General features: G+C 37.5%; 4 protein-coding genes across 12 annotated transcripts; 3 read left to right on the top strand and 1 right to left on the bottom strand.

Annotated features, from left to right (window-relative positions):
- The first annotated feature begins 47,093 nt into the window (after positions 1-47,093).
- Positions 47,094-67,107, top strand: LOC129275105 (ATP-dependent RNA helicase DHX8-like). Of its 3 annotated transcripts, none has more exons than XM_064108483.1 (20): positions 47,094-47,320; positions 50,247-50,366; positions 50,909-51,144; positions 51,671-51,756; positions 52,484-52,982; positions 53,597-53,755; positions 54,664-54,810; positions 55,385-55,570; positions 56,299-56,446; positions 56,843-57,021; positions 57,756-57,950; positions 58,536-58,808; positions 59,291-59,414; positions 59,846-60,027; positions 61,095-61,529; positions 62,303-62,431; positions 63,043-63,239; positions 63,781-63,871; positions 64,418-64,506; positions 64,987-67,107. In XM_064108483.1, the coding sequence occupies exons 2-20, from the start codon at positions 50,267-50,269 to the stop codon at positions 65,207-65,209; spliced, it is 3,678 nt and encodes a 1,225-aa protein (XP_063964553.1). In that variant the 5' UTR covers positions 47,094-47,320; positions 50,247-50,266; the 3' UTR covers positions 65,210-67,107. The 3 variants fall into 3 exon arrangements, with proteins under 3 accessions (XP_063964553.1, XP_063964552.1, XP_063964554.1); XM_064108482.1 differs by having other exon boundaries at positions 47,121-47,320; positions 50,229-50,366; XM_064108484.1 differs by having other exon boundaries at positions 47,128-47,215.
- A 2,575-nt stretch (positions 67,108-69,682) lies between these two features.
- LOC129275104 (allene oxide synthase-lipoxygenase protein-like) lies at positions 69,683-84,000 on the bottom strand. Its single transcript, XM_054911886.2, has 12 exons — positions 83,247-84,000; positions 82,377-82,421; positions 81,719-81,844; positions 80,871-80,968; positions 80,108-80,240; positions 79,396-79,491; positions 78,504-78,718; positions 77,699-77,958; positions 77,268-77,344; positions 76,677-76,850; positions 75,497-75,660; positions 69,683-71,114 (listed from the first exon to the last, which is right to left on the bottom strand). Exons 1-12 carry the CDS (start codon positions 83,745-83,747, stop codon positions 71,000-71,002), a joined length of 2,004 nt encoding a protein of 667 aa, XP_054767861.2. The 5' UTR covers positions 83,748-84,000; the 3' UTR covers positions 69,683-70,999.
- Positions 84,001-84,061: 61 nt separating this feature from the next.
- Positions 84,062-102,558, top strand: LOC129274605 (asparagine synthetase [glutamine-hydrolyzing]-like). 2 transcript variants are annotated; one of them, XM_064108480.1, is made up of 10 exons: positions 84,062-84,158; positions 90,639-90,785; positions 92,742-92,829; positions 93,421-93,594; positions 94,827-94,928; positions 95,282-95,409; positions 96,984-97,110; positions 97,538-97,745; positions 99,332-99,569; positions 101,516-102,558. In XM_064108480.1, exons 1-10 carry the CDS (start codon positions 84,087-84,089, stop codon positions 101,786-101,788), a joined length of 1,557 nt encoding a protein of 518 aa, XP_063964550.1. In that variant the 5' UTR covers positions 84,062-84,086; the 3' UTR covers positions 101,789-102,558. The 2 variants fall into 2 exon arrangements, with proteins under 2 accessions (XP_063964550.1, XP_063964549.1); XM_064108479.1 differs by lacking the exon at positions 84,062-84,158 and adding an exon at positions 87,744-88,417.
- A 1,589-nt stretch (positions 102,559-104,147) lies between these two features.
- Positions 104,148-138,459, top strand: LOC129275102 (solute carrier family 23 member 1-like). 6 transcript variants are annotated; one of them, XM_064108477.1, is made up of 15 exons: positions 104,148-104,532; positions 119,172-119,455; positions 120,572-120,802; positions 121,314-121,471; positions 121,867-121,958; positions 122,478-122,575; positions 123,867-124,012; positions 124,840-124,960; positions 127,293-127,449; positions 128,219-128,472; positions 129,209-129,338; positions 129,815-129,964; positions 130,626-130,721; positions 131,289-131,501; positions 137,654-138,459. In XM_064108477.1, exons 2-15 carry the CDS (start codon positions 119,396-119,398, stop codon positions 137,701-137,703), a joined length of 1,956 nt encoding a protein of 651 aa, XP_063964547.1. In that variant the 5' UTR covers positions 104,148-104,532; positions 119,172-119,395; the 3' UTR covers positions 137,704-138,459. The 6 variants fall into 6 exon arrangements, with proteins under 6 accessions (XP_063964547.1, XP_063964543.1, XP_063964546.1 ...); XM_064108473.1 differs by lacking the exon at positions 104,148-104,532 and adding an exon at positions 111,005-111,500 and having other exon boundaries at positions 119,107-119,455; positions 137,654-138,452; XM_064108476.1 differs by lacking the exon at positions 104,148-104,532 and adding an exon at positions 111,085-111,500 and having other exon boundaries at positions 137,654-138,453.
- The last annotated feature ends 5,720 nt before the right edge of the window (positions 138,460-144,179 follow it).

Genomic DNA, 144,179 nt, shown 5'->3' with positions numbered 1-144,179 from the left:
AGAGTGACAACCAACCCACATCACATCGACAACAGACCAATGACAGGGTGAAGACCAACCCACAACAGATCGACAACAGACAAATGACAGGGTGACGACCAACACACAACAGATCGACAACAGACCAATGACAGGGTGAAGACCAACACACAACAGATCGACAACAGACCAATGACAGGGTGAAGACCAACACACAACAGATCGACAACAGACCAATGACAGGGTGACGACCAACACACAACAGATCGACAATAGACCAATGACAGGGTGAAGACCAACACACAACAGATCGACAACAGACCAATGACAGGGTGAATGCCAACCCACAACAGATCGACAACAGACCAATGACAGGGTGAATGCAAACCCACAACAGATCGACAACAGACCAATGACAGGGTGACGACCAACACACAACAGATCGACAACAGACCAATGACAGGGTGAAGACCAACACACAACAGATCGACAACAGACCAATGACAGGGTGAATGCCAACCCACAACAGATCGACAACAGACCAATGACAGGGTGAATGCAAACCCACAACAGATCGACAACAGACCAATGACAGGGTGACGACCAACACACAACAGATCGACAATAGACCAATGACAGGGTGAAGACCAACCCACAACAGATCGACAACAGACCAATGACAGGGTGACAACCAACCCACAACAGATCGACAACAGACCAATGACAGGGTGAAGACCAACCCACAACAGATCGACAACAGACCAATGACAGGGTGACGACCAACACATAACAGATCGACAACAGACCAATGACAGGGTGAAGACCAACCCCCAATACATCGATAACAAACCAATGACAGGGTGACGACCAATCCACAACAGACCAATGAAAGGGTGATGACTGACCAACAATAGACCAAATTGAGAGTGTCGACTGATCCAAAACGGGTCGACAACAGACCGATCACGGAGTAATGACAGACCAATAAAATATCGACAACGGACCAATTAAGGATCGACGACAGATCAATTGCCACCTTTTGCAATCCTCACGGACGCTAATATTAAAGTCCCCTAACACAAAAGTTAACGCTTAATCATACACTTTATTTTTAAGATTGATTGTACATTATAGTCAATAGAATCAAACGTAGAAAACTGCTCTACAATCAATGCTAAGCTTTGTGTTACAGGAGGATTACAGGCCCTACATATCTGCTTTTCGTGTGCAAAATTCTTTCCCGCGACACCCGCACCGTACATGCATGTACATTACGACTGATGGCTGGAGATATTCGAAATGCAGGACCTAAAATAGATCATGACATGGATAAGAAAGTGGTTTTTCAAACAAATCGAGTACATATTGAGTGAGGAAAAAGTTACTGAATTGAAGCTTAGATATAGATCATTACAGTCCATCGAATCAATATTGCATGTAATGTGGATTATTGGTGGATCTCTGGCAATTGATTCCATGGATCAAATCACCTCTCCAGCCGAAACCATTTCGCATGCGTTGATTATGTACACACCATGTATACGTGCGGTGTTTTATCTTTTGTTAACTCCTACACAAACGATATGCCTCTAGCACACAATGTAATGGGCATTATGCTTTACTTTCCCCAGAAATGGGGATTAGATTCGAAATCCCGGGGGGACCACTTCCATTGATGAGTGGATACCAGGTGCGACCATGCAGTTTCGAAAAGCACCCTAAACAAGGGAAGCAAGGCTTTTCCAGATTATGAAAATGCATCTCTTAACAAGTATTTAGCTTGTTAAACCCTACAAGTATTGAAAACATATCCTCCTTTTTCAGTATTTTATACATCGTTTTTGACAAACTTATAACGTTGCATAGGCCTATACGTAACGTACTTGCCCACTCTTTCCCTTTTTACGCGTGGTCGCGCCTGGTATCCACTCTTCAATGGAAGTGGGCCCCCCGGGCGGCCTCTCGAGCTCTTGGAGGAACCAAATGTGGCTTTGAAAAGTCGTCCTAAATCGGATACATGTATATCGCTGTTACCATAGTAGCAACCAGAATTTTGCACACGAAACGCAAATTGAATGTTTCCGTTCCAGATGCGAAACGAAAAAAAAATCTCATGTCACACAATTTGCATTTTTGCAGGACAGAGTTTTACGACCATGACGACGTGCCCAAAAGTCTCTTCCAAAATCAACTACCGTCGCAAATAAGCGTTCGCGTTCTCCAACGAAAGGTCGGAAGTAACAGAGTGACGACCTGCCCACAACATATCGACAACAAATCAATGATAGAGTGATAACTGACTCACAGCACATCAACAACAGATCAATGAGAAACTGCCGACTGACCAATAATAATGCCAACAGGTAGTTTAAACATCTCCCAAGGCTCTTGCTTAATTGATCTCACAAATACAAAACTCAATCGGGTAATCGATATGCAAAAGTAAATTTCATCACGTGGCTTACTTCGACCAATCATTCGGCAAGATTCTTTTTGTATTAATATGTAGGATATAATTTCCTTCGTCTTTCAAACCACATACTCCAAATAAGTGTTCAAACTATTTTAGAATGAAACCATTAGGGTCATTTTGAATCTAGATTGTAACAAATATCTTTCAAGGTCCATGAAAATACCAAGGCAGAAGAAGCCTTGTTTCTGAATTTTGATATTTAGCTAGAAACCAAATCCTGGCTTGCGGTGTTTGAATAATATCTGATATATTTACCAGTACAAACAACAAGTCGCAAAATATGAATCTATTTTCCCCCGAAAAGGGGTGTTGTGTAATCCCATGACGACCGAAAGTAAGATTTATTCTAAGGATGGCAGAGTTAGTAAAATGCTTAAGATTACGAAGCAACGGAGATACATTGCTAGAATCGGCCACACTAGGGTGTTATTATGAGAAAATAAGCAACAACCAAAAAAAAAAAAAAAATTGAAAATTTCACCGGGGGCGGCCTTTTGAACAAAGCATAAAGCTCTGGTCACATGAAGGATAGCACCCCCATCATTCTATATTATATTCAACTGCATCGTTCTTTCTATCTTTATCTATCTAAATATGTATATAGATATATATCTATATACATCTATCTATCAATTTATCTATCTTTCTTTCGTTACCTACCTACCTATATCTCTCTATCTTTCTCTTTCCTTCCTCCCCTCCCTGTCTCATCACGCTTTCCACTCTCTATTTCTCTACACCCCCCCCTATATGTCTCCCTTTATACCTATTTCACTAACCTTCTTTCTCTCTCCCTCTTTCCTCTATCTTAAACTTCTTTTTTCCCCTCTCTCTCTCTATCTTTCTTTCCCTCCCTCTTTAAATAATCTGTCTTCTTCTGTTGCACTTATTTTGCTAGATCAACAAAAAATGAATTTCCTTGAATGTCAACTAACTGATGGTCAAGATCTGTCGCATTTAAGATCAAGTAGCTAGGCTCAACGTCTGGTGGGAATACGGATCATATCCATCACTTGTGATGGAGCAGTAGATAAGTTTTCATGCTAATTCAACCAACACACAGGAGCGGATCCGGATTTTGCCAGTAAGGGGGGGGGGCGACTTTTTGTACCCATATTTTCCCGGATCGCCCCCTCAAAGTTGATTTTGGTTTGTTTCTTTGGATAGGTAGTCCGAACAGTAACTTCTTAGCTATATATAAAACAACATAATAATCTCATGAACCCTATTCAAATAGTGCGAGCGCGAAGAGCGAGCTAAAAGTTTTTGGAAATTTCATGTATTTTGTCCTGAAATTGAACATTCTTGGCAATGTTTATGATCCTGAACAAGATGCGTATGTAACTATATACTTACTGCGAGCGCGAGCAGAATTTTTTTATATGCGTTCTTGTCTGATCAAAAAGAGACCTGGTCCGAAGGGCGACTTAGTATAAATGTATTATACGTATATATGTGCCGCGGTTGAGACCCCCACTTTCTGCCTGAATTTCCGTTCCAGAGCATCACCAATTTAGAAATCCAAAGAAATTCCAAATTTCCCCGTTCCAGAGACCCTCAAACTTATGTTTTATTGGGCTACCATGGCCGTTTCCATGTAATAATAGGGTCTATAATGAGTTCCGGAGACCCCATTTTTAGATGTGGTCAGTTCCAGAGCATTGAATTTTTAGCAATTATTGATCCAAGAGCCGTTCCGGAGACCCTCATTTTAAGACCAACATTTAGTTCCAGAGCTCCCTATTTTCGTCTTTGGTGTGGCATATAGGTATCATGCTATAATTCGAGTAGCCCCCCCCCCCCCCCGGGACCTGTTTGCAAATAGCCATGAAGATGATACATATGTCAACAATAAAATAATGCGAGCGTGACGCGCGACTTAAAATTTCCGACCTTAAAAAAATGGACATTCTAATCACTTTCTGCTATCATAAACAGGATAGGTACATAATTATTAAATGCAAGCTCGAGCGCTAGCGGGAAAATAAATTGAGAGTAAGGCCTAAAATCACTCAATGGGTAATTGGGTATCTTTCTACATTAATAATGCGAGCAGAAAATTTTTGATATTCTGATCTGAAACTGGATTATTTAAACATGTATTAAATAAAGGATAAGCCGCTGCGAATCTCACTAGACATGCGTGCGCGTGTTTTAGATTTAGACCTAGAATCTGGGCATTCTAAATCAGGGGCGGCGATCCTGGGAATCTGGGGGCACAGTGCCCCCCCCCCCATTTCTGAAGCACTGAAAAATTGTCCCTTTTACGCAAGAAAAATGCCCCCTCGTGAACGTGTACTATGCCCGTTTCACCCGAGGAGGACCCGTTTAAGGTGTTTCCAAGTCAACTTCCTCTTATAAGTGCCAATTTTTACATAAATGCCCCCTCTCAAATCTGTTCTGTGCCCATTTTACCTGACAAGGACCCGTTCTTTGTGTTAGAAAGTGCCATTTATCGAATCAGCGCCCCTTTTTACCCAAAGAAGTGCCCCTCACGAACGTGTTCTGTGCCCATTTTACCTGAGAAAGACCCGTTTTGTGTGTTAACGAGTGCCCCTTTGCCTTCTCGTAGGTGCCTGTTTTTCATATCACATAAGTTGCACTTAAAAACCACTCTTTTCGTGCCCGACAAGCGCCCGGTTTCTTTCTTTAGCAAGTGCATCCTTTAATCGCATAATTCTTTTAAAAAATTGACTTGCCCCTTTCTCTACTTCTTTTTTTCTTTTGATAATGCAATTCATCCCTCTTAACCTCTAATTAAATGCCCTACTTTCAAATACCCCTATTTACTTTTGATAAATGCCCCTTTCTTAAAGTTAGTTCATGATGTTCAGTCTGTTAATGTTTTGATTGCATTCCTTTTCCTTTGGAACAAGTGTTCCTATTATATGATTCTGGAAAAACACATTTTAAATTGGCGACAAATGGGTTTTAAATTTTATTTCATTTTAAGAACGAGTGAATAATATTGGCGGAAAAATCAATACTGATATACATAGGTTTGACTAAAACCCGAGAAAATATCAACATGGGCCTACGTTCTCTATCCATTTTATACATCACGAGATCTACCCGAGATGTAAAGATCTCAGAGGAATGCACCAATGTTTGATGTTACCTACCAAACTTGCAAATATTTTTGCAAGAATCAAAACGATGTATCTTATATAGGCCTAATGAAAACCCAAGTACATTCATGTAAGGTGTGCAAATATGGTACCAATCTCAACATAAATTGAGTTTGTTAGCAAAACATATTAACTCGGGTTATTTTGGTATACATTTAGTGTTTTTGTTATAATTGTACTTCACCAACAAGCATGTCGTAAATATACATGTACAAAAAGTGACGTCAGTCGTGTCAATTTAGAATGGTGATCCCAACAACATGAGAACGATACACACACTTGAGCGCAGCCATGGGGTATAAAGTTATAAAGGTGTAATACTGTTACAGTGAGACTCCTTTCAATCGTTTAATTAAACCGGAATTCGTAAATGACATTCTTACCACTTTCATGCTATATACAGAAACGTAGCTTGTAAAATACATATCATTTTGAAAAAATAGCACTTTATATGAGTTATTTTTTACATACACATTATTTAAGGGTATACTGCAAACAAAAGGAAAAACAAGCGAAACCACTAGATCAAAGCACATGACTTATAGATTGATTTGTGCACACAAAAATGACAAAATATATAATTCACTGATTGCAATAAATGTTACTGCCTATCGAAACAATATGCTGCTCGCTATATCTATAAAAAGTAAACAAACACTAATCGGTGAAGAAAAATAGCTAATAATCATCACCGAGTCCCAGCTGCACACCCACCCCCCCCCCCTTGCCCCCCAAAAACAAAGAAACTAACAAGATGCCTTATTCATTCCTTATTTTATACGTTTCATCTTTATTCACTTTTATTTCTTCGGTTTTAATGCATTAATTTTTTTCTAAATTTATTGATTATTCATATTTTTGTTTATGGAATCATATCGACAGATTTGTCACTATCCTACTTAATGATAATTATGTTGACTTAAACTTTGTAATAAATCATTTAAAGGTATTGTTTAACTTTGTGAGCAGCCGATTAAAAAAATTCTCAAACCAAGATCAAACATGTGTACAAGTGCATGTATTAGAACTAATAAACCCTAAAAACAACCATTATTGAGAATGGAAAGCTAAAACTACAAGGCAAACCCCGATTTTTTAAATAGGCGTCTTATAGACGCCTAAATCGTACACATAAGTGTATGGGATGAAATTAAGATGGTGTTTTCGGTCACTTTATATTTCAATTTTTGAAGCACTAAATAATTATTTTCGAACGCAATTTTTTCTGGGCTTCATTTTTGTAACATATCACAGACACATGTGACAAGTGTGACCTTCTAGCTCAGATTTTTTTAAAGTCAAACTAATGTTAACCAATCACTTTAAATGTCCGCCGTGTCTCATTTTCGCATGGACAAGTGCATTTTCTGCTACTCAATTACAACTTCAACTTGAATCCAATCAATTTGATTATTTTCTTTTGGAGGGTTGTCGATGTTATGTATCGATTCGATTAATCTTTGAATTGGTCGAGATATTCGTTATCCCATTATAATTTTCTTTGATATAAAAGGAGAGTATTAGTATAGCACCGGTGTGGGTGCCATTTCCATGACAGGAAGAGCGTGATGTGATTGATGTTCGGTCACTGGTGGGTGATTTATGCTATATAAGAATGGGGACAGAGAAAGATATGAAAGATTTTAGAGGATGGGGTGGTTCGGACACGTATATCGAGGGCGAACTCGATCCGTCCCCAAGGAGTTGAAGAAATTGGATTATCAGAAAAAAAAGATGGCCGAGGCCCTTCTTGCCGGTTACAGAAAGAGTTACCTTTAAACAGAAATCAAATAGTTAATCGTAAGTTTGAAATGCGCACTTCCGATTGGTTAGAATTAGAATTCCGATCGATTGCAATCTTTTTACGAGGCGGGTCCCCTTGAGTAGAAAAGCAAGAATTTCATATTGAAGAGGCTGGAATTGTACCATTCTTCTCGTAACGGTTTCAATTTAAAGTCTGATATTGGTTTCGATAAAATCAGAAGATTGAATATGACTACAAATATGAAAAGCAATCATGGCAATAAAGTAATTGGTGCCTGATAAATAATCTCTGCATTCATACGCGACAGAAATTAGGGACCGATCCATGATTTATAAAAGAAGGGAGGATGAACTTCTTTTTTTATATATTTTTTTTTCAACATGTTTTTATTAAGGATTTCATTCAAATGAATTACATCAACTCCATATAAATACAAACAAAAAATACAAATCTTCATTTTATATCCACAAGGATATGCCAAAAAAAAAAACATATATAATTTACCAAAAACTGAAGCAAATACGGCCGGAATGAAATTCCTTAAAATGACACTTTTATATCTAAAAAAAAAAAAACTTACTTAACTGAGCCCCCAACCCTCTATGTATTGTAATAATAATTAATATTAAATGACTAAATGATTTGCAGGAGAACAGAAATCAACCTACATGTATTATCATTGCATCCCATTTTACATCAAGCTTCAACATAACTTTACATAATTATACACACATACACACACACACCCTAGCACCCATACACACATGCACATACCATGCATACGTAAACAAATATAATATATACAAATCTGCATATGAACGCTTAACATTTATAAACAACATTTTAGACAGCCCCCCCCCCCCCCACACACGAACACATTCCAAAACATGTTCCCCGTTGCATTGTTTACCAATAGTAATCGGGAAAAGAATAGGTACATTGTCACTACAAATGCGGCCATTTCTTCCATCTCACAGTAAACAATTTACAAGCAAAATATTAAAAAAATAGAAAGAATAATGTAAAATAAAAATGCATCAGTAACTCATATATGATTTCGGAAGTGAAAGAATCCATTAGTATTCCACTCAGAAGTAGAATTGCACACTGTTCATTGTCCTACATGCTTGCATGAATGTGACATCTTATATCAGCAAAAAAAACAATCTCGAACAGGGCAAGATCTATTTCTACAATGGAATTTCTTAATGGTGTTTGGCAAGGAAGTCAATATTCACCATTACTATTCATTTTGTTTAAACTGTATCCATTCGCGTAAAGGAATATAAAAGAATAAAACTTGTATTTGCGTGGCTGGTGAAATACGAATCTTTATAATTACTGATGTATTATTAAAAAATCTGACAAGAAAGATTTTGCAAACAACTGTGAGAAACGCCCAATATTTGTTTTTAACTGTTTAGCTGTACATGACTTATCTAATAAACTTCTACATTGTCCATGCAATCAATTGTTTTTATTATTTTAGTTAATATATAAATAACAAGTCTCGTTTAAAATCAAGATTATAGTAATACTGTTTCCGTTCTGTGTTACATTATACATTGTATTTATACAGAGTATATCAGATTTATTTACAACATGTTCAGAAATTTTCTGAGCTATTAACGGGTAATTTGATTTAGGAGCTGGTGACGAAACATTCGCTCGTCGCCGTTCTTTTAATTAATGCAATTGGAATCCGAGTTTAGTCTCAAATCTTGGCAAATTTGATTGATTACCGAAAGGCGTAAGACAGACGCACTCATAGCGTGTGAAAGGGAAACTAGGAACACCAATAAAGAAAATATATCTCTCAACAAACACTATAGGAAAGCTCGAGCGTCTGGAAAATGTTCAAGATGTTTTTGCGGATTTTCGTAAGGGTGTACTTTGTTATTCAAGGGGGAAAAGACGTTTGATTTATATGGTAACATCCTACTAATTACACTTTGCTTATCTCTGTAAGGCGGAAGTAAAAAAATGCCAACGTTACTTCATTTATCTGTTCATGCGTTTTACCATTCATGATACTAGTATAAAGCATGTTTTCGTGTATCTATTATTATTTCTCGAGTACACCCCCTCCCTCCCTTATAGGACTTTACCATTTCTTGAGCAAATGAGTGTTTGTCTAAATCATTGCTCTGACCTTTTAACAAACATGACAGTAGGATAAAAGGGGACAACATATATCTCCTCCTCCTTCTCCTCTTCTCCCCTCCATCGCTTTCACCTCCCCCTCTTTCTCATCATCCTCCCCATCGTCCTCCTCTTCACCCTTCATGTGTCCTCCCTCGTCCTCCACCCCCTCCACCACAACCATCTCCTTCTTCCATTCATTTTATCCTCTTATAGTTTCATATGCCTTTTCCTCCACTTTCTTTTCAACCAGTCCTTTCATCCTCCTTTTCTTCCTGCTGTCATTCTCGTCCTTTTCCCCTTTTGACCATCTTCCTTTTCCCCATTTCATCCTCCTCTTATTCTCATTCCCTTCCCATCCTTTTCATCTCTCCCTTCTTCCTCCTCCGCACCGCCACCCCCATCCTCGTTTTCATCATCATCCTCCCTTGTCCCGCGGCGTGCAACCAACTGTTATCCACCTTCCGTCTTCAGCACACTCATTTCATATACCGTGCTTCCCCTTTGGTTGTTAGAGTGTAATTTGCACTTGATCTCTGCCGTGAGGCGTGAACCCCAAATTCCCCAGTCTGCTCTAAAGTTGCGATAAACACCTCTAAAGAGGAAGTCAACCCCGAAAGAGTTCATATTCCACCTAGCATCCCACGAAACCTTACACCCAAGATCAAACAACCATGCAATTATGCTTATAAATTGCCTCACATCAAGGTCATTATTTTGTCACTGTACTACATGGACTCGAAAAGAATCACCCTTATCATCTTTGGAATGTGTTTTACAGGAACAACAGAATCAAAATATGCAGAAGTAGGCGCCACATGTAAAACTGAGACAGTTGTTTCTGAGAGGTATAGGAGTATTATATCGCACTTAATAGATCAACGCAACAGTTGTTTTTTCGCAAGATATTCGAATACCAGATTCTATATATGAGGAGTCTGGAACTATGTTTAAACGTTACTTTTTGGAGAGACCGGCGGCGCCGTTCAATTGCTGCGAATCGTTTCTATCATCATCATCATCTCCACCGAATGTTTGACACTCGCCCCTTACACATTTCATGAAAAGAGAGTAATTCTTCTGAAAGGGGGCTTTTAAATGAAGGCAAATACACTTCCCCTCATTTGTGTATAACTAGGTTATCATTTAATGCAGGAACTATTCAAATACTTGCTTCAGCACGCCATTAGCAACATCACCAGCATGCGCGATAGATTTCTGGTCTGAAAAGAAGTCACAGAATATGCTATACAGTCACATCAACGGATCCGCTTCCAAACCGACTGATGATGTACCGTTTGAAATAACGTAATAAATTAGATCGGTCTGGAGTGGTTTTTTTTTTATTGTGTGACGGAGGCATTAAGTAATTTGGAATGGTTATCACTGCCACCCGCAGCAACCATAATGATTAGAACATCTTTTTTTCTGATCTTTCCTGTCAAAACAGTTTGATTTTTGGACATTAATGCCCCTTAGCCATGTAAGCGTTGAGGGGAGGTCTACAATATCATTTTGTGTACTAACTTCACCCTGATAGTTGGGGGCACTGGACAGTAATTAGAACGCAATAACAATGCATCAATTACCCCCTTAATTAGCCTGTTTGGCTGTACCCTCTGGATGTGGTTCGTTGCAATGTACAGTTAATTAATGTGTCATGCTTTGCCCAATCACGTTGGAAACAATTAGATATTTGAATTGAAAGTAAAGCTGACCTTTTCCATGTTTCCGGCAAGAAATGTGTTTTGGAGAAGAGGAACACAACTCCGAAGAATTATTACAGCTTCTCTGACTCCTGAGGGTATACCCACGGACTAATGTACAGGTTTTGTAAATTGAATTACTGTTTGCTACATATAGACAGTAAAACTGATTCATGTGGGTACGATTCCGTTGCAGGGAAATAATTTATCAAAGTATAAGGCAAGAAAGCGAGGTGAAGCGAGTGGTCTGGTAGCGAGTGTGTTAGATTAGTCTTCGAAATACTTCAAAGTGTTACACTGACATATTTTTTATATGGGGGGTCACGTTTCATCATACCGGGCATGGTGGTTCAGTGGTAGCGCCCGCCTCATGAACGGGAGGTCGTGGGTTCGATCCCTGGCCGAGGCATACCAAAGACTTATAAAAATGTGACCACCTTCCTTCTTGCTAAAGGCTCAGCATTTAGATTGGAGAAGGGTAAGCAATTATGTTATGCATTGCCCTCTGGGAGAGCAATTTCATAACTCAAATAAAACGTAATTATTAGTAGTATTGTTGTTATCATTCTACACGGCTATCCAATAGGAGGAGCTATCCGTGGAGGAGCCGTGGTGTAGTGGTTCTGACGCTCGCCTTGTAAACAGAGGGTCGTGTGTTCGAATCCCACCACAGTCTGGCGTCCTTTGGCAAGGCGTTAATCCACAGTTTGCCACTCTCGACCCAGGAGCTAAATGGGTACCCGGTAGGATGTGAAAGTCATTGTAGCTTGTCCAGTACTGTGTGCGCCTCACCGGCGACTGACTGGAATACTCCCCAGGGAGTGGAGGATGTGCACACATTGTGTGCGGGAATGACTGATTGAATCTGATGACCGGGGTAATAATATATCTGTAGAGCGCTTAGACACGTCGTTCCGATGTATTTAAGTGCTATATAAAAAACGGATTATTATTATTGTTATTATTATTAATACTTTCATGTTCATGATTTGTTATTTCCCTTCTTTCGATAGACATACATTATATGATACTACAGGGAAGCCATCCTTCGAACTCATTCCTGCAAGACAACAAAAAATGAAACATACTATATATAACTCTATATCTATTATTCATCATCAACCCAAGCATATTCACTTGCTTTATATGACTCTAATTCATGATCCTTCTGATAAAACACATTGATAAAGATCGACGCGACTCGGTTACACTGGCTAACCGACTCTGGCCCGATTAAAGCTATACGCTATTTCTAATGAGACAACCATACTATCGGTAGGTTCGAGTCGGTGTCCCTAGGTGTGACCGCGACATAATGATGTACAGAGAATAAGGTCAGGGTGGCATGACTCTTTTTTTTTATAAATACAATTCAAGATCATTGTCATGATATCATCTATCTTGAATCCCGCGCGTTGTTGGATAGATCATGTGATGGTCTGAGATGCGACAGTATAAAATTTGATGCATGCATAAAAAAGAGCCAAATAGAAACTGAGAAATAGTTATTCTGTTCGAATTCTGTCAGATTGTACCGATATCAACGTAAATACAGCACGTGGTTGAAGCAGCAATATTCAGAGGGGCAAACACAAAAACCATGATCAGATTTAAGTTGAAATTAATGAGGTTAAAGCGGTACCCACCCTGATATCGAATCGTCTCGAATACAAGGACTAAGATCAGAATTTAAAAAGATGGTACAAATTTCATCAAAATTGGATGACAATTAACTGAATTCATGGAAGATTCAAATTTGTAATTATTTGCGAAGTAGGGTGTGCATTGAAATGACTAATGCCATTAGCTGATTTAATTCCTGTCTATTACGTAGGCTTCAATGAATGCATGAACAATTGGCATGAAAACTGACAAAAAATGACAAAAACGTGATAAGAACGTAAAAAAGATAAGCAAAAAAATTATGTATCTTTTAATAGAAGTAAAAAAAAACAGATACAAAAAGACGAAAATTCGGATTTATTTACTGGAATAATTATTCTCTGGGGGTAAATTTTTAATTTAAGCGTATTATTTTAGAACTCCAGGATATCCCTTTAAAGTATTGCCTAACATTGATTCGAGTGGTAAGGTCTCATTTGGCACCTGTGTCTCTGGCCTAAAGTGAAATTAAACAATAAAAATCAAAGACACATGATGACCATACTATTTCTCAAAAAAAAATGAAAAGCTGAGTGACCAGATATACCAACCAAAGTTTACACCATATTCTAACTTTGTTAAAGGAGAACTATATTGATTATGAATGTGGTCTTATTATATGTCAATGGAAAGGTAATGATGTGGGGATTATCAGTGGGTCATTCAAAAATAACGAAAATAATACATAAGGTGAAAATCGCCGATTAAAAAACGCTCAAAATGCCTCTCCGAAATATGCCTCGCATCGGTCTCTGAATTGACTTGAATTTGATGACGTCACTTTCTGTACGAGATGCGTGATTGGCTCTCCCACGTGAAGCTCCACTTGCATGCAAAACCTGTTGCGAGGGTACGTTTTCTCCAAACTGTCACTGAATACTTCGATCACGAAATGAAAGAAAACCCAGAATTTTATCTAGATTTGGATTTTCAAATTGATGATTTTGAAGATGAATGATGATGAAATGAACAACAAAGTGACGTAGTTGGAGGTAAATTGGGGGAATTACGCCGATGATGATGAGTCGGACAATTCAACTTGCAACACGATCACATGCCGATTCGCTACCTAACTCATGCAGCTGCTAAGTGCTAGCTACACCGCGCGGGCCAAATTGAATTCATGAAAATGAATTACCACACTGTCCAGACAGAGTCTCTTACCTCTGTGACTATGAAGAAGGAAAATAATGATAAAACTGTACTTACAAACAAGTGAATGTAATCTGAACCTGATGGCAACTCAACGAATAGCAGCAGACGATATGCACCGACGATAAACTTCATGTGGCTGGGATAGATTGTCACTCGTTCTGTTAGATGTAATTTTTATCTCATTAATTTGACAAAATTACGAAACTCGGGGAATTATTTATCTATATAAAAATATAGTAACATCCTGTATTATTTTTTAAATTACGATAAAACCTTTTAAAAGCTCGTATATGTGATCGTAATCAAAATCACAAACATGCCGTATTGCTTGCTCGCCTTGGCTGAGAGAGAAGATCTACATATGCACGTGTTGCACAGCTCTCAATCAAGCTACGCATGTTGGGGATCTTTTACATCTAATTTTAATTTACCTCAACGTTTTCCTTCAAAAAACGTTTTATCGTAATTTAAAAATTATACGAGATGTTACTATATTTTTATATAGATAAATAATTCCCAGAGTTTCGTAATTTTGTCAAATTAATGAGATAAAAATTACATCTAACAGAACGAGTGACAATCTATCCCAGCCACATGAAGTTTATCATCGGTGCATATCGTCTGCTGCTATTCGTTGAGTTGATTTGCCTTAAGGTTCGGATTACATTCACTTATTTGTAAGTACGGTTTTATCATTATTTTCCTTCTTCATAGTCACAGAAGTAAGAGACTCTGTCTGGACAGTGTGGTAAGTCATTTTCGTGAATTCAATTTGGCACGCGCGGTGTAGCTAGCACTTAGCAGATGCATGAGTTGGTAGCGAATCGGCATGTGATCGTGTTGCAAGTTGAATTGTCCGACTCCTCATCATCGATTCCCCCAATTTACCCCCAACTACGTCACTTTGTTGTTCACTTCATCATCATTCTCTTCATCTTCAAAATCATAAATTTGAAAATCCAAATCTAGATAAGATTCTGTGTTTTCTTTCATTTCGTGATCGAAGTATTGACAATGTGAACGTACCCTCGCAGCAGGTTTTGCATGCAAGTGGAGCTTCACGTGGGAGAGCCAATCACGCCTCTCGTACAGAAAGTGACGTCATAAAAAATCCCCAATTTCGCGGACGTAATTCTGCGTGTTTGAAGCATTCAGAGAGAGAACTTTAAACTATCAATTAACTGAGTTCCATCGGTCTCCATGATAAATGATGTACACCATCGTGTTCTCCTTATTTTCTCCTTTGATTTGATATATGATTCTCCATTTTTACGATTTTCAATATATTTCTCCTTTAACATTAAAGTCCCCAGTGAAATAAATTAACATAATTACTCAGTCATAGATTTCTTAACATTTGTGTATGAATTATACATTTCTTTGGTTCTGTTTTCATTCAAGGGGGTTTCCTTTTTATCCAGAGAACATACCACACATAGAAATTCATGATTTCTTTTTAAAGACCTTACTATATGCATGTCTAATGTTAACCGAATGAATGTCTTTAATGTTATTTTGATTCATTGCTATTCATCTAGGACACATGAACACCTTTGGGATTACCAAGAGGTTTCACACGGCAAGCTCTTTTAGATGACTGTCATGACAGCAGACGTCATCAATACCTTAAGCCTATGATCATGACATCGATCTCAGCATTATTCGTAGAATTATCTTGGAGAGAAAAAGTATGATCAAGTAGTCAAAGAGATATTCATAACGAGATCTATAGTTTGCTGACTGGAGAGAGATTGAGCCGGTAAGCTATTTCATTTGGCGAAGATTAAACGCTTTAGAAATATCATTTCATGAAAAGGCGAATACGATTTTTTGAAGCATATACTTGTGGATAATAAAAAGGCATTCATGTGCTGGGCATGTGCCCATCCTGACTAGATGCTCATGACGCAGTACAGAAAGGAAATAGAAACATTTCAAAGAGAAGTGACAGTTCGATGTCACCGACCCAATTTGCCCAATATGCATTTTCGGTTTTATTTTCAGGATGGTAATCCAGAGGGCATAATGAGTGTGATCCGTTCGTCATAGGACATTCAGAAATCCTGATTTAGACGTTTGTAAACACTGGTGTATTACATTTCAGCGGGCACTAAATGCCCCCCCCCCAAAAAAAAAAATAATAATAATAATAATGATTATAATAATAAATAAATAAATAAAATAGTAATAATAATAAACAAATAAATGAATAAAAAATACAAAAAAAATAATAAAACATGGAAAAAGAAGAAGAGAGAAGGTGATTATGATATTGTGGGGTTTTTTTAATATCATGTGAGAACTTTTGGCAACATTTTTGTTGGGTTATTTTTTGGAAATTCTGCACCATGCCCCATGTTGTACAATCTCAAAATATTTTACTCATAACGTCACTGAACATTGACCAGTATGGCTATCTCTAGCAAGGGTCGATCATTCAGGATATCATTAAAGTTAATTAGGAAATGATTGATTTGTGTTCTCATAATTTTCCTAAAGATGCAACTCAAAGAAATATTTCCTAGTCATTGACCGACGAAATAAAAAAGAGTTTCGTTAATTGCTCGTCCTCTTTAATAATCTTAACATTACATATATTTTCTTGATTAAATGTTGGATGTATAAATTAGGCTTCCAGATCATCTCCAACAAGTCTATATAGTGTCTGACTGCCTAATAAATCCCTCGGAGAGGACCTTAAGCAGTTGATCTTTTGGTTGCTTAATAACCCGTTTCCCAGCACTCAACCTCATTAACCACTACCAGTTCACTTAGATAACAGTAGCGGATCTAGCTTTTTGGTAAGAAGGAAATTTTTTTCACTCCTTGAAATTGACAACACTGAACTCTTCAAATCGTCTGTCAAAACTCACTTATTTTAGCAGAGGTGTAGTAATTAGCTTCATTGGATGAGCCTACGCCTATGAATGTTTTGAACAGAAATATGGCGCAATTTAAATGATGTGGATCATTATCATCAACAGCTTTAAACATTTGTCGAAAAGGGTGGCACATCACTATAAAAGAAGGAATTTTGTCGTTCGTGTTATTGTCCTTCTATTTCGGCTGCAATGTAATATGTCGTAACCCCCAACCCTCACGCAGCCGTTATTACTCTCACATTCAAAATTCAATATGGCTGCGATCAATTGATCATGACGCTGGTTACCTCCAATATGTATGCTAGTTCAATTCATAACATGTAATACATTGATCTGAAAACAACACTCTCTTGCCGGAGGACTACCTGACATATCCGTCTGTATTTTTTTTTACTTAGAAAAGGAATGTTTTAAAGACGGTTGTGGGCTATTATAGTTATTATTGGCCAACCTGTTTGCATTATAATCTTGGTTATATTGTACGTAGAAATTGACACATGTATATTGTTTTTTTATCAAGATGTACGGAACTAAACGAAATATTTTGTAATCGTTGGGAATGGAAATAAAGGAGATGAGATTAAATTAATGAATGCACAACCATCCATCGCACATTTGGAACACCAACCAGGACCTGTTGTAATAGGAACAAACCCAGCTGTATTTAGAGAGACTGCGCTGCCATTCATCCGTGCGATGCAGCCTCTGTTGGGTCTCTTATGCTGTAAACCAAGAGGCTTTTTTCTACTTGCACGGTGCACAATCACTTTTATAATAAACGTAAAATTTCAAATTACTTCACCATGGCACCCCGCACTGATACACAGAATGTTTTCATCCCGGGATAGCTTTGAAGCTGCTGAAAGGGATTGCTCTTCAAGGTTCAAGGATAAAATGGTTCTACTTGAAAAAAAAATCTTAAATCAATATAAGATCTCTTTCTCACTTGACATGACACATTCTTTTCAAATCAAAAGTGGACGCTCCATAAAGATGTTCGCAATTTATGCACAATTTTACACATGACTTGAACATGTTCTTTGGCCCTAAGTCATCTATATAGGAATATGTCATTTGTCACAAAGAACAGGACACCATTCGTGCTTAAAGTCGTGCATAACATTACGAATAGCTTTATAAAACAGCACGCAGGTCAACTCTTTTGCAACTAAGAGTTTACTGTCATTACCTTTAAGTTTAAATTCGGATTGATTGAATGAGAATGATTTAATTGATCTGTTACAAATCTATGATTGAGATTTGCAATCGATTTAAAATAAGTAGGCTTTAATTACATCACCCACAAATCGTCCCTTATCATTCGACCAGAAACCCGCTTAAATCTTGTAGTAAACGTTCTGGATGAATGACGGTATACTGCTTGACGCGAGAACTGAACCAATGGCCTCTTGCTCGGAACCTTCAACAACCTACCACAGACCGCGAATTGCGGATGGTGCTCGCAAACGACAAAAGAACGAAATTAAATTTTCTGTCATTCCCAATTTTCGCCCCAGATGAAAGGTAATATGATGATGTCCGTATGCCCTAATTTGATTCAGTTATCAAGCCATCTCCTCTGTATACTGTCCGTTAAGTGGCGCTTGACCTTCGATGGTGTTTTGGGGGCGCTGTACTTTTTTATAGGGATAATCCACGCATGCCATTGGATTAAGGGTTGGTGGTGAGATCAATGCCGAGGTTTATTGATTTAATTGATCGACGTCATTGTAACACAATTAGGATTTGATAAAAAAAAACTCGTGGATAAAGTCGACCCATTCAAATTCAATCATTTATTGTTAACATGGTAAAACATTTAGAAACGTTTTGAGTAATATCAGTCGTCAGTGGACCCATTTCATGAAATTAAGTAGACATGCGTACTCCGTGCGTACGGTCGGATTGAACGCATTGACCAATATTGCAATAGTTAACAAGGTAGGATGACAAGACGTCACACCCGTATTATCCGGACAGTTCCGCATTTTCTCATATATTTCCCCATGTTTCGTGTAAAATACTCCCCATCCCCTTTGTTTCATTAAAAGAAATGGAACACGTTGTTTATGAAAATACTTTAAAAACCTAAGTAGAATGGAACATATCGAAATATTCGAGCCATTTTCACTGCAATTCTTCTGATTATCAATTGATGACTTTAAAGGCCCACGTACGTTTCTGGAATTATACGGTTTGTGAGGGATATCAAAATTGCCACCACTTTCACTTCAGCTAAGTACCCCTCCCCCCCCCCCCTTATTATAATTTTGGCATTTATTGTTTTTTTTTAATATAATCGTAACAAATGCGCTTTAATCTTTAGTTTGATCCATTGAAAAAATGATTAAAAATAATAATACAAAACAATAACAGACGAGGGCTCGCACAAGAAACGAGCATCACCTCATACACTTGACACCAAAATTTAGGGATTTTCTTATTGACCTACCTGTTTGAAATCCTCTATGTACACTGTAAAAGAGAAGGGTGTCTGAGAAGGGAGTCTGGAAAATGGAATTGTTTCCTTCCAACTGATATCACTCATCCGCTACAGGACCACAACCAGTGGTTTGGTATAATGGCGGGAGTTTCCGGGAGAAGAAGATGCCACCAAAAATGCTGTCAGGTCGGCAAGTCGTCTGGTGCCGATTTGGATGTGTGTCGATGCACCGACAGGGAAAATATTTGATATTTGTTTGTCGAATCAATATCACGCACTTAGTTCAAATCGGTGTCGGGTCTTGAGTTTCCCCCCAGCCTCTCGCACTTTGTTTCTTATTATTAACTGTCCAGTGTTCGGCGTGGAAGAGGGATGCGGACGGAACGCGTTGTCAAAAGATCGAAATGAAAAGGGGGATTTAGGGTTAAGCCCTCTCTTTCTCCATTCGCGTAATATTACGTGAACAGGCGTTTGACTCCGATGATTTCTAAAATTGAATATTTCGTTTTCGTGGTAGGTTAACGATCGCCAACACTGATCGCCAGACATACAGGCAGTTTTATTTCATACCAGGCAGACATGAAAACTGCAAGACAAAAGCTAAGCGGTCTGCAAAGTTGAGGTGGCGGAAACGCGTGATATCCAGTGCGGTATAGTGGTTTGACTATCTATGTTAGATTGAGAACTACTAATGGAAGGAATTACATTCGGCAAACTCGCATAGACATGACAGAGAATGAGGTGACGAAAGGGAGTTGGGGGTGTAGATGGAAATAATTCCGATGCGCGCGTTCACGTCCAATTGATTAGGAGTGGGAGGGGTGCTGCGTTCGGGTAACGGATTTGCAAGCAAATGGGTAGATTTAGATTGGGAATTAAAATGAAATGCAATATTTGAAGTATTGAGGTTTTGAGACCTCTTTTTCATTCGACTCGGAAATATATTTTTAATCGGAATGTGAGAAGACAAAACCGGAGCAAACACGTAGATAATAGTAAACAGAGAACAAGTAACGTATTAAATAAAGGGAAGAAGTAGAAGAAGGAGGAGAAAAAGAAGAAGAAGAAGAAGAGGAAGAAGAAGGAAGAGGAGGAGGAGAAGAAGAAGAAGAAGAAGAAGAAGAAGGGGAAGGAGAATGAGAAGAAGAAGAAGAAAAAGAAGAATTAGAAGAAGAAGAAGAAAAAGAAGAAAAAGAAGGAAAAAGGAAGGAGGAGGAGAAGGATGAGGAGAAGGGAAGGAGGGAGTTGAAGATGAAGATGAAGCGCAACAACAAAAACAGGGAGAAGAACAAGGATAATAGTAAGAGGTAGGAGGGCAGGAGAAGGAAATAGTTCAAAGAAGAAAAAAGAAAGTAATAAAAAAAGAGAGGGGAAGAAAATAAGAAAAGGAGCTACAGAAGAAGCAACATCGTCCACAAACGTCAAATCTCCCCAAAAATAAATTGAAAGAGTTTTCATCATGAAGAAAAGTTATTAGCACTCAGGGAATGCATTTCTTAGCCAACTTTTGTAAAGAAAATAATCTAAAGGGTTGAATTCCGCTCATCCCCTCCCCTTTAACCTGCGCCTGATAAATTTAGCACATGCCCATATCCATGATGGTGAACATGATGAATGTTAAATGTCAAATCATGATAAGGTGTCAAGAAAGAGATGCTACATTATTTTCATTCGCACCATGAGAAGATTGGCCAATATTTCGCAGAAATTATATAATTCTTTTTATAGTGCTATTTTTATGTTTCTACACGACGTTTCCACACAAGAATGTTACAATCATGCATGCACAGCCGGGGCGTAGGAACGTGTCATACAGCAATTTAAACGCAACATGAAGCCTGGATTTCACAATATCTGATATTGAATATGTCATAAGGGGCGGTGTTAAATGGATCTTTTTCACACGAAATCTTGTTTGTCGATCATTTCGATAAATAATATATTCACAACAGAACGAAACGATGCACTCCTACACAATAAATCCATATATTAAGTGTTGAAAGTCCGCAGCAAATTAAAGGTATAGATCTCACGAAGGAATTTATTTTGTACGGTTTTCTTGAGGAGATAATTTAACCTACACAATATCTTTTGAGCACCAAAATTTTAAGCATCCGTTGCCAAAGTCTGTCGGACACACCCATATTTCTACCAACAGATTCGAGTAGTTGAATCCAATCGAATACACTTAAAGCATGTATGAACATTACCGAAGTCAGTCTGCCTGTTTTTCCTGACATGATTTAAAAAAAAATTGATTCCGTGAACAGGACGATTCTCAGTTGTAAAACATTGAAGAATACCCCCAAACACTTGAAATATATAGTCTCCTCAATGCTCGAGATAACCCAATGTCTTTGTGTGTGATTCACACGATTAAAATACTCAAAAATTAGCAGTGTGGATATTAACTCCACACCGTCGACATTAATTTATTGAGGCAGGCAACAATGAATATAGAGTAGTTTAGATGACGTCACAATGGAGGGGGAGGGCATAACAATGGGAATTTAAACTTGTTCATTGTGACTATAAAACAATGATTTATCATGGATTGATGCACAGGTTTTAATACTGTTTGCCCTCCAACATGTCTTCATCTGAGAATGCTCATTGCTTTCGATGAAGAACAACCATAAGATTCCATTGGGATGACCTGATGGGTGCTTCATAAACCTATTCGTAAGTTAAGAGCGACTTTAAGAACGACTGGTGAACCTACCTGTGGTAAATGGTTTACTCATTGGCGATGGTTTAGCGCGTAAGAAAGGATCACCAGTCGTTCTTAAAGTCGCCTTAACTTACGAACAGCTTTATGAAACGGCCCCCAGGGCCATGTCTTACAAAGAGTTACGATTGATCCAATCAATCTCAACTGTATGGGAATCCATCCATACCATTATTTGTTTTGTTTTTCTACAGGAAATTTGCATAATCTCCTTAGTAAGCAAAGAGAATCAGACTGAATCTTCAAGGGAATGATGAATGTATGAATACACATCATATCTAGAAAATATTTTGAACAAATTTGCAGTTTAGATGTTGACGTTGCTGGCCGTCCATAGTTGTGATTGATCGAATCAATCTTAACTCTTTGTAAGACGAGGCCCAGATAACTATCTACTAATATTACGCACATAATCAGGGGCACAATCATGATTGCTAATGAATCGAAAGTAGGGGATAAACCAATGATAAAGATCATCTTCTGTCATTTTTAAAGGTCAGATGAATATTCTACATCTGTTTAATGGCTTATTTGGGTGACCATCCTCTTTCAATTTGCTTTTTAAAATAGTACACAAGTCATAAATAATCGTGTATTTTTTGCAGGTTTTGCTAACCCATTTCCTCATCCATCCGTTTCAGATTTGAAATAACGCAACGTTTAGATTATGAAGTTTACAGAGATCAATTTTTTTTAGAGCATGCATTATTGGTAGCGATCTCGGGGGCGGGGGACAAAGGGCGTGTCCCCCTAACTCTTTCTCCTATCGTTTATTGAAGCTTCCTATTTTTTTTTAATTTGCTATACTTGTAGTTGAAGGCATATGCTTTATCATTTTTATGACTATTATTTTTTAACCATTCAACATTTTGCTAATACGACAGCCAAGACTGATCTGATAAGGTATGATACGACCTAACAAAATAACTACGATCTCTCCACGTTTAAGTGCAGAGTATTAGTCGTGGCGCAAATCATGACAGAGGGAACTTTATGTATTACCATGATTACGATAGACTCATGAAGTTTTACATCGTAACATAGTTCGTGTCCACATGATCAATGAGCAAGCGAGGGGCTCCTTGACAAACAACACGGGCTTTAGGACTTGAACCCATGATTTTTGGTTTGACAGGCAGACGCTTAAAGACAGGGCCAATTCGGTCCCTTCTTTTTTATCCTGAGAAAATAAATGAATCGAGGTAAAATAAATTTCTATACCTACTGAATACAAGATTTCACAATCAGTTTACTTTCTCATCATTATTTTGAGAACCAATCAATTTTTTTTATTATGTATTACAGTATCGCAATCATTTAAAGCAGAAATCTAACATGTCTTCTACCACTTTCATCTCTTTTTATCTATGTTTCCCTCACAATCGTTTTCTTGATGATCATTTCATTTCGTCCACTTTACTGACATTAGAAAAAGTGCGGAGTCGTTAAACCATTCTACGGGACATGTAGGCCTAAATTACTCGAAATAACAGCAATAAGACATTCCAAGAAATATCCATTACAAACCTTAATGACAATTTATATATCCCATTACATTCCAATATTACATCCTTGAACTCTGGCATGAAGATACCACGAGATATAAGACGGAACTTGAAGGGCGAATGTAGATGCTACAGGCTTGAATATTAATGTTCTGCTGAGTACCAGCGAAAAAAAAGTGCCGAGGTGGAGTGATGACGTCACAATGCACATGGTACATTTTCGGACCGCTGACAGTCGGCGTATCATCATCTGAAGGGGTGAAGGGGTGTAACCAGGTAGAAGAACAATGTTTTGACTGTCAATTCCGTTTGATTCATCACGAAACCAAGCAGAATGGGGTGGATAGAACAACAGGGGTATTAAAGTTAAACAAACAGAGAAGGAAAAATGTAGGGTTTACGAGCGAGGATGAAAAATGGATGGACACATGCAGGAGATAATTGAGATGAGTTAAGGAAGGGTGGTAATGTGGGTGGAAATTTAATAAGAGGGGAATAATCTCAAAGACAAAAAAGGGTGAGAGAAAAGAAAATGTACTTTTTAAAGAAAATTTATGTCAAAAAATTGGTCAAATCCTGGATTCCTTATCCGGCATATATTATTTCATTTAATTTTTTTTTTTACATTTATTTTATTTTATTTATTTATTTATTTTTTTTTTTTTTGGGGGGGGGGGGGGGGGCTGGGAAGCGAATGGTGTCCGAAATGTCTTTTAAATGGGTATCTAAGTAAATGAGAGACTAAATGCCTTCAAATCTAAAATTGCGTGCGAGAGTAGTGAGCGAGCCTTAAACAATTTGCTTACTGTCGTGGAAGAAAATTGCGTAAATGTAAAAGGAAAATGATGTGGATAAAATTAAACAAAATAAAACTTCTTTCCTTTAATTTCGTTACGATATAATGATATTGGAATTAATTTTGTTTTTTAGACCTAGCGTATGGAATGAAGGAGAAGAATCAACTCGTAGGGGGGCATGGGTGGTGTACCCTACAGCACTGTTTGGAGAGGGGTCATGGTTTGCACGAACATCCCCACGTTTCATGGAAGAAATCTTTTTTTTTATCATCAGTATCATTGTTAAAATTAGTATCAATTTGTATAATTTTATCCACATCATCAACGTTGATTAAGAGTCAAGATAAAGAAAATGACAAATTTCAAATACAAGTCATCTCCAATGAAAATAAGGCGATACCACAGAATGCAACCGCGCACATAAAATGTTACTACTTTCATTGTAAAACCATCAATATATACGTCACCGACATAATTGCGCGCTGGCAGTTTTGAACAGAGTTGAATGGCAAAATACCACATCGACTTGAAAGTACATCCCTAATTCAATCCGAATTGGATGATAATGTGAAAGGCGAAATTCCATCATGATATTCATCAGTGATTTGATGTGAATTAGAGTTTGTTTATAATTAACTCATTTTGAACTCGTCCGGCTGCGTGGCCGTAGAGAAATGGATTCTAAAAATGCGTTATGGATTTTCCAGCTTGCAAGTGCACCCTCGCGAGATTCAAGCAGAGGGCGTTGACTTGCCGTCAAAAGTTGAATGGCCACCTTCAAAATTGGAAAACCAAGTTCTGAGGGCTGTTTTCTTATTGATTTACATGATGATGTGGTAGACTTGGATACTGTCCTTGTCTGCAAGCTAGATATTTTCCCCCTATTTCGTCTGGCATTATTTTGATGCCTCATGCAATGCAAGATCAAGATGCAGTATAAAATTAAGATGGATGTATGTTCACACAGTACCCGATTAACAGAACTTGTTCTACCCCCAAACTATGATAAAAACATAAAATGATCACCCCCCCCCCCCCCCAATAAAAAAGTCCCAAACTCCGGGGCTCAAATTATTCAAATTTCAATTAATGTCTATCAGAGAAGCAGTAACGAAAATCTAGCTCTGACAACGATAATTTTAATGAATTTAAAAATCACATTTTCTTTAAATTCACCCGAATTCTAGTAATTCTGGTCAATATGCAATATAACCTTTTTGGGTAGACAACGGAAGTGTCTGTCCGATATGGCTTCTATTTCAATTTAATTTGAGAGTGTAGAAAAGGGTTCTTACAGATGCATTAAACTATACGTATACCGCTTTTCAGTTTGGGCGATTTAACCGCACCGGGTGTGAACGGAGCTCACAATCGTGAATGCATGACTTGCGGTGGATGATATTCATGTACATGTCTTGCATGTCTTGAGGACAACTGAATATTACCATGTTGTGGTTCATGTTGGCAACCCAACAAAACACTTCAGACTACGCTCTTGATTAAGATTGGTCAAAGTTAGTAGCGTAAGAAGTCAAAATAGATTTAGTGGCCGGCAACAGCGTTCTGACCTGTTATAATAAAATAAAAAAAAATTTGTGATAGATTTTGAAATATTCAGAAATTAATATCATATTTCACCCTTTTTCCTATCATTTTCTTTTCTTTTCTTGGGGGTGTGAACATTGTGGGGTCAATGTATATTGCAAATTGGTAAATCTGACTCGATCCCCCAAATGGTCAAATCTAACCAAAATCGTTGGTTAGAATTCACAAAAAGTTTGATGTTTTTGTGATGTGCCGGACGCATATTCACCATGTTCACTGAGAAGTTGGTTATTTTGACCAATCCTTTTTAAAAATGATAATTTCTCAACTGAAGTGATACCTTTAGAATGGAATGGGGGACACATAATAAGAATTGGTTGTCAACGCGAACTCGTTCAATATTTCTTGTCCGAGCGGGGGAGAGGAGGGGGCAATGTGTTGCACTGGCATTTCGGGACCTTATTTTGGGGACTAATTTTCGTATCGATCATGTTCTTATGATTCTTTTCAACAAACTCTTTATGGAGGTACTAGTACGTATCGTCCCTCATCGACTTTCAGAATTGTATTTAAAAAAAAAATGAAGTTGTGATTTTAAAAATACAATTGAAATGTTGTGGGTCATGATCTGAAAAACTCAAATAGAGTCATTCTTTCAATGGGTTCAGTGTTAATTTCACTCATTATTTTTTGTCCACTGATGGTCTACTTTAATTGAATTTGTGCCCGGCTTACCAACTCCCCCACTGATTCTTCAATAGCAATGCGCTAAAACCAAATAACCCTGATCACGATGTTACGCCTTAAAAAAATATTTGATGTAGAAATATCTTGAATAATTTTGGTCTTGATTACATATATTTCGTATTTGTTGCATATATTTTTCTTCTTGAACATAAATATTTTCTGCAATTGCCTGCCACTTGCCATAGGAAATGGACTGTTTTCTCTCAAAATGCATGGACCGCCTAATCTCCACCGGTGTCGTATCTCAGAGCATAGCCTAACAATGATAACAGGGCAAAATTAGTAAGGCCTCATTTTTTTAGACGAGAGCTTTTCACAGAATTAGTGAAGACGCCAAGTTTAAGTGACAGAATCATGAAAAAGAATTTCACCCCGATATAGCATCATATGGCTGTTATGATCAGGTACGATGATGTTACGTAGGCCAATGTACTCTTAAGGATCAAAAGAAAACCTTAGAAGATTAATAAATTGAAGGTATAAAAACGTTGCCAACAAACTAGGTATACCATTTGTGGACATTTGCAAATTTGAAATATTTTTGTTAGATAAGGAAAAATCATAGAACGGAAGGGCAAAATCAGGCCAGCTAATTTAAATTCTTCACAAAAAGGTGAATATAATTCGGGCCGTGCAAACTAGGGGTTCGATGGAGGTGCCTCTCCCTCTCCCCCCCCCCCCCCCCCCGCCCACCCCCTTGGAAAAGGAATTACCAAAAATATGGAAAATTTGCATCGTTTTTGTAGTCGATAATCATTATGAAAATGAGAGTAAACCTTTTTTGGAAGCATGAGCGAACGTACCACAATATTATCACAAGAAAAACAGAGGATTAGGTCTAGATAATACAAAGGAGGATTAATCAATAAACGAAATCGACCTATCTGCTTTCCATATGAAATAAAACAAGGAATGAAAAAATGATGCCAATTAATTGTGCATCGTTTTTGCAGTCAATAATCATTATGAAAATTAGAGTAAACGTTTTTTGGAAGCATGAGCGAACATATCACAAGTTTATCACAAGAAAAACAGAGGAATAGGTCTAGATAACACAAAGAAGGAAAACCAATCGACGAAATCGACCTATCTGCTTTCCATCTGAAAAAAAACAAGTAATGACAAAATTGGTGATAATTACTTAGACATATATAAGTTTGTCTAAAAATGACGCTTCAATGAATTGAAACTACAATCCTCTTCAAACGATTTAACTTTGTGAAACACACTGGCGCATCTTGACGGGACACGGGGTCAAATGTGCACCCTTTCAACTCCGGATGAAGTAAGCGTTGAAATCATATACTTCCAACTTGTACTCTTGATATCTTCTTCAGTTGTTTGGCAGAATATTTTTTGAGGGGCTTACTTTTTGTTCATATTGTTATTTTTCAACCGGTTAACTTTCTTTACTTCTAACTTATGACATCTTTCAAATTACCTTTTTACGCGACCCCCTGTACATGTAAGTGGCGCCTGCCCCCCTCCCCCATCCTCCCGCAAGCCACTTGCACACTTTCATTATCGAGTTATTTCTTTTCACACACTCCTATAATAATAGTCCATTCTTTAATCATGGGTCACATAAAAATGGACAATTACAAACGCCGATTCACAGTGTAGTGAGTACAGAACTCGATTGTGACGTCACAAAATTAAAATGTAAAAAATTCATAACTCTGCTTGCCTTTGCTGTCTTTTTTTCAAACTTACATTAACGTATTTCTCTCATTTTCTGTCTTTTTCGAAATAACTCGACATTTATAGTCACATCAACGAACGGACCCCGAACCGACCGATGGTACGGCTTTGTTGATCGATATGGAGCAGGTTTCGTCAGTGTGAATTTGTACACTCTAAAAAATAAAATGTTAAATCAACATTTGAAAACGTTTGAAGAGAAACAACCTTTCTTAAATGTCGTATTTTACCACTTTAAATGGTTCGACCCAACACTTAAAATGTTGGATTCAGCTTTATGCAAGGTTGGATATAACATTCGGAAAAGGTCGTCACTCCTCAAACTTTTCAAATGTCGATTTAACATTTTATTTCTTAGAGTGCATTAATCATGCAGGCGAAAGCTAATAAGCCTTTTATTCCTAACCCGATAAAAAATGTGATCAATCTTTGCACTCAGGATGAAATCAACAGCGAATATCATGTTCAATATTAGACAAAAAGGACCTACTGCAAATGTATATTTTAGCCCCGAGACACAGCATTCTATCATGTATAATTCATGTACTTTGGAGAAAGACATCCGAAATCCTTAGGGGGTAATACTGTTCTTTTGCAAGGGCAACAGAGTATAAAATTCATTGGAAAAATTTGTCATGTGGAATAATACCTCATACTACACATGACAGTCGTCAGGACTATTCATGAAGATGGCGCTAATTAAGAATAATAGTTTATCAAGCGTGTATCCGTTGTAGAGAGTGCAGGGTGCTAGCCTTCCTTTCGTCCTTTTTATAATCTTGCAAGCATTTTAAAGGATAACAATTTCCTGCCAGGTCTTCCATTTACTGCGATATACTCCTTCAAAACCGCGGGTCAGAATAATCAACTCGAAAATCAGTTCCTTTTTGCCAGAATCCGTTCGGTCCGATTTGACAAACAAAAAAGGGCAAAAATCTGACCCAGAAATTGTCACATTTAGGACCCCATTGCAGATCATTTTGACCTGAAACGGCGTGTGACCCCCAAACTGACTGATTTCAGAGTAAAATCTTACCCGGGATATTTTAGAGTGTACAACTAGTTAAAGTGCAGTGAAATATGGATGAATTTCTTGCTAAAGAAAAAATTTTTTAAAAAAAATCATGCAACATTTCATATCCGAACCAAGATCCCAGGTGCTTTCTGATTCCTTGTGATCAAGTTAAAGGTCACAATGACAAAGGAGTATCCAGATTGCTCCCTGCATGTGCACTGGCGGATCCAGGGGGGCACAGCGGGCACGTGCCCCCCCCCCCCCCTCCCTGCCCTTTGAGAAGCAAAATCAAAATTTGTAATGTAAAAAGACCATTAAAACAGAGGTGTGCCCCCTCTTTTGAAATTGAAGGCCTTTTTTTTTGCTTGTCAATTTTTTTTCGGGTAACGATTAATTTGTGGTTGAAACCCTTTTTTTGCGTGTCGAAATCCCCCCGCCCCCTCTGGAAAATCCTGGATCCGCCCCTGATGTGAACGGAACCCATTGTTTCGCTCGAGTTGAAAGATGGGTATTAATATTGGAAGAAGTCTCAAATACATTGAATACGGTAAACTTCATAGTTATCTCGGGATTATTAGTAAAGGCATGCATGCAACAGGAGGGAGGGGAAAGGACAGGGAGCACCACCTCAGAATTTTTTAAGTGTAGTTGGGAAATAATCTAAATGAGAATAAAAAGAGGGATTTGGTTCGTGTAACTCTGTATTATCCCAATCATTCCATTGAAAAAAATACACCTTTGGTTTATCTTCCCTCCCCCCCCCCCCACCGTCCCTTATCAAAACATTCTAAGGTTGCCCCTAAGTTTGACATCAGTTTTCATATTCTTTTTAGGCCCTTGCTCATTTCATTCATTCATTCATTCATTTATTTATTCCAAATTATTAAAAAACATACAACATACAAATCAAAGACAAATTGACAATGATGATATCATACTATATCTATGATTTAAAGACGTCACTCCTTTTCTAACGTTTACCTGCATATTTTGGGGGCATGGCCTAAACCTCGTAAAATATCAGGATCTATCAATCAATATCATTGTTTCACCTTATAATGTAAATTAAACCCGAGCGTGCGTAGCAGTTCGTTCATGCAATTTCTCATTACGCCAATCAATCTTCTCTACTGAAGATTTCCTTCTAAATTTGATCATGACAGTAATACCCAGCATGCATATCGTCTCGGGGGCCAGTCATGCCCGGTGACGTAATTCGTGGATGCCATCAGGGGGCGACGGAGGCTAACGCTGGCGCTATATGAGAAGATCATAATGTCATTTTTATTGCTCTAAAAAAAGTTGTCAGATATTTTTTTACATGATTTTTTTTTTCGAAAATGATGGTGACCAAAATTTTATCATGTTTGTATATTTATCGTTATGTATTTATTTTCTGTATTTATTTTATATCATTACATGTATATATAAATGAATGTATAAAGCTTCATATTGTGTTGCCTCATCGCGTCATTTTCATGGGGAACATTTTCTGGGTAGACGGGTAAACGATTATCACCACCACTCCATTACACCTAAGATAAGCAAATACAACTACGTTTTCCCCCAAAACACATTTTGCATTCATTTTTTTTTTTTCCGCTTTTTTACATGTCTGGTCGATTCGAATTTGTATGCGGAATACATGAAAATTTGTAGAAATTGCGAGTTGAGGGCACTCTCGCGTCGATCGCTCGCAATTTCTCAGAAAAGGTGAACTCTCTCTCTCTACCTCCTTCCCCTACCCCCTACCCCCCCCCCCCTCTCCGGCGCCATTGACTACAATAGGTCCTTGCTACAATCATGGTTAAAATTTCTCCTCACAATGAATATAATACTTATTGTATATTAACACAGAAAGAATTTACTTTTTTGTTTTACATATTATAGTGGGAGAAATCAGCCGTATGCTATGCCCCAAATCATTAGGCCTTTATCCTGCGCCTAGCCACAGATAAAAAGCCTCATAATAAACAAAACTAATCCAGTAATGATTGCATCCACTCCGCTGTAAACTAATTCGCGTTTTGTCATAGGAGTATTGTTATTAAAATGCATGGACTACAAACCTATGACCATGACAAACAAACTTGATTGAGTGAAAAGGTCAATGGAATTGATTCCGTAATCAGTTTTCCATTTCAATTATTGGTATATTAGCGATATGATCTGCCCTAATAATACTAACACACCCCCCCCCCCCCCGCCCGCCACCACCACTACCACCACCGACGCAAACACAATATCATTTTCATCTCAATAATTGAGATGGTTTTTCAGTAATCATAAAACATAATGATGCTTTGTGGCTTTGCACATGCATTACAATGACGCTGCATCGGTAATAAATTCGCCACTAATTTCGTTCTCATTTTTCCCACCAGGCATGCCACTGCCTTCGAGCTTACCAAATGAATATGATGGTTAACCGTTAAAAACCCAGGTGGGTGTTTCATACAGCTGATTTCATGCACGACTGGAACCAGAGGAGTTAATCCTGGTGGGAAGCAGGTGATCAGCCCCCCCCCCCCCCTGAAAATATTGGGGGCAAACTTATCGATTTACACCCCTAGTAATTTTAATAACTTAGCAAACATAACAAATTAAACAAAATTAATGTTAACATGCAATGCAAGTTCTATGAAGCAGTGAAAAGACACATTAAAGATACTTTAAAGAATAAAAATATAGGACATTTTTATTTTTCACACCCCCCCCCCCTTCCCCTCTTATCCGATACATGGATCGACGCCACTGACTGGAATATGTTTAAAGGGGCAAAGTCAGCTACATGATTCTGGGCCAGTATTCTAAGCATTGTTTAACCTTTCAGTTCACTCTACCTCCATTATTGTAATTGTCGTATTAATTTTAAAGGCGTTCTGAATTGTGATGTGTTAAAGGGATGGTCCGGGCTGAAAATATTTATATATAAATACATAAAGTAGAATTTACTGAGCAAAATGCCGAAAATTTCATCAAAATCGGATAACAAATAATAAAGTTATTGAAGTTTAAAGTTAAGCAATATTTTGTGAAAACAGTCGTCATGAATATTCATTAGGTGGGCTGATGATGTCACATCCCCACTTTCCGTTTTCTTATGTTATTACATGTTATTACATGTGAAACCGCTGGTATTTCAATAGCTTCCCTGGTAAAACAAACAGTGCTTGTATAATTAATCATTCTTCGACTGAAACAGAGCATGACTTTATTATCGGTTTTCACTGGAGTGCAATTTTACTCTATTTATTAAGATATAAATACTTTCACCCCCGACCATCCCTTTAAAGTGTGGAAAATTACACCCAGCATGGACCAAAACACACAAGTCACAAACAGGAAAGTGCACGATATTAAGCCATGCAATGGCACAGCTCATTTCTGATCAAGTATGGCAAATAAAAATAAGATGAAAGTTAAAATAAATTCCACAATACCGGCCTTGGCTATTGGTATAAATTTCATATAATAGATTTATCATCGATCTATCACTCACCACTATACAAATGATATTCACAAAGATAGATACTCGAATGTCAAACTCAAAAGCCACAATATCCTTTACGATAATAGGTTTGGCACAAATGCATTCGAATGCTAATGGTAAATTTCATGATTGGAATCTTTGTAATTTATAGTCAATGCTGCCTAATGGCTAGATATCTTTCTTTCTTTTTTTGAGATAGATATTCTGCATAATAGTCTCAATAAAAAGCCCTTTGCTGTAAATCTTATATTTGTGTATTTATTATATTATTTTGTTAGCAACTAATTTATGAGGCATAAGCATAACTGCAGGCAATTTTATTCTTGATTTCATGCTTGGCATATTATGCATTAAAATTGCGAAATGTGATTCTTGCAGAGATAACCAAATGCAGTAGTTCATTCAAATTTGCAAAATTGTTCGGAAGAGGGAGCCCTACCTAGCTCACTCGAAGTACAGCATAAAATACAGACCCGCAGAAGAATCCCTTTGGGAAGGCTTTTCAAAATGAATTTATAAATAATTATTTCCAAGAAGTGAGGTAAAGCATCGACAGTGCGATCGGAGAGTTAATTGTAATATATCACGCAGACAATCGAATGAAATTTTACTATCTCTAAGAACTAAAGGAATATCAATACAAGAATAGTGCAAAACTATTTTTTTAAATAAAATTCATTCATTGGCAAGCAGGCTTCTTTATCCTAATCGCAGATCAAAATGATGTCCAGCCAACAAACCGACTATGGACCCCGGTTGGAGGTCAAACTGGTCAATGAACCTAAAAAGTGTATTAATATACAATATGACATCACGATGACGCAATAAAAACGGATCGGGTATAACATATTGCACATGCCGCCCTTTCACATGGTAAGAAAAAAATCGTAATTTGAATGATTCCAGTGAAAATAAGGCTGATGGCGTATTTTTAGAACGTGTGAAACCAAACTAGAACGTGATTAGAATCACGAACGCTAATCACAATCACGAATTCAAATTCTATTCCGGAGGTGAATTCCAGTTAAGTTTCACTCAAATTACGGTACGAATTTGCGTGTGAAAGGTTTGACCTCCAAAATATATTTTTGGGGGCGGAGCTTACGTGACCTGTCAAGCACTTCCGTAGATAATACAATATCGTCATGCACTCATCGTAGTTTGTATTTGCGATGCAGAGCTTTGATTGACAAGTCACCAACTTGGGACACATACCGCCTTCGCTCGGAATTTCGAATTCAAATCAGTTTTGGAACGAGCATGTGAAAGGTCCTATGATTCTAAAGACGAATTGATTATTACACTGATGATTCAAGATTCACGTGTGAAAAGGTCCATAGTTTGGGTCATATAGTGATCAGAATAAATTTTCAAGTGTTTCACCTTTTCTGGCATTTTCAAGGTGAATAATGAATGTTCTCACTCTTTAAACAGAGTGATTTATATCCCTCTTAACCAAGAGAAATGCCCGTTACTTTTACCAAATTTTATACCAATTAAACTTATTACGGCCTAAAGAGAATGTGCTTTCTCTCTTTAAAATTATTAACATGATTATATGTCGTGGAATTGCTTAGCAAAATGAAATGTGCGTGACTGCCTAACAGTTTTATTAAAGAACATACAGCCACCAGCAGATAATTGGAAATTGTTATCATTTCTTCATAAGTAGTTTTAATTGCTTTTGTCTGCTTTCTCGATGAATATAATTGACACATAGCATGAATTTTTATCGCTTTTTGATCATAAAATATTGGAAATTATGCCACATATCATTCTTAATGACTTCGAATGGATAATAAATGTCGAGTTCTTTTAATTTCTGTAAGGACCTTATTTGACCTCGCATTCGTTAAAATTAATGTAGGCCTACCTATAACACGAATAAGACTGTATTTTGCCCCATCCTAACGATTGTAACTTAATATTTTGACTTTATGGAGAAATTCCTTGTTGGGATAGAAATTTGAGACGTCATTTGTACTGGTAAATTGCCATTTCGACTACTGCCAACTCGTCCACTCACCACATGGTCTACTTTCATTTAGTCTAATGCCATTCCGTCCATGAACATTTGGTCCAATCATCACTTCGTCTAATCACCATTTCGTCTATGACCATTTCTTCTCATAACCAGTTGGTCTAATATCCATTTCATTATTCATTTTGCTCAATTAACACTTACTATTAGATCAAATGGTATATGGACTAAATGGCTATTGTGCCAACTGGTTATTAGACGAAATGGTGAGTGGACGAATTGGCAATTAGGTCATGTGGATAGTGGACCAACTGATGGTAGACCAAATGATAGTATACGAGTTGGCAATTGGACGAATTGCCATTAGACGAATTGGAAATAAACAGTTGGTAATATGCACTATGTGTGAAAATTATTTTCCCTTCTCAATGTTAGGCCAAATGTTTATTGGAAATATATTAAAATTTTATAGTGTTCTATTGAATTATTATACTATCTTTATTGGTAAAATAAAAACATAATGTCAGAATCAAGACAGAAATTACAAAGTGTTTACTCAATTACACAACGAGCATAAAGAAATTGTCGTTCATTTCAATCCTAGGCGCTCAAGATTTTCCCAAAGTCAGAAAGTTGTCAAAAGTTAAAAATAGCTCATCCGTTATTAATGTGAAGAACATTACAAATATTTATTTATCGTATTAATCATTGTGTATAGACGCTAGTTGAATTTCAGTTTGTAGCACTCAGTAATGTTAATCTTTTTTTTAAATCTTTAACAATGAGTGAAATGATTGATACCGAAAATCTCCGGCGAGGCAACAAAGCGACCAAGTGGAAAAGTATTATAGTGATCAAAGGTGTAGTATCGACCATACAAGGGGGGGGGGGGGGCACTGACAACGGGATCTCTGTACATGTATTTACCGATGTGTTTTAATGAATTTCAATCTCTAGTCGATGAAATGAAAATACGGTATTTATAATGTATATGCAGGAGTTTATGGGGAGCATTTTATGAAAGGACTTGTCGGACGTTTAATCCGATAGATACATGTAAGTCCTGTTTCATCCGACAGCTACCATAGCAACAGTGCTTCTCAGCCAATCAAAATCAAGGAAAGAGGCAAATATGCTCTGGTATTTCATAATAAACATAGTAAAAATGAATAAATCATTTATGTTTTTTCTGCATATTATTTAGGCCATTTTTGTATTTTGCAACATCGCTTACGATTTATTTTTATTTTATTTAATTCTTACTTTTTCTTCAATCCTATCCGTATGATGGGGGGGGCGAAGCTAGCGGGCAAATTATTTTTTATGATGACAAATATTTTCGATGGAAAATGCACTAAAGTTCTACGATAAATGACAAAACAAAACATGTTTAATTTCATGACAGAATAAAGTAGTTGCCTATAGAGTGAACATTTATAATATTTATAAAATAGTGTAAGAATGAACTCACCGGAGATGAATGGCAAAGAAACTCAGTTCATCATAATATAAAGGACTTTCCAGTGTGTATCAGACTTCTCTATTTTCTCACATATCGTATAGGAGATTCACTTGCACGCCGAAATTCACGAAAAATTCCCCTCCAAATGTCTTAGCAGGAAATGGTATAAGAACAAGTTCGTTTCATTCTTTGGGTCCAAATGATGCTAAAACACGACCGGCAACAAACTGCAGAAAAAAAAGAAAAACCGCTGTAGACAATGGCAGTTGAACTTTGTACTTCGTATCGTGTTGGACAATACGAGGGAAAGTATATAGGGCTACATAATTTGGAATGTACCCCTGATACAAATTAGACTAGAACGGCTAGATTGAACTTCAGTGAAAACCGGGAATAAAGTCATGCTCTGTTTCAGTCGAAGAATGATTAATTACACAAGCACTGTTTGTTTTACCAGGGAAGCTATTGAAATACCAGCGGTTTCTCATTTAAATATAATTCTAGAAATTATGCTATAATCGCGACCGCAACGAGACAAGTTGAGGTTTTGTTTTCCATAGAAGTCATTAATGTTCTGGGCAATGAAATGAAAATGACCCGTTTATTATCCTATTCATTTGTTTGATACCTGTTTATATCGTGTCTTATGTTAAATATTCTACTCTGAAAAATAAAAGTATTGGAATGAAGGCCTATATGTTTCAAAGAGAAAGTTTGTATTGTTCTATACAGTTTAAAGCAAAAGAATGACTATAGAAATTAGGAAAATTCTAGGGTAAACTTAAGAAGAAAATGAGGTTATCACTGATGGTAATCAAGATTATGGCTACGGGGGACAGAAGTGGAGTTGGGTCCTGAGAGCTCAAGCCCACGTGAAAAGAAGAAGAAATTGTGGTTAATGTAAATAAAGACCCTGCAAAAATGAGAATAATAAAAAACGACTGTATACGTCTTATCGTTTTAATCCTGAACTATTATTGTTCGTAATTGGGGAGAATATCAACGTACACAAGATTAATTTATTTTTTATTAAAAATGACTAAATTTACATCTATTCCTCGACGTTGCTGTATCCCCTCCTCATTTTTGTTTCTTATTATTGTTTGTGTGTCTTTGTTTTGCCTTCTACTTCTCCCTAGTCACTACATGGAAGTGGGCAGCAGATGAAAGTTATCTCAACTTATTATCAGTATTGCGCACTTTTGTAAATAGACCTTCTCTCCCCCTTTTTTTTACTTTGGTACTTAGTGCTGTTTTTGTTTCATCACGGTCGCGTGGGAGCCAGGGTGTAACTATATAAGGTTTCGTTCGAACCCATTAGTCTTGAAAAACTCTCCGAATGTGACTTGGGAAAGGAAAGGCAACAAGGGGTGTGGACGGCAGGGGAAATGGAAGAAAGGAGAAATAAGGTTATTTACAACAAATTGTTTAACAGAGAAACAAATTAAATAACCATTACATTGTCGCTCCCCCCACACCCAAAATACAAAAAAAAATATTGATGCCTCCCCTAGAGAAGGGAGAAATTCTCATATTTTCAAATTTTTCGAACCATGAATATTGTCGTACATAATAAAATAATTAAAAAAAAAAAAAAGAAACTTGAAAGAAACGCATATCACTGACGATTGGCAATGGGGTCTCGCATAGGCGAATACCCTGGCATCACTTCCATGGGCCTCAAAAAAGGCAAAAGTAGAATAATGGAAAACCTGAAAAACTGCATGATTACAAAATAAAACCTCGATATGATAACAAATCATGCCGATGGTTATTCATTTCCGTGAGAATAAGCGAAAGTTTTCAGTGGTTGCCCCGGCCCGGTCCCTGTTATTTCGTAGGGCAAGCACGCAAGGCAAAGACCCGGGGCAAAGAAATAATTATGCTTTTGAAAGGTGTCGGGTAAGGTTTGATAACAATTTTTCAAAAATCGCTTTTCAACGTCTCTAATGAATTCAAATTGTGAAGGCATACGTCTTTTTGTTTCGAGCAATTCGTTCTTCTACTTACAATCATGAACATGCAGAGAAATGAACTCAAACTCGCCACAAAAACACAAGTGGTGCCATTTGTTTAGATAGACCCCAAGTTTTATTTCCAGTGAGGGGGGAGCAATTCTGTGACATATATCTTACATGAATTATGTGTGATTTGCTTGGCCTATTCTATGATATAGAATCTGTATTATGTGCGAGATGAATTAACATGAATTATTATTGACCCCAGCGCAACGTCTTTTTTATTTCCTTTCCCAAAATCTCATTTTTGGAGGGGTGATGATCCCTTAAACCCTTTTAGACCTTCCACGTAAGTTGTCGGTGAGGGCCTCGCGATTGTATTTCAGGACCGGAGGATGTACTCTATGAAAAATGGTGTCATGTTTAGTTGCTCCCGTTTAGTGGAATGAATAATTGGGTCTTTTGCCCATCATTCCCTCATTCCCTCATTTATTCTGGCTCTCTCTCTCTCTTTTCTAACCGTACTAACAATCCATTCTCTTTCACTTTCTCTCCTCTGTCTACCGCCCCCATCTCCGTCTCCCCCTCTCTCCCCCTCTCCCTCTCTCTCTTTCTTTATCTCACATCTTTCTCTCTTCTAACCTTATCTATTTCTCACCCCCCCCCCCCACTTGTTCACTGCCACCACCCTGCCTGTGGGGGAATCTACACATGTATAGATCTGTGCAGTATACAACACACGTTTTTAAAATAATCATTAAAACACCACTTTTGTAGCCAAAAATACTAATTTCCATACAGTTGCAATTCATTTTTCATTAGGATCTTAAGGATCATTTTTGTATTCACCAGAGCTCTCAAAAACTTGAATTTTGAAAGTAACATTTCAAAAAAATTATTTTTCATCAATCTCTATTTTTAATTTTGAAAAAAAAAAAATGATTAAAAGAATTCAATTCACTTAAGAGCCAAGTTATATTGTGATGAATAGTTGTAATGGAAACTGACAGTTTAAAAAAATCAGGCATTTGTCCCCAAGAACCAGAGAAAATAAGCCCAACATTGCCAACCTTACAACAGAGAGCAATGTTACACATGTTACATCATAACCTTGTTCATCATTGAATGAGTGCTCCTCCGGGCCCCCTTTCCTTACTTTCTACATCTCTTTATCTCTATCTTTTTTCCCTTCCATCTCCTAGCTTCTCCATCGCTGAAGATACAGATTTTCCTTCCACGCAGATCAATGCCCCCCCCCCATCATGATTATTATTCCCTTTTCCCGTCTGAAAGAACATAATTGCAATCGTGGATGATTCTCCTTGCCAATACAATACATAACGAAATCCGCCGCCATCTAATTTCAAGTATCACATCGATATGCACAATTCGGTGCTAGTCAATGAAATACTTTTTTTTTTCAATCTAAATAGGTGAGGGGAAATGTCTGATGACTAAATTAAAAGAAGGCATATGAATATGAGATTTGGATGAGGAAAATATTATTTGAATTTACCTGCATGAATGAACACATCGCAAGATGTTATATCGCTGCCGGCAGACATCAGCGCAAATCTGGAAGACAACAGGTAGACCTACAGATTCCATTTTTTTTTAAGATTGTAACTGATTCCTCAGATTCAATCGTGAAAAGGTTTCAAAAGAAACATTCCCTCTTCAAGCACGTGTACCAATTCGGTGCTTGTGCTACATACAGTCACGACAGTCACACCAGCCAAACTAACTACAATCGGCCAATAGTCTGTCTTTGGAAATTATGTTGTCGATGTGTACTCGTTTTCTACGGTGTGACGGGGCAGAAGCACCCGGTTATTTCAAAATGACCATGTACGGTGACAAAGAAATCACTCAGCTGAGGCGCCGCGAGCAAGTTCAACAAAGAGGATTACCTGCAAAACATGCAAAGAATGGAATTCGTGCCTATTATCTTTTGTAGCAATTCATCCCGCCATGCGCGTACAAAATTTACTGAAACTCTGAAAGCTGTTAAAGTGATGATCACACGTCTTCGGTTAAAATGGCGGTTCAAGGTGGTTCGCCCCCTAGTTGACCATATGAATTCAGATCCCTTTCTCTTGAGTTTGGCAAATTCGCTTTTATTGGGTTACAAAAGGGGTGACAAGTTTCGTAACTGTGCTTGCCCAACATTTCAATGCACACCTTCTTGTAACCCTCTCCCAATTGGATGATATGGGAGAGCCCCCCCCCCCCCCCACCCGCTAATTCTCTCGGGAATCTCCTCCCATTTTCGCTATTTTGAAAATCCATACGAGCGGGCGCATCTCCTATATCTTCGTCCATCTGTCCATTGTCTTTTAATAATGATTGCTTTAATACATGCATATAATTATCTCATCCCCCCCCCCCCCCCGGCCAGGTATGCTGTCTGCACCTAAGCGGGACCACGGGTGACCTGTACAGTATAGTCTGCAGACACAGACCCTGATTGAAACTTTGATCAACAAATGGGTCTCCGTGCAAAGACTAGCACATATCAAACTTGCATTTTCAATTCAATTCATTCCCAACTAAACCCTGAGCGAGAGGGCCTTCAGTACACAAGGCATTAGTAGGCTGCGCATTCAGACCCTTAACTGCACAGCAGACTACCTTGGTATATATTCGGGTTGAAGGAGTAATGATCGCTGTGACTAGACAGCTGCATGCATGGGCTTTGAAAGAGGGAAATCTAATTAGCATTCATATCATTGATGTTTTATTATTTCCTGCCAGGTGTTTAAATGAACCAAAATAAAAACAACGAGTGTCCTGTTTTGTTTTGTTCCTACTTTTGAACTGATGGGGTTTTCATAAATATTAAACATGATAAGGTTACTCGTAAGTTATATACGACTCACAACTGATGCCCCTTTTACATGGGTCCCCTATTTCCCCCTGTCTCAACATGATGTGAATGTATTAACCCTTATCAACTTTTTGCATGTTTCATTCAGATGTTTATTAAAAACGAGAATTTTAATCCACAAAAAACAAATTTCAACTTTAGCGGAATGGAAATTAAACTCATTGATAATCTTATTAATTTTTCAATTTATGTTGTCAGGATCGTGCGTAACTGACAAAAATGTTCTCTGAAATACCGTCTGCGTGGGATCTTTTAAAACGGTTAAAACAATGAGAAAGATTACATTTCCACATTTGTTGGTTAAATCAAGGAGGTTTCAAATGAGATGGAGTAACAGCAAATAAAATCTCTTTGAAAAAGGTTAAGAACCGCCAGCAGAGAGTATGTCCGGCATGCACTTTGCTCAACATCTCTTGCAATTGTGTAGACAAATTATTCCCGCATGACTCCGCAGCTATAGGTCATACATAAAGGGAAATATGCTTTTGTGATGATAATTACTTTTCGCCGCATCTTGGTCTGGTTATATGTGTAGTACATAATTCGGAGGCATGCGAAAATAAACTATGCAATATGTCCTGAAATATGACTCAAATTTGCTCGACTGGGCATGTGCGGGCACTCATCTGGCATATACAGTAATGAATAACAATATTCCACCGACCACATTTGAAATTTTCATTCGCCGCAAACGATCGGAAAAGTGTTAAAATCTGGTTTCAGTAAAGGTCAAATTCTTTCTTTTTTCACTAATTAAAGGTTAATTGATATAATATGGGCAAATATCTCGTCGTATAGTGCTTGGTTATTGATGTTTTGTCATGCATTCAAACTTCAGTTTGTTTATTAATATGAAACATGAAAAATTGATACAAATGAATATTCGTAAAATTTCACCCCTCGGATTTCTTCATTGAAACTGGTGGCTTCGAAGGCGGACATCAAAAAGGTCTTTATTGCCGTTCTTTCTTTTGTGCTTCTTTAGAAATGAACAGCTGCTTGAATAAATTTGTTGCCTGTTGGAACTCCAGTCATAGAATCTTCTTGGTTGAATCTAAAATTTAGATATCTATTAGGCTATATAAGTTTGAATTCTATTCTAATAGAAAAGTCGGTCAAAGTTATTTATATATGTGTATCACGATTACACTATTTGAAATTCATTATTCTTGTGTTTACCCCCCCCCCCCCCCAGAACAACGGCATCATTGGACGATTGAGGGCACCATTGATAAAAATCTCAGCAAAAACAGGTTGGAAATTACGTCGTACGTTTTTATGTCCCGCTCCCCTAAAAATTACTGCATACTATAAAAAATGGTATGATATCTCCATCATCCGGTTGATACTGCAGCAACAATGCTCATCAGCAGCCAATCAAAATCAAGGATTTCGTAAAGTGTTTCTCTTGGATGGAAAAGTCACCTAATTTGTTTATCTAGACATAATGGAACTGATCCCAGAGTCGAAAACAATGTTGCAAGAAAAAATAGTAATCAAATAAATTAAAATTGCATAACTCACCTAAAATAAATGATACAATATGAAACGCAAAAGCGGGACCTCTGATCTTTGATTTAACAATAAAACCAGCATGCACGGATCATCAGTAGCATTCTTGATTGCTATCTCAGACATACACCATATACACTCCGTGGATATTCATCGTGTGACGTCACGAAAATAATACAGTTGCATCCACGGGTCCACGGAAGAACAATAAAGTGTTCAGTAATATATATTGACGTGGATAAAATTTGAAACAATACGGCAGACGCTTTTCCCTCCACCCCTCTCGTCTCTCGTACCTTCTATCGCATACAGGAGGTATGAACTCTCCAATAGAGTTTAGATTTCGATGATGCTACGTCGGGCAAACGTATTCCTTTGAAAATACATATTAAACATTGAAGATTCAAAGTGGACCAACTACTAAACTTATAGATTTTAGTTGGACAGTAACCTGCTTGGGCCTTGTATACTTATGATTTATTCCACAACTGAAATGAAACATGTTCATAAGTATTTTTTATTGAAGTCCCGGTAACATAAAGATATACCATTATTGCACACTTCATACAGCGTTTCTAATTGGTTGTTAATGTTTATATTGACCGATAGTTGCATAATATAGTGCATTGATCTCGATTGACTAGAGTACTTTCCCGAATTCATTGCACCCTTCTTCTTTCCATGAACTGCCTATACATTGCTATATGTCAGTGTCTTCTTTAAACCAGCATGTGTCTTGGGCCAAGATTTAGGTTTATATTTATCTGTTTATAATCCAGACATGTTGCCAAATATATTGACAAGGTCGCACCCATCATGCCCATGACTTGCAATGGGTTCAATTGAGGAGGCCTATCCAGGAACAGACTTTATATATAGTTCATTGTATACGGATCATAATTAGCGTTGTTGAATACTAGTAATTATATGGCTTATATAGGGAGATGCTGCAACTAAACGACAAACCAGCTGCAGGGGGAAAGGTTATTGGTTTTTTTTTTAATGAATGGTATAAAAAAAGATTTAAAATCATATCGCAGCGATAAACCCGTTCCAGATTGGCTATTGACTACCGGGCCGCTCCTCTGATGTGCTTATAAAACGAAAAAGATAAGAAAAGAAGAAGATGATAATGAAATAATAGCTTTCTAATACGCGTTGTATGCGGTATCAAAGCTCACAAGAGTTGTCTTAAAACTATTTTCATTTATAATTCCATACCAACTTCTTGGTCTATTGATTTCATAAATGATCATGATGATATACAATACCAACGTAAAAAATACATATAATAGGTACATTATCAGAAAATGATCGAAAGGTTTTTTTTTGCAAGTACGTTGAATGTCATGCAGAAAGTGATTTTGCAGGGGGGGGATTTTATTATTCATATTTTTTTGTTGCTGGGACTCATTACAATTCCAATAATTCATCTTATCTTATTAATTTACAATTCAATATAGTTTTATGTATTTTAACGCATAGCTTCCTTTAATAGAGACTGATTATTTGTTCTCAATGCTTTTTTTAACGAGACGACATAAGTCACATGTCGCTGAAAAGTAAAAACATAAAAGAGAGCAAGTTAAACGCAAATTTTAAGTTCCATTAAAAGGATGTAAAATAATAGTTTTCGTTTCATTATCTCTTCTTCTTTTTATTATCACAGGTAATATCATGAAAGGTCGCCGGCCACTCCTCCCTACAGCACACCCCCTGAATTTCATTGTAAATTACTTTGGCAAAGTCATTTACTGAAAGCACCCAAATTTGGGCGTGGCCCATCGGTGCACCCCCACTCCCCTTATTAATCTTGCTATGCTATTGGATGCTATAAATCAAATTATAAGTACAAAAAGTTCGGGAGACGAAATCTTATCTTGATGTAATTAAAGGTTGTGCCTCGAATAAATCGGCCAGTTATAATGAGATAGGGGAATTGCTTATTTCTCCCCCCAGTCTTTCCTTCCGCCTTCGTTTGGATGATTGATCAGAATTCGAATTAAATATTTCAGCCCATAGGGGCATGGCGACGGCGACTGGGGGAAAAGCATTCTTCTACCCTTGAAAATATTGATACGACTTGGTTTCCGCTAATTGCGGTTTTTATGTGAGTTTAATCATTTTCTCCTAAATCCATCGTTAAATAATTATAGCTACAATCCTTTGAAGGATAATGTGCAGGCCCCTATTCATAATAATTTGGGATTTCATTTCCTCAGGTAACTGAATAAAGCCCATCAGATAAAATATGATATGAATGTAGTTATGAGCATGTCGGGAGATCGAATATTTGTAATGTACATTTTAGAAAGAGAGAAAAAGGGAAGGAAGAATGAATATAAAATATAAGATGAGAAAACTGAGTTGTACCACTTAAGAAAGTGGAGCGTCGTGGCCCAGTGGGTTGGTCTTCTGACTTTGAAACAGATGGTCGTGGGTTCGAATCCCAGCCATGGCGTAATTTCCTTCAGCAAGAAATTCATCCACATTGTCCTGCACTCAACCCAGGTGAGGTGAATGGGTACATGGCAGGAATTTATTCCTTGAAATGCGTGTGCGCTGTAATCTTAGTAATTACGGCTGCCAAGCTACAGCTGGGGTAATAATACCCAAGTCCTTTGGAAGCGCATTGAGACATTATTCATAATGTGATATGCGCTATACAAGAACTGTATATTATTATTATTATTATTAGAAAGATATTACGTTCAATTTAGCCCCCCCCCCCCAGAAAGTCCTGGCGCCCCTTCATGTGTTCCAAGAACTTTAGAGTCAGTGGCGTACCTAGGATTTTTCACAGGGGGGCAAAACCGTCCGCCAAAAAATTTGACAAGCCAAGCCAAAAAAAAAAAAAAAAAAAAAAAAAGGTCTTCAATCACAAATGAAAAAAAAAAATTGACGAGCAAAAAAAAAAAAAAAAAAAAAAAGAAAAAGGTCTTCAATCACAAATGAAGGATTTCGTACCAGAAAAAAAAATTTGACAAGCAAAAAAAAAAAAAAAAAAAAAAGGTCTTCAATCCCAAATGAAGGATTTCGTACCAGAAAAAAATTTGACAAGCAAAAAAAAAAAAAAAAGAAGGTCTTCAAGCTCGTTAGGGGGGCCAATAAAGGTCTTCAAGTTCGTCAGGGGGGGCAAAAAAGGTCTTTCAAGCTCGTCAGGGGGGCGGTGATACGTCCTTTGCATGGGTTGTGGCTCGTCAGGGGGGCAGACTGCCCCCTCTGCCCCCCCCCCCCGTAGGTACGCTAGTGTTTAGAGTAAAAAGTTGTTCTAGTAGTTGGTCCTTAACAATCAAACATATACCGATTCATGCAAATAAGATATAATTTAACAAAATCACACAATTTTGTGACACTTTTTTTTACTCCAAAATTGGTTTGGCTAATCGATAAAAGGTAATTACTTATAAATCGGATCTTTAAAGATTTCGCGTCAAAATGTCGCGTTGTTGTTGCTTCTTTGGTTGTGTGTGTGTGTGTTTTTTGTTTGTTTGTTTTTTCTTTCTCTCTCCTTCTTTTCCTTCTTATGCATTGTTTTAGGGAGACGGGGGAGGGTGAAGTGTGGATGAGTGTGTGTTTTCTTTGTGTGTTTCTTTTTTGATGTAATGGTATTGTAAAGGGGGAATCTAGTCTAACTTGAGATTTTCTATAGATTATGAGTATGTCAGTGTTTTATAATTACATTCAGAGAGAATCTAGAACATGTAAAATATTTTATTGCATTACTATTCAATTCGTGATTATAAATTGTTAAATAAATATGTACAGATTGATTTTAAGTCTACTTGTGGAATAATCAATTTAAATTGTTTATGTATAGATTTTGATGCAGCTATGTTAATGATTTCATGTTATTCATTATTTTCACATATAGAAAATGTGGAAGAAGTGAAATATGACTTTAAACATGTTAAACAGAATAGGGGCTAGGTGTAAAAAGTTTCGTGGATACGTGATTTCCTGTTTTCAAAATTAAAAAAGGGGATTTTTTGGGGTTCACCTTGTAATCCATTTTCTTATTTTTTATTATCCTAAGTTAATCTTCCGCGTAAAAGACACAAATCGTACAATGTAAATACAAAACTTGAATAATCAAACAATTTATAAGTCATTATTGGTTAGGGAGTGGGTGTTCGATGATTTACATGCGCCGCCGTTGCCCCCCCCCCCCCCACCCGTTGTTGTTTAGGGGGCAAGTGCCCCTCATAAGAAAAAAAAAAAGAGATCTAAAATTAAACTTTTTTTTTTTTTTGAGGGGGTGAAATGGGATTTACTTTATTATGTTACGTACATCTTCTTCGAGCATAATCGAGCTATGTAATCCCTTGTCTACCTTTGTTATCCAAATGGGGGCTTGCCAAAATTTTTCAATCAAATCATATTTTATGGACGAAACATAATGAGGAAGTCTGTACTAGTGAGCAACCATATGAGAGCGAACTAGTCGGGCCGAATTTTAGTGCAGAAGAATTGCGTCCACACGACTTTTTCGTGTATTAAAAATCGACGATTTGATAACGCCGAAGACAAAGTGTTGAGAGTTGGAGAAGTATCCTCTTATCAAGTTTTCATTTCAATTTATCCACAAGCTTTTATCGTTCCAAGTACGTTTCTTCATCAAGAAATAGACCTTCATCATGAGGACATAATTCCGGTGAGTAATGTTTTATGGTTCAGTCAATGTAGTGCTAACAAAAATCTTAAGACTGCACTGTTATCCACCGGGCCTCCCTGCCAGCTGTGCCCCATCGCGACGGGGACAGTGCGGGTCGGCACGCGATCGCGATGGCGCCCCTGCCTTCAACTTAAGTTGGAGCTGGACAGAGGTCAGAGCTCTGTTTCCGAGCTTGGCATTTTCGATTGTTTCACTGAGTTGAATGAGTGAGTGATGTGATGTAACACCGAGAGTGAATTTGTATGTCAGTACATGAATTTGGCATTATCGTGATCCAAGTCCCCGCCCCCGGTGACTCGGATCCACGGACAATTATTTTTCACAATGTAAAACTAAAAGTAAAACATGTCCTAAAACGGGCCATATACTCCTAACTAGTAACTAAATTATGCCTTGACTGCGTCGGTGCATGGCCAGGGGTTGGTGTGCGTAGCCAGGAGGCTCCTAGAGAGTAAAAATCATTTACTAATGACGTCCCAGTGCATGCAGTGGGGGGTAGACAGGAATAACCGTCGTTTCTGGGGATTTATTCAACAATTTCTGACATTTTACTGTAATCCCCATTTACCGACGGTAGGGTGTACGTGTGGGCTCGCATGTGTTCTCATTCCCTCCCTTTTGTCAATTCACAGTCCAAAGTTTGATGTAATTTTACACATCGAATTTACAATCTAAAGATGTATAAACAACAAACTTTTAATTCATGATATTACAACATTTAAATACTTTAAACGATATAGATGAAAAAGGCATGAAAAATATACTTTACCGATGTTTAATTGGGTTGAACACGATAAAAATGGTCAAAATGGCAGCCAAACTATAAAATATTTACAAACGAACGTCAACAATCACGAATGTGATATCGATATTGCTTTCGATATTATACGATCTGCTCCATAAGCGAACGAAACCGAAGATAAACGATACTAGTTATACTAGTACTAGTACTAGTTATAATCGCGATATATCGATTCGAGACATTAAGTTAATAACGATAATGACATCATTCAAGATGGCAACTTGCAAGAAAAACCGTCAGGTCAGGTGAAAATGTCTTAGATGACAGATTTCTCAATCATCCAGAGGATTTTTTCAATAACTCCGGCCCAAGGTATGCAATTACTTAAGTTATTTATATTTCCCTGATAATGGAAACCATGAAACTTTAAATTTTGCTTAAAAAACAGTTTTAAATTGCGATCTATAAAACGCTAGTTCACTATACGTTGGCTGTAGGTACGGGGCCCCATCCCCTTCAGTCTATGTATGGTGAGTGGAGCCAACGTAGTTCAGCGGAACAATCAAAATACAGAGACTGAAGCTTTTGGTCTAAGTGGGGGGGTACTCGACCTAAAAGTGGTAGGTATGCATGTGCAGCAGGCGAGACAAAAAACGGGGGCTCTGGAGCGGGCTTGTCCTCGGAATGGGCTTCGGAACTACAAATGTTTGTGAAAACGGGGATCCTTGGAACGGGTCAACTGCATGTGAGTGCGTATGCATCCCTATGGAACGGGCATATGTCCATGCAGCTAGCCCGGCGGCGCGGCACGGGGCTCGCGCAGAGCTAGAGGCGATGGAACAGCGCTCTGCGGCTGCTTTTCACCAAAATTGCAGCTCATTGTAGCGGATCAATGCGGCCGTAACAGCGTAACGAAAAATATGCGAAGCTTTGGAGCTGATTTCTTCTTTTTTTTCGATAAGAAGAAAATACTATGCTTTGGAGCGGCTTTCTATGCTCTTTTTCTCAATAAGATAAAAATGCTATGCCTTGGAACGGAAATTTGAGTGTAAAAATGGGGGTCCCTCCGCGGCACATACCCATATCGCATTATATACTGAGTGCCCCCCTCCCCCCGGGAATAACTTACTGTACGCTTACTCTCCACGGAGCCAGGAATTCCATCCCATTCATGTCCATATATAGACAGCTGGCAGCCGTCTGTTTCGAGGAGCTTTTTAAACACGTCTTATTTCTCCTTGTAGACAGACGGCTCGCTATTGCGCAGCTGCCATTAGGGGGTAAACAATGCAAACTCCCCCCGACGGGGCTCATAGGTTTTTTTTCTTTATTTCATAAAAATATATAAAAAGAAATGGGCCAAAATAAAGATTATTATTCCTTTTTGGCCTGAAATGCACCAAAACGGGAAAAAACAGTGATTTTGGCTGTCGCGCAACTCCCATGGCCAGGTGGGTGTTTCATAAAGCTGTTCGTAAAGTTACGAATGACTTTACGCACGACTGGAACATGTTCTTAGGTCATTTATTACATAAAGATATCACATGGCATAAGAAAGGATCACCAGTCGCGCGTAAAGTCTTTCGTATCTTACAAACAGCTTTATGAAATACCCACCTGATTTATCCGAAATTAATACATAAACATATGGCCATTGAGTCCCTGTACAGATCGAGTTAGAACTTCGGTCTCTGTAATTGGTGAGTGGAGCCAACGGAGTTCAGCTGAACAACCAATAAAACGGAGAACGAAGCTTTTGGTCTAGTCCGTGTACCACCAAAAATCCTGAAACTTTCGCCCCGATTTCTACTTTCCTTCTAAAAGATCTAGCCCTAAATCATGTAAATGGGATACAACTTAATTTCTGACATTTCTACGCTATCGATTTCATTTTTAAACAAGAATTCATTGTTCTTCGCCAATGTTACGGACGCATGCGTCGGTAACGTTGGCGCATGAATATTCATGAGTATTCCAAAAGATCGAGATCTCATAAATGAATATGCAAATGACGAAACTTTCGACTTTTTGTATTTTTCGGAAGCCTTCCCACAGACTGAGATGATGACGGTCATTATCTAAAAAAACTAGCCAATATCCTTTAAAATATTTTAAAATCTTAAACTATTTTTTTTCCATTGTCAGTTTATCATTATTTTACAGATGTTAGTTAGAACAGATTGATGAAAATGGATGAGCTAGAACGGCTTGAACACTTGTCCCTTGTATCCAAAGTGTGTACAGAACTGGACAACCATCTTGGACTTAATGATAAAGACCTAGGTAAGATCGATTCTCCATGTGCTAGGGGAGTATGGGTACCAGTAGGTGTTTCAGTAAGCTATCCATCACTCAGATGTGAGACTTCATGAAGTGCTTCTAAGCACCGTTTCATTATCTTTCAGTTTGGCTTCTCAGTTGAACTCCATCCATTTTTCTTTTTACATGTGCCTCCCAGGGAAAATTCAATGTTAAGGTTTGATGCAAGTGGGCTATTTTTCTCTGTCTCCAATTCATTTGCAATTATATTGGGTATGGACAATTTATATAGGGCTCTTTTTTGTTTACCAAAGAGGGCTACTTTAAAAAGGAATTATTAATGGGGCTTATTTTGCTGTTGTGCATGTATAAGCCATAATCATATTTTTGTTGAAATAGGCACATGTAGTGTCTTCTAAGAAAACAAAGTTAAAGAGGCTAAAGGGCAAATCTTGGATATGGGATTTAAAAAGTATGTGGCTTTCTCTAAAATCAATGTGAAATATTCAGATGGTCACTTATTCAAATTTATTCAATGACCATCAATATAATCTTTATCTATCTAGCTGAATTCATCATCAGCCTTGCCGAGAAGCATGACACCCTTGAAGCCTTCAAGTCGGTGCTTTCGGAGAATGGGGCGGACTTCCCAGAATCCTTCACCAGCAATCTCCTCCGTCTCATCCAGCACATGAAGCCCAAGAAGGCGCGGAAAGAAGATGAAGCGGAGCCGGAGACCAAAGATGACAAGAAGAGACAGGCCTTTCCTGGACTGTGTATCCCAGATAAACCAGAAGTCAGGGTGGGTTATCTACTTATTTTACAATGACGTCATCAACCGTGCAATTTTAGATCCATTCATCGTGCAATTTTGTCCATTGCACGCGCGCACCCAGACTGCGAGCACCACTCGTGTTTGCAACATGCATGTTGTATGTACTGCATAAGCATATTTTGCATCGAAATTCACAAATTTCAGATGAAAAAGAATCTATATTTTAGGTGTCTTATAAATCAGATAATGAATGTTCGTTTTATTCATGCAATGGACAGAATACTTCATTCAATGAAAGATGAAATGAACAATCCACTCAACTCAGCTACGCCTCGTTGACTTGATCATTTCATCTTTCACCTCATGAAATATTCTGTCCGTTGCACTCATAAACATTCATTATTTGTATAATATCCATTCTGGGTGATTCAAACCACATGTTTACTGGATAAGCATACAAACGATACCAATCTTCCTTATACCGTACGGGTATGTAGGCTATGTTGGTGTCTAGGGTTTCATACATTTCGTGTTTCTCCTTAATTTTGTGCAGGAAATGTTGGCAGAAGACGAGCAGATTGCCCTGGATGCCATGGATGAATTAGAAGCTCTCATGCCTAAACATCAAGGAACACACGTGTGAGTAGTCATGGATAAACCTACAGAGACTAGGCCTGCGGTGGCCTTCCGGGAACACCGGGGCCCTGTCTTACAAAGAGTTGCGATTGATCCGATCAATCACAACTATGGAAAGCCAGCAAAGTCAACATATAAAATGCATGTTTATTTTTAAAAAAGAATTCTAGATGTGAATGTATATCCATAAATTCATTGATTATTTGACAATTTGGTGTGATCTCCTTTGTTTACAAAGGACATTTTGCAAATTTCCTGTAGAAAAAATTATGACCCTGATGGATTTCCATGGAGTTACAATTGATTGGATCAATCGTAACTCTTTGTAAGACGGTGCCCGGAATCCATCCAATGCAATTGGATTCCAGTAAAGTTCTTCCCATTCTGGTGTTCTGGTGAAATAAGCAACAAAAACACAAATCATGCTAATAGATAAGAGTAAAACATTCGGTATACTTTTTTTTATAATTTCAGCTTGCTCACAGTATTGACTTTTTCAAAACATTTTATTCATGAAATTTGACTGTGTTATTCAGCTGTCGGTTGTTAGATGCACCTTTTGACCCCCGGGAATGGTGCGTTAATGTCCTGAATTTACACGCTTGATTTATACACCATGTTGTGGGCACATACATGCAGTCTGCAGTTTTTCGCTCCTACTTTAACAAAGGACTTGCTTGGTAGTATGATCAACTTCTAAGTTCTAATTTTTATCTTTTATTTTTCTCAGGAAGAAAGAAGGGAGCGATGAAAGAGATTCAAAGAAGTCCCGTAAGGACGATAGCAGGACGAGGAGTAGAAGCAGGAGTCCTGATTCAGACAAAGCCCGCAAGCACAAACATAAACACAAAGACAGAGATAGGGACAGAGATAGAGATAGAGACAGAGATAGAGACAGAGATAGGAGAAGACGACGCTCAAGATCTCGTAGCCGCGACCGTGACAGGAAGCGCAGCAGGAGCCGCGATCGTAGCCGCAGGCACAGGAGTCGAAGCAGGAGCAGGGAACGTAGCGATAAGCGGAAATACCGTGATCGTGACGACGGGAAAGACGCGGAAGTGGACTCTCGGAAGGAGAAGTACAATGATAAATTTGTGGACAGACCGCCCTCGCTTGAGCCGGAGGTTGGGGAAGTCTATGAGGGCAAAGTGACTAGCGTTATGCAGTATGGTTGTTTTGTTCAGCTTTCCCTGAGAAGACGATGTGAAGGCCTGGTGCATATATCAGAGGTATGTCCGTCCAATCATATGTTTATGTAGGAGTGCATTGAGCACCCGTCGTACAAGTACCCTATATTATTATCATTAATGATATTATAGTGAAAAATAATGTGAACATTTGTATTACACCAGTTTCTACCATGAGTAGTAGATTGCTCATGGTGCTGTAATGAAAAGAAAGGAAACATAATAATGAGGAGTTACAGTTACTAAAAGGTTTGTCTGAAAAGCTAGGATTTTAGTCAGATTTTGAAGGGGCTAAGAGAAGAAATATTATGGTCTTCGTGTGGAGGTTTATTAAATAGGAATGACCTGGCATATAAAACTGGTGTATCAGTCAGAGAATCTCAGATGTATTCAGATTATATCTTAATTTTATTAATAATATGATTTAACTAGTTGCCTTCCCAAAGTTCCCATAATTGACATTGATTTAAATTAACTGATTTATGATGTAATCCAAATGAATACATACATGAACAAGTGAGAGTAAAAGTGGGGTACGATATCTCTTCTAGAATATGATGGTTTTGATAATAAAATCATGTGAAATTTACTTAAAATACTGTATGAATTTAACATATTGTACTAAAATTCAAATTTTTTGTCATGTCTTGTTAAAGCTGAGGAGAGAAGGGAGGGTTGCCGATGTCAGCGATGTCGTGTCAAGAGGTCAGCAGGTCAAGGTCAAAGTTCTCTCCATCGCAGGGACCAAGATCAGACTTTCAATGAAAGATGTCGATCAGGCCTCGGGAGAGGACTTGAACCCAGTCAAGGCAAAGGTTTGTATATTGAATCTTGTATATGAACCCCCCCCCCTCCCCCAATAAAACAAGAAAGCAGCCGTCTTTATGTGCAGGTGGTCTTTATGAAGAGGTTCTTGATAAACATTCATGTTTTCATAAGCAATACGTTTCTAGGTGACCACATTTGGAGTCTTTGTAGACAGTTGGTCTTATTGAAGGTTTGACTTTTTTCCTTAAATGCTGAAGGACATAAGCATTGTACTCAATTTGGTCCTCTGAATGGCAAGATATGGTGTATGAGGAAAGCAGTAAGATTTGTAGTCTGAATGAGGAGGATGCTCGAGACAACAAGAAGTGGAAGGAGGGAATGGCATCGTGGTGTGAGAGTCAGCAACCTGTCTTGAGAAGGAAAGTGCTGATTGAAGTAGATGATGAAGATGAAGACGATGGTGATGAGGAGTAGGATGATAGTGATGATGATGGTAAGGAGGAGGAGGATGATGGTGGTGGTGATGAGGAGGAGGAGGATGATGGTGATGGTGATGATGATGATGATGATGATGATCGTGGTGGTGATGATGATAATTTTGGTGATGAGGAGGAGGATGGTGATGTTGATGATGATGATGATGATCGTGGTGGTGATGATGATGATTTCGGTGATGAGGAGGAGGATGATGGTGATGATGATGATGATGATGATGATGGTGATGATGGTGATGATGATGATGAAGACAATGGATTAAAAATAATCATCTATGAATGTTCTTGAATATTTTGTTCAAGATGGTAGTTGTTGGAAGAAACCTAGTCTCATTCTTTCATAGATGACACGCATGTATCTAATTTCTATGTACAGTTTATGCAGTTTTCATTACAAAGATTTTTCTCTAATGTCAAACATGAAATCACCAACATATTTATTGATGATCCATGTTTTGCAGAGTGCCCCTGAAGCAATTGAGGAAGAGGGTATGAACCCTTACCGACCTGCTGACCTGCCGTTGATCAACGCTCCAGACTCTGATGATGTAGCCATCAGGAAAAGAGTCCAGAGGGTAACTTCTCCTGAGAAGTGGGAACTTAAACAGGTATGTTGCCTTAAGGCCCAGAGTATCATTTTTAAAAGCTGATCGTTAGTTACGTATGATTTTGATAATACACAACTGGTCACTATTGTGCTGAATGATATACCCCAGTTGCAGTACTATTGTTATTTATAATTTGTGTGTTGAATTTTATTACGTTTTTCCTTGCAACAGGCTATGGCTTTAAAGGCATTTTGTTTGATGATTGATTCGTTATATTATGTTATATTTTTTTGTATTTTAAAGTTGAATATATTGAAATTGAAAAGAATTGAAATTCAATTTCGTTTCCATTTTTGTTCCTCTTTCCGTTCTCGAGATGACTAAAGAAGAGTTTGACACCTCAACTTGAAACGTGGTCCAATTATACATATAGGATTGACAGTGATCTCACTATTTCGGGGAGTATCAAGGTTAAACATGAAACCTCACATAGGTCATTATTTGTACATTTTGATATTGTGTTCGCATTAAATGAAAAACTTCCTGAGGGATCAAACTGGTTTACTGTTATATTTGGTTGTTATTTGATGACAACTTATCTTCTCAATAATACCCTCTTGTGTGTTTCATTTAGATGATGGCGGCAAGTTGCATTGACAAAGCTGATTTCCCTGACTATGATGACACCACTGGTATCCTCCCAAAGGATGAAGATAACTCTGATGAGGAGATCGAGATTGAACTGAGGGAAGAGGATCCGCCCTTCCTCAGGGGTCATGGGCGCCAGAGTGTCGATCTCAGCCCAGTTAGGATTGTGAAGGTATCTTATCAAATGGGTTCAAGGACAATAGTTACTGTTTATTCTAGTTGTTTGGTGATGTGTTAACTGTATGCATTATGCAAGTGAAATGAATTATTCCAGTCATGCATCCTCTAGCCGGTAAATCTGAAATGCCATGAATGTGCATATTTTTTTTTAAAGGCTGTGGCAAGGATTGGCTACACATGTGTGATGTCGTAACAGAATGCAGATATTGTTTCTTTGTCTGTGTGGTCCGAGAACATTATGAGGCATATTAACACAGTTTCTACTACAAATTCCTACTGCAATCCATTTCATGAAAACAAATAATACGCATCGTAAAACTTGCGATGTTGGTGGTAATGCAAGTGTTATTCAAAAGCACTTTGAGTAATAAAGATATACTTTCTCTCAAGGCTTTTTATAGATATTACGCACTTGTATAAGTCTAAGAATCTTTACTTTTCATTTCTCTCAAATGGTTGAAATGCAAGTCGCATTTACTTATTCCTGAAACAATGAATCTATAGTATGTATGTGTGGTAGATATTTCTGGGGCAAAACACATTTTATTCTTCACGAAGACAATTAAGTGGTTGTACATTTTAGGATATTTGTCTTTTGAAAAAGAAATATGTATTTAAAAATTCATGAATGTCCTAATACGTAAAATTATCGCAGGGTTGCAGCTGTTATAATGGTGACATTCTTCAACACAGCCACTCTTTAAATTACTTTTTTAATAGAATCCTGATGGGACCTTATCCAAGGCTGCTATGATGCAGAGCGCCCTCGCTAAGGAGAGACGAGAGATGAAGCAAGCAACGGAGAGAGCTGAAGCTGAGAACATCCCTACAGGAATGAACAAGAACTGGATCGACCCCATGCCTGAGAGTAAGTACATTTGTGACCATCCACCTCAAAATCAGCATTATGTTGCTAGGCTAGGTTTTCTGTAATTAGCCAAACAGTAATTTGCTCTTCAATGATTAAAATTGACAAAAAAAGGTCTCTAAAAAAAGTAATTCTTCTCCATACTGTCAAATTTTGAAGTTGTAAAGATAAACCTAAAACATTGATTTCTTTGGGAATAAAGTTTATCATGGACTGATGGAATTTAACCTGGCTTGAATAGTGTGAATATGTCATTTTTGAGTGAGTTGTAACCTTGAACCTAGTTTGTTACATACTGTCACTGAATGAATGCATATTAGGTGGCCAAGTTCACACATGTAGTTCTCCAGTATTTACTTTACTATAAACAAATTGTTTAAAATCTTAATTTTCCAGGTGAACGCACTCTGGTTGCCAATATCCGTAAGACTGGTATGACCAGTCAGGAGTTACCAGAGTGGAAGAAATCAGCCTTCGGTGGAAACAAGGCTTCCTACGGAAAGAAAACTAAGCTGTCCATTGTAGAACAGAGGCAGAGTTTACCTATTTATAGACTCAAGAAAGAGCTGGTACAGGTGAGTACGTAGAATAGGTTAGTAACCTTGACGGCCCTCACCCCGGATCTGGGCTTGATCTAGAGTATCTGTTCTGTCAACCAGTCCCCTTTTCCTTTAATAGCCTTTACCTTAGTGGCATATAATATGGACAGAAGCAGAGACAAGTATTGAAAATATCTAAGCAAAATTTTATTTTTCCGGATGGTCATTGTCCAAACTTAGCTAGAATCCTTACTTTTGAAAAGTATAGGATCTCTATGATAAGATTGAGGTTAGCAAATAATTTGACACTGGGTATAGCAATCCTTTATTTGTCACCTTTAGAGATGTGTAATGATGAGAGTGAGAACTACAATAACATAACACCCCCACACTTAGTACAAGACTATCAGATTTGGGATAGAGGGCACTGTTCTTTATACTGTTTTTTACTCTCTTATTTTCCATAGACTGTGGATGACAATTAAAACCTAATTGTCATGGAGAGGCTTTTTTTTCATAGGCCGTTAATAACAATCAAATCCTTATTGTCTTTGAGAGACACTACCTCATGCCTCGTTTATCCTATTTTTCCATAGGATGTGGATAACGATCAAAACCTTATTATCATGGAGAGACACTGATTCATACTTTGTTTTTGCTATTCTTTTTTTTTTTCCATAGACTGTGAATGACAATCAAATCCATATTGTCATTGGAGAAACACTATACTAGTACCTCATACCTTGTTTATGCTATTCTTTTTTTCATAGGCTGTGGATGAAAATCAAATCCTTATTGTCATTGGAGAGACAGGGAGCGGAAAGACCACTCAGATCACACAGTACATTGCCGAAGCGGGCTACACGATCAGGGGTAAGATCGGATGCACCCAGCCCCGTCGTGTGGCTGCCATGTCCGTAGCCAAGAGGGTGGCAGAAGAATTTGGGTGCAGACTTGGCCAAGAGGTAAGTGTCCAGTAAGGATGATGATGATGGTGATGTTGTAATGATGGTGCTGATGATAGTACTTAGTGATGATGTTTTATGTTGGTGGGGATGATGGTGGTCATAATTATGATGATGATGGTGATGATGGATGGTGTTGATGATAGTAGTGAAGATGGTCATGATGATGGTGGTGATGATGACGATGACGACGATGACAACGACGATGATGGTGATGATGATGATGAATGATGATAGTGATGGTGATGATGATGCACATACATGTTTCAAAGCCTTGTTAAGAAAGTAAAAAGATTGAATATGGATAGTACAAAGCACTGTAACGATATATATTGAACAAAAATAATATGAATATCAAACACCATTACTACAATGATGATGATAATGATGACGATGATTGTGATGATGATGACAACAACGACGATGATATGGAGATGATGTTAAGGATAAGAATAATAATGATGATCATCATGATTATTACTACATGTATTGTGATGACAATGATGATGCTCCTAATTATCAAAAGATTTAAATGTAATGAATTCACAATTCTAATCTGATGTTCTATCTTACGTTACTTCTCAGGTGGGTTACACCATGCGTTTCGAGGACTGCACCTCTCCGGAGACCAAAGTCAAGTACATGACGGACGGTATGCTGCTGAGGGAGTGTCTAATAGACCCGGATCTCACCCAGTACTCGGTCCTCATGTTAGACGAGGCTCACGAGAGGACCATTCATACCGACGTCCTCTTTGGACTGCTCAAGAAAGCTGTGAAGAAGAGACCCGACCTCAAGCTCATTGTGACCTCGGCTACCCTGGACGCTGTCAAGTTCTCTGCCTATTTCTTTGAAGCTGTGAGTATGAAGAGCAGTTGTTTCTTTTCTCTTTTTTTTTGCATTTGTTTTCCCTCTTTAACCCATTAGAGATTCTGCCTGCTTCTATGGAAGCTTAGGGTATCAAACATACATTTCAGCTACATGTACTCTTCAACGTGTTGGCCAAAAGGTGGTCTCATCTATTTTCAGGGCATTTCTATCCTTTTAGTGGCACATGTAGCAGCTATTACATAAATGAACAATCTTTTTTGGTTCTTCAGTTTTCCCATTTGATTTTTAAATGAATTGGGGTTTTTATTTTTTCATTTTTTGTTTGGAAGGGGGGAGGGCTGGGTTACAGCTACCCGTAGAATTTGTGTTTGTCTTCTATACTTGTCATAGCATAACATTCTACATTCTCTTTAGTTGTGTCTGATTGATTCCAAATGTTTTTTCTATGATGATATTGAAAAAGAAGAGTTGATTTAACATTTGTTTTCAAAACATTTTTTTCTCTCCAGCCCATCTTTACCATTCCTGGTCGTACATTCCCTGTGGAAATTCTCTACACCAAGGATCCAGAGACGGACTATTTGGATGCATCCCTCATCACCGTCATGCAGATACATCTTACAGAACCCCCAGGTATAAAAATGATACTGATGGTGGCTTTTACTGTGCAAGGCTTTTTAGCAGGGATGCAGACAAAGCCAGTACTTTTGATTCATGAGGCCGCTGGAGAAAACAGTCTCCTATAGACTTTATACACAGGAGGCCGGCCTCCACTACATCCCTGGTTTTCAGCATATCAGGGTGATAATTAATTCAAATAAATCTACTGTGTTGTACACCAACAGGGAAGTGTATGGGACTTCATAGTTTGATCAAATATATCAGCTGTTAATTTTTTGTATTTTGATTATGAGGGTATTTGATGGGCAATCATTTGCAGTGGATCCTTCTTTACTACATATTCTTCTTAAAAAACTATCAAAGAAATATATATGCTAGCTTGCAATGCACATCAGTTTTTCTTTCCACAATTTACTTTAAAATCTTACTTTCTTCCTCACTAGGTGACATTCTGCTCTTCCTCACCGGTCAAGAGGAGATTGACACGGCTTGTGAGATCCTGTTTGAGAGGATGAAATCCCTTGGTCCTGAGGTCCCCGAATTGATCATTCTTCCCGTGTACTCTGCCCTTCCTAGTGAGATGCAGACCAGGATCTTTGATCCCGCTCCTCCAGGGAGTAGGAAGGTAAGGACTCGATATAAAGAAAGATTGGTGAATAGATTGATGGATAGGCGAACCTGGAATGTTGATTGATGAAATTGGCAAAAATAATAAGTAAATAATGCTGATGATGATTGTAATTATGGAGCGTTGTGGCCCAGTGGATTAGTCTCCGGACTTTGAAACAGAGGGTCGTGGGTTCGAATCCCAGCCATTGCGTAGTTTCCTTCAGCAAGAAATTAATCCACATTGTGCTGCACTCAACCCAGGTGAGGTGAATGGGTACCTGGCAGGAATAATTTATTCCTTGAAATGCCGAGCGCGTAAAAACTGCTTTAGCTACAGCCAGGGTAGTAATATCCAAGACCTTTGGAAGCGCATAAAGACATTCTTCATAATGTGTTATGCGCTATACAAGAACTGACTATTATTATTATTAATTAATGTCATTTTTACTGATAATATGGTTGGACGATAATGAAGATTTTGAAATGATGACACAAATGATAAAGATAAAGATTTTGATGAGGAGGAGGACAAGAATTGTTGATTGTAATGGCAGTGTTGGTGGTGGTGGTGATGATGATGGTGATCATTCTTCCCGTGTACTCTACCCTTCCTAGTGAGATGCAGACAAAGATCTTGGATCCCGCTCCTCCAGGGAGTAGGAAAGTTAGGACTGGGTCAAAGATTTGATAAACATTTGGATCTGGAGACTTGATTGATAAAACAGGCAGAAAATCAGTAAAAGAGTATGATTATTGTCATTACTGTTATTTTTGCTGTTGATAGGGTTTGACCAACATGAAGATTTTAAACTGGTAATAAGGTTGGTTATAAAGATGAAAACAACAATGAATGGTCAGGATGGAGATGATTAGGGTAGGGATGAGAAGATAGTGAATGTTATGCCAATCATGATCATCATGATCACAAAATTGATGCTGATGACAACAATGGCGATGATTAGAACTTGACGCTTGTTGCCCAAATATTATGCCCCATCTTGAAGTAGAAAGCTGAGAAATGAAAGTAGACTCCGATAAATTGACTGAATGATTGAGAATAAATGGAATTTTACTTCTTCACAGGTTGTGATTGCCACCAACATTGCTGAAACCTCATTGACCATCGACGGTATCTACTATGTGGTTGATCCAGGATTTGTCAAGCAGAAGGTGTACAACTCCAAGACTGGCATGGACCAGCTGGTCGTGACCCCTATCTCCCAGGCTCAGGCCAAGCAGAGGGCAGGCAGGGCCGGCAGGACAGGTCCTGGCAAGTGCTACCGCCTCTACACGGAGCGTGCCTACAGAGACGAGATGCTCCCCACCGCGGTGCCAGAGATCCAGCGCACCAACTTGGCTAGTACCCTTTTGTCGCTGAAAGCCATGGGCATCAATGACCTTCTGGCGTTTGATTTCATGGATGCCCCGCCCACGGAGACGTTGATCACGGCTATGGAGCAGCTTCATTCGCTGAGTGCGCTGGATGATGAGGGACTGCTTACAAAGCTGGGCAGGAGGGTAAGGAAGATGAGGAGTGCAAGGATGATTGGTGATAATGGTGGATTGGAGGTGGTGGTGGTGGTGGTGGTGATGACGATGATGATGATGATGATGGTGATGGTTATGGATGATGGTGGTGATGATGATGATGATGGTGATGATGATGATGATGATGATGGTGATGTTGGTGATGGTGATGGATGATGGTGGTGAAGATGATGATGATGGTGGTGATGATGATGATGATGATGGTGATGATGGTGATGGATGATGGTGGTGATGATGATGATGATGTTGATGATGATGGTGATGGATGATGGTGGTGATGATTATGATGGTGGTGATGATTATGATGGTGGTGATGTTGATGATGATGGTGGTGATGGTGATGGATGATGGTGGTGATGATGATGATTATGGTGATGATGATGATGATGTTGATGATGATGGTGATGGATGATAGTGGTGATGATGATGATGGTGATGGATGATGGTGGTGATGATGATGATGATGATAGGATGATGTTTTTTCATGATTGTTTTGGTGATAATGGAGAAAGTTGAAGTTGATATTTTGAATAATGATGATCATTGTGATAATGGTGATGTGCTGTGACCGGTGTTGGTATTGACCTGACAGCACAATATGTAACATCAGACTTGAAATCATACAGACAGGATATTGAGCTTAGGGGGTTGGATTTCTGAATCTCCCATTACCAATTTCTTGCTTTGCTAATACCACAATGGAAATACAATCTCCTATATTGCCACTCTCTCTTGTCTTCTAGATGGCTGAGTTTCCGCTAGAGCCCATGCTGTCCAAGGTGTTGATCATGTCTGTTCATCTTGGTTGCAGCGAAGAGACCCTGACAGTGGTGTCTATGCTGTCCGTACAGAATGTCTTCTACAGACCTAAGGTAAGGCCTTGAAAATGCAGTAGCTGATCATGTGTGGACCCAAGTAGGGTCTGTCCTGGGCTCCGTAACACAAAGATTTGCGATGAATTGCAAGAACCGCACTGATTGGTCAGTTCATTTAGCAATTGATCACTAATCTTTGTGTTACGGAGCCCTGATCATACTTGCAATTTACTTGAGGTGCAATTCTTCCTGGCACCAGCATGTCTACAAAGTAGAAATACACCATCTGATAAACTTTCCTTGGCTTATGATATCGTTTGGACATTTCTTAACTAACTGAGTTGAATACTATTAGGAAGTAGTCATTCAGGAACTTCGCAGGGCTCAGGAAAATTAATTTGAAAATGCTTTATGAAGAAGCAAAAGTAAGAGAATGTTTGGGAATTGGTATTTTTTATTTGGAAATTATTGAAGATTGAATTATTGTAGACATTGCTATGTATATTCACTGAAGAAATTCCAATCCTTGCAATGCAGTTTCCTCTTTATGATTACTGGTGGAAATTTTCATCTTTTTTACTTCCCTGGAATGTCAGCGAAAGTCTGAAAATGTTGAAAAATGTGTGGCGTGTTTGAACCCTGTATTCTACACTTTCTTTCTTCTTTAGGACAAGCAAGGTCTGGCTGACCAACGTAAGGCCAAGTTCCACCAGCCTGAAGGAGATCATCTGACCCTCCTAGCCGTCTACAACTCCTGGAAAAACAACAAGTTCTCCAACCCCTGGTGCTTTGAGAACTTTGTCCAGGCCCGCACCCTACGCAGAGCCCAGGACGTCCGCAAGCAGCTCCTCGGGATCATGGACAGGTATGGAAGGTGTTTCAAAAAGTATTAGTATGATGTAAAGCTATGTTTTGGCGTCAACATGCACAAATTATTCAATGATTTAAGACACAACTTCTTTGGCAGGTTGATTTGGCAAAAATATTTTTATGCTCTTAGCTTGTCCTTGTCTTTGGCTTGCCCATAATGGTATATGTATTTCAGGGCCAGATAAACGCATCACAGAAATTCATCACGAATCTAAAGGTGCCTTTTAATAATTGTCTAGCCTAACTTGGTGAATGGGGAGGGATGCTTTAAGTGATGGTTACACACTGGGTTTTGCGTTTTTTTTAACGTTTTGGTTATTCAGTCATAGTTGCTGACTTTATAGACGACAGATATTAATTACTCTTGGGCCTTTTTATCAAGATGGAGACAATGGCAGAGTGGGGATTCGAACTCACCACCTTGCGATTATGAGTCCAATGCTCTAACCACTGGACCACACGACCCGTGTATGTGGTGTGATTTTTTAAAGAATCTGCAAATGAAACCATTCTTTGAATTTTATTTTTATGTAAAGGCACAAGCTTGATGTGGTGACCTGCGGTAAGAACACAGCCAGGGTACAGAAAGCTATATGCAGTGGATTCTTCAGGAATGCAGCCAAGAAGGTAAGTTAAATTATTTGAGCTATTTCACACCCTTCTTATTCCTCCCCTCTTTCCTTAGTACTACTCTCTGAGTATACATGTCTGGTTATATTTCCTACTCTTTGTATTTTTTTGTTTTTATGTGTTCAGGGTCTGCATTTGTATGACATTTTCTTCCCAAATGATCGTCATTGTCATGAGATGTCTTAATCTGAAATGTTTGTCTCTGTTTTCATTTGCTTTTTAATTTTTTTTATTTATGTAAATCTTGTTTATTGTATGAAGAGTGAAATTAAATTAAGCAATAATTAGAGGTTCAAAGCCGGGTCTGTTCAGGTCTTTATTATCTGTAGGCAGATTTTTTTTTTTTGCTTGTCAACTTTTCATTCAGCTTGAACCCCCCCCCCTTTCAAAAATCCTGCGTACGCTACTGTCTGTAGGCCTACAACAATTTGACTGATCTACATTAAGATATCAATTTACGTTTTACAAGCCTCAATCAGTACAGATGGCAAGATACATGTAAAATGGTCTTACATCAATCTCAATGATTGTATTTATTTATAGGACCCCCAGGAGGGTTATAGGACACTTGTTGACAGTCAAGTTGTCTATGTTCATCCTTCAAGTGCTCTCTTCAATAGACAACCAGATTGGTAAGTCTCTGCATTACATCTCTTCTGTCATAAAGGTGCACTCTTCCTCATTGTCGATAACCACTTGGTCTTATTTGCATTTCATCGCACTCCACATCGTTTACAACCAGTTTGTTGATTTACATTTTTTAAATAATTTTTTACATGGCCTAATAATCAGGGGGGGGGGGGGCTTTTCATGAAAGTTATCAGCACTGACAAAATGGTCAGCTCTGACAATTTTTATGACATCCTATTTTTGGGGGGATTGGATGAGAAGCACTGGTTACTGACTGTTATGGTAATTTCGGTGAAACACAACTTGTCTGTGCAGCTGACAGTCTTCATGAAATGGTTGTCATAGAAGTTATGCACTTGTTATTATAACAAGTCCTTTAATATGAAACGGGACCCAGATGTTGATGACTGTCTATTGCACCTTAGAGAAATTCCAATAGCAAGAATTGAAGATATTTTTATATGATTTGTTCGGTTCTATAGGGTGATTTACCATGAGCTTGTGCTGACAACCAAGGAGTACATGAGAGAGGTGACCACGGTGGACCCCAAGTGGTTTGTAGAGCTGGCTGCTTCCTTCTTCCGCTTCTCCGACCCGACCAGACTCAGCAAGGCCAAGAAACAACAACGTCTGGAGCCGCTCTACAACAAGTACGAGGAGCCCAACGCATGGAGGATCTCCAGGCAGAGATTGCGTAGGAACTGAGCAGGGTAGTGTGTTGCCTTTCTTAGGGATGAGGCTTCTGTCGGTCATGGGCTGACATGAAAATATACAGATGGGACTGAACACATGTAGAAGCCCTGAGAATGGGAATCAGCATCGTCTTGAACCTCTCTACAACAAATACGAGGAGCACAAGCTTGGGGAATCTCCAGGCTGAGGTTAGAACTGGACAAGGTATTGTTGTCTTTCTTTGATACCAGGCTGTGTTTGGTCAGAAGCTTACATGAAAATATACAGATGGGACTGAAGAATTCTGGAAGCCCTTATGAGACAGTGGGACATACCAAAAGCTTCTCTGTGACGACTAGACTAAGCAAGGCCAACAAACAATGTCTGGAACCTGTCTACAACAAGTATGAAAAGCCAAATGCTCAGAGAATCTCCAGACGATTGAGGCTTCTATCAGACATCAGCTCACATGAAAATATGCAGATGGGACTGAAGAAATGTGGAAGCCCATATCAAATGATGTAAGAAGAACTGATAGAGTTGAAATCAAGCACCATCAGTCTGGCCTCAGGTAGTGATGTAAAATGATCTTCGTATCATTAGCTGTCAGTGAACCTCATCATGACTCATTGCTATCGTAACTGAATTGATCATGGTAGTGTGATGTGACCCTTGTGAGGCTAATGTCAGTCACTTGTAAGCTTTCATGAAAATATGCAGGTGGGACTGAAGAAATATGGAAGCCCTTCAAAAAAAAACTTTCAAAGCCTTAATATAAGAACTTGGAAGACAATGAGAGATGACATCAAACTGGGCTAATGCAGGGATCTTTGCTTCTCCAAGTTGCCATGAACTGTCAACATACATGTGTGGACTAAAGCAGACTTGAAGATTTTTAGTCAGATTCATAGATTCTTTGTGTGCAGTATTTGTAGAACTCAACTAGGGAATGAAGACTCTAAATTCTCACGGAGGTTTCTTAGAGCCCACAGAGCCATGGAAGCATGACCTTGGTAGCAAACGTGTGTTGCTGATTTCAGATATTCTATGCTATTTTTTTCAGGTATTCCTATTCACACATTGTCTGCTGGAACTAGGCGCTCCCTGTAAATAACATATGGAAATTACAGAAGTCAGTACTCACATGATTAAAATGAAAATATTTTTTTTCCTTCTTCTTCATTCAACAACCAGAGAAATACTTCAAGAAATCAACTATTTTGTCATTATTTTTTAACACTTTAATTTCAAAACCTACAGTGTAAGAAAGAATTGGGCCATTGCTACTTGACCTGTTTTCACAAAATTATGCAGATTAATTGAATTGACAGGAAAACAGATTAAAAACAATTTACCTTTCTGCATACATTTTATGTTAGGGCTGAAATATTGCCCAGGGCAAGTTTATTCTTACTGATTCTTTTATTTATGGCCTGTTTTTGTCCAATTGATATATTTTATCAGGAGTCCAAGTCAATCCTACTTTCTTACTCTATTTACCGAAGAGCAGAACTTAGTGTTGATCATGACGTTGGTTCATGTTTTACTATTTATTCATTGTTAAATTTTTATGATAAATTTTTACTTTTTGATTCATGTGCTTTTTTGAGTTCTTGAAATATTTACAAAAATTAATAATGGTGTATGATAACAAACTTTCAAATAAAGAAGTAATCAAATTTGGATCGCAATTTACCTCATAGCATTGGCAAACTTTTTAAGTAATAAGTAATCTTGGGCCCATTTGATAAATACCTACAACAATGGTGAATGTGCCATTATTGTAACTACCGTCCGTCAACAATTTTACATGACAGGCGCATAGGCTGTGATAAATGTATAAAATCTCATATTTCACAAAGAATATTTCAATTGTCTATTTGTAAAATACTGTGTCAAGATGAAATTAAAGTGAAAGTAAACTCACTAAATTTTGAAGATTGTATAGTTTGTGCCCACAGTAAAACCTTGTTTTAGTCCAATTGATACATTGGGTGATTTCAAGTTCAGTGTTGACCTTTTGGTGTTGGTGTTAGGTCAATTTTTACACAATTATAACACCAAACATAAAATGAAGATGGTCTCGAAAAGTCACTCACTAGCTGTTGAGATGTCAATAATGTGATGTGGATCAGTTTTACAAACTCTGACTAAGTTTTGGAGCAAGGGGAAGCAATCCAAATTTCAACACTAACACCAAGTCCACTGTTGGTGTTGGAAGCACAATTTGGATTGTGTTTCCTAACTCCAAAACCTATTTTGAGTTTGCACCAAATAACCCTGATCACAATATTGATAGCTCAACACCTAGTGAGTAACTTTTCAGGACCATCTTCATGTAAAATTTGAACTTATACCAACACCAAAATATCAACACTGACCTTGAAATCATCCTATATGCATTTTCATGGTTTGCTTTATACTGTGAATGTGTGAATCCGACTCTTTAATAAGTTGAATATGTTCAGATAACCTGACAGAAATTTGATAAGATTCAGGTGCAGTTTGACTTGGAGGACATAGATAATACATGCCGTGCGTGCTCTGCATGGTCCTGTCTCACAGAGAGTTGCGATTGATGAAACTTGAATAGCGATTGATCTCAATTAGTGTAGTAAAGAGATAGAAATTTCAGTTCAACCACAATTAAACAATTTAAGTGTCATTTGTATCTCTCGCAACTCTTTGTAAGATGTGACCATAATCCAGAAAGTTCCTTCTACTTGCTGATTATATCACTGAAAATACAGTTTAGAGGGCAGATTTATGCACACCTAAATTCATAAATTTCTCTAATTCAAAGTATTATTTTGCTATTTTTTAGGTAAGGGAGGGGATGGGGGGAAGGGGATGGATCGTATTGTGTGCCATTGTTTTGGAATAAGTACTGATCATTTGTCAATCTCTATACACATGCAGACAAACATGTCTATTTTGGCCACTCAAGGGAATCAGAAGAAGGTGGCCACTTTAGACAAGTGGCCTTTATAGACAGGTTCTTTAAAGGGGAAGATCCCCCTGTCAAAAAGTTTATTGTAAAAATAGCAGAAAAAATAATGAAAAATATTGATGAAGGTTTGAGAGAAATCCATCATAGAATTAAAAAGTTATTAGAATTTTAATTATTTGATTTGTGACGTCATATGCGAGCAGCATTCCTACATAGCGAATGGTAAAAAATCAATGAAATTTCATTTTCTCAGAAAATTGAAAATGGTTTTTACTGTTTCTTTTGTATATCAATAGACAAATCATTTCACATCCAATCATGAAAAGAAAACAAAAATAAGTCATTAGGAACCATTAGAATAATAAAATCCATGCATTTTATATTACATAACATACGGGGCAACTGCTCGTTAATCACGTCACAAATCCACAAGTTAAAATTCCAATAACTTTCTTCATCTTTAATGGATTTTCCTCAAACCTTCACCAATATTTTTTTTACCACAAACTTTTCTTCAGGGTGTACTTCTCCTTTAACACATTACTTTCAAATGGGAGACAATTTTGGTGGCCATTAAAGACGGGCTTTCACTGTCGACAGGTTGCCACTTGGACAGGTTTGACTGTAATTTACATGGTACCGTGACCATCCTCAATATGGGCATGCAAGAAATTCTTGTTTATGGTCATATTCCAGGTAGGAAGAAATTTCTTGAATGATTGAGTGAGCGCCTATAATGCCAGCGCAGCTAATGCCTGGGTAATAATAGCAGTGCTTTGTATCCTCAGGCAAAAAGCACTTCATAAATCCAGCTAGTATTATTATCAATGGAGACGGTTGTCTCTTTCCCATGTTGTCTATCATCTATTAAAGGACAAGTCCACCTCAACAAGAAGTTGATTTGAATAAAATGACAAAAATCAAACAAGCATAACACTGAACATTTCATCAAAATCGGATGTAAAGTAAGAAAGTTATGAATTTTAAAGTTTCGCTTAATTTCACAGAACAGTTATATGCACACATTGGTAGGTATGCAAATGATGAGACTGATGATGTCAGTTTCTTTTGTATTTTATTTTATGACATATTTTAATTTTCTCATTGTCAAGTGAAACAACAATTAATTCTTCCCTAATCTTGTGGAATTAGCATCGTTTAATACTATATGGTTTAGTCAACTTGGTATCGTCAAATCTGTAAAAAAAATTAAATATTGTATAATTTAAACAATAAAAACAAAAATAGTGAGTGAGGGACATCATCGACTGTCTCATTTGCATGTCACTGAGTTGTGCATATCACTGTTTTGTAAAAATAAGCAAAACTTTGAAATGTCATAACTTTCTTATTTTACGTCCGATTTTGAAGAAATTTTCAGTGTTATGCTAGTTTGATTTTTCTCTATTTATTCAAATCAACATTTTTCTGGGGTGGACTTGACCTTTAAAGCAATTTCACAATTAGAATTGTGTTACACAACTGTAATGCTAACAGCCATAAGCATGGATCGTGCCATAACATACACAAAAATAATGCATGTCCTTATACTAGTATTTCTGTAAGGAAAGTTTATTTGACTTTTCATTTGCATATAAAAATATTTCAACACATTGCAAAACAGACAAAATGAATACTACATGTACTGTATTATTTTCATACATGAAAGCCATTGAATACAATCCTTGCCCATGTACATCTAAAGCAAAAAAGAAAATTATTTGATCAGGGCCCCATCTTACAAAGAGTTGCAATTGATCGATCAATCACAACTATGGACGGCCAGCAACGTCAACATCTAAAAATGCAAATTTGTTCAAAATATTTTCTAGATATGTTTATTCACACATTCATCATTCTCTTGAAGATTCAGTATGATTCTCTTTTTTTTACTAATTTCCTGTAGAAAAAATTATGGCATGGATGGATTTCCATAGAGTTGAGATTGATTGGGTCAATCGTAACTCTTTGAAAGACGGGGCCCAGGTTACACTATTCTCATTTAGTCCCATGGTATTCTCTTCTATTTTGCAATATAAAGAAGATTCTCAACATACTGCACATGCAGCTATCTGAAATGTGACCAGTATTACTAAGTGATGGGGCTACCCTGTTTAGAAAATTAAAAAATAAAGATATTTATAAAGATGCATCAACCAAACTTACACTGTGAAATTGCAATGAAAGGAAGAAGTTAATTAGGATTCGAGCCAGAAATCCATAAAGATCTTGTCAAATATCTTTTTAACACATTTACATTTATTGCTGGTTTTTTTATTTGTCTTGTTAATGGGTCAACTATCTTTGTAGTTAATAGTTCACTTCGGGGTAATTCATTGGTATTACAAAACAAATACATTGGTGCCTGCATAAAACTAAATAAAACTTGCACATGAATTTATTCGTTTAAAACCTGATTAAATTATGAGTTCCTTTTGGTGGGGAAAGTCATTATTGAAGGGGAAGTTCACCCTGACAAAAAGTTTATTGTAAAAACTAGTGATTGGGCTACCCTCTTTAGATTTTCAATTGTTTAGAATTTTAATTATTTGAATTGTGACATCATATGCAGGCAGCTTTCTTACATATCGTATGGTGAAAAATCAATGAAATGTCATTTTCTCAGAAAATTGAAAAAGGTTTTACTTTACCTTCACTATATTAATAAATACATACAATTTGAATACCACATGATGGAAAGCTTGTGCAAAATCTACATTTGAAAGTCTTAATACTTTCTACTGGGACATAGTGAAAAACAGGAAAGGTCATTTGAAGGAAGTCGATCATGAGCTAACCATGAACTGGCTTATCATAATTATGCTACTTGACAAAACACAAAATAGTGGACCCTCTGTCATGAACTGTCTAGTTTAGATACTGATTGCATTAGGGATCTCCTTGGGATTAAGGTATGTGTATTTCTCCTCTCTCGTTTCATTCCTTTCATCGATGATGGCGCCCACTCTAAGCAAGTCTGCTTTGAACCTGGAAGAGAAATATGAAAAGCATAATCACTCGAAATTGAAATGGAACATTTTTCAAAACAAATTATGTAATCATTATCACTTTTTGATCAGATACTGTCCATCAATCTATAGATAAGTAACATTTTACTACAACTCAGTTGGCTAGTCAAATCTTTTTTTATGATAATTCTAAACGACTGATCTTATCTTTGAAACTGTCAATGAAAATAATTTTAATTATATCATAACAAATCGTTGCCAGATCATGATGATGTGTTGTTTTCTTTTCATTTTCAATCAAACCGTGCTTTCAAAAAAACAAAAAAGACATGGGCTTAGCAATAATGATAATGACGAAATGTTTTCAATTACTAAACCTACCCGCGTGCTTTGAAAACAAATGTAAAAACTGGGCGCCCTTTGAATGTTTTTATTGATATCATAATTATCATTTTACATATTCCAAGGGGCATTTCATAAAAAAAGAAAATAATTTAAAACCATTATTAGGAAAGATGACCCCCCCCCACCCCACGCTTAGTGTAATGTTTGAAAGGTGTTTCTTACTGCTTCAATGCTTGAAGACTGACAGTGTCATGCAGATTACAATTGATTATAATAATCATAACAAATTGATGCCAGAAAATGATGTTTTCAATTACTCAACCTACCCGTGTGCTTTGAAAACAAATTGATTGATTGATTGATCGTTTATTCCATTCTCATAAAAACATATTTACACAATTATTACAAACAATGCATATGTATATACAAATATTAAAATCGAAACAATAATGCATAAAAAATGTTCATCATTTACAAAGATTAATAATGGAAAAGGAGAACCTTTGGAAAAGCCTGATATGGCTTTGCAAATTAAAAGTTCTCACAAAAATATGTATAATTTACATTAATATCTTAGAACATAGATTATACATCAGAAAGTTAAGAGAAAAAAATACAACAAACGAGAGCAGAAAAAAAAAAAAAAAAAAAAAAAAAAAAAAAAACAAATACGGGTGGGTGAATTATCATTCATACTGTGAATACAAATGAAATTTTAGCCATTTTTTAAAAGTTGAATTGGATTTTATAATACGCATAGTTAATGGTATCTTGTTCCAAATTATTGGTAGGGTATTTCTTACAGATTTTTTTGATAGAGAGGTTTTTATTTTCCATAAATGAAATAAATTACGGAGTCTAGTTTCATGGCAATGAATTTGATGATTAATTGAGAACATGGATGATATATTATTTGGTAATAAGTCTTGAAAATACTGAAAGCCAAGTAATGCAATATGGTAACTGAATAAATCAAAAATATTTAAGGTTTTTAAACGGAAAAACAAAGGAGCAGAGTGGGCATGATATTCACTACCTGTACATATACGTAAAGCCTTCTTTTGTAACTTAAACAAAATGCCAAGTTTACCTTGAGCTGAATTTCCCCATACACCTATACAGTAACTCAAATATGGCAATATAAGAGAGTTGTATACAGTAAATAATATAGACAATGGAACATTAATCTTTAATTTATACATAATACCAATTGACTTTGAGACTTTCTTTGTTATGAAATCCATATGCGCATCCCATCGAAGATTACAATCTAATAATACTCCGAGAAAAGTAATAACATGTGATTTTGAAATAGATATGGAGTTAATACTTAAAGATATTTCATCAAGGATAATTGACCTGTAATTCTGATTATGAAATATACAAAAATTTGTTTTACTAAGATTGAGCAAAAGTCTATTCGCATTAAACCATTTTGAAACATTATTTAATTCTTTATTAATTTTTTTTTCAACATTTTCCAAACCAGACTGTGAATAAATGAGAGTAGTATCGTCGGCATACATAATATATTGAAAAACATGGGAAGATTGGGTCAGATCATTAATGTAAATTAAAAATAGTAACGGACCGAGAATGGATCCCTGTGGCACTCCACGCGAAATATTGCCGAAATCAGAAGATGAATTTTTGAACAGAGTAAATTGTAAACGATTTTCTAGGTAGCTTTTAAAAAAATTGAAAGGAGTACCACGTATCCCGTAATGAAGTAATTTTGACAAAAGTATTGAATGGTCTACTATATCGAAGGCTTTCGATAAATCCATGAAAATTCCAATACAAAATTTATTGTTTTCAATTGCCATTGTCAATTTATCCTGCAAATCAATTAAAGCATGTGTGGTTGAGTGATTACGTCTGAATCCAAATTGACAATCTGAAAGTATTTTATGTTTTAAAAGAAAATCATAGACACGATTATAAACACATTTTTCTAATAATTTTGATATACAGGGCAACAAAGATATAGGTCGGTAGTTTTGAAATAAATGACAATCGTCTTTTTTAAAAACAGGAATAATCTTAGCTATTTTCAGTTTGCTTGGAAATGTACCGGTTGAAAGTGATATATTAAATATATAAGTCAAAGGTTTGACAATAGCATAAATAATCTTTTTTAACACATTACATCCAATATTATCATATCCACATGATCGTGTATTTTTCAAAGACCTGCAAATTTGAATTATTTCACTTTCAGTGATAGGCTTGAAGAATAATGAGGAAGAATTTGGCTTAGTTAAATATCTTAAATGGGAATTGACAATATTCTGAGGCATGTTATTTAGATTACAACACGAGATAAAAAAAGAATTAAACTCATTTGCAATATTTTGTTCATCATCAATCATTTCGCCATTTTCTTTTGTAAAATACAAAGGCAATGTAGCCTTAGATTTATTTAAAAGTTTATTAATTGTTTTCCATGTGCCTCTAATGTCATTTTTTAGATTTCCAAATTGCGCATACAAATATTTTTTCTTTGCTGTTCTTAAAAATGTATTCACTTTATTTCTATATTTTTTAAACTTACGTTCATTAACAAGTGATCTATTATTCAAGAACTTTTTGTATAATCTGTTTTTCTTCTTAATGCATCGTAACAAGTCTTCAGTTATCCAGGGTTTCCTAATATTTGTACTTTTCATGCCACCTAACACCAAGGGTAAACGTTTGTTATACAATGAAGTTAAAAGTGATATAAATAGATCATACATTTGCTGTGCATCATGCTTTTTGTACAAAAAAGACCAATCAACATTATATAAATCACTTATTAATAACCTAATATTCTCATTTGTAAATTTTCTATTGGAAGAGTTGAAATATTTAATGTTGTCTTTTTTTGATTTCACAAAATTAAACAGAGCAAAAACAGGCAGGTGGTCAGTAACATCAGTACAAATAGTCCCACTCATGCATCTTGAATTATTGAAATTAATGAATACATTATCTATTAGTGTGGCAGTATTAATTGTAACACGAGTTGGACAATCAATCAGTTTGCGAAAACCAAATGAGCAGTTCAGGTTTAAAAACAAATTAGCAGCATTATTATTTACATCATAATTACTAGTTTTCGAAAGATCTATATTGAAATCACCTGTAAGTAACAAATCATTATTATCATGTGATATCTTAGATAGCATATCATTATAGAAACTTAGAAAATTATCAAAGTTAGAGTTTGGCTTCCTATAAATTACTCCAGTGGTATACCTTACAGTTGGCCCAACCTTGAGATCCACAAACAAATATTCACAAGTTGTGTTATCATAAGTATCAAATGTATCTTTTCGAACAGTGAATGGAATATTGTCTTTTATAAATAATGCAACACCTCCTCCTCTACTGCCTAATCCTACTCTATCTGAATGTATAAATGTATAACCCTGTAATTGAAAAGGAATGACTGGTTTGCCAGATATCCGAGTTTCAGATATAGCAATTATTGAAAATCTAACTGACAATGTATCAAGTAAGTATCCAATATTTTCAAAATTCTTACTAAGACTACGGGCATTAATATGAATGAGACTGAAATTATATACATTATTTACAAACAAGGAATTAAATTCACTTGGAGTTAGGCATGAGCAAGTATCACTTGGAGCATACATGCACACGTCAGGATCAATATCTATCAATGGATTACCCATTAAAAAATATAAAGATACAAACATTGTTGAAATTTTTATTTGCGTGTATTGAAGAGAAAAAAACAAGGTACATTCTGGGAATGCAATAATGATACTGAGAATCATCTGCAGAAATACCAAAAAATGATATCAATCTGTAATTTTGACCCACCGTCATATGTAAACAATCTGAAGAGAGGTTATATAAAAATAAAATGTAAAGACTGAGCACCCTTTGAATGTTTTTATTGATATCTTAATTAATATCATTGTCCATATTCCCCAAGGGCCATTTAATATACAAAAAAAAAAGATTTTTAAACCATTATCATTAGGACAGGTGACTCCACCCCCCCCCTCCTCACGCTTGGTGTAATGTTTGAAAGGTGTTTCTTACTGCTTCAATGCTTGAAGACTGACGGTGTCATGTAGATACTGTACTTCAAAGTCTCCTAGTCCATTGGTGCCCCGATCACTGAGTAGCTTGGTCACCAACATGATGCTCAATGCCATGTCTTTGGGAGGCATCTGTGCCAGGATGTCTTTCTCTGTCAGCTCGGTCTGATCAGAGGAGAAGTGACGGAAAGAGGGAAATAAAACATAAAGGCATCACTGTAAAACGCCATTTTAAGTTTTGTTTAAACCCGTGGCTCTTACAATTATTTTTCAAAAGTTTTTTTTTAAGATTGAAATAATTTGTTTAAATATTTAAACATGTTGTTTTAAAGAGCTTACAAAATATTAAAAAGTTGGAGTGACGGGCTTCCATGAACAAGGTGATTAACATTTTGAACAACGTGTTCACAGTTAAAAAGAACGTGAACAAATAGTTCCGGGGTATAGTTCATATCAGAATTTAGTTGAGTTTAATGTAGTTAAAGGTCAAGTCCACCCCAGAAAAATGTTGATTTGAATAAATAGAGAAAAATCAAACTAGCATAACGCTGAAAATTTTATTAAAATCGGATGTAAAATAAGAAAGTTATGACATTTTTAAGTTTCACTTATTTTTACAAAACAGTGATATGCACAACTCGGTGACATGCAAATGAGACGGTCAATGATGTCCGTCACTCACTATTTCTTTTGTTTTTTATTGTTTAAATTCTACGATATTTCATTTTTTACAGATTTGACAATAGGGACCAACTTGACTTAATCATATAGTTTTAAGCAATGATTGTTCCACATGTTCATGGAGGAATCGATTGTTGTTTCACTTGACAATGAAGAGAAAATTAGAATATTTCATATTTCATGTAATAGAATACAAAAGAAATAGTGAGTGGATGACGTCATCAGTCTCCTCATTTGCATAACTGTTTTGTGAAATTAAGCAAAACTTCAAAATGTCATAACTTTCTTATTTTACATCCAATTTCGATGAAGTTTTCAGTGTTTTGCTTGTTGGATTTTTCTCTTTTTATTCAAATCAACTTTTTGTTGGGGTGGACTTGTCCTTTAAGTTTATCAGAGTTTAGTATTTCATATCGAGCTTTCGCCTGGTCTTAGACAAAATGCATGAAGCAAAGTTACCACAGCGTCTAATATTCTGTATAAATTGTAAATGTATCTACCTTATCTCTTGGTGGATCACCGAACAAAAATGATGGGTAATTTGGCGGGAAACCATACTCGTCGTACTGCGAAAAATTTGATGCAGCGTGCCCAACGCTGCTAATAAAGATAAAGTTGGTCATAATCTCCGTTACCTCGTCTGCCGTCGAAAATGCTCCGCCGTTCGGCACTCCCTGGGAGGGGAAACATAATATAAAATTTAACATAAAATGTGGTTGATTTTTGTTTGTAACAGTTAAAATGATATATGGTTTTAAAATGAAATAGTATTTTACATGATTGAGTTGCGATTGTTATGTTGTGATTTCGGAATGATCATTTCATTGATATTGTTTTACTCGTCTCTCTCTCTGCTCTGCTCCCCGCCCTTGCTAACTTTATCACATGATTGTTTGACACACACAGCTCCTATTTCCTTCTGAACTTCTCCACAACTGTCTTTGAAAGAATATTCTTCCTTATCCCGTCAGTATATCATGATTTTTAATGTATAATTTCATCTAAACAGATTATGAACGATCTTTTTTAAAAGACGTTATTTAAATCAATATGCATAAAGTGTCACTAAAAACATGACTGTATAGGCATACCTTCATTTTGCAGCATGAACACAGCGTCTTTCCCCAGTGTTGAAGCTCAAAGTCTGACGTCACTCTTTCTTCCGAGGCTATAAAAAATGATGTCAACGACATAAGTTATAGATCTAATTAGTTTTTCACTACTCGGGAATATATTTATATATATATATATATATTTCATTTTTAGAATCATTTTAGCCATCATTGATAAAGCAACGGATTATGAATCACTTACTATATACATTTAATGTTATGATTCACATAATCAGATCAATTATACATTTCGATGACATAACCCTTACCCCGCCCCCCCCCCCCCCCCACCAAAAAAATATAATAATGATAATAAAATGAAATGAAACGAAATAAAATGAAATGAAATAAAATGAAATGAAATAAGATACAATAAAATAAAAATACAATTTATGAAAATCACAACTCACTGTAGTGATGATCGACTATCGTTTTGACATAATCGTGTGTCGCCCTCCTCACAAGTCGAGCATCATCCCGGTAGTGATAGTTGGGAAGAACTTCCGGGTCGTCGACGCCCCTGTCGGCAAGGTCCTTTTCAAGTGAGCCTTGTTTCTGTAGTGACCAGCGGCTCCACGATCGTCGGATAATCTCAAACATGCCGACCCGACCGATAGCCATGCATTTATCAACCCATCCTCCTTCGCTGACTAGTTTGGCAAGAGCTCGCCTGCAGAGAAATATAAGTTAAAGATGTTTGATATAATAACCGAGGTTTGTATTGACTTGAAAGAAAGTATGTACTTTGTTGCACTTCAAACTATCTGCATGGAAAGGGCGTTGCATGTTATTTGTACAAGCTACCCTTATTGTGCGAAATTTGAATGCATGCCCGAAAGGTTTTGTGACTTTGCGCATATAAGATAGGTCTTTTTCGAAGATATAAATATTGACTCCTTCGCCTTCATGATTATGCAGTCATCAACATTCCCGATGGGGGAAAATAATAATGCACCTTTCGATTAGGGCGACGAAGTTTACGTATAACTCTCTCATCAATATAAATGCATTTGCCGTCTTTCCTAAACTTTGCTTCAAAGCGTCTTTACTATCTGCTTATTTTCATATGAACATGTGAAGCTATTATATGATGAAAGGATAAGGTCAGTTTGGGAAATCACCAAGATTCCAATGAGAAAAAATGGTACGAGCGGTTACGAAAAATGCCGATCTATACCGATCACAGTCGGATATCTCCGAAAAGTAATTACTCACGTGTTGATTGCTATGAGGAAGATGAAATGAGGCGCGAGGAGACGAAACATCGGATGAGACTGGGAAAGACAACGATGCGTTGCCACGGCAACCGATTCGATGATGAGATGGGTATATGCGAGATGTGTTGTGGATTGGTGAAAAGAAGCGTCTGCGTTGTTAAACCACATCTTAGCCATTAGCCAGACATACTCGGGATCGGTTGGCAAAAAGATCTGAAATGAAATAAATACATTTAAAAAATGGAGAGGTCAAAATGAAATATGTAAATAGGTCAGTTAAAATTACAATGATGGAAGATTTGGCTTAGTGTATCATAGGCTTGATTGCAAAAGTACATTCTTGTTCTAATTTTATCCCTCCTCCTCCTCCTCCTCCTCCTCCTCCTCCTTCTTCTTCTTCTTCTTCTTCTTCTTCTCCTCCTCCTTCTTCTTCTTCTTCTCATATCCTAATTTTTTTACTTTATTCTTATGAAATGGACTACTCTTGGTCATGAAGAAGCTAGAACAAGGGTTTGTGACATAGCCGCCAACCCCTTTTAAAAGGACGGTACTGGATGACGATGAATGAGCATGTTTAAAAAAAGGCCGTTTCGCCCAATAAAAATAACATCATGATGGCTGTCGAAGAGGCCCTTAAACACTGTACTATTTGGGGGCCCCTGCGGGAAAAAATATCATGCGTATAGGGCCATGCTCTACTCAACTACTCCTCAATCACCCTTAAATTAGTTTGATTCTTTAAGTGTACAGGGCTCTTTGACCTGAGCAGCATTTTTTTTTAAATATATACTGAAGAGACAATCCTTTCTAAAAGAAAATAAATAAATAAATGTAATAGATGGCAAAATAAAAGAAACTACATAAATCAATCAATTAATGAATTAACTTACCGGATTGTTTTCCGAAGGGTTTTGATGGAGTTGAATTGCAAGGGGCATCAGATTCCTATGTTTGTTGACGAAAAATAGGCACATGGGTGCGCAGATCTATAGTTGTGAAAATTGAATTGAGAAAAAAAATGTTAAACGCTGAATGTTTGATACACGAAACGAACGAGAGATAAATGAAATATTAAGCAGAGCATTACTTTATCTGTACGCCCATGTCCGCCTCTCAGTTCCTTTCTTTATATTCATTGACAGAACTTGTAATTACTCTGCATGAAGTTCTCCCATCTTTTCCTTTTCTCTCTCCATCTATCTTCATTCTTTCCTTCTCGTATTCTCTCTCACTCTCTCTCCACCCCCCCCCCCCTCTCCATTTCTCTGACAATATGAACTTCACAACATACTTATAAGAAAGAATAAAGTACAATGGAATGGAAGTACAAAGGAAAATAACCCATGATATTTACTTTGGTATTATGGATCCTATCTAACGTCAGACAATTCCGTTTTCATTTTTTTTAATAGAAAACACTGAATTAAAACTTCGCTTGCAACTCAGTGGATTTTATTAACTTGGAGTAACGTTACAATCCAATGTCATAATCGATTATGAGAGCATGGATACTATTTTTTTTTTTTCTGTTTCAGAAGAAATCCCATTTTACAACAACATATATCTTGCTAATTTTATATCAAAAAATGAAAAAAAACGTACCTTTCTGCCGTTGGTGCAAGGGAGATCGTGCAGAATCTCGTAGTCTAAAATGAACAGTCGTTTCCTCGACAATGCTTCAGAAATAGTCATGCCCTCCAATAAAGGTCGTAACATAGCGTCTGTCACTGGAAACCTAATAGTAAAAGCATAGAGGTTGAAAAGGGAAATATATTTCATTGCATGGAGTTTCTTTCTACCTCCATGTTCATTGTAGCCATCACATGTTGAAAAAGTTATCTAGTTTTTTTTAATTCGTTCGTATGGCTACGTGGACGAAATAATCCCAAATTGTTTTCGTAAAAAAGAATATTGTTTAAGCCCACTATTAAAGAAAGATATTTGCAATTAGAGTTTTGTCCTATCTTTAACCGAGGAGAATACATATAACCACCGACTTCTATATGCATTTATTTTAATCCAATAAAATCCAATACAATTCACTGGATAAAGCTCCCTTTCCTGAGAAGTTGCTATTTGCTCAACTATAGGTATATATTGTGTCACGGTGGTTACTCAACAGTGGTGGCATTCAAGAGAGCAGTTCAATAGCTAAGCAATATAAGAATATTCAATGTTCATTAACGAAACAAATATGAAACTTGATGAAGAAAAAAAAACTTCTTAATGCCGTATAGATTATGACAATTCTTAAGGCATCGTTCCTCAATTACAATATTATATCACGGATTATCAAAACCTACTCCGTTTCATGATAATTATGAAGCATCATCATACATAAACCAGAATTAGGGGGTTTGCATACTTGTCGGGTATTTGGGTACACAGTCGGATATGCGTTGCATTACATCCAGTGAGTCGCTGATATCCGAACTCTTTATCCGATCTCCAATTCTCCATACCCTGCATCAGAAAGACATTTAAAAAAATGAGGAAATTATTATTTTTCTCATATTTAGGGAACAAGACTCTAAATTCAAATAATTCAAATCAATTCCTAGTGACTGCCATTAGTGGCCGACCGAACATTAAATTGGAATATAATTTAAAACTATAACATTATAATGAAATATTGAATTTCATTCCCTTGAGATATGAAAATAAATATTTACGATTCAAAATAAATTAAATTTTTGGCTGTTCGCCATTTACAGGGAACGCTTTGATTTCAATCTAAATCATTAACCATAATACCATAAAAGAGAAGAAATCTGAAAAAAATAATAGATTTTTAAAGGCCCTATCCAAAATAATTATGTTCAGTGTCTTAAGGTGAAAACTCTATTTTGAGGGGGTGCTATGAGATGAAATCAAAGTAAACTAAAAATGCCCAAGAATTAAAAATTCCTTCTATGATGAAATGTGTTCTTTGGGCCTCACTTGTCCAATTAAGGTGAAATTGAATAAACATAGGATAATATAGACACTGCTAAAAATTTGAATTTTGTACGAAAATTTCAAATTACTACTACTTTTACTGTCAACTTTTTACTATTACTTTCTACCAATACTTTCTACCATTTAATTCAACTATAGTTTATTATGTGGCAGCTATGGGCCACTTTTCATCATTTTATGATGGCAACATCAGGCCCAAGGAACAATCTAAGGAAAAAAAATCGGGTAATCGACCCGCGAATCCGAATTACTTACATAAGGCTTTGGGAGGAACCCGGTGTAAAGCTCGCCGATATCATCTAACTTTTTCCACGATCTGGTAGTCATTTGAATGGTTTTGGTTTGCAGCATCAACTTTGCCTTTAGTTTAACAATATCCCACTGATACAAGAAAAATGGAAGGAAACAGATTGTGAGGAGACGAGCAAGACAATAAGATTAATGATGATAATAACAACAATAATAATCATAAATTGATAAATGACAAAATACAGAGTCTCTATAATCATTTTTAAGATAATTGAAAGATCATTATTTCATTTCTTAAAGGATAATAGTACAGAGAGATGAAAAGATATCAGTCACATGCTATGAATAACAAATCACATTTTATGATATCACATTGAGATGTTTTGTGCAAATTATTGCGTTACTGTTTATCTGAACATAAGAAGCATATTCACCGAGGAGGGCAACGCATTTTTTTCTGGGTTCAAAATTAAATGTACAATGGTTGTTATTTAGAATGTTTAAAGTAGGTGATTTAGAAAACAATACGACATACAGATAAAATTTGCAATTTTAGTTGAAATTATTATTATTTCAGGATTTGTATAATTATATTTGACAGATGGCAAATGTTGATAAACACTCTCCTGGCTAGATTATTTTACTCAAATGGTGTAAGTCATACCTTGTAATCATCTGAGAAGGATTCGTCCACTGGAAAGTCTTTGATCTGAAAAAATATATAAATATAAAACACAATTTCACTACTAAGTAAGCCAACTCAAATTGAAGAAACTGATAGAAAATTGTACGAATCAAATTCATAATCGATTATTAATAAATCTAACTTCTGTGCGCATAACACCAACTTGGATTTTTTTTACACGTTTTGTTACCCTTCTTCACTGAACAACTTTCTCACACGTCTGAAAAAAATGGGGATGACAATATGATGGATTATTTTGTTATTAATATTTCATGTTAATCTATTGATATGACATTGATCCACCAATAAATATCATGAATATGGGATTTTCATTTATGAATTATCATTAGCGCGAGTATACATATAAATAAGTAGAGAAAATAAAATATTTAAAGTTGTTGAATTTCCATTTAGCTTGACCAGCATCGTATTTGAAAACAGTCACAGGTTCTGATTGATTATCTGATTAAATTCAAATTGGAAACAAGTCATAATAAACAGGGAGATGTAAATTTGCAGCTTTTAGTACGAATTAGGACAGTAATCGGGGTAATGATAACAACACGAATGAATATCATGAATGAAAAAACACGGCTCAAAACTTCTATGTATATTCTTCCTGTTACTTCCGCACTTGATGATGATGGGAATTATGACAATGATAATAATACAAAAATATTATCTATTATCATTATTCATTATCCATCATCATCTTCATCACCAGGTCCAACAAATCAGAACACTGATAAGAAAAGTCAATGACACAGCAATTGCCCTATTTGTATAATAAAACATGACCATCGGGGCTTGAACTTGTATTTCGTAAATCAAATTGAATAATAGGCCTACCTGAGGAATCAGCCCCTCTGCTTTGCATTCAAACTGATAAAACCTCCTCTTCTTGAGCAGTTCATACTGCCTCTGTTCCGGTCTGTAATCATCTTGAGGAAGACAGACATCGTACTCGTTGATGAACAATTTCATGACGTCCCTCACCCATCGATGCACGGGGAACATATACCTTTCATTCACGGACACATTATCCACCGCGACCGTGTCGACATACCAATCATCATTCGGACCAGCGTCATCCCGCCAGAGCTCGATCGTCGCGATCTTCCCGAAATTCGGAAGGTTGGACACCAGGAACGTGTCGACGTTGCCGCGCTCGAAGTCGTCCTTGAAGCGGCAGTCGAGTTTGATATCGCGCGAGCGTTGTCCGTGGTCATTGATCAGGGCGATGTACACGTTGGCGTCGGTGCCAGCCCCTTTGCGGTCGCCGGTCTTGACGTGGACCTTGTAGTCGGGCGTGATGCTGAAGCCGGGCGATGCAGAGGCTCCAGTTCCCATATTTTAGTTATGATTATTTATTCCGGTCAATAAGTCTGATATACCACCAATTATGCAGTTGATAGTCTAATTATATACCTGCGCGAACTAGTATATATTGGGATATATTGTACAGGTGCTATAATATACAGCACGAGAGCACTTCATACGCTTTTCCATGTATCCTATGGGCTTTTATTGTTGACATCACGAGGGTTTCCACGGCCACAATGCCAATTGAAGAGCCCATCGCTATTGTATTCGATCAGTGAATGGGGATGATCAATACAGCGAATTGACAGTTGTATGGGGGATAGGCGAGAGTTATTATTAGACGATATACTATCTGACTATAGCGCAATGATTGATGGTGCGTACAACGAAGAGGAATCTGCGGGGGAATCTGATGTTGATGTTTTTTTTGGAGGAGGGGTAATTTCTAATTAATTTTTCCATATTTTTACTACATGGTTAATATCACTGACCATTAATTAGGAAAATCGTTATCACAGATAATATTCGGACTTTTCTGGTACAAATTATACAGTTAATGCATGGACTATATAGGCCTTCACTGAAAACTGCAGAAGGATAATTGCTCAGTGATCTAAAAATCAGAACCCCTTGAGCGCGAAACTACATGGGTACTTTAACCTTTAACGTCTTTATGAAATGCATGATAAGTTTAAATAAAGATCAAAATATGATTTCGAGTTTACGCTGAACTGGTGGTGGTGGTGATGATGATGATGATGATGATGATTGATGATAATGCTGATGGTGATTATGGTGATGATGATGATGGTGGTGATGGTGATGATGAAGATGATGATGAAGATGATGATGGTGATGATGGTGATGATGAAGATGATGATGCTGATTATGGTGATGATGATGATGATGATGATGATGGTGATGATGATGATGATGGTGATGATGATGATGATGCTGATGATGATTATGGTGATGATGATGATGATGGTGGTGATGATGATGATGATGGTGGTGATGATGATGATGATGATGGTGGTGGTGATGATGATGATGTTGATGGTGATTATGGTGATGATGATGATGGTGGTGGTGATGATGATGGTGATGATGATGGTGACGATGATGATGCTGATGGTGATTATGGTGATGATGATGATGATGGTGGTGGTGGTGATGATGATGATGGTGGTGATGATATTGATGGTGATGGTGATGATGATGATGTTGGTGACGGTCATTAGTTAGAGCACGAACCTACATGACTTGGAGATTATTCGCAGAGATAGGAATATATAACGTATTGAAGCCAATAAAATAATTGGTCAAAATATTATCACGTGATAAACTGTACATTAACCAATCAAATGTTGCTTTGTTTTGCTAATCTCTCATGCAGGTGTAATTAAGATTATTGTATTATTATTATTATCATTATTATTATTTATTTGGGGTCACCTGTGCCCGGGAAGCGACAAGCGAACTGAATCACTGTGACCCCCAGGTCACTCCTCCCGATATTACTGATTGGGGAAATGCAGGTGGACCGCTACACCAGGGTTTCCCCCTACTCTTATACGCATAGTGCAGTGGGTTCTTAGTGTGCAAAGGTGGTGACTCTCCTCTACACGGGTCCTATCCGAGGGACGGAGTGTTTTCCACTGTAACATAGCATGCATCTATGGAACATGGGAGAGACGTTTTCACACAATGCACTGGCTTAAGTCATCCGCCCGGGGTGGACTCGAACCCACGATCTTTGATTCGACAGGCAGGCGCTTTACCGACTGAGCCATCTTCGCTCTAATTAAGATTAAAGGAGAATGAAACTCTTGGAGCAAGTTAGCTTTTGTGAAAGCAAAAAAAATCAAAGAATAAGATCAACAAAAGTTTGAGTAAAATAGGACTAGCAATAGAAGAGTTATGAGCATTTGAATGTCGAGATCACTAATGCTATGGAGATCCTCCTATTGGCAATGTGACCAAGATCTATGATGTCACAGATGAACAACTCTCCCCTTTTGGACACTGAAAATATACCCCAAAACATCTCTTTTTGCTCATTCTAATCATATGACAAACGATTCATCAATGATATAATGTTGTGAAACCTCTGTACTTGTCCTCTCATAAAGAGAACACCTCACCTTGTGATAGACTCTATAAAAGTGAGAATATAAGTGAAATAAGTACTAAAGTAATGAGGGAGTTGTACGTGTGTGACATCACAGATCTTGGTCGCTTTGCCAATGGGAGGATCTACATGGCATTAGTGATCTCAATATTCAAATGCTCATAACTTTCTTATTATTCATTCAATCTTCCTCAAACTTTCAACAATATGTTTCTTTGATTTTTCTCTTTGATATGGATTCAGCTGGTTTCAATGCTTTCATTCTCCTTTAAAATACTGACCTTTTTATCGGTATTTATCATGTTTAACATTGAATAGAGGCGTCGTGGTCTATAGTGGAAAAGACTCTCGTCTTTCAATTTGAGGTTCGATTCCCAACCATGGCGTGTTTTCTTCCAGCAAGAAATTTACCCATCAGTTGTGCTGCACTCAAGCCAGGTGCATAGGCAAAATATGGGTACCGGCAGGAAGTAATTCCTCAAAAAGCGGTGCGCACCGGAATTATTAGACTAGGTTAGCCGGGGTAATATATAGAAGAGCCTTGAGCACCTTAGAAGGTGGATACGTGCGCTATATAAATCCTATAGATTAATTATGATTTTTTTTATCATTTTGATATTTCATTTATTTATTTGGAACTTCAGTGGTCATAATCATGATGGTGTGGATGTAATTCTTGAATATCCTTCGTTTCAATCTTTTTTATGCATTCATGTGCGACTCAGTTTAGGGGGTGACAGAGTAGGGTTAATGATAAGAATTATTACTATTAAATTGGATTCAATTACTAACAACTTCCTTTAAACATGAAAATCAGAAGCGGACGAGTTCAACACCCGCTACGCAAAAACTAAACATTTATAAGGTTTTTCTCCTGTATGGATTCTAAACACAGAATAGTTGGTAGGGTTATTATAAACTTAATTAAAGATTATAAAATAGTTATAAAATCAACAAGGTCGATTTCAACTTTGTGAAAAGCGTGAATCAAGGAATTTTTTACAGGTGAACTAAATTTACTTTTAATAATGTAATTAGAAAAAATAAAATTACAATATTTGTTTATTAGCATGAGGAATCAAACCAAATGCAAAGTCAATCAAAAAATAATTTTATCTAATGGCAATGATGAAAACAAATTCTACGTGTTCGATTCGGAATTATGTATATTTTCATATTTTTTTTATTAGATTATTATTCATAACTCTGATGCCTATGAAATATAATGATATCCGAAAATAGAAAAAAAAAATTCAGCGGTTATTTTTTCTTATTTTGAAAAAGGTCTGAGATGAGGCCTCTTAGGTCTTTAAAAAAATAAACTTGAGAGAACCGATTACAGAATTATTGAATCGATCACAAACTCCGCACAAAATGTGTACAATATCTGATAAAGGCACTGGCGGATCCATATCCGGGGGGGGGGGGGCACAGCTAGCCGTGCCACCCCCTTCCCCTTTGAGAAGCAAAATTTAAATCTTCAATGTAAAAATGATGTTAAAACAGGAGTGCCCCCCCCCCCTCTTTGAAAGTGAAGACCTTTCTTTTTGTTTGCTTGCTTGCTTGTCAAATTTTTCCGGGGACGAAATATCCTTAATTTTTTATCAAAAACCTTTTTTTTTTTTTTTTGCTTGTCAAAATTTTCCTCGGAAAAATGTGTCCCCTCCCCTCTTGGAAAATCCTGGACCCGCCCCTGGATAAAGGCATGGCCTTTATTACTTAAAAAAAAGATATCCGCTTGACTGAGCAGATTTTGGATTAAGAATAAAAGATTATTCCCCTTTCTCATTTTCATTTCTTTATCTTTGTTAAAACGTCCTTGCTCACATCCACCGTGTGCATGTAGCCTAAAGATACGTACACCCTTTGAAAATATCCTACTGGAATAGTTTACTGATCCATGCTTCTACGACGATCACATTAATGGATAAACCATCGGCGTATGAGTCAACACTGAAGTTTCGTAGGTTCTTCCTCCAGTGTTTATGACTGCAGAGATTTGGTCGCTGGGATTTTATTTTTATTTTTTTTTTTTTTTTTTTATGATGATAGTTTCGTAAATGCGCAAGAACATGACTTGTATTCAAAATTGAAATGATTCATTCGCTAGACGGAGACACTGTAATTGCACTCTACTACTACCCGCGCAAAAAAGGTTGTCTATCGTCCGCGAGGCATCCGTCTTGCGAAACGAACGCTTCTTATCACCCCGCACTCACCTCCGTTGCTTGACCATCCGACCGACCTCGCTCGCAGGTTCAATAGGCCTGGGATTCAATACCGCTCTCCGATCATGTGTGGGATATGGGCGCTCTTTGGAGGCCCTTGGTCCCCAAAAAGCAGCGAGGACGTGGCCCGCCTGACATCCTCTGCCGCCAAGGTGAGCCATCGAGGGCCCGACGGATTCCGTTTCGAACACGTCCCAGACGTGCCCAACTGCCCATGTTTTCTTGGATTTCATCGGCTGAACATCGTTGGGGGATCGTACTGGATGCAGCCGATGCGGTTGAAGCAATATCCTCACATATGGATGATATACAATGGCGAGATATACAACTACAAGAAGGTAACTTGTTTGTTCACGGTGGTCAGGGAATCATTCCAGCGACATTTTGTCGTCTGAAAAGTTGTCAGATCTGACAGCTTTCTGTTTTGTTGTTGATAGGCTGAGAAGCACTGTTAGTATTATTGCAGGATAAAACAGGCCTTGCCAGATAAAACATCTGACACACCCTCTCCTCTGGTTATCGAGTTTCAAATTTTGCACGTTCTAGAATTAATTCCAGCAGATATTTGCACATGAGAATATCGCACCGTCTTACAAAGAGTTACGATGAATCCGATCGACCTCAATGGAAATCCATCAACGTCAGATGTTTTCTCTACAGGAATTTTGCAAAATGTAAACAAAGAAAAGCATACTGAATTGTCAAGAAAACATTAAATGTATGAATATAGGCCTACACCATATATCTAGATAATATTTTGAACAAACGTGTATTTCAGATGTTGACGTTGCTGGCTTTCCATAGATCAATTTATCGTAACTCTTTGTAAGACGTGGCCAAGGGCCCTGTTGCAGAAAGATTCGCAATCAAATGCAACTCTAAAAATCATTTGCAACTTGACTTTCAGCCAATCAAAAGCGTGCATGCGAGACTTGCGCATGATATTGATTCACTGGCGATTAAACTTATCGGAACATGCCCCACTAACATGACTAAGGTTTAAATGCCTTTGTAAGTTTGCATGGCTTTCTTCATGTTCTTCGAGCTGGGGGGTGATTTTCAATTATTCCTGACAAAATATAATCGATGGACTGACTGAGAAACGCATCTGGTTCACCGACTCATTGCATATTACATTAATAAATGCCGATTCGTCGTCTTTTGATAACCTCAGTAATGGCCGCCAAAAGTACTTGTTCATAAGTCGGATTCTTCTATACTATAAGAATGGGCTGAATTCTATTAACACACCCAAATTTCCCTTTATATTCATTGTCGAGATAGACTGCACGCATTTACACTAAGCCTATTGTTCATGTTCGCATAAAATTAGGCTTCTGTCTGATCTGATCTTTCACATCTAGAAGAAAAAAAAATCTTTTTCACGGGCTATCGGTTTGGGGTAACAGTACTATCGGGTGTAAAGGCTTGGCCCCACTGCACTTACGGATGCGGAGAGGGTGCAAAACGGAAAAGAATCTTGCCATCCGTTTGGAAACGTTATGTATCCGTTGTGTACTCTTTGCACACGTGTTTCCTACGCTCTATATCCATCGAGCATCCGTCCACTGTGATTTCATTGTTTGCCCATTTTGTCCATTGTCTGGAGCGGATGAAAACGGACAGAGCCACCCCAAAATTGTGCTTATCTGTTGTATCCGTTATGAGTACGTTTTGTGTCCGTCAGCCAGTGGGACCAGTCCTTTTCTAAAGGTTTTATAGGACAAATGTTCACTGATTGGAACCAATCACGCATGATAGAGGTACATGTAGTTTAAAGGGGAATCCAATCCAAATAAAAAGTTGCTTCTAGAGGAAAAAGAAAAATCAGACAAGGAGATAAATGAAAGTGAACAATATCGGACGAACAATAATAAAGTTATGAATTGGTAATCACTTTACCTACGTAGCTTGGCCGCATTGGTGATGTAATAGTGATGTAAAACAAAGACTACAGTTACTCCAATAGGCCGACATAATTTTTTTCTTCAAGTTTTGCTTCATTTGTTGTTTTTCTTGAGGACCTAAATAATAAACTATAGGCCCCCGTGCATAAAAGTTACCATTATGGTAACTTTGCCATCCAATGGTAACTTGCAAGGAATCCTTGTTTCTGATTGGCTGTTGATCGTCGTTACCATGGTAGTTACCATTGGATGACAAAGTAAGGTAACTTCTATGCAATGGGATCCAGTATTTTGACTGCTGGCCCAGGGAAATAGGTACTCGGAGAAGACTAGGGCCTATAAATTCCCAATGATTGAATTACTTAATAAAGCCATTTATTTGTTCCACTATAATATTATGGCATTACACGACCGCAATTTCATTTCCTGTCATTCTTCCTTCTTTTCTTTCTTTTCTCATCTTTTCTTTTCTCCTTTTTTTCTCTTTTTTTTATCTTTCCTATATATACTTTTTCACAACATGGAAAATGAGATGAGAGATCGTCACCTTCCTGGTCCCACCCATGTGGGTTGTGGCGCCCCGCTGCCTGGATTATTGTTTGCAGTTGGGATCGCAATTTTCAATAACATATATTTTACGCCCTATCCGTAGGTCCAATCGGTTTATAATCTGCCTTATGAGACCGACGTGGACGGAGAAGCTATCATTCATCTCTATGTGAAAGGCGGGGTTCATTTCGCTGCTTCCATGTTAGACGGCGTGTTTGCCTTCTGCATACTGGACACCAGCAAAAAAGAGGTACAAAATCCTAACGGAATCATTTCATCATTATTGCTTTCTTGCTCTTCAGTCTAGACTTTAACTAAAAATATCAAAAACGAGTGACGTACTATGACAATTGTAAGCAATCAAATTGAATATGAAGTTCATGCAGATCAGTGCTTCACACATTTTTTTAAAATACTGGTGATTTTTTTTTAATCCATCAAAGATGAATAAAGTTTTCATTTTTTTTTAGTTTGTGACGTCAGCTGCTCGTTTATGACGTCACAAATAAAAGAGATTAAATCTTATTAACTTTCTTTTAAAGGGATTTTCCTCAAACCTTCACCAGTATTTTTTAATCTTTATTTTTACTGGAAATTATACAACAAAATCTTCTTCAAGGTGAACTTTTGATCCCCCTTAACAATTTAAGACACGAATTTCGGAGTTGGAAGCTATGGTGGATTTCACCGCCCCCCCCCTCACCCCTCGGGCTGTGAGCTGGTCCAAATGCAGACAATCCAGAAATAATGACCCTGCAGTTTTTAATAATTTATACAGTTCGTTCCCATATTGTTATCGCGATAGTATGATATGAACGGATTGAGATAATTTCATAACATTATAGATTAGCTGGCACTGGGTTATTGTACAAGAACTTTGTCCAACCACTGTCAACAAATAAAACATTTATCCGTGTTATCCATCGCTTTGTCAGATCATGGACCTATTATAAAATAGGTCCATGGTCAGATAAGTTGGCCACCTCTTCACTCATTCAAGCTTGTCTTAATTTACACAGCATGATAGGGAGTATTTTTTCAAACGCTTAACTTTGTCTAACGGCCAATTTGTATGACATAATCATGATAAATGATTGATTGATTGATTGGTCCGAACTTACATTGTTTTATTCTTTTCACCCCCCCCCCCCTTGTAATCTTGTATTGTATAATGAGTTTTTTATTCTGAAGGTTGCCTCTTTTTCTCTTCTAACCTTCCAATTTCTTTTGACTCATTTCTTGCTTGACATTTTCTCATCCACTTCCTGTCCTCTCTCCTACCTTTTATGTCCCCCTTTTCTTCCTTAAAGGCACATTCGTTTGTAGTAGGTATCATAAATGGTTATAGGTCATTTAATTGTAGTAATTTATAAAGGGTTGAGACCGTCTGAGATTTAGGATAGTTGTGTGTGGTTATGGGGTCTTCTCAGATTGATATGGCTCGTGCTAATGGTCAGTTTGGGGATCCTGGTTGCCCCCCCCCCTCCTTTCCTTTTTTATTTGGGCCTCATTTTCCGTTCCTTCATTTGTGTATTTATGATACTATTTTTTCTCATTTTTATGAATCTGTGTATTGTATTCGAATATTTACTTAAAATTACATGTATGCGTGCTTCATACTATTGTTATGATTCATACTTAAGTCTTCTATATTAATTGAATGATTGATTGATTGATTGATTGATCGATCGTTCGTTCGATTGATTGATAGCTTTTGATTGATATGTATTGGTTGGTAGATTGATTGATTGACTGATTGACAGATTCATTGATTGATTGATTCATTGATTCATTCATTCATTCATTCATTGACTGATTTCATTTGTCAGTTATGACAAATACAAGTGTGAGATTAAAGTATAAACCTATCTTGAGACGATATCTCTTCAAAGCTAATCAACCAAGGGGTTATTAAATCATCGATAAAGCCCTTGTTCAGACAATAATATACACAGCTAGCACCACAGGCCTACCCGAATTAAATGTACTATCAAAGAATATCAATTGTCTTTTTTTTGTTAAATCCTGGTTGATTCACTGACCCTGTCGCAAAGAAAAATAATCTTCATCAAGAAAAAATTGGAAAATAACGAAAACGAAAGGGAAATGGGTGAAGTATGATAATATTTTAATATTACATGTACTGTCAAAATATACTTTGGCTTTTCATATTAAAGTCCAATTTTGTTTCTCGATCTCACTTTAGGTTCATCTTGGCCGCGACACATATGGGATCAAACCACTCTTTACTTCAACTCCAAGTGATTCACTCTTACTCTGTTCCGAGGCCAAAGGTATTTTTAAAAAGTTTTTCGTCTCCTTCTTTTTCTTCTTTTTTCCTTCTTCTTCTTCTTCTTCTTCTTCTCCTCCTCCTCCTTCTCCTTATTTCTTCTTGTACACCGTAAGAGAATCTAATTTCCGTATCGACACTGCAAAAACTCCGGTGTTGATTTAACACCATCACGGAATCTATATATGTCCACACCAGAGAAGTGTTAAACAACCCCAGTTTCGTTTTGGTCTAACACCAGAAAGGTGTTTATACAACACCAATTAATAAAACAGCATCGGTTTGATTCCAAACTGGTGTTGTTTCAATACTTCTCTGGTGTGGATATATATGTAGATTCCGGGCTGGTGTTAAATCAACACCGGATTTTTTGCAGATAGTATTTATGCTCCAATATAGTTTCTAGATGAATAAAGTAATATACCGTTGACTATGTATTGCAAATTGTCAGAAATTTATTACTGAAAACAATAATGTATATATAAATTTGAGTTAGGCATAATTTTCAAACCAAGGAAGTTAATATGAATAGACCATAATCATTTTTTTTATAACAGTAATTATTATTGTCATTGTCATCATCCTCAACACTTAGGGCTCGTTAGTCTCTGTAACGGAAGTGATATCAACTGGTTCCTTTCGGGTCACGTTCAAACTTTCAACATTCTTCCTGATGGAAAAGTCTCAGCTGCGTCGGCTCCCGTCCGATTTCATTCGATCGATTCTAAACCCAAGTCGAATGATATCGATCTTGACATGAACATTGAATGTAAGTTATTTTAATATCTTTTTTTGTTTTGAAACAATTTTTTTTATTTCAATATATTCATAATCAAATATATCATGTATCACAAAACATTACAAGACGAAATAAATATTGAAAATAATTATTAAAGGTAACACTTGATCACACTTACTGAAAATTACATAACATAAGACTAATATTACAAAACATTGTTTAATACATGTATATAATTGGAAAAGGGAAAAAAAGTAATAATAAAAATGAAATATACGCATCCATTCGTTACTCTAAATCAACCTGTTCCCATTTCTGGAGATGTATTGCCAAGGTATTTCTTTCTTGTGCAATCTTATGTTCCTCTTCCCTATATTTTCTGCAATGTTTTCTTATGATTCCAACAGGTGGCAAAACAGCTTCCTGCCTTGCAGAATAAATCTCTTTTTTAACTATTAAAATTACTTTTTTAAAACATTTTATCCTATTTGAACTTCCATCAATCCTAACAAAGTGTCTTCCATTGAGAGATTCTCCAATTCTTTTAACCTTAATTTATGTCCAATATTTTTTCAAATAAATGATCAAGAGTTTCAACTTCTTAGTAACAAAACGAATATCATTCTTGAGAGAATCTTTACTACTCAGTTGCATACATTGCAAATATTTGGAGTGTAAAAATAAACAAATGTAACAAATGAGGAGGATTGGAAAAAAGTCAAAACATAATTGCTGGCTAGATATTTCTTTAATAATTGTTTTTTCCACCACTTTATTTTTTTTTATAATTGTCAGAAAATTCACTTACCTAATGTACCACTTAACATAATTTACAGCGGCAACAGTTTTACCTCCGTGTGATAAAACCCCATTCCAGTGAGGGTGCATAATTCGGTTTAAATAGAATGATATTGAGAAAGGCAAGATGATTTTGATGAGAAAAACAGACACATTTTATTATATTGTAATCTTAAAATGATCTAGCATTGGGTTGAAATTACATAAAAGTTGGTTGGTTTTCAATCAATGTGAGGACAGTACCTTACCCAAGGAACCGTGTTTTCTCCTCTTTTTTTTTCTCCCAAAGTTTTAAAGATTGGTTGCGAAGCTTTCCAATTTTTGATTAAAAAAAATGATTCCTATCTTTTTAGTGGCATTTTCACTTTCTGTTTCATGTCTCTCTTATGTATACATTTTCATATCTTTACAAAATACATGTACATGTTTATATTCAACAACCTTTTTGCTTCCATGGTTTACAGTCGGTCTATCTGATGACGTCCTATCAAACGTCCGTCGTCTTTTTGAGGACGCTGTTAGAAAACGGTTGATGAGTACTCGACGCATTGGATGTTTATTATCAGGTAACTTGATTTATAATAAGGCTGGTACAAAAATTATGTGGATTGATTTTGGGTGTGGATTTGTCAATCAAAATAGGAGTTAAAGGTTTTAACTCCGAAAATGTCCTAATATCTCTCGTAATTCAGGGAGGGTGGGCATATTTATCGTAACAAAAAAGACGGTGTGATATCGATGTGATATTGTTTGAAGGATTTTACCATAAAAGCCGGAAGAGAATTTAACTTGACCCTCGCTTTGTTGGTGTTTTGTACGTTTCTTTATTCAAGGATTTTCGTATTCCTATATACCGTGATTTTACATGTTCCGATTTCAAAAGTAAAGAATTATCTTCCATGCATAAATCATCTTAAAGGTGGTCTTGATTCCAGTCTTCTCGCAGCCTCGGTCTCTAAGATTCTAGGTGAACATCCAAGGGGGTACCCGCTACAAACATTCTCTGTTGGGATGGACGGAAGTCCGGACATAGCTGCAGCGAGAAAGGTACTTTAAACCCTCAAATGTGACATTCTATAAATGTCACAATTCATTAAAAAAACGCGTTAACCATCTTCTGGCCCCCCATCATTCTCACACCCTTATATAAAAGTCATCACCACCGCAAGACAAACAGCAAGCTATATAGAGCTCGATGGTATCGCAGTCAGTATAGACAGATAGATCAGTATCAGGAGTACAAACTAAAGCAGTCTTGACGTGAAAGACCGACGAATCAGGACAGGGACTTTCCTCCCGGACGTTCCTAGCATGTCATGCACCAAATATGATGGAAAAAATGTATAAAATTATGCATTTCCAATCGAACACTATTTTGCATATGCCAAACAACGCTACCGTACTCTGAGTCTTATTCAAGAAAATACAGCGTTAGCTCAGTGAACAATACTTAAAGATGTATAGGGAAAACTTCAATACATACGAAAGTACATACAAGGGCGTATGCTAGGGGTGTACCTTGGGTGCACGTGCACCCTCCCGCTGAGGCAGAGGAGTTCCGACACTGACAAGCAAAACGAAATTTGTACCCATTGCTCTGCTTTCAACAGCTTATTTTCCTAACTTTAGTTCCACCTCCCCAAGATGTGCACCCCATACCACTTTACTCCCCCTCCCCAGGATGCATGTGCACCTCCCCATGCTCAAACCAGCCTACGCCCTTGTATATACCACACATACATTAATACATTTTATCATTAAAATCGTTTTTTTTATGTAAAAATGCTCATAGTGTGTGTTACAGAAAAATTACGTTTAACATTGAGAATATTTTATCATGCCTGCATGGTCGATTTTTTCTTCATTGGATACAGTAAATCGTTGTAACAGTCGCACCAACGAAACCGAATCCAAACCGACCGACGATCCTAAATACTTATTCAAATTAACGTATTGAACGATCTGGTGGGTGTTTCATAAAGCTGTTCGTAAGATACGAATGACTTTACGCACGACTGGTGATCCTTTCTTGTGCTATGTGATATCCCTATAATATAATTGATTTATGACCTAAGAACATGTTCCAACCGTGCGTAAAGTTGTGCGTAACTTTACGAACAGCTTTATGAAACACCCTCCTGGGCTAGCCGGCTCCGTAACACAAAGGTTTGCGATGAATTGCTAATATATGAAAGAACCGCACTCATTGGCTCCTAAACAGAGTGCGCATGCAACGAGGATCTCGATTGGTCATTGGTATTTAGTTATTAATTGCAAACCTTTGCGTTATGGAGCCCTGGGACCCGTCTTACAAAGAGTTGCGATTGATCCGATCAATCGCAACTATGGAAAGCCAGCAACGTCAACATCTGAAATACATGTTTGTTCAAAATATTTTCTAGAAATGACATATATTCATACATTAACTGTTTTCTTAACAATTCAGTCTGCTTCTCTTTGTTTCTAAAGGATATTGAACAAATTTCTAAAAGAAAAAATTATGACATTGATGGATTTCCATATTCTTGAGATTGATCGAATCAATCGTAACTCTTTGCAAGACGGGGGCCAGGAGTTGGTTTCATTGGTGTATACTTCTTTACTGGTTTGTCTTTTTATAGGTTTCCTCCCATATCGGCAGTGAGCACCACGAAATCACATTCACTATCCCACAAGGCATTGCGGCTGTCCGTGACGTCATCTATTCCCTCGAGACATATGACATCATGAGCATCAGACCAAGTATAGGTTTGTACCTATTTGAAACAATTCAAAAATAAATTGAACTAAGATGCAATGCTACACAAAAAAAACCCATTAACCCGTATTCCATGTATTCTGTAGTCCAATTCAAAGCTATCTGAAGTTGCACCAGACAAGTATTGTAAAGAAAGTCCGTACGGTTAATTGTCATCGTTCATTTGCATAAATCTAACTCTGTGAAATCACAAATTCTGTGAAAGATGATCGATTACCAAATCCTAGAAACAGGTATGCCCTGGACAAAGTTTATGGAAGTTGAGTAATTTCGATAGCCAACATCTAAATTTGGCACTACTACACAGATGTTCGTGCACAATTTTTGCCTTTTGAAAGCTAAGTGATGCTTTTTGAAGGGTTGCTTCACGTAAAAATACAAAGTTATGACTAATCATCCTCCATTCTCTTGCACTAGCTATGTACTTCCTGCTCAAGTACATTCGCAGCCAGACCGATACAGCAGTTGTCTTCTCTGGCGAAGGCGCGGACGAGCTTGCTCAAGGGTACCTCTACTTCTACAAGCAGCCGAGTCGAGAGGCGGGGGATGAAGAGAGCAGGCGGCTCCTGCGAGATTTGTACATGTATGATGTCCTCAGGGCAGATCGTGTGTCTTCGGCACATGGGTAAGATATTCAGACAATATCGGATTCAGAGAGGGGTGAGATGGAGGTGCAGGGGGTCCATTGCATGGGCGGCTGAGCAGAAGATTATCCTTTGTTCATAGGGGACACCTTTTGTTGTGTCCTCCCCCCCCCCCCCCAACACAAAATATAATATTCTACTCCGCCACCCATGATCCCTTGCCAGAATTTGATGAACTATTGAATCCTTCATTGGGACGAGAAAGTACTTCTGGTAAATGGAGGTGTAATTTGAGATCATAATTTTTTTTAGGCAGACGCACCGCTATCGAAATATCATTGGCAGCATCTTCTTGTTGCATACCCCTTTCATAAACCCAATTATGCGGCTTATAGCAGCATAATGTGGTCGTAAAATCGGAGGAGGACCAGAGTTATCCGCATTTTTTTTATGCTGCAATTATCCGCATAATAGCGGCATCGGGACCAGATTTTTACTTTATGAACGCATTTCCAAAGTACAGTGCGGATAATTGCCATGGTGCGGTCACAAGGTCAACCTTTTCCAACACAACCGCATCGGAGGGGGTGTGTGCAGTTGCCATGACGATTATCCGCCTTTATCAGGACGGGCGCTCGTAAAAATAGAGCGGATTATTTTCGGAGTTTGTGAACGCAATTTTTATTGAATTATCCGCATTACTCTTAGGCGGCTAATTGGAGGATACCCCTTTCATAAACCCATCCTCCAATTAGCCGCCTAAGAGTAATGCGGATAATTCAATAAAAATTGCGTTCACAAACTCCGAAAATAATCCGCACTATTTTTACGAGCGCCCGTCCTGAAAAAGGCGGATAATCGTCATGGCAACTGCACACACCCCCTCCGATGCGGTTGTGTTGGAAAAGGGTGACCTTGTGACCGCACTATGGCAATTATCCGCATTACTTTGGAAATGCGTTCATAAAGTAAAAATCTGGTCCCGATGCTGCTATTATGCGGATAATTGCAGCATCAAAATAATGCGGATAACTCTGGTCCTCCTCTGATTTTACGACCACATTATGCTGCTATTAGCCGCATAATTGGGTTTATGAAAGGGGTATTAGTGCAACATAAAGATGATGCCAATGATATTTCGATAGCGGTGCGTCTGCCTAAAAAAAATTATGATCTCAAATTACACCTCCATTTACCAGAAGTACTTTCTCGTCCCAATGAAGGACTCAATAGTTCATCAAATTCTAGCAAGGGATCATGGGCGGCGGAGTAGAATATTATATTTTGTGCTGGGGGGAGGACACAACCAAAAGGTGTCCCCTATGAACAAAGGATAATCTTCTGCTCAGCCGCCCATGCAATTATCCGCATTATTTGAAAATGCGTTCATAAAGTCAAAATCTGGTCCCGATGCCGCTATTATGCGGATAATTGCAGCATCAATATAATGCGGATAACTCTGGTCCTCCTCCGATTTTACGACCAAATTATGCTGCTATTAGCCGCATAATTGGGTTTATGAAAGTAATGCACCAAGAAGTGCAACTGTTAATATAGCGTGCAAGTCGGGATAGTGCTATAAAATCACACAGCAAAATCAATTTGTTATTTGGTGTTTGCACCCTAGCCTTGAAATCCGGGTGCCCTTCCTCGATCACCTCTTCACATCGTACTTCCTGTCTCTCCCTCCGGAGTTACGTCGACCGATCAACGGTATCGAAAAGTTTCTGATCCGGAAGTCCTTCGATGATGGAATTTTCCTTCCGGAAGAGATACTCTGGAGGACCAAGGAAGGGTTTACTGACGGTGTGTCTTCGGTTGAGAAGTCGTGGTATGTTATCCTCAAGGAGCACTTCGAACAACAGGTATGCTAATTTTATAGATGAAGATAAGATAAGATGTAAATTTTTAATTGCCGGTTTGGTCAATAGGTTTGGGCGGGTGAGCCAGTCTTTGTTTGACATGTGCATTATTCTACTTTTTTGTTACTATACAGTATATCGTTTTCTGTGATCAACTCTTTTTTTTTTAATCATATGTTATTTCTTCCTCATATATATAACATGTCAACATAATGAATAACACGAAATTATTAACATAATTGCATCAGAATTCATACAAAGAAAAACAATGTAAATAATTATTCGAAAAGTAAACTGAGAATCAATCCGTAAATATTAACAATCACAACGGAAATTGTAATGCGAAATAAAAATCTTCTACAATATGTGGAGCGTTGTGGCCCAGTGGATTAGTCTTCGGACTTTGAAACAGAGGGTCGTGGGTTCGAATCCCAGCCATGGCGTAATTTCCTTCAGCAAGAAACTGATCCACAGTGTGCTGCACTCAACCCAGGTGAGGTAAATGGGTACCGGTAGGAAGTAATTCCTTAAAAAGCTGTGTGCGCTATGAACGCCTAGCTTAGCCGGGTAATATAGGAGCGCCTTGAGCACCTAACAAGGTGGATATGTGCGCAATATAAATATCCTATATTATATTATATTATTATTATTATTACAACTCTAGAAATATCTCTGAATATAATTATAAACAAATTTGATAATTTACAGATAAAACTCAATTTGAACATGTTTTTCCCCCTTTACAATACAATTACATTAAGTAATTGAGGAAAGTGTAATCAATCACAAACACACAAAAGAAAACGCACTCTCCGCCACACTTCGCCCATTAAACCCCCCCCCCCTTCCCCTATAAACAGAGCATAAGAAGAAGGGAAAAAAGACAAACCTGAGAAAAATGGTAAAACAGAACGTAAATCGATATCTGAGATCAAAGATCCAAGTTTCATCATTTACCTTTACATTTCATTTTCAACAAAAATAAACCAAGTATTATTTCGTAGCACCAATAGCTGAAAATTGCATTGGCCCTGCCGAGATCTCAGTGCAGCAAATCCTTATACTGAGCAGCGCCCTCTTCATCCTGTGTAACTAAGCCCATCTTTGTACTTTTGTTTTTAATTACTATATATACAGGAGATTGGTCTCTTTTCTGTCCGTTTCTTTACTCTGTTCTTTATTTTTAGTTACGCTTGGCAGCTTGTGGTTTAAAACCATAAATGTATTACTTGTAGTTATTGAAAATGATGCTATTCAAAATAACATCGTATGTTAGAACAATCAATGCAAATGTAAAGTAAAAATTAATTTGTTGTTGTGATTTTTTTATGGTGGTTACACCAATGGTATCCACTTTTATTTTCCTGCATTCAGAATGAAGCTTCTGTTTAGTATCACAGGTTTGAAAAAAAGTACACCGTATTAAAGGGATGGTCCAGGCTGTAGATATTTCTTTCTCAATAAATAAAGTGAAATTTACAAAGCAAAAAGCTGATCAAAATCGGATAACAAATAATGAAGTTATTGAATTTTAAAGATTGGCATTATTCCGGTGAAACAGTTCTAGGCATGTCTTTATGAATATTCATTAGGTGGGCTGATGATGTCATATCCCCACTTGTTCTTTTGTATTTTATTATAGGAAATAAGGTTTATTTAAAAAATTTCTACCAAGAACTAAAACAGTTGGATTGACAACTGATTAAGTGCATTATTATTTTATTTATTGCCGCAACTGATTTCATTATAATGGAGACACATAATTTACACATGTATGAAAAAATGAAACATTCACGATTTCATGTAATTACATAAGAAAAAGGAAAGTGGGGACGTGACATAATCAGCCCACCTAATGAATATTCATGACGTTGTGCATTCTATTTATTAAGATATAGATATTTTCAGCCCGGACCATCCCTTTAAAGCCTCCTTATTGTTTTGTCCAGATCACAGATAGTATGATGGATGAATCTCCAATGACATTTCCTTTCAACCCTCCAACAACAAAGGAGTCCTACTACTACCGAATGGTATTTGAAGAGTTCTTTCCGGGGAGAGCTGAATGGACTCCTTACATATGGATGCCTCGTTGGGTGGGGGACGTAGATCCTGCAGGTCGGGCCCTGAAACACTATGCTCATGGCAAGCACGACACTTCCAGAGGGCGCCAGTTTTGCCTTGCGGACATCCTTGGGATTACCGATGACAATCGTGTTTAGGGGTAAAATTGAATGGACTGATGCCTCGCCGGGTGGCTGCCGTAGATTCTGTGGGCCGTACGCTTAAGAACTATGCTCATGGCATTAAACACGACACTTCCAGAGGGCTCCAAATTTGCCTTACGGACATCCTTGAGAGTACCAATGACCATCGTGTTTAGGGGTAAAATTGAATGAACTGATGCCCCGCCGTGGCTGCCGTAGATTCTGTGGGCCTTACGCTTCAGAACTATGCCCACGGCAAGCACGACACACATTGAGAGGGTGTCAGTTTTGCCTTGCGGACATCCTTGGGAGTTCCATTGGTCACGGCCGTCTTGTTTTTTTTTTTTTTTTTTTTGGTGGGGGAGGGGGGAAGGTTAACATTGAATGGACTCGTTACACGTAGATACCTCTTTGGGAGGGTGTTGTAGACCCTGTAGGCCCTGGTCCTGAATCAGTTATGACGATGACGAACACGATGTTTCTAGAGGACACGCTGTCTTGAGAACAGTTCATTTTGTGTTAATGAATCCAGTAGCCCCCCCCCCCCCCCAAAAAAAAAAAAAAAAAAAAAAAAAAAAATCAAAATTTCTCAATTTCTGTATAATTATCCTTATTTGCACTCATTTTGATTGATATTCAGTATTCGTTTGTGGAATTTTATCTTCACCATTTTGATTCCAACCATCATTGTCAAATTCGTCACCATCGCGATTCCTCTTGTGTTTTGAGCTATAAGATCATGAATGCCTGCAAATTCCAATATTAATTTTGACGTCAGTGATTCAGATAAGCAACGTACATGTTTTCTTTGTTTGTTGATTAAATTATTGTGTGTGTGTGTGTGTCAGGGTGGGGAGTGTGTGTGTGTAATTGTCCATATTCAGCATAATTATTACAACTTTATTCCAAATGAGCGGCACCACACAAGAATCGACAGAAAAAAAAAATCGGATATCAGCTATACATTGGTGAAAAGGAGGGAGGAGAGAGGTGGAGTATGGGTGGTGGGTCAGGATGGATGGGTGGATGGGGTGCGGTCCCGCCGGGCCAAGCTGTTTGCGTTTGTGATTAATAGATCCTATTTGTTTGTGGGTCAGAGAGAGAGAGAGAGAGAGAGGAGTGTGTGAACGAGAGGGAGATCGAGAGAGGGGGGGGGAGCGGTCAGAGGAATTCACATTGTACAGAAATTGGTTTGAGAGATGAGTTGGCATTTGGCAATCAGTTATTGGATATAGGTGAGGGTAAATAGAGAGAAAGAAAAAAAAACGAAAATAAAGAATGAAAATTAAGAACAGAGACGAGGATTTGAAAAAAAAAACACCAAAACAACCAAACCTTGAGGGTCGGAAAAGTTCCCGGTCATCATGACACCAGTAGCGGATCTAGCTGTTTGCTTCGAGAGGGGTTGGGTTGACCATGGACCCCGGGGGGGGGGCACTTACATTGACGAGTGGATATCATGCGCAACCAAAAAAACACGTAAAAAGGATGTCTTTTTCAAGATAGGGCACGTTACGTACGTAACGTGATAAGGGTGTCAAAACACAAAAATCATGAAAAAATTGTATCTATTTCGCTAGGAAAGCTACGTGTTTAGGGTCAAATTTGCGGGGATGATAAAACAAAATTAAAATGTTTTATAAAGGATGTCCTTTTTGCCCCAACACTACGTGTTTAGAGTCCGATTTGCGCGAGGTGTGGAAGGTGGGGCGGGGGTGGGGCCGTACTAAACCAAATGCTGTGTAAGGGTAAACCGACGACCATATCGCTGTACTTGTTTAGGGGTTCATTCAGGGAATACTTGCCAAGAGTATCGTTTTGTTTCCAATACTTGTTAAGGGTAGGGTTTCAGACGCCAATACTTGTTAAGGGTTGCATTTTCAGAACATGAAAAATACGTGTTTAGGGTGCTTTTCGAGACCCCATGGTCGCGCATGGTATCCACTCGTCAATGGAAGTGGCCCCCTCCCCCCGGGCCATGGACCTACTACTCTGTCAGAGTAGTAGGTCCATGGGTTGACCGATGAGCTGCGGACGTATTGTGTCCTACCCCCCCCCCCCCCCCCTGTAGATCCACCACTGTTCTGCTTGCGCGCCTCTCGTACGGCAGGTATGGGATGTTGAAGATCGACCCCTCCCCCCGCCTTCTCCTTTTCTAAAGGGGAGCCTAATAAGTAAGGGCATGTACCTACTGGTAATAAGGGCATAGGAGGAGAGTTAATTAACCCCCTCTCCACCACTGGAATCCAGCAGGGCTAGGCTCTACGACATACGGCCTTGGTTACCAATCTGCTCCACTTAAGCCATATGGCCGTAACGGACCCCTCGGGACACTCCACGGAATCAGTTCACTTTCAATTCAGATCTGCTCTCCATATGAATCCATGACCCCATCAAGGGTTTACTATACTGAGCTACTGGCTGGTTTATATTCTTATCGAGCTCACTGGCTACTACATGGACCTAGCTACTACTCATTAGTAGGTCCATGGGTAATGCAACTCATTGGAGTCGTCGGCGATAACGGAATATTTAAGGACGAATGATTTGTCTCTTCGCAGGTTGAATGACCCAACGAAAAGAAAGAAGAAAACCCAGATGATTGAAACCAAAACGTGCACAGCAGTCCTGCAGACCTGCATGTATAATAAACAACAGGTTATAAACAGGAGGAAGAGAAAGTATCTACCTACCGATGTATCTCTAGCATTGTTCTGCCTGCGCAAACAATACACCTTGGCAATCTGGGCTTATTACACGTAAGTACAAAACTTGATTAAGAAATCCATTATTTACTGTACATGCATATTGAAAATGTTTCTTATTAGTTTACAGTCTCATTAATTTAGCATAATTGATTGGTAATTTGTTCTTGATTTCTCCCGATTTATTTCCCTTACTTTCCTTAAGTTACTTTCACATTAGACAGTAATTTTTGATGCTCTTTTCTCATTTTCAATTGTCAATACTGAACAAATTTCCTTTCAATTCTTCTTTAAACCCATATTACATCACAATAATTTTATATTTAGTGAATTTTTTCCAACATATGTACTTTTTTCAAAGCTTTCCAAAACTAAGATCACTTCATTATTATACCATAATTGTTTTTGTAATTTCTTGACTCTTTTGTAACATTACTTTTTTGTTGATTTTATGTATATTTTTATGCTCTTTTGTAAAACATTTGTCAATTCAGCTTAACAAGATGCGATCATATGTTTTAATAAATCTTGAATCTTGAATCTTGAATAAAGATCCTCCAAAATGCGTAGAAGTATCACAAAAATAATTCAGTTAACCTTTACTCCTGCCTTCTAAACTAGAAGGCAGGCCCAGCAAAAGGAGTCAAGGTTAACTGAATTATTTTTGTGATGCTTCTATAAATATAGTACGCACTGATCGTTAACCATCGGACTTGAAGCTCAGTCATATGTACGTGTAATGATCATGATGATAGGTACATCTATTCAGCCTGTATCCATTATTTGTGCTATGTCGGGTAATCGATTTTTTTTTTCCATCAATTTCTAGTTAAGGACCCATCGGATTAGTGTGCGCGGGATGTTAGTTTAAGGAACTGTAATTACAAGCAGGTCACACACTACACACATTGGCTTTTTGTCAGAAGTTGTAAGATTTAACGTAACCTAAAGGTGAATGAAACCTTTGGAACAAGTAGGCTTGTGCCGAAACAGAAAAATCAAAGAATATAAGAACAAAGAAAATTTGAGAAAAATCGGACAAATAATGAGAAAGTTATGAGCATTTGAATATTGCAATCACTAATGCTATGGAGATCCTCCTATTGGCAATGCGACAAGGATGTGTGATGTCACATGTGAACAACTTTTCCTTTGATGGACTATAAAATACCCTCAAAATATATCTTTTTGCTTTTTCTTGTGGTGATACAAACTTTTTATCCCTGATGTATTCTTTAAAAAAATGTGTATTACATGCCCTCCTATAGAAAGAACACATGATCTATTGATAGATGTGATAAAACAAGTAATTTAAGTGAAATATATACTAAAGTAATGGGGAGAGTTGTTCACAAGTGACATCACACATCTTTGTCGCATTGCCAATTTGAGGATCTCCATAGCATTAGTGATTGCAATATTCAATATTCAAATGCACATAACTTTCTCATTATTTGTCCGATTTTTCTCAAACTTTCGTTGATCTGTTTCTTTGATTTTTTTCTGTTTTCACACAAGCCATCTTGTTCCAAAGATTTCATTCTCCTTTAATCTAATGCATTTCAAAAATTACAAGAAGGAAAGCCAAGTCTAGGTCAAAAGTAATTGGACATTCCGAGATCCTTCTCGGATTGGCGGACTTCAAATCAATTTCTTATTGATTCAAAATTATGTTTAGTTTGTTGCGAGGCAATATTTTGTGGATTGCTCATGTATTTTCATTTATGTTGGCCCAATAACATTGTTTAGAGGGAAAGTGAAGTAGTGAACCGTCCATTCCACTTGTCTTGATCACAATCCCAGGTGCTGATTTAAGTTTTTATAATGATATATTTTGGAGGAACATTTTTAGTCTGCAAGTACAGACTCATATTTCATACTTTAACCAATTATACCATGTGAAGACAAGACGCCAAACTCAAGCCATGCAGCCACAGTACAATCCAGGCTAATTAAAATCCCAGAAAAAATGGACTAAACCATGTTTTTTTTTTCTTTTTTTTAATATAATTTTGTTTATGGTTTCTTGTCATTTCAAGAGCGCTAATTTCGAATCTGAATGATGCCACACGTGTAACCTGGAGGATTTTCCGCAAATTGGCAATATCCAACATGGCCTCCAAAATATGCAAATCGCACCCATCAAAATCATAAAATTTCCCGCACATAGTTGTGATGCATGAGTGAAATACTCTCTGAAAAAAATGATTTTTTTTTTACGAGAAACTATTTTTCTTGATATGATGTAGAATATAAATGGGGAAAAAATTAAAACAAAAGCACTATTATTGCATGTGATTGTGATCTATGAGTGGACTACTGTCTGAAAACATGATTATTAACAAGTAATAAGTCATTTTTATACTATGTGGTAAATACTGTATTATGATATTTGTTTTCAAAGTGGCTGTCATAAACCCATTATGTGCAATATAGGGGACAAATAATTCTGACAACGTTTTTGATCTGCTTGACTATAAAATGCCAATAATTGCGAAATATGGTCTAAAAATGTCTGACGACATGATTTCTAACGAGACGTATTATTTCCTTTGCTTTTTCGGTAATTAATGTTGTATTTTGAAATTCAAAATAGCCGCAATAGGCCCTATCTGTACTTGCGAATGGAGAAACTGATTTTCACAAGAATAAAAGCCATAAAATGAATGTAATTGTGATCTACGAGTAAAATATTTTCTGAAAAGATGTTTTCTAGCGAAACATATCATTTCTTTTGTCATGCATGAGATAAATGATGTATTGTGATATGCATAATATCCCTATACTCTAGTGAATCTAGTCTCACTACTTCAGACTCTGCATTGTGCACTAGCTATACGCGAATAGCGACAACCGAGGGTCTGTGACTGCAGACTAGAACATTTTCGTTACTAAAAAATTGGACAATTTGTAAGGGATTTCTCTTACAACAAATAGTCGCAGCTCGCAGAAAAGGGTTCCCACCAAACTTAAGAAAAATAGACATGATAGAAGCAGTTGCTCAAAATTTCCCGAGGTATCCAACACCCTAGCTCGCTTTAAAAAATGGAGATGCTTCAAACATGAGAGGTAATTGCTTCTAATAGAGTATAAAAAAGAAAGCAAAAGAGCGCTACATAGTAGGGCATTTTATTCTCCGGAAATGGGGGGAGGGCCACTTACATGCCATCCTCTTTGATGAAAGGAGGGGGTTCAGTGTACCTGGGATCTGCGCCTGGTGTCGTTTTTATTTGGTTTACTTTGGAGATCGTAATACGAGACATTGACCTCGCGGCAGTATTCATGGTAATCAAATGAGTATCTATGGAAACGAGGTTTCCGAACTACAAGCAGCAATCTGTGAAAACTTTACCGCCATCGTCACCTAGTCTGCAGGCACAGACCCTGATTGGAACTTTGATCAACAAGTGTGCCTCCACGCAAAGACTAGCACATTATGAGAGCCTTCAGTACACAAGGCATGAGTAGGCTGTACATTCAGACCCTTAACTCGAGTGAAGGGTTTGCCCAGCAAACTACTCGTCACCCTCGACCGTGGCAGTAATCATGGTAATCAAATGATTATAAAAAAAAGAGTGAAAATTCTATTGGTTAATATGTGTCCGATCTAGAAAATTGGTCAAAAACTCAAAATAAATTTTGACAATTTTTCTCGGTTGGACACATATCATGAACCCTACATGCACCTTTTAACCAAGAGAATGGTCATTTCTACCAATCCTTTTTGGGGGTGTAATTTTTGCAACGTTGTTTCTGAAGTCCAACCCCAATATCATTGTTGGATAGGATGAGAAAAAACATAAATGGTTCTGCGATTTTTTTCAGTCGTATATTGAATGTCAAGTAGCTTATAGGTTTTTTTCGGAGGGTATAAGTACTGTAAGTATACTAAACTAAACAATAAAATGGACATGAAATCAGCTCATTATATCTGGATATAATAATTTATTTGGCTCTGTGTACCGACTTCTGCCTGAAATTCAATTTCTTTTGAAATAATTTAATGTATTAAGAGACATTCACGACCTATGACTTATAAGAAGTTAAAGCTCGTCACTAAAGCAGGCAATTTGAGGTTGGATGACATTTGCTCTGGCGACAATTGCTCCGCTGTAAATTCCACAAACTAATGGATTTGCCAACTTCAACCCTGGATTTAACACTACAACCTATCCTAAGCCTAACACTAAACCTAAAATAAAACCCTATTGGAATCCAACCCTATATCTTAGACGAAATGAAGCCCGGAGCTATAATTGTCGCAAGAGAGCAAATATCGTGTCGCCGTTATTTGAATTATACCTGGATATCATCCAACATTCCAATATTACGAAGGAAAATCTGATGATTAGAATTCGAATTTGACTACTAGCGACCTCTCTCGGTTATGCTTTTTTATTCAAAAATAGTCTCCGAGCGCATAATTCACAAATTTAATAATTGGAAATTGGAAAGCTACAGAGATTGTATTATGAAATTGTCAGCCCATTCTATGCTTGAAAAGATGTTTTAAGTAAACAAGCAAAATACGCAGATATTTTATTGTGATAAATCATTCATACAACTATACATGAATTAACAGCAGTACCCCCCCCCCAAGGAATTAAATAATATAAATAATTTTTTGAGAAATGCAGCGTTACGATGATTTCCATCAATCCAAGGGTATATTAAAAAATAACGACCTTAATAACGTCATATTCTAATAAATGGCAGTCACTCCTGTTAAAATTTGACAAATGGCGTTACATACTTGTGCACGTTCACTATACCTTATTGTTAATTGGGCGTTAGCATGTATATAACGGTATGTTCATTCAAGCAGCAATCTGTGAAGTTCATGCCCTGTCATGAAAAACACCGGGGCCACTTCCACTGACGAGTGGATACCATGCGCGACCATGGGGTCTCGAAAAGCACGATAAACAAGTATTTTCCATATTCTGAAAATGCACCCCTTATTTTTCGTAAAAAATAGATATAGCGTGTCGGGCAAAATTTATAAAAGTTGCGAGCAAACATTTCGACATATTTATTACAAAAATCCGATTTTGTGATAGATTTTGACATGATATTCAGAAAATAATACCATATTTCACCCTTCTCTCTTTTTTGCAGTTGGTCGTGAAAAATGTGGGGTGCAATCCCTCCCCCCCCCCCCCCATATCTATGCGCAAGTGATGCGGGTGGGCTACTCGCCGCTACATTCCTCATAGTACAATGACATGGTTAACTAGTTTAGGGCAAGTTTTTGACCTTGTATTTCCCACTCATCAAAAATATCATCCTGTCATTCTGCTATCAACCTAAATGAAGTTTGAACCACCAAGCCATAGAGCATGCTTAAAGGGATGAATTAACTTTTTGAAAAGTAGAATAAACAAAATCTTAAAGAGGTGTATAATCAACAATACCAGGACTTTTTCTTAAACGAAATATAAATTATTTCCTTTCTAAAAAAAAAAAAAACGACATCAAATCGAGTTCCCCTTACACCCCGCCTGGGTGCATTGACCATTATCATTATGTACAATAGTAAAATCATCCGTACTATAATATATCTTGATACAAGAGATCTCATATGTGTCGTCATTTTTTTTCTCAGATGAATGACTTGTGGAATATAAAGTTGCACTTCTCAGACCTATTATCCCCCCCTTATTTTTTTTTCCACTTTTCACTGCTTGAAAAAAGGCATAGGAAGTAGTTTCCCCTGTTCTATTGTAGCAATACCAATTCTCTACAAAAAAACTAAATAAGTAGATAAACAAGTAAATATATCCCGGGGGCACTTCCATTGACGAGTGGATACCATGCGCGACCATGGGGTCTCGAAAAGCACCCTAAACGCATATTTTCCATATTCTGAAAATGCACCCCTTAACAAGTATTGGCGTGTGAAACCCTACCCTTAACAAGTATTGGAAACAAAACGATACTCTTGGCAAACTAGAATTCCCTGAAATGAACCCCTAAACAAGTACAGCGATATTTCATTGTTATGTCACGGGTCCGTCGGTCGTCGGTTTTACCTTTACCCTTTACATTTGGTTTAGTACGGCCCCACCTTCCACACCTCGCGCAAATCGGACTCTAAACACGAACATTTTAATTTTGTTTTATCATCCCAGCAAATTTGACCCTAAACACTAGCTTTCCTAGCAAAATAGATACCCTTTTTTCATTATTTAGTGTTTTTGACACCCTTATCACGTTACGTACGTAACGTGCCCTATCTTGAAAAAGATCCTTTTTACGTGGTTTTTTTTTGGTCGCGCATGGTATCCACTCGTCAATGTAAGTGGCCCCCCGGGAAATATATATACAAGAAATAAAGTTATATAAGTTTATCACAAAAGGCCTCTATACTAGTAAAGCACATGCATGCAACATTCATTGGCTATACAAGAATCGCCCGTGCTCTTTCTTGGGGGAGGGAGGAGGGGGCACATGAAATAGGAGGCTGTGACGTAATAAATGTTTTCTTTTCCTGTTTTTATCACCCGGCGACATGCTTGATAACGGCGAATTGAGTAAACTTTTCAGCCAACAGAACTTCGCATGTCTGAAGACGGAAACTGCTATTCTTTAAATATTGATTAGCTTGAGCCTAAGCCATGTTATTGTCTTGGTCTGGTCTTCAGTGATTCAACACCGAATAGTGTTTTAGTGCACGCTACCGTTTAATGCATTGTAAATCTATCCTACATTGACAAGGAATGAAGCTATAGTGATATTCACGATCTTCGAAGCATGCCGTAGAATGAGAACATGGAAAATGATCTATAAAGTTTGATTGTCTTGTCAGAGTTTCATGTTTCAGTCGTTTAGATTCTTTCATCCTGTATTGGATCATTACACATTTTCGGTTGTGCGAGACGTCTGCGATCTACCGACTATATAGCCTATCACAGCTGGCAAACTGTAGATACATATAGACTTGTATATATATAATGACATGGGCTCTCCTGGAGGAACATCTTCGGAACGCTGAAGAACTTTCATCAGATGTAATAGGACAGGTAGGCTACATATAAATTACATTCATTTTAAAATCATTAGCAGTATTAAATCAAACTGAGTAGCGAAATGTTTGAATATATATATATATATATATATATATATATATATACATGTATATATAATAGATCTTCGGAAAGCTGAGGGACTTGGTAATATTTATATATTTCTTGGCGCATATTTCTAAATTAGATACTTCTGAATTGTTTTCGTGACTTGATCACTTAGTTTTATCCATTCACTAACTGCACTTCAAGATGTTCCGCATGTGCTGACAAAATATGTTATGTGTTGGTGCGCAGTCAAAAATCAATTAATAGTTTCCGTTACATTATGATCCATCCATTTCCAAATTACACGAACATGCTAACGCAATTTCCAGCTGCATTTTCTCCACCATGTCCATAATTATCCCAGTGTATACACTTAAAGATTATATCATTGGAATTTAAACTGAATCAAAATAATCAGTTATATACTTAACATTTTTAAAACGATTTTTCATCATATAGTGATTTGTGAAACTCATTAATACAATGTCGTTGTTATTACTATTATCATTATAACAATCATGTGTAATCATGATCATCATTAAATCATTAGCGAGGGTCAACTTTATATCATTACCATTCAGTGGCGTACCTAGGATTTTCCACAGGGGGGGCAAATTCGTCCGCCAATAAATTTGACAAGCAAAAAAAAAAAAAGGTCTTCAACCACAAATAAAGGATTTGTACCAGGGGGCAGTCTGCCCCCTCTGCCCCCCCCCCCCGTGGGTACGCTAGTATTACCATTGTACTAATCAGTACGACGAAAATTATCAAATGTATTTCATTTAAATTGCATTACGAGTTTCTTCCACAACCGGACCATTTATACCCGTCTTGGTCCAGTTTACGTAAAATGTGTTAAAATAATCCCCCTCTCTTTGGATCATGAATGTATTGCAATTAATTGAACAAACAACATCGCCTCCTCTGGGTAGCCTTCACAAGAATGGGTTCTACACTTTATTAGTGCCACTCAGTCATGTCAGTTGATCAGGTTTATTGTTTGGAATAACAATAAAATTATTACTCCCCCACTGTTTACGAAAGCCTTCCACAGTCGTCAGTATAAGCACAATAATGAAATCGTGTATCAATGTTGATTTACTCACAAATGAGACAATGAATCATGAAAAGAAACTTAATGTTATTTTCATATTCATCTAAACCTTGGGTTGATTCGGTGGCGCAACAAGCTGAAACAAATGAGAGGAGGGGATATGGTGTATGGGGCGTACTTTCTACAAATTCGCAAGCGAGGCGAGAATTTAAATTTTTGTATATTTTTTACTGAAAATCAAATTTCGGAATACATTTTATAGCCTAAGTATCTGAAAATGATATCATATTTCACAATTGTCACCTTTTCTGGTTCCCTTCTTTTCTCCTTCTTCGTTAGTTTTTTCTTGATCTTGGAACTTTTCGGAGGGCAGTAACCCCCCCCCCCCCCTCCTCCCATAAGTGAGGTACATGAGGCAATAATAACATCGAATCAGAGTTGAATCTCACTGGAAGTTTGAGGATGGCCATAACATCTGATGAAAGCTACGACAATAAAATATTGTGCGATTTGATTGGTTGGGAGCAAATTTGTATATAGAATCTTAGAATTCGTTAATTTGAACGTTTTTGTGAAACAGGTTGCAGAGGGTTACAGGTATGTTTCTCTTTATCCCTTCTTGACACGTCTTTGCGGTCTTGCCTTGAAAGCCGAGAGCGGAATTGATCCTTCAAATTAAAGGTATTTGTTTGAAGAGAGTGCACTTTTTATTTTCTTCTTGGCAAGTCAAACAAAAAAAAGTACTTTTAGCAGACGCGACTGAGGTCAAGGGTAAGATTACTGACATGGCTGATGAATATCCGAGAGTTGTAACGGTGATTGCCTATCATTTTTTTTTATTGTGGAGTAAAGTGTACATTCCTGCTAGTGGCGGATTCAAGATTTCTTAGGGAGGAGGCACAAAAGGATAAATGGGGTCCACTTAAAAAGTTTGACAGGAAGTCGGACAAGAAAAAGAGTAGAAAGGTTAAATGCCATCCCATTTGAATAGCCCAAGGCCATTAATTCATTGACATTAACCACAATCACCCACCCCCCCCCCCTTCGACGACATGCAGGGCCAGAAATGTATACTTTTCTATTGTCTTCAAATAATTTTTCCTCAAGGGGCGCCCCCCAAAAAACTGTAGTCATCCCACAAGCCAAATTTCAAGAGATATTGAAAACAAAATGTCGTCACCTTTGAATGTTTTCACAGAGCAATGGCGCTAAACAATTACATTTTTTTATCATCAGCAGCAGTAGCAGCAACAACAACAAAACATACCCAGCTTATACTCGACAGCTGTGCTTTTTATAATTACCAAAGGCATTAGTTTTTTTTTTTAAATGCACCACCACTTTTGGGAAATAACTTAATCCTACAGTAAATTAGAATCTAAAGTTATTATGATTCTATTTCGTATTACCCTATTGGGTATATATTATATATTTTGTATGAGCATTGATGTCATGATTGTTGAAAATGCGAAGAGTACATTGTGAGGTCATTGCTTATTTAGGTATGATTTCCACTCTTCTTTTGCACCCCACCCCAGCCTCTACCCCTCTACACCCGTTTGGATCCCCTGATCACAATATAACCTTGACAGTTGAACGAAACAAATTCTTGCAAAATCGTCTGTTTTTCTTCCAAACACCACCACTTAAGTTCAAAGCCTCTACAAATACCCCTTCATACAAAAAAGGTGTCAAGGTGTTTCGTAAGTGGTGGATCTTTACAAGTGAAATTCAATATTTTATGTTTTCTCTGCGTGACCTGGTCAATTGAAAGCACGCAATTCAGAATCACCGCCAAAGTTCTCGATCGCATTCCGTGAAATTGATGCCTGTCAATTACTTTTGTTGTCAGGTAATCGGTGCTATGATTATGATGATCAGATGATTGGCAAAAAAATATGTAACAGTATTTCAATTCATGTTTCGTATAAGAGAATGTATGCCCCCCCCCCTGCATTTTGCTTTAATCTGTAAAATCGTATATTTAAAAAAAAAAATTACTTAAAAAATAAGGACAAATAGGCAGGATTATGGTCACCATTAGCATTAATGCTATCATTTTGTTTTATTGTTGTTGATTTTGATTTGTAGTTCACAATCACCCATAAGCATCATTGTTGTGTTTTTTGTACATTATGTGTTTTATAAACTCATTTATTTATTTTCCAAGCCTCAAACCAAAATAAGACTTCAACTCATCCGTGAGTATAAAGTTGGATGAATATATCACGATTCAAAATATTTTACCGAATTTCAAAGTTGGTTTATTTTCATGTAAATATCACATGATAGTCATCTATTTTTGTTGAAGTTGGTCTTATTGACTTCATACAATACAGTATTATTCTTTTCGAGTGACCTAATGCAAAAATAAAGTGTAAATGTGTAATTGTTTAAACATTCATTTGACTTAACTAGAAAAAATACATATGTAATAAACTTAAGTAGACTGGGACTCCACCCCCCCCCCCCCCCTCTACATCCAAACACAAAAACAATGTTAAAACACCAAAACAACCGATTAACATTCAAGAATGAAAACACAATCAACAAGCAAAGCACATGTGTGATTGACCACGTTGAATATCGTTTTGGTTTTATTACACACTCTTAAAATAGTTGGGCAAAAAATTCCCAACTTTTAACCAACCCTGGGCAACATACTCTGCACACAAAATCTGCCCAAATCAGGTAATAAAAACTAATAACTGGGTAATAAATTTGCTCAATTGGATAATAATTACCCAGAATATATATATTTTACCAACATACATTACCCAACACAGTGGACAGTATGTTGCCCAACATTTTAAGTGTGCAGGCACTTATGTCATCATTTTTCATTAGTAGGTAATATTTTCGGGGTTGTCAATGTTCCTCGCATTCACTACACAAGATTCGCTTGGGAAAAGGAACAGTACACTTTCCCAAGGGAAAACAAAAAACGTGATTTCGACAACATCATCCCAGATTTATTACGTTTATGTTACTTGTGCAAATATTTTGACCCGTCTGTTCACTGCGATTCTTATTTGATTACAGCAAGAATTTAAAGATGTACTCTGGCCACAAATGAACAATGAAATTACTGATGCGAAAGTAGCTTGTATATCGAAATCGGGTAACGAAATAATTTAATTTCAAAGTCGTGCTCTATTTTGGTGAATGAGTGAGCTCATGTCAAATCGCCTCCTTCCATTTTATTTGTTTCATTTCATGAAATCTTTACATTATGATTTTTTCATGCTTGTGTATTGATCAGTGTCTGTCGTCTTTGATTTTCAACGATAATGAGCTCACACTGTTATGAGCTTACTTTCTTAGAACAAAGAGGGTTACTTTCAAACAGAAAGGAACGGAATATTGTCAAATGATAAGGTAATAAAAAAATACGAGAATATTCTCTACACGAGTTATGATAGCCTAATTGTTGTATTCTTGTTATTTTTTAAGAAAAGGAAATGAACTCCGTAAAAGACGAAAGACATTTTGTTTTCCAAATAACCCACCCCCCACCCCCCCCCCCCCCCCCCCGCATACATTCGTAATTCCGAAGCTTCGTTATTCCGAAGGTTCGGATATTCCGAAGGTTCGTTATTCCGAAGGTTCGTATTTCCGAAGATTCGTAATTCCGAAGGTTCGTTAGTCCGAAAACGAAATGAGGTTCGTAATTCCGAAGGTTCGTTAGTCCGAAAACGAAGTGAGGTTCGTAATTCCGAAGGTTCGTTAGTCCGAAAACGAAGTGAGGTTCGTAATTCCGAAGGTTCGTTAATCCGAAAAAGAAATGAGGTTCGTAATTCCGAAGGTTCGTTAGTCCGAAAACTAAATGATTAACTAACCATATTTCGTTTTCGGATTAACGAACCTTCGGAACAACGAACCTTATTTCGTTTTCGGATTAACGAACCTTCGGAACATCGAACCTTATTTCGTTTTCGGATTATCGAACCTTCGGAATAACGAACCTTCGGAATAACGCCACAAATGTTCGGATTAACGAACCCTTTTACGTTTTCGGATTAACGAACATCGAGGTATAGGCAATTTGCGTGTTTCGGAATTACGAACCTTCGGAATTACGAAGTGTAACCATGCCCCCACCCCACCAGTAAATCCCGAATGCATCCCTGAATGACCACACCTTAACATCATATTCATATCATAATCCCTATCCACTGGTGTGATGACAAACTTTAAACTGGCATAATTTAGTTGCTCTCCATCCGACTTCGATGGTGATAGTGTTTGCAAGGCCTGTGCAATATTCTGAATCTTCGATGTCACTATATTTCGTCAACAGAAATAGTGATTTTAGCCGGGAACCCGGGAAACCCCTTTAAATCACTGAGTTTTTGTTTAAGACTGAAGCGATAAACCATCCGATAAGACCACAGGGGTCACATGAATTCGCCATAATAAATCACTTAATTGCTTGATGCTTGAACTTGTGTTTTGAGGGAAGGGCACAAGAATAAAACATGTAAGTGACACCCAACTGATCAACAGTTAATGTGATTTAATAGAGAGGAGAGTGGTGGTGATAATGGCGGTGGTTGTCGCAGTGGAGGTAATCGTGGTGATGATGATGATGATGATTGTGATGAAGCAACCTCGTTGGAATGATAACTCAAGAGATAATCATGTACATTTACTATGTACATATGAGTATTTATTCATGTTCTTCAAAACTTCACAAAGTTCCAAGTTACAATGTTTGATAAGAGCGTGACCGTATGTACACTCAATGAGTTAGGACGGCGTTCTGTCGATGGGTGAAGACTAACCGACTATTCTCCCCCAATTTCCCATATTTATACCTAAATTTATTCAAATGAATCTCGTGCCACTCCTGGCAACAATATGATATAAAACATAACATTTACAAGGTGAAAGCCCTCCCCTTGGAAACTGGAATTGACCAATCGAATATTTACATCTCAGAAAGTTTCAAGCATCCCAACCCAAGGATACTGCCAGGACTTTTTTCCCTAAAAGCAGCTGACCGGTAAACAACATGATTAAATGGATGAGATGGGAACATGTGCAACATGGATGAGCCATGGTCAGAAACTGGTCCGAACATGACATGAAATATCAGCATGGACTTAAAATTGTTACAGGTAGGATTGACCTGGGACCTGTACAGTTGAAAACAACAGGTGTCGTGTGCTACTACCCGAATCACATGTGAAAGTTAACCCCCCATAACACAGGTGACACACATTGTCACAATGATGATGGTGATGATGATGAAGATGATGATGATGATGATGATGATGATGAAGATGATGATGATGATGATGATGTGATGATGGTGATAATGATGATGATGATGATGATGTGATGATGATGATGATGATGATAATGATGATGAAGATGATGATGATGATGTGATGATGGTGATAATGATGATGATGATAATGGTGATGATGATGATGATGATGATGAGTAAGATGGTGGTGGTGTTGTACGTTATGGGGGCCTATTCTGTATTATATTATGAATCAAATTAATCGGTCTATGATGGCGATCCTACGTCCAATAAAAAAAATCCCTCTCCTCTAAGCCCCCTCATAAAATTCAAATCCTGTAATTGACTCAGAATTAACGTGAGTGCGATTGCAACTCATGTTGCGACGGGAATGACGGGTCCATGGTCTTACTAACTATATGCATTTTTGTCTGCCAGTTTAAGGATTAAGTCTAACCCGCTGAATAACCAATATGATTTTATAAGGCTGATGGTCTACCTCGAATTAAAAACCTTCGCTTGATAATCAGGTTGGTACTTAGTTAAAGTTGGAATGAATTGACACGAAAGTGCTTTTCATTTTGTTCACGAGTTAATCTAGCGGTCACTGCTTTCGAAAATAACCCTCCACCATTTCCGTTCGCCGCACTCTCGATTTGCAATACCTTTCCGATAAAGTTGTATGACCTTATTGACAGAACAATAGATATACATTGAGTATTTCGGTATTATTGACCAGTACAAATGTCTAATCAACTTTCATGGCCATATCGCGGATAATATAGCGCTTCATCCTTCATTTGGAGCCAAGACAGTCTATACTTGATAAAGTGAGTGCACTGTCTCTGCACCTTGTGACCACTTATTTTTGTACTGATATTGTGACCCAGAATCTGATCTGTGACTTATGAAAACAGGTTTGTTTTTTCCGCTTTTCCCCAATTTTACATTGGTTTTCTGATTGAGAATCAGGCAGAAAAAGACCTACATCCATGCGCCGTTGTATTTTGTAACTCTCCTGACTTAAATAAAGTTTTGCATTTTTGTCTTTCTTAATAAGTTTTTTGTTGGTGCGATCTGGGGAAACGTTTTAAGTAGGAGCTGGCGACATTTGTCAATGATTGTTTAATTTCTTTGTTTTCTTTAATGGAGGTATATTTATATCTAATGTAGGGGTTTAATGCCATTGGTGAAGAAGATTTAATCATTATCTTCGTCTACATGGTCTACGTTTCTGTTCTTGTCAACAGATGTTCGTTTGTCTTCTGGCCAATCAGAATTTTTTTTTTTTGGATTTGAACAATCACCCTTTTAGTCAGTCAGTCACGAGAAAGAGACGTCACCTTTTGACCAATCCGGATCCAAGGACTTTCTAGCCAATCAAAAGATAGATACGCCATCTTCCAGCCAATTGGATTCATTCCAAGTCATTTCAAAGCCAGTCAGTTTGGAGGGACATCATCCTCTGACCAATAAGAGCGCAGGAAACCAGTTAACTGACCAATCAGAAGAAGGGAGCAATTCTTCGTAATAAATGAAATGGAGGAATCAAATGGACTGAAGAAGAATGGAGACATTGAACTTTCCAGTCATCCAAACGTAAGTTATTCATTATTAGTAGTTACATGTTTTTGGTCTATCTTTTAAAAAAGAAGGAACTACACCACACTGCAAAAACTCCGGTGTTGATTTAACACCAGCCCAGAATCTATGTCCACACCAGAGAAGTATTGAAACAACACCAGTTTGTAATCAAACCGATGCTGTTTTAATTCTAATTGGTGTTGTATAAACACCTATCTGGTATTAGACCAAAACGAAACTGGTGTTGTTTAACACTTCTCAGGGGTGGACATATATAGATTCCGGGCTGGTGTTAAATCAACACCAGATTTTTTGCAGTGTACGAATATAATTATAGAAGGAAAAACACTTGCGTACGAATGGGGGTGTGGCTTGGAGCCATTAAAAAGTTTCACAACCAGAAATGAGGGAAAACAAGAAGAAAACAAAAAGAAAAGGGTGAAATATGAAAATAATATGTTTTGTGAATATTAAGTCATTGCAATCTATCCCAAAAATAAATTTTCGTATAAAAAAGGTCACACATTTTGCATATTCGCAGCTTTTTAACCCCCCCCCCCCCCATGTCTTCCCCCTCGAAATTTTCAACTCATTACGCCATAGGAGAATAGTCATCAATATCTGGTCGGTCTACTGAAATTAATCTCAAAGAATGTTTTGCCCCTCTGGTTTTTTTTGTATCCTGAAGAATTTTATACCATCTTCTGAAAATTACATATTGCAAAATCCAAATAGCTAATGTTTATTATCAATGGCCACGTTTGAAAAACGAAAGCTGACACTGCTTTTCTCAGTTCTCCAAAAAAAAGTCTTCTTTTGATCAAATTGATTTATAATTTTATTGGTCAAATAAAGGTCAATAATTGGGCAAACTGGATTTGAACAACTATTGACTGACATTCTAACCATCCAAGGGTGTTTTGATCGACAGTTGGTCACAAGTTTTTCCCAATCCGGATACGTCAAAATCTCTGACCAACTGACTGGTGAAAACCTGATTTTTTGACAAACAATTTTGTAGTGTATCATCTATAATTATTATCAAAATCCTGATTTTACAATTGATCTGAGTTGTTTACCTGAATGAGGTGCTGCAGGTTTGCCTTTTTCTATTCCTTACACTAACTACAGGGTAAAAAACATGCCGAGGGTGCAGAGGAGAAAGATGTTGCCATGGCAACGCAGAATGGCCACCACGACAATGAAGACGTCGAGACAGGTTTAATGGAGAACGGAGGCGGTCCTTCCCCCGCCCCTCACGAGCAGAAAGCAGCTGAGATCCTCCGTAATCTAAGGGGAGAGCTCAGTTATGGGATAGACGATGTCCCTGCCTGGTACACCGCCATATTGCTTGGTTTTCAGGTAAGCAGTTAAAGTAAGAGTAAACTGACAATATTGAATTGCGCCCTCTTAGGTTGAGTTTGGCAAAGTGGTGCTTGGATGTTGACTGAACCACAGGCGTACCTGGATTACCAAAGCTACTATCTCACCAGCATTTCCGGAAGCATCCCCCCCCCAAAAAAAAAAAAAAAAATAATAATAATAATAATAATAATAATTTAAAAAAAATCTGACTAACAAGGTTTAAAAAAGAGTTTTACTGCTTCTGCCATGCCGTAAGATCTTTTCTGTCTAAGATTTTCTCATGACTAAACAGAAAAAAAAGTCATCAAAACTGTCAGGGGGCATCCCCCTCCCCTTGCTCCATGATCTTCAGGTACGCTACTGGACCCATTTATCTTTTTCATTGTGTAGAGTTCAATGAAATAAGATCTATAAATATGTTTAGAAAATCGTTGGGCAACTATGTCGTAATTCTTCACATCTATTGATTTGAACTCAATCATATCAATATTACTTTTGCATTATCCAGCATTACCTAACGATGGTCGGGGCTACGGTCGCTGTCCCACTGTTTCTGAAATCAGCATTGTGTATCGCTGAAGATTACGTCACTGTAGCCGAACTCGTTGCCACAATCTTCTTTGTCTCTGGCATAGCAACAGTACTTCAGACCACGTTCGGCAGTCGGTGAGTATTTGTATATCAAGGATCAGGAACTAAATTGAGCTTTCATCTCTATGGGACAATACTCAGTTATGATATGGATCTAAAGAGGCACAACGAATCGTATATTCATAGAAAAGACATTAATGATTAAAAGTAAGGGAACGGAAGAAAAAACAATAAGAGGAATGACACTAGAAGATGGATAGGTCACTGGTGGCGAATTCTGCATTACGTTTACCATTATTGGTACCGCCGGTGCAGAGTCAAAGCCGATTTAATGTCATTTTCAGAAAAAATAACCAGTACTCCCAAGTCTCCAACACATATTTCAGTAACATCCCAGTGTAAATAATATCACAATCTTATTAAAAAATATAAGTATAACATTATGATCATTACCATGTTTTACTCTATAGACTACCAATCGTACAAGGAGGAACATTCTCTTTCTTGGCACCAACATTTGCTATCTTGAGTGTGAAAGGACCCTGTCCGCCTCCTCTACCTGGTAAGATTTCATATTAGACATCAAAACCTTCGTTCAGACAGAGTGTAAAATCCGTATACCGTTGATGAAACGCCCATTTTGATATTTACCCACTACTGTATTGGATCTTGTTTCCTCGGGCAGAGAGTTTACCCCCCCCCCCCCCCACCACCACCACCACCACCTAGGCTTGGACATGTTGGAACATACAACTTGTACAAAATTGGTAACATGTGGTTAGAAGCAACGATATATCTCTTTTTTTTTTCAAAAGAAAGTGTATTGATATTCTGTGCTCCCACGATGGGGAAACCCTTGATCCAACCCTACTTGTGGACCCTAAAATTTAGAAACTCAGTACTTGAGCGACCGGAGGCTCAGATTCAAAAGAACATTGATCGCTATTTCGAAAGAAAAGAAACAAGAACGTATCACGTTTTCCTCTTAAAGAATACAGGCGAAAATTGCTTACAATAGCCGTTGTTACAAATTCCTATTTTTGCAACGGAACTAATTCTCTTTCTCTGTTCTTATTTTAAGTAAACGCCTCGGTAGAAGAGGTAGCGAACCAAACAGAGGTGTTTCAGAGTAGGATCAGGGAGATACAGGGGGACATCATGGTGGCATCCCTCTTTCAGGTATTTTCTTTTGTAATAATTATTATTACGTCATTGAGAAAACGAGTTTCACAGAAATCACAAAATCAAGTCCGAATGAAAATGATGTGGCATCATTGTTTTATCACCATGTTAGGTACTTCCCCTTTAATATTTTTATACCACCACCCTCAACAATCTATCTTTCTCTCTCACTCACCCCCCCCCCCTCTCTCTCTCTCTCTCTTTCTTTGTTCCTATAATGGTATGCCTTTCATGGCATTTACCTATTTTAAATGTCACCTATTACTGATTGACTTTTAACAAAGTTATTATTATTGATAGGGTGTGTCTTTAAGAAATATCGGTTTCTAGTATCATGTTCCCCGATGTTTGAGAGGAAATAAAAAGGAGATATTCTGAGATTGTCTGTAATTTTCGTTCGTATAATCGTTACGTCTAAACTATATCTACCTCTCCCCGCCCAGGTGAAGTAAATGAGTATGTCCCACCAAGTTAGAAGAAACTTCATGAATACTCGCCTTTAAAATTCCTAAAGCAACGCTTAGAAACACCAGAAAGCAGTCCTGACCATAAGAATGATGAGTATATTCTGCTCTTAGATGAATGAATAACACATCTATAAAGCACAGGTATTTGAGAAACGTTTGCAATAATCAGTATGATTAATAGATATTGTATGATTATCATAATTATCATTTGAAAAAATTAAAGGTCAAGTCCACCCCAGATAAATGTTCATTTGAATTAATAGAGAAAAATCAAACTAGCATAACGCTGAAAATTTCATCAAAATCGGATGTAAAATGAGAAAGTTATAGCATTTTTAAGTTTATCTTATTTTTCACAAAACACAACTCAGTGTCATGCAAATTAATCAGTCGATGATGTTCATCACTCACTTTTTCTTTTGTTTTTTTATTATTTGAATTATACATTATTTCATTTTTTACAGATTTGACCTTAAGAACCAAGTTGACTGAACCATATACTATTAAAAAATGCTAGTTCCACACGTTCAAGAGAAATTAATCGTTGTATCAATTTCATATTTCATATAATAAAATACAAAAGAAATGGTGAGTGGATGACGTCATCGGTCTACCATTTGCATACCGACCAGGATGTGCATATGACTGTTTTGTGAAATTAAGTGAAACTTTAAAATGTCATAACTTTCTTATTTTACATCCGATTTTGGTGAAATTTTCAATGTTATGCAGGTAGGATTTTTCTCTATTTGATCAGGTGGACTATTTGTTGGGTTAGACTTGTCCGTTAATCAATTATTTACCTCTATTATTATCAACAGGTGGTGATAGGGTTTACCGGGACCATCGGCATCATGCTTCGTTTTATTGGCCCCCTCTCCATCACCCCTACCATATGTCTGATAGGACTCGCCCTCTTCAAAGAGGCAGCGGACTTTGCGTCGGGCCATTGGGGTATTGCTTTCATGTAAGTTGATCACATGTACACAAAAGTTTCTCAGAAACGATTTTTTATTGTGCGCATTTTTTCAGGGGGGGGGGGGGGGCAGCAGGGTGCTCAATGAATGGAACCGTGTAGAGAGCTAGATTTTGCAAGCCAAACTTTAAGGGGAACTTGAAGTTTACCCAGACGAAAAGTTGGTGTTGATAAAAGGAGAAAAGTATTGGTGACGGTTTGATCAATATTTAAAGTTTCAAATTTGTGACCTCATATTCGAGCACCTTCCCCATATATCAAGATTCATAAATCCGTTATTATTGAACGGATTTTCATTGAATCTTCAACAGTACTGTACTTTTCTATATAAAAATAAATAAATCTGCTTCTATTAAAAGCAACTTCCTATCAGGGTGAACATGATGAACTTCTCATTAAAGGAATTTAAATTGAGTCGTACGTTCGCTATCAAATAAGATTTTGTAAAACAAAAAAAGGTTGTCTAGTGAGAAATAGATTCGAATTTAGTTTTTGTTATCTAACTTGAGAAGGGTCTACTCCACGTTGGAAATAATGTGAGTGAAATTAGAAGAATAAAACCTGAAAGGTAATTAAAAGTTGGACAAAGTTATGCATTATTTCAATGCAACGATTCTATGCCGATCGTCATGAATATGCAGTGACCAGGCGGATGATGTCATCTTCCAACTTTTTATTGAGTATATTGTATTAAATCATGACTGTTAAATGTAATCTTATAAGTATAAAAAAAAACAATGGATTGTATAAGCTCATTATTGATGAAAGTTAGCTTATGACTAGGGAGACATTGAATGAGATTCAATCTTCTCCATCAGGACGATGGCATTGATGACGATATTCTCGCAGTACATCGCACGATTTGGGGTTCCATTCTTCCGCTACACTAAAGAAAATAGATGCCACTCTAAGAACGTCTTCATCTTTAAACTATTCCCGGTGAGTAGTCATTCAGTCAGTCCATAAAGTCAAACAATCAATCAACCAACCAACCAACCAACCAATCAATCAATCACCCAACCAACCAATCAATCAATCAATCAACCAATGAATCAATCAATCAACCAACTAACCAACCAATCATCAATCAATCATCCAATCAATCAACCAATCAATCAATCAACCAATCAATCTATCATCTAACCAATCAATAATAATTAATAATAATAATTGGCATTTATATAGCGCTTTATCAATTTACGACTGTTCAAAGCGCTTCACAATTATTATTACCCGGTCACTGGATTCGAGCATTTCAAGCTGCCTGTTAGGCGCACACATGCTAAACCAACCACAATGATGGTTGTTTCCTACCGGTACCCAATTAGCACCTGGGTGAGAGTGGCAAAGTGTGGATTGACGCCTTGCCAAAGGACGCTAGGCCATGGTGGGATTCGAACACACGACCCTCTGATTACAAGGCGAGAGTCAGAACCGCTACACCACGGCGCTTCAACCAATTAATCAATCAACCAACCAATCAATCAATCAATCAATCAATCATCCAACCAATCAATCAATCAACCAATTAATCAATCAACCAACCAATCAATCAACCAATCAATAATTAACCGATAATCCAAGCAATCAACGATTCAATCTCTCAATCAATCAATCAATCAATCAATCAATCCCCCAATCAGTCAATCAACCACAATAATCAGTCAATCAATCATTCATTCAAACCTGCAATCAAACGCAACTCTATAGCAACCAAACTTCACCTTTTTTCACCGGTAATCAGAAGCATGTAGTTGTGACTATTATTTTGATCTTCTGACTGAGTTGCATTATGTTTTCGGCTACAGCACCTTCATGTTGTAACCGGCTAGTAGTCAACCTGAAATTCTACCAAAAAATGTTTTATATAAAGGCCTCTTTTTTGTATAAGCAAATAAAACCATGCATATATAACCATTAAAAGAAACAAAAATGAAATTTAGATACGTTGTAGCCTTCTTATCCAACGCCCGATTTGATTGAATTTAGTACAATGTTCCATTGTATTAATCCAAATAAACTTGTGTATACATATAACAGGACCTTTACGATAAGGTCATATTGAAAAATGTTAAAATGCACAGATACATCATTTAAAAAGGTGTAGATAAATATCAAGTTTGCTTATATGCGGGTAACAATTGCATTATTGATTACCTCTGATCACGAATATGGATGGTATTTGGGCATCCCATTTCCCCGACACATCCTGCTTGTAGGGCATGTTATAGGAAAGGCCCCTGACAAAGAAGTCAGGTTAGAGTCATTGACCTCAGATAAAATTGCTCGTATTTAATTTTAAAACCATGAGATATGACTGTTCATCAGTATGACAAAATTGCCAAGAAGGACATCGAAGTAAAAGAGAATAGCGGAATATTGTGGTCTTCCGCCATCTACGGTATAGTTCGAGCTATCTCAGAAGCTGAAACTTATTTTCTTTTATCAACTGGAACGAATTTTGACGTTGTAGATAAGACTGGTGCGATTTTAGTTATACCTCGATCGTGCTGATAAGGGAGGGGAGCCCCCTCCCCCTCTTTTGCACAATTATTGCACATTGTGGATCCCTTTTTATGAGTGATGCTACTGGTCAGTACGAATGTAAATGGACCAAACTTGTAACAATCGTGCATTTTTTCAGTAAAATTGCATACGAGCAAAGCAAGTGAGCAAAAAATCTACATTTGTCAATATTCGTTCATAATTGGCATGTATAAAGTCAAACCAACCCGATAGTCACCTAAATTCAAAGAAAAAGTTCATGGTAAAAGGGGGGACATTGTTTATCAGATACCAAAACAAAGATGAGTGACGTAAGTGGCCCCCTCCCCCCCCCCCAAAAAAAAAAAAAATAATGATAATAAATAAATAAATAGATAGATAAATAAATAAAATCAGACATCCCCATTACTTACAAAAAGCATAAGTAATGTACACACTCCGATTGTTAAATGTTTCATGTTGTGTCACCTTGAACATAGGTAGGAGTTCGAATCTTTCAGGACATTCCACAGATATTATCAAATCCTTTCCATTTTCAATAAACTTTGCATAAAATTGTGTTTTATAGTTATGTCGGTAAAAATTAGAATATAACATAGTTTGGGCGCTTATTTTTTTTTCTGTGGGTCTTTGCCTAAATTCGCCTCACGACCACTCGGTCACGGCACCTCCTCAACGATTCAGTTGGTGGAAATTTCGTTTATTTTCCAAATACCTTCAGACCTCTAAATGTTTGCCTCATCTAATTTGTTGATGGTCTACACAGGTTATTTTAGCCATCCTAATCTCTTGGATCTTCTGTGCCATCCTTACGGCCACGAACGTCTTTCCGACCGAGAGCGATGACTACGGGTTCCAAGCCAGGACCGACACTCGACTTCAAGTTCTACAGGAGGCATCGTGGTTTCGAGTTCCGTACCCCGGTATGGAAGCTTCTTGTATGCTGTGCTTAATCACATTACTACTTTTTAATGTTTTTAATATATGTATTTTTTAGTTTCAATTTGTGTGCACTGATATACAATTCTTGTATTCTTACCCAACTCCAAGTATATTTTCTATATCTGCCTCCCCAGCTAAACCCATCCATCCCTCCATCACTCTCTATCTATCCCTCCCTCCCTTCCTCTCTCCCTCCTTCCACATCTATCCCGACCTCCTTCCCTCCCTCTCTTCTCAAAAATGTTCTCATTGCTCTTTCCATCAACGATTGCACAGTCCAATGAATATTCATTAGGCATCATCATGTCACTAAAAACCATACTAGAGAATAATGTCTAAATTTGTTGTTGCTGTTGTGTCAAAATAGTGGAATGTCCGGGGTGGCGATGCTGATATTTTTAGAGTACCGAAAAGATACGGGAAAGAAGAGGGAATAGGACAAAGGGGGAAAGAGAAGAAGAATGATGAGCATAAAAACGGAGATCTTGGTCATTTCACTCTATTAAAAACCTACTCCGATTTCCGTATGTACGTCATTTCCAACAGAAAATAGAAAATTATTATACTCTTATTATGATTTTATTGAAAAAATAAAGTAGATAGGGCTTACCATTTTCTTTTGTTGCCCCCCCCCCTCCCGGGCCCCTCCCCCGACCAACTGAAGGTCATGAAATTTGATATGAAATGAGGATTTTGTTTAATTATAACCGGATATTTAATCTCTCAGACTCCCGTGATCCTTTCTTGCAGGTCAATGGGGTCTCCCTACCGTCACCGTCGCCGGAGTCTTCGGCATGCTCGCCGGTGTCATCGCCTCCATGGTCGAATCCGTGGGCGACTACTACGGCTGCGCACGTCTAGCTGGAGCCCCGCCCCCTCCCAACCATGCAGTGAATCGTGGGATTGGTATGGAAGGTATCGCCTGCATGATCGCGGGGGCGATCGGATCGGGGAACGGAACGACGTCATACAGTGAGAACATTGGTGCTATCGGAATTACAAAGGTAATTCTTGTGTGATATTTTATTGATTTTGTGTCTTCCCCCTTTTTGCCTTTGTATTAATATTTTTAATTATCTTTTTTCAATGCTTGTGTAATCCAATTTTTCAATGAATAAACATTCAGTAAAACAAAACTTTACATTTCATATCTTATATGTCATAAATATTCTTTGCTATTGGCACCGTTTCATTGAGGTAGTCATCACCTAGAATACTTCAGTGAATTCCTTGATTTTGATTGGCTGAGAAGCACCAGTTTTAGTTGTTGCTACGGTACTAGTCAGAGACTGATAACATTTTTATGAAATGGCGCCATTTAAAAGTTCGTGTACCAATCATAATTATACAGTCATGATAAAGAGGAATCTAAATATGATTGCCGACAAACTTCTCGAATTGTCAAATTTTCATCGAGTATGAGAGTTGCTTCAAGGTGATGCAGATAAACGAAAAGTTGTTATTGTTCTCAAAGAAAGCCTCCATACGCTGTATCTCCCGAATTAAACAGCAAAATTCTTGCTGAAACTGTGCAAACGAATTTAGAAAAGATATGGAGCAGTAATAATACAGAGAATGTATATGCAAGAAAACTCTGAACAGAATATGAAAAATTTTCAACTTTTGAAATCGACAGGAAGAGGCAAATGGAAGAAGAAGTGATTTACCTTTTAATTTTCTTTCAATTTGTACATTTATGTTTTTATCTCGTTCTAATTTCAAATTTTTGATTCTCTACAGGTTGGTAGTCGCCGTGTGATTCAATATGGAGCGATCATCATGCTTGTTCTTGGAACATTTACAAAGTTTAGCGCCATCTTCGTTATGATACCTGACCCGATAGTAGGTGGCATGTTTTGTATCATGTTTGGTAAGTAAGAACCTTCTATCTCTCTTATGTAGTGTATCCCTTTTAAGTTAGAGTTCATTACACTACATCGGTGCTATCAATTTAGAGAGTCGAATTACAAAATCTTGATATGAGATCAAGGTCCTCTCCTAGGTCCCCTGGTTGCTTGTTTTCAAGCATTTATGCTTTCTTAGCAATCATGTGAAAAAGAGGGTCCCAACTGAAGACCCATAATGCATTATCCTCCCCTCTATAATTGTTTTGTTTTTCTTGCAGTTACAAAGTGCCCTGAATACAATTTGCTCCATTAAATAAGTCATGTTGGCTATTCAACAGTGATACCATCAATACTGGCATTACATACAATTTTTTTTCACAAATATTTTCAAGAACTGATTTGGTGTGGTTGAGGTACGGTATAGGCCCGTCAAATATTCAAATAAAATGGTATATGAATATATTGTTTACGTGGTAGCCATGTTTCTACAAACTTTTAGGAATGGTGGCAGCGGTGGGATTGTCCAACTTACAGTTCGTTGACCTCAACTCATCTCGAAACCTATTCATTCTCGGATTCTCTCTCTTCATGGGTTTGTGTATTCCAAACTGGATGAAATCGGGAAACAATGATCAGTACATTAAAACTGGTAAGATTTGTTTTCGTTTGTAAGATTTATATCATAACCTTATATTTTGGAAAGTTTGTGCATATTATTTTTGTTGGTGTGGAAGGGGATATGAAGTGGAATCGTAAACCGAGCTTGGTCATCGTTTTTTGTGAGAGTCATATTTGTTATAAATCGAGAAAATTTTTCTTAGATAGGCATAAGTTATTTACTTTTAAAAGTCATGAACAAGAATTTTCAAAATGTGTCTTGTTCTTTCGTCTTGTATCCCAATTTCTATTAATGATTTTCGATCAGTTTCGAATAATTCTTACCTCAAATCTTCAAATATAGTTAGTTTAAGGGGACCCATTTCATAAAACTTGTCCTTTACAAATTTGGTGTTAATATAAACTTCAGTCAAAATTTGCATTAATAGCATACTTTATGTATATGGAAGTTTTAAAATGCCATTCTACTTGAAGAAGCTCAATGTTCTAATCATGTCGACTTATTTTTTTCAAGCCGACATATTACAAATAGTTGTCATCATGACGACATGGTACCTTGCCAATCACCATGGCGACAGGACTCATAATATTATAAAAGTCGCCCTTGAAAAAGATACAAATCGTCAAGAATGGCGCTTTAAAGCTTCCGTATTTTGTTAAAAGATGCCCAAATTTGTGTCTTATTTCCTTAGGTTTGAGTGAGTTGGACCTGATCATAGTGGTACTGCTCAAGACTGGTATGTTTGTGGGTGGATTCTTTGGATTCCTGCTTGACAACACGATACCGGGTGAGAATAACGTGATTATTTGTTTTATTTCGAGCATTTTTTTTTTAAATATCCGCATCATTTCCAACAGATGAAAGGTCAAAGGGCTCCATCAAGTTGCTCTTCTGTTAATCGTGGTGGTGGTGGTGGTGGTGGTGATGATGATGATGATGATGATGATTGATGATGATGATGTTGATGATGATGGTGATGGTGATGATGATGATGATGATGATGATGAGGATGAGGATGAGGATGAGGATGAAGATGATGATTGATGATGATGATTGATGATGATTGATGATGATGATGACGATGATAATGATGATAATGAAATTAACGAATGAGCGAACGACGAAAACGACTTTGATGAAGATAATGTCAATTTTTTGATAAAGATTCCAATTTTTTATATAATCTCCCAACCAAAGTATGATGACATTGATGGTACGTTTCGGGTTTTGAGTCTTTTCTGTAATTATTTACTTAGACATTATTCATATCAAAATGCAGCCATTAAATCCTTCAAAGTTTACTCGCAAAATGTTCTGAGAATGTGTCAAATTACTATTTTGTTCAAACAAAAAGGAACTAAAAAGGAAAGAGGTATCGGTGCTTGGCAGCGTTTCTCGGGAGGCGATGAGGAGGATGATGCCGTTAACGATCTCGTGTTTCGCTGCTACGAACTACCATTCGGGATGGCATGGATTCGAAGCAAAGATTTCTTTTCGTATTTGCCTTTCTCGCCTACCTTCAAAGGCTGGAGATGTAGGGGATGCTGTCATTGCGGCAGACGATCAGGTACGTGTTATTTCAATTTTGTCATAATTAGATCGATATAGCGTTTAAAATATTAATGTTTAGTTCATCAATGTGTCTGTGTCTGTTTTGCATTTTCCTGAAAATCATAAATGAAAGAAAGTGTGATGGATAAGATTAAGAGAAAGAAGGCAAAACAGGAGATGGAGTATGAGGAGGAGGAGAAACATATCTGTGTTGGTTTGGAGTAGAAGAAGAATATATAGGCAAAGTAGAGGAGGTAGAGAATTAAGTTCATGGTATCCACCATCTCCTTCCCCCCTATATATGCCCAAATGCATCCGTTAAAATCACATTCTGAATATTTTGTCTACCCACTTCCATTCGAGAGGGCAGCAATCTACTTAGTGTGTGGAGTTCAAAATAAACAACGTTGAATTAAATAACTCTGAAAATGCTACCAAAACGTAAACGCCTTTCAGATCGGGTTCATCACCCCTAAAGTTCATCACCCCAAAGCCGACCTTGTTCATTTCAATTTTAACACCAATACATGTCCAAAGAAAACATGCATTGCTTAACTTGTCAACAAAAATAAACAATATTGTTTAACCTGCAAACATACGTCATTGACTGAATAAATATGATTCAAACGCGATCAAACAAAAAAATTACGATGAGTGACATTTCAGAAGCTGAAAAGATTATATTTGTGTCTTCTCCTATGACCCTGGATATCTGAAATGCATACAAATCTGACCCTGAAATTTGTCATTTTTTTGTTGTGAACATCTTTGGAAATTCCCATCGTGTGTATAACCCTACGATAATTTTCGCTCTCTTCATTATGTTCTCAATCTGACGCATGTGTGGGAGCGTCGTGGTTTTGCGGTTCTGACTCTCGACTCGTAATCAGAGGGTTGTGTGTTCGAATGTGGAGCATTATGGCCCAGTGGATTAGTCTTTTGACTTTGAAACATACGGTCGTGGGTTCGATTCCCAGCCATGGCGTAATTTCCTTCAGTAAGAAATTTATCCACATTGTGCTGCACTCAACCCAGGTGAGGTGAATGGGTACCCGGCAGGATTAATTCCTTGAATGCATGAGCGCTTAAAGGCAGCTCGAGATAAAGCCGGGGTAATAATAATAACAACGCGCTTCGGAATAAAATATTTCTAGATAGATGGCGCTATATAAATGCCTATTATTATTATTATTAATCCCACCGCGACCTAGGCAAGGCGTCAATCCACACTTTGCCACTTTCCACCCAGGTGTTAAATGGGTACACGGTATGAAGCGAAATCCTGTGTAGTATGCCTAGCAATCGAGTCTTAAAACTCTCGGTGGAATGCTCCCCAGGGAGTGGAGAAAGCGCATACATTGTATGCAGGCATGCCAGGATCCGATGACCGGGGTAATAATATATCTGTAAAGCGCTGCGAGATGTCGTTCCGATGTATTGAGCGCTACAGAAAAGTGGAATATTACTATAATTATTATGTGGACACCCCCCCCCCCCATGGATTGATACTTTGTTCGTCCACAAAGAAAAAATATGGCCTTTTCCGCGTCAATGAAGTGCCACAGAGGGTAGGACGAGGGAGGGGGACAAGGGGGGGGGGCAGGAACCCTCTGTGGTTTTGCCAACTAGTTTTTAAAAATGGCGGAATAATGTAAGAAAGATTGAAGCGTATGGACATGATAGACTCTGTGTAGCTAGATTACACATATAATACAAAAAATATGGTATCAGCCTTAGGTTATTTTCAACCAATCCCCCCCCCCCCCCGGGCCCATCCTATTACAATAGTCTGATCCTCCATTGTGTACCAGGACGACAGCGGATAATTTGTCACGGTGTATACGGGCAGACTGGGGTGAAAATTCAGCAAGCTCATTCCCCCGCCCCCGGGAAATGCCGGTACACCGGGTATGGCGCCATAATGAGTCACAGCGTATCTGTATTGTGGTAATGCAGGGTCTGATACGGATATATGACTCGGTTTGCCAATCCGGGATGATCCGCCTCGCGATTCATAAAGGTGCATTATTTCCTTACATTTACAAACAAAATATCAAAGGTATTTCGCACCCTTTGTTTATTGACTGTCCTTTCATCTTCATTTCTTCTCCTTTTCACTCCGCCCCTTTTTTTCATAGAAACACCTGATGATTTATGGGTGTAACGATTTTTGGAATGGACTTTGTTTCCACTGTGTGTCTTTTGAGTTGAATAGTGACTGCATACTGATTCATCAAGATTCAGAACAATTCGTTTTTTATGATATTTATTCTTCTCGTAGACAACGCTGATTCTGAACTGTAATCTGAACCAGTGTGATATCTTCTAGATCAGCGCTTCTCAACCGGTTGGCCGTGGCCCACTGGTGGGCCGCGAAGCTCTCTCATGCAGGTGGGCCGGAAGAAGCTCCAGAGGGAGAAAAATAGGGGGGAAAATATAGTATATTTCACAGAACTGTCCAAGCATGTTATGTCCGATCGATCTACGTGTGTCAAACAAATTAAAGCACGATTAGGTATCATGCATGTTGCAAAGCATGCACATGCACACTGTGATGGTTTCGATCCAACTTTGATGTGAACCTCACGTGCATGCATTTTGTGTATGTAGTAAATCGTCGCCCATTTCTCGGGTATTTGCGAATGCAGATTAGTTCTCAATCTGTTTGTTTCGAATGTGCTTCAGATTTATGTTCAAATGCCACGAAATATTTTTTCTTAAAAATGGACGGGTTTTATTAAATGTTGGTAGGTGGACCTCGACAAAAATCTGAGAGTCAAAGTGGTCCTCGAGTAAAAAAGGGTAACTTGAGAAGCGCTGTTCTAGATAAGAAAATAACAAGCCAATGCTAGTACTCAATTATAGATGACGAATAGAAAATTGAAGGAAAGAGAATGTGGAAGAGGTGATAAGAAGAAAGAATAAGGATTATATGCATTTCAAAAAAAATATTATAACCGTTTCAGAGAGTTCGCTTTAGATTGAAAATCTTTCTGATTATTAAAGGAATTCAATGGCAAAAAAGTGCATTGAATACAACCTAAACATGTTTTATTGGGGACAAAAATGGTAAAAGGGTAAAGCAAATAGTATTTGGCAAAGACTTAGACACCATTAAACATTTATTATAAGATAGAATGTGTATGCATAATCACGCTCTTTAAACACACTCTCCCACCAACACCCCACTCTTTTGTCCAACCAACACCCAACATTTTCCCCCATGGATTTTGTTTGTTTTAATTGATATTTAATTTCTTCCTATTCAAGCATTCAAATTATTACAGTAATCATAATTAATCAATGGACATAAATTGTGAATGTCGATCATATGATACAAATACACACCCAAGTCCACCCACACAATCTCGCACACCCCTCACGCACCTTAACATGCGCTCACACTTTCACACTGCCACACCTTTTCCCAAATCATGACAAATTATACACACCCACTCCCAAATACACAACCCTGCACACCAACACCCGCACCCTAACACGCGCTCACACACTCACATTGCCACACCTTTTCCGATATCATGACACATTATACACACCCACTCCCAAATACACAACCCCGCACACCAACACCCGCACCCTAACACGCGCTCACACATTCACATTGCCACACCTTTTCCGATATCATGACACATTATACACACCCACTCCCAAATACACAACCCCGCACACCAACACCGCACCCTAACACGCGCTCACGCACTCACATTCACATTGACACACCTTTTACCATGTCATGACACATTATGAACACCCACTCCTAAATACAAACCCACGCACACACCCCAACACCCTCCCACATTCACATTGCCACACCTTTTCCGATATCATGACATATACACACCCACTCCCAAATACACAACCCCGCACACCAACAGTCGCACTCTAACACGCGCCCACACACTCACATTGCCACACCTTTAACCATATCACGACACATTATACACACCCACTCCCAAACACACACTCACCCTCACCCTTACACGCGCTCACACACTCACATTCACATTGCCACACCTTTTACCCATGCACCACGTACATGAAAGAGGGACGCCGAAATATTTTGATAGCATAAGAGCATTAGGGGCGACCTAAATTCTTTTCTATCAGCGAAATAAAAGGGGTATTATAATATCCTGACACGACCCAGATGATTCTTTTTGCATGCTTCCATTCATTCTTTCTTCTTTTACCTTCCTACATATTACATCTTTCTGTAATAATTATCTCTGAGGAAGAATAGAACGTTTCCAGAATGAAATCGTTTTATTTGAAAGCGGAGAATATTTGGTGCCTTTCTGCACGTACATGTCTTCACGCATGTATGCACTGACGGTTGTGTTCAAGGCAAAAATGTGACGAGAATAAATACGTAGACCTCAGCAAATACAAATATCTTACTTGCCAATGTCATAAACCGATTGAAGTTTAATGTAAATGCTGTCAACAACATTGCACTTTTGTATTCCATTCAATTCTATTTACATTCTCGCTCGGGTTGTTTCTCATATAAAGAACTACTCGTGAACCACATTACAAGAATGCTTCATATTTCAACTCCGATCTTAGGTATAACAGTCCCAGCCAGGGTTCAGTTAGTTAGTAGGCACATTTTTGCAAATATTCTACAAAAATATATTTTCTTTGTTAAAAAGAGGGTCGGTTAGAATATGGGGTTTATTTCCAATTAGTCTAATGCCAATTCGTCCATTTACTAACTCTTCTACTATCATTTGGTTCAGTTCGTCCACTATCCACATGGTTTAACTGCCATTTCGTCCACTCTACATTTCGTCTAATAACCAGTTGGTTCAATAGCCATTTGGTCCATATACCATTTGGTCAAATTGGACGAAATGGTTATAGACAAATTGGTGATTAGACGAAGTGATTCTTGGACAGAATGTATGTTAGACGAAATGTTGATGGACGGAATGGCATTAGACTAAGTGAAGGTAGACTGATGAGTGGACGAATCGGCAGTTTACCAAACATAGCATTCGTGTACCTTTATTATAAAAGTGAATATATAAAGTAAATTTTTCCTGCCTAATCCTACACTTACCCCGACTGTCCCCGTGCGTCCCATAAAAAACGAAACCGAGATTTATCGATGATTTATCATAACTTATTCACAAATACAATAGACAAATGACCTACCATTGTAAAGCTTAGAATCTCCTCTTTCATCTGATATTACTTAGATTGTTCCTCATTAACACTTGAGTGAGCAAAAACAATTTGAAGAGAGGATACCAAAAAGTCATATGGTGGGCTGTATCTGGGTTTCAAAAAGAAAACCTCATTTTTAAAAAGTTCAATATCTGTTCTTTAATTTGATACCTCAATTACAGAACATGGTCAAGAAATAACAAAGTTCTGGTAATTTGAAATAAGGCTTGAATTTCAATAATTTCATAAAAGGAAGAGGTTTTACAGGCTAGCGTTCAAACTCACTCGACAATCCGTTGTGTTGACGATCAGCCATGCATTAAGTCTTTTGTTGACCATGCGATAGCTTCTGTGGGAAACCGGTGAAAACACGTTTATTTAATGAAATTTTGGAAATACAAGCATTGTTTCGAGGGAACATAACTTTTTTACTTCTTGGCCAATTTTTGTGATTAAGGTATCAAATAAAAGAGCAAATATTGAACTTCTTAGACATGTGATTTTCTTTTGGAAATCCAGATACCCACCGCTAAATGAGGTTTTGGTATCCTTTCTTCAAATTGTTTTTGCTCACTCATGCGTGAATGAGGAATAATCTAAGTAATATCAGATGAAAGAGGAGATTCTAAGCTTTACATTGGTAGGTCATTTGTCTATTTGTATTTGTGATTAAGTTATGATAAATCATCTTTTAATCTCTGTATATATGCTGGTGATTGCTGATGCTGTGTGTATATTTTTCATTTGATTTTCATGTGTATTTTTACCTTGTTTTACTGGGGGCTACAACTCACAAGTTCTTATGAACTTTTCAGCACTTCCATTTTTCTCTTGTACATGTCATTTTCATTCTTGTACATATTGTTTATCGTTATTATATTGGTGAGAAAATAAATAAATTGAACTTAAAAATAATATATAGTTATCTCCTTTAAAACTACACGAACTCTTGTTTTTCTTTCTTTCATTCATTTAAAGCGTTCTATCGACTTGTGCCAGCTCGTTTCAGGTCATCCGCCGAAGTGTAAATTTGACCTTGCTGACGACATCAGGTCATCAGAGCCATGTCTTGATCACCTACCGCCATTTTGTCTTCCATCAATGTGATTTTCACCATGTTCTGAACACTACACTGCCTTCAGTGGAAAATGTGTATATAGTGATGATTTTTGTATTATTCCTTTTTGAAATCTGCATAAGAAAATGATTTTTATTACCAACGACGTGGAGCGTCTTGGCCCAGTGGATTAGTCTCCGGACTTTGAAACAGAGGGTCGTGGGTTCAAATCCCAGCCATGGCGTAATTTCCTTCAGCAAGGAATTCATCCACAGTGTGCTGCACTCGACCCAGGTGACGTAAATGGGTACCGGCATGAAATAATTCCTCAAAAAGCTGTGTGCACCGAAAAGGTAGCCTAGCTTAGCCGGGTAATAATAGCAGGGCCCGCTGAGAGAACAGTTTTCGGAACTGAAGTGGCTACCCTGGGTAAATATACCTATATTATTATTATTATTATTATTATTATTACCAACCCAATCAAAATCCAAGATGATAACCCAATTCCTAAACAGTCATTTCTACAGTATGACAATTGTGATTAAGAAATTATAGACACTCACTGTGAGGCTTTATACATTTTGATTATTCCCCTCAGTAACAAGACATGTTACAGGGTTAATTCGGGCTGGACATGATATTTCAATAAATGGAGTTAAAATCAAACGAGACATTGTCATTAAAATCTGATGAAAAAAAATAAAGAGCTTCTGAATTTCAAAAATTTAGTAATATTTTGTGAAAACATTTATATGCGTGGTGTAGTGAATATGCAGAAGGTAAGCTGAAACTATCATGTCTGCACGTTCTCTTAATAGTATTATTTTGACAATGTGTTTATATGTAATTAAATACAAAAGGATAAGTCGGGATATGACACCCTCAGCTCGCTCTCTGCATATTCTTGAAGACCTGTGCAGAACTGTTTTAACGGAATAATGCAAACGTTTAAAATGTTATTCCTTGTCAGATTTGGATAAAAATCATAAGTGTGATCAATGCGTTGATGCGAAATGACACTCTCAACTAGATCTCTTAAAGAGCGATTTTAGTCACGCTTCAAAATTTTGGAAACGCCCCTTGTGTGTGGTTTATATTTCTTCAAAATCGCATTTTCCTAGAACATATATATATATATATATATATATATAATGTTTCGGATTTCGGGTCATGGGAAATGATTCCGAAAGTACACTCTCCCTACTCGCCGCATGCAAAACGCCCACACCTCCATACATAACAATGAAAAATATTTTATAGAGCGTGGCCTTTCGCCAATATGTCACCAATGGTCGCCTTTTAAACTAGATTGATATGGCTCCCGGTCTTCAAAGCAAACGATTTGTATGAATCATTTGTATGAATTATTGCATGCCCAGGGGCAAAACTTGTACGCACAATATTGTTTTATTGAAATGAAATTCCAGTCACTCAAAACCTTCATCGTTTTATGGAGAATCCCGTAAAGTAAATACCATGTGTCCACTCACTGCACTCGGATGATGTACAAGGACAAGGCCAACTTAGATAGAAATACAAAGTCTCAAGAATCGCTCCAATGAGATTGAAAATTTACCCCAGGGGCATGTTCTAATATTGTTGGTAGAGTTAGGCACGGCGAAGGCGCATGATTTGACTTAAAATATGACTAGAACACGACGAGCCATTTTTGTTCTTCATTCGTATGTTCTTTTATTAGCGTAAACACGGGCGGCATCACTGAGTGGGGCAGGGGATAACCCCCCCCCCCCCTCCAAGAAGTGAAAGAAAATAGAGGGAAAAGAAAAGAGAGAGAGAGAGAAAAGGGAGAGGTCTTGGCAGTGCAAGTCTATTATACCCTGTTATTAAATTGAGACAAAATGTGACACCCCTTTAGGCCGTCTTGCCCCCCCCCCCCCGAGTAAACTGATTTCTCGATGGTATACTTCACCTGATGACCGATGGCTCCAAAATCATCTCCGATTGACTTGATAATGGGGTGGACGCCGTACCAAAAGCGTGAAGTACACATGGTTTCGAATACTGGTTGCCGGATTAAAAGTACACCACTCTATCAACTGAGCTTTCGCGCTTTCAGGCGATGTTTGATGTTTTTTCTCTTTTAACATATTATAATACAAAGGTATTGTTTTCACAATTTGGCCGAAAGTGATTGATATAATAGACATATTTCTTTAATTATGAAGAAAATCTGAGCCTCATAATTTCGTAGCCATTTGTTAAGTCAATGCTTTACTCTACGAACATCTTTACGAAACTGACACATTTCTGACACAAGTCTCTTTGACTTGAAGTCTGTAAATGCATGTACAGATGTATGTACATTGATTAGAATAAATACCAAGCTCTTGGCAATCTTTAAATAGATCTTCGTTTTATGCAAGCAGATAAATAAAATGTTTATATGTACAGTATGTAATTTTTTTTATAATCATTTTACCGCTCCTTGTTCGTTGATTGGCATGATTCAGAATGAAAATGTATACGGAAGCTTGTGAGTGCTAACCTGGTGCCCATAACACAAAGTTAGCGATTAATCGCTAATTTGAAAGAAAAGATCTAATTGGTTCCTAGTCGGTCTATCGATAAAATGCGCATGCAACGATAATGTTGATAGACCGTTTCATTTAGCGATTAATCGCTAACATTTGTCTGACGGGCCAGGTGGCGAGATAAGCAGACGGGCTAAATGACGAGCAGACGAGTTGCTGAAACTCAGCAATTCCACTTGATTGGCACTAGAAGACAATATTATGAGTTGTTGAGTATTGACAAGTCGACGTGTTTGGGACAAGAAGACAAGGTGACGAGTTGTTGAAACTTTGCAAGTCGACTTGTTCTTGTTGTTTGGGACAAGAAGACAAGGTGACGAGTTATTGCGCCTTGCAGGTCGACATGTTTGGGACAAGAATACAAGATGATGAGTTGTCGAAATTTGGTAAATCGACTTGTTTGAGAAATAAAGAAAACAACGAATTATTGAAAACGTGGCAGGTCGACTTGCTAAAGGGATAAGTCGACTTGCCAATACTCAACATTTCGTCATTTTGTCTTGGTTGTCACTTAGGGCCTATATGCTTCGGATGGAACCCAAAGAAAAATGATATTATAAGAGGTGGAAGAGAGGGAGACACACAGAGATAGAGAGAGGGGGAGACGGTAGTCTCTTGTCGAGGCCCTGGTAGCTATTATACTCTAATGTAGGCTTGGCGAGCTGAGCGAGATATGCGGATATAGAGCAGCCGCCAGGGGGTCGACAAGAGGCTAGGGGGAGGGAGGGGGAGGGGATGGGAGAGCAGAAGAAGAACCGAATGAGTGCAGAAAGTTGAAGAAGGGGGCACTCTAAAGACGATCTACTCAAATTTTAATAGAGTAAATAGATACCAGACATGCTAGAGCAGAACTCATTGTGTTAACAGGTTTTTTTTTCAATAGAAATTACTAAGTGCCACTCTGTCAAGGTGTCTCCTTGGATTTTGATACAGTAGATTGTTTTTAGAGTGTTGGGACAGGGAGTTGAGATAGACTCCCTGGTAGGGATGAGCATTCACCCAGCTAGGAGCTTTCGGGTTGCACGACAAGTGTTTCGATGACGATTAACTTGACGATTAATCCATCTGTGCATGCGCCAGGTCTGATGGTCCACCGTAATCTGTTTTGTTGTGGGGGGTTGTTACAACCGATAATGTCGCAGCAACGCACAATGTTACACCAACGCATAATGTCGCAGATTGCGACATTATGCCAAGAGCGTCCAACGCATAATGTCACAGTTAACGCATAATGTCGTAGCTTTTGTACTAACGCATAACGTCGCAAGTCTTAACGCATAATGTCGCAGCGGTGTTCGCTTCAGGACTCGAGTTAAATATAAGACATAAAATATGTTTTCACCGATTAATTTTGGCAAGCTCTGTCATCTGAACGTTTTTAAGAGCGTGTTTGGTGGGGCAGGTGCGGATGCAGGGGAAGGGGGTCAGTATCGAATTCATTGTCAGGAGAAGGCGGTGGACTTTGAAAAATTGTAATGTGTGGACTAGTGAAACGCAAGTATACGCATACATTCATCTGTGCATATCACTAAACATGCAATTCAACTTATTTTGCAAGAAAGTAAAGTCATCTGACTGAAAATTAAATACAAATTTAATTACATTTCATTGTTGTTCATGACATTAAAAAAATATGTTTCGTATAGTTACTCGGAATGTGTCATCAATATCTCAAAAAAATAGCGCGCGATTCTTATACTTCCAAAAACTGCTCAGAATGTTCATTACTTTGGTCTAAATGCATCAAATATCAAAAAAGTTGAGCTCGCGCTCCGCGCTCTCATCTGTTTAGGCAATGTGAGATAGCCTATCTTGTTTGTAAGAATAGAGCTTATGTACTTAAAACTTCAGTCTTTAGTTGGGACTGCTTCCTCTATAAACCAACGTCAAAAATTGGCTTTTAGCGACCGATCAGGGGGAAACATGGATGAAAAAATTCTGCGCCCCACCCCCTTTTGGCGAAATCCCGCTTTATATACTGTATTAGAAACACATAGGTATGTCCATTTTGTGAAACATGCAAAATAATTTTATCCCCCCTCTTTTCCTTTGCCACCCACCAGTTTCAAAATCCTGGTGCCACCACTGCTCAGGGGCTCTCGTTATTTAGAAGAGAAACGAAAATAGGTTGTCAATGCATGTAAAACATTGTAATGCCTGGTTGTTGTTTTTTTAAGAAATAGTATACGCAGATTTTATTTCTGTGAGGAGGGAATGTGAAAAACGAATCTTAAGTGATATTTAATGATTTCGTGCATATTTTAGTGAATTTTGTGAAACTCTTCAGTAAGAAAGGAAGGTTGCCACTTTTTTCCGAGGGGGGCATTAATTCTGCCCCCTCCCAATACGTATCAATATGTTATTAATTTATCACGTACTCCCCTCTCCCCCAGGGGAAATTGGTATGCGACCTATATCGCTTTAAAATTATTATTCATACGGTACATTCCGAGTTACAATACGAAATATAATTTCTTTCTTAAAATGTCATGAACAACGATACAATATAATTTTTTTTAAAGTGATCACTCTTCATCATAATGAATTCAATACTTCCCCCTGCATTCGCGCATGTCCCTCCAAACACACTTTCAAAAATATTCAGATGACAGAACTTGAACAAATTACTGAGTGAAAACATATCTTAAATCTTTTCTGCAACTCGATTCCTGAATAAAATACCGATGCGACATTATGCGTTAAGACTTGCGACGTTATACGTTAGTAATTTAAGCTACGACATTATGCTTTGACTGTGACATTATGCCCAAATCATCCAAAGCATAATGTTACAGTCAACGCATAATGTCGCAATTGCGACATTATCGGTTGTAACAGGGGTTGCGAGTTTTGTCGTCAAAATGAGAGCTCCTGAGTGGTATAGCGTATCCAGGAAAAGAAAGAGGGATAAATAATCAAGATAAAAAAGAGATGCGGGAAAGAGGTAGAGTAAATTTGTGAAATAGGTGGTAAAAGAAGCGTTAATTTGGGGGTGATAGCCCCATTGGAAATATTGGGGGCATATCGATTTGCCCCCCCCCCCCCCATTGTAATATGCAATGCAAACATATATTTTAAAAACATTGTAGAGCACTATATAGCCTATAAACTTGTCATAAAATACTATTGAACATACAAAATTGTCAATTTTTCTGAGCGCTTCGTGCGCAATTTTTTTTTAATATATAATTTTGTGCGCGAAACGCGCCGAAAATTGTCGACATACTTTTTACTTTTGCCCCCCCCCCCACATCCGATTCATCGATCGACGCCCATGGGTAGGCCTGGATGAGGGAGTGTACGTACCATATAATCATGGCAGATTACCTCCCCCCCTCCCCCCCCCCCCCGTCTTCCTCCCTCGATAGCCCACCCTCATCCCATCCAATTCCCAAATGACTCCATACTGCGATTGCCGATATGTTTATGAAGGAACTTCTTGCTTTTGCTTAAACAATTTACGTGCTCTCGGAATTCGGTCACCTGAATAGTTGTTAACCGTAAAAAAGCATTGCTGTGTCAATATTGTAATGTTTGGTTCCCTCTTTCCCTCCTCTCCTCCCGCTATACAAATGATTTGGATCAAGAGTCACATTTTGAGCAAACCATTTTATTCTTTACGCTATTGATACAGTGAAGAGCTAAATCATACAGTGTTCGTGCTCGGAACAGTGCATGAGCCCGATATCTCAACCGCTCGACGTGGGAGAAGTCTCTGCCTTTATCATGTTTATCGTCGAGACTTCATAACTTTATCATATTCTAAAAACAACCTAATTGATTAAAAATTCAGAAATGAATCATCCTGAAGGAACAAATTCGTAATGTTAGTTGGATGAACATATGACGACGAAGGTTTAACGACATATAACCACTCCGATTTTGGAACACTTGC

The sequence above is a fragment of the Lytechinus pictus genome, chromosome 13 (genome assembly GCF_037042905.1).
Source record: "Lytechinus pictus isolate F3 Inbred chromosome 13, Lp3.0, whole genome shotgun sequence".
Classification (NCBI taxonomy): domain Eukaryota; kingdom Metazoa; phylum Echinodermata; class Echinoidea; order Temnopleuroida; family Toxopneustidae; genus Lytechinus; species Lytechinus pictus.
This window is presented reverse-complemented; position numbering and strand designations above follow the sequence as displayed.

Bases quoted from the DNA above. Each gene is read 5' to 3' on its own strand.
- LOC129275105 (XM_064108483.1), top strand. From the start codon at position 50,267: ATGAAAATGGATGAGCTAGAACGGCTTGAACACTTGTCCCTTGTATCC. The intron at 59,415-59,845 runs GTATAAAAATGA...CTTCCTCACTAG, and splicing joins ACATCTTACAGAACCCCCAG to GTGACATTCTGCTCTTCCTC. The intron at 63,872-64,417 runs GTAAGTTAAATT...ATTTATTTATAG, and splicing joins TCAGGAATGCAGCCAAGAAG to GACCCCCAGGAGGGTTATAG.
- LOC129275102 (XM_064108477.1), top strand. From the start codon at position 119,396: ATGGAGGAATCAAATGGACTGAAGAAGAATGGAGACATTGAACTTTCC. The intron at 124,013-124,839 runs GTAAGTTGATCA...CTTCTCCATCAG, and splicing joins CATTGGGGTATTGCTTTCAT to GACGATGGCATTGATGACGA. The intron at 129,339-129,814 runs GTAAGTAAGAAC...ACAAACTTTTAG, and splicing joins CATGTTTTGTATCATGTTTG to GAATGGTGGCAGCGGTGGGA.
- LOC129274605 (XM_064108479.1), top strand. From the start codon at position 88,145: ATGTGTGGGATATGGGCGCTCTTTGGAGGCCCTTGGTCCCCAAAAAGC. The intron at 97,746-99,331 runs GTAAGATATTCA...TTTGCACCCTAG, and splicing joins CGTGTGTCTTCGGCACATGG to CCTTGAAATCCGGGTGCCCT. The intron at 99,570-101,515 runs GTATGCTAATTT...TGTTTTGTCCAG, and splicing joins AGGAGCACTTCGAACAACAG to ATCACAGATAGTATGATGGA.
- LOC129275104 (XM_054911886.2), bottom strand. From the start codon at position 83,747: ATGGGAACTGGAGCCTCTGCATCGCCCGGCTTCAGCATCACGCCCGAC. The intron at 81,845-82,376 runs GTATGACTTACA...TTCTTGTATCAG, and splicing joins CCTTCTCAGATGATTACAAG to TGGGATATTGTTAAACTAAA. The intron at 79,492-80,107 runs GTACGTTTTTTT...TCACAACTATAG, and splicing joins CTTGCACCAACGGCAGAAAG to ATCTGCGCACCCATGTGCCT.